General features: G+C 43.5%; 3 protein-coding genes across 10 annotated transcripts; 2 read left to right on the top strand and 1 right to left on the bottom strand.

The window, feature by feature from the left end:
• Nucleotides 1-789: 789 nt before the first annotated feature.
• Nucleotides 790-6,648, bottom strand: Mon1a (MON1 vesicular trafficking associated A). The gene is given in 6 exon segments (XM_090323235.1): nucleotides 790-1,126; nucleotides 1,228-1,375; nucleotides 2,061-2,206; nucleotides 2,208-2,827; nucleotides 4,241-4,726; nucleotides 6,321-6,648. Coding segments are annotated over 6 exon segments (1,737 nt in total). The 5' UTR covers nucleotides 6,517-6,648; the 3' UTR covers nucleotides 790-985.
• Nucleotides 6,649-15,733: 9,085 nt separating this feature from the next.
• On the top strand, nucleotides 15,734-67,681 carry Rbm6 (RNA binding motif protein 6). 6 transcript variants are annotated; one of them, XM_090323423.1, is made up of 21 exons: nucleotides 15,734-15,857; nucleotides 20,553-20,660; nucleotides 25,877-27,155; nucleotides 28,050-28,139; nucleotides 30,098-30,167; nucleotides 38,392-38,465; nucleotides 51,830-51,904; nucleotides 53,706-53,766; nucleotides 54,308-54,568; nucleotides 54,926-55,086; nucleotides 55,655-55,752; nucleotides 56,364-56,406; nucleotides 57,168-57,249; nucleotides 57,501-57,586; nucleotides 58,437-58,583; nucleotides 59,399-59,494; nucleotides 61,694-61,954; nucleotides 62,878-62,952; nucleotides 64,636-64,733; nucleotides 66,022-66,151; nucleotides 67,442-67,681. In XM_090323423.1, exons 2-21 carry the CDS (start codon nucleotides 20,617-20,619, stop codon nucleotides 67,565-67,567), a joined length of 3,357 nt encoding a protein of 1,118 aa, XP_090179549.1. In that variant the 5' UTR covers nucleotides 15,734-15,857; nucleotides 20,553-20,616; the 3' UTR covers nucleotides 67,568-67,681. The 6 variants fall into 6 exon arrangements, with proteins under 6 accessions (XP_090179549.1, XP_090179548.1, XP_090179552.1 ...); XM_090323422.1 differs by having other exon boundaries at nucleotides 15,734-15,893; XM_090323424.1 differs by lacking the exons at nucleotides 15,734-15,857; nucleotides 20,553-20,660 and having other exon boundaries at nucleotides 25,859-27,155.
• A 3,110-nt stretch (nucleotides 67,682-70,791) lies between these two features.
• Rbm5 (RNA binding motif protein 5) lies at nucleotides 70,792-98,477 on the top strand. Of its 3 annotated transcripts, none has more exons than XM_090323307.1 (25): nucleotides 70,792-71,386; nucleotides 72,286-72,357; nucleotides 73,884-74,049; nucleotides 75,667-75,822; nucleotides 82,068-82,137; nucleotides 82,609-82,682; nucleotides 85,017-85,100; nucleotides 86,098-86,158; nucleotides 86,620-86,685; nucleotides 87,493-87,653; nucleotides 88,763-88,860; nucleotides 89,448-89,535; nucleotides 89,724-89,801; nucleotides 89,889-89,961; nucleotides 90,319-90,404; nucleotides 90,793-90,877; nucleotides 91,093-91,184; nucleotides 93,377-93,538; nucleotides 94,116-94,265; nucleotides 94,347-94,418; nucleotides 95,378-95,557; nucleotides 95,798-95,872; nucleotides 96,861-96,958; nucleotides 97,038-97,167; nucleotides 97,792-98,477. In XM_090323307.1, exons 2-25 carry the CDS (start codon nucleotides 72,341-72,343, stop codon nucleotides 97,915-97,917), a joined length of 2,448 nt encoding a protein of 815 aa, XP_090179433.1. In that variant the 5' UTR covers nucleotides 70,792-71,386; nucleotides 72,286-72,340; the 3' UTR covers nucleotides 97,918-98,477. The 3 variants fall into 3 exon arrangements, with proteins under 3 accessions (XP_090179433.1, XP_090179432.1, XP_090179434.1); XM_090323306.1 differs by having other exon boundaries at nucleotides 70,792-70,912; nucleotides 97,792-98,476; XM_090323308.1 differs by lacking the exon at nucleotides 70,792-71,386 and adding an exon at nucleotides 71,718-71,823.
• Nucleotides 98,478-121,896: the final 23,419 nt, after the last annotated feature.

Here is a 121,896-nt window from a genome sequence, read left to right as displayed (position 1 = left end):
GATTGTGGTTTGAAGCCAGCCTGGGGCAGGAAAAGTCCCCAACACCTTTATCTCCAATAAACTATCACACGCTGGGAGTTAGGACTCAAGTGGTAGAGTTCCAGCCTTGAGAAAAAAAAATCTGAGGGACGGTGCTCAGGCCCTGAGTTCCTGAGTTCAAGTCCTAGGACCAGCACAAACCAAAACAAATGGCAAATGGTCATGCAAGACAAAACAACCTCCACCTGGAGTTCACACCGGGGTTTTCATGAACATGTTACTGTCCCCAAAGGTTTGGAGGTTTCTGGAGATTTGGAAAAGACTTTACACATCCTTCTGGATCCTCCAGTCCAGTCCATTTAGCCTGGAAGGGGGTGGGGAAGACAGTAACCATCAAGTGGGTCTCTGCTACCACCGTGTGGCTATGATGGTCACTGCCCCACTCCAGTTGCTGGCTTTACAAAATCCGTCAAGGTGTGTGTAGAGGAGGTCAGCCTGGGGTTGGAAGTGTGTCTCTGTTGGTAGAGTGCTAGCCAATGAGCAAAAGTGTCAGGTAGCAAATTCCAGACCTAGTCTCAGACAAAAGAGAGAGAGAGAGAGAGAGAGAGAGAGGGAGAGAGGGAGAGAGGGAGAGCGTCAGCCACTATGGTCTCCTGCAGTGTACAAGACTTCCCCCCAAGTCTGGATGTGTGTAGCCTGATGCTAGTAAACATATGAGCACATTCCTATGTGTGAGAAAACATGTTCAGGACAAAGGAGAAGAATCTGGCGATAGATACATGAGAGCGATAGAAAGAACCAGTGACAGAGTGTCTTTCCCAAAGCCTTTTAATGAATACACCAACCCACAGTCCCTGCCTGCTGGCTGGGTAGGAGAAGCCAGCCCCACCTGGAGGCTTGCATGGCTTCCCGTGCGGAGTGGCCTGGGAGGGCTGAGTCTGCACACACACACACACACACACACACACACACACACACACACACACACACCACACACTCTCTCTCATCAATAGGTGAGGGGTGTGAGGATGAAGAGACGGTCTTCCTCTTTACGGATCCAGCGCATCAGTTTATGGATGGCATTGACGGCTGATGCCTTGGTCCCCAGGGGGCTGAAGCAGATGTAGAGCTCAAAGGCACCTGTCACCTGAAGGAGGGGGCAAAGGGTGGTCACCTAGGATAGATGCCCCTGGTGGCTCCTAACCCATGACCTCTTTAAGAAGCCTGGTTCTTTCCAGGCCACCTTACCCAGGCTAGGAGGTTCTCGTTGGGGCCTGTGTAGTAGATGGTCTTCAGTGGGTGGGAGGCATTATGGGCCCGGCTGTGCAAGTACTGGTAGAGGCCCAGCAACCGTTCCTGCTCCTCTTCGCTGGTATAAGGTGCCTCAATCTCCGGACTGCAGATATGGAAGTGGATTTGCAAAGGAATGATTTCCATTGCCTTCTCAGGAGATCTAGAAACACCTGCTCCCAGCCAGGGAGATTCCAACCACAAGTCTCATTCTCCAGATTCTCCCCTAGGACGGGGTTATTGTCTTCTCACCACAGAAGACTCCCCAGAACAGACCGAAGCCCTGCCTCCCCTACCCCCCCCCCAACACCTTAATTTCATGGCCCTCCGTGACACTTCTTTGGAGAGGCCACTTTGGATTTAGGTGTCCAAAACACAAAGTGATAGATTTTGAGGAAAGGTGAGATAGGAAAAACCCCTGGGCCAAAAAATGATCCAGGGAGGATAGAGGTGTCCCTCTCTGTCCAGCTCCTTCATTGAGGAAGTGGTAGGGAGAGGGCTATGCCTTGTGGAATGGACCAAAATGACCTTGAAGTCAACAGCTGCTCCAAGGTGAGGGACCTAACAGATCTCAGCTCCAGATTTCTTCCCTAGGGAGGATTTCTTCCCAGCGAAGTCTGGGTCCCTGGGGCCACAGTAAATAAGCCCCAGAAGGTTGGTGCACTCTTGGGGGCTTTTTTGGGAGATCAGCTTCAGGGCCTTCTCCCAGGGTTCAGGATCCATGAGCCAACCTCCCACCCCCACCCCGACCTTCCCACATCCTCACTCCTTGAAGCCAATGCCTCCCTCACCTGGTGAAGAGTCCTGAGCTCTTTGATTTATAGAGGAAGTGGCGTAGTTCAGGGATGCCCACTTGGGCAACGCTGTAGTAGGGCGTGCGTAGCGCGTCCCGCAGGGCCTGAAGGGCTCCTCGCTTCCGAAGGCGCTCCAGGAAGCGGCCGGCGACAGTCCGAGACAGCAAAGAAGTCCTCGCGGTCCGTGGAGACAAGCAGCAGGCAGAGGTCAGTATCAGGCTCCAGGTAGGAGATGTGTGCGTGGAAGAAGCCGGCCGAATTGAATTTGGGTAGGCACACTGGCGTCCAGGCTTCGCCCTCTCGGAAAGACGAGGAGGAGCTAATGAGGTTGAAGAGCAGGTGCAGGTCGATGGGATGGAGGAATTGGTCCTTGCGGCGCACGAGCGCCACCAGCTGGTTGCGGGCCAGCAGGATGGAGAAGACCAGGCTGCGCGCCCGCGCCTGCTGCAGGCTGGCACTCACCGCGTCGCGCACGGCCGCCGCTAGGGGGAGACAGCGCGCAGCCCCCATCAGGAAACTGGGGTCCCGAGCCATAAGCTGCAACAGGTTATCGGTGATGCGCTCCGAGCCGGAGAGCAGGCGCCGCAGATCGTAGTTCTGCTTCTGCTGGAAAATGTGGCTCAGCTGCGCCCCAGTGAGGAGGCTCAGGATCTGGTAGTAGATGTAGAGCAGCTCCTGCGCCAGCTCCTGGGCAGACTGCCGCGTGCGTGCCACTGTCACCAGCACCAATGGGCTCCGGCGCACAAATACTACCTTGTAGCCATCTGAGGGTAGCGGGAGGGTGTCAGCCTCGGTCCCTCTCCCAGGAGCCCCCCCACTGCCGCCTTTCCCAGCCTGGCACACCACAGCCTTTCCTCGCTCAGAGCTCTGCTCTCAGTAGTAAGGGGATAGAAGGGCAGCGTGCCGGGCGCCGGAGGTTCACGCCTGCCATCCTACCTACTCAGGAGGCTGAGATCGGAGACCGCCCGGGTATGAAAGTCCGTGAGACTCTTATCTCCAATGAACCACCAGAAAACTGGAAGTGGTGGTGCTGGGGCTCGATGTGGCAGCGCGCTAAGCTTGAGCTGAAGAGCTCAGGGACAGCGCGCGGGCCCAGAGTTCAAACCCCACCACCGACAACAACAACAAAAAACCAGTAACGCAGAGCCTCCCGTTGCACTGACTCTAGAGACAGACTCCTCCAGAAATACAAGAAATCCTCAGAAAAATATGTGTTTTCCCCTTTGGTAGTGCTGAGGTACAGAACATTCAAGGCCTCATACTTGTAGGCAGGCACTTTACCGCTTAAGCCACATTCCCAGTCCTTTTTGTTTTGATTTCTCAAACAGAATGTTGCTTTTTACTGGGGCAGCATGAAGGGTGTTCTACTGCACACAGCTTTTTGCTTTTTTTTTTTTTTTTTAAATCCATCCTGCCAATACTGTGACTTGAACTCAGGCCCTTGAGCTTTCACTTGGCCTTTTCCCTCAAAACTGGCATTCTACTACTTGAGTCATACCTTCATTTTGGGATTTTTTCCTAGTTAATTGGACATAAGAAAGGGTTGCTCAGATTTGTCTGCCTGGGCTGGCTTTGAACCTCAGTCCTCTTGAGTAGCTAGGATTACAGGTATGAACCACTGGTTCCCAGCTGCACCCAGTTTTTTACTGGTTGAGATGGGAGGGGGTCTCAAACTTTTTGTCAGGGCTAGCCTAGAACTGTGATCTTCCAAATCTTAACCCTCCTGAGTAATAGCTGGGATTACATGCATAAGCCACTGCATCCGGCTTGAAAAACACATTAAAAAAAAAAGTTTTAGCACAGGTTTATTTTAGTATAACAGGGTTAAAATAAGGAGAAAAAGAGAAGCATTTCCTGCTGCCCACACAGGAAATAGTAGAAAAACACACATTCTTGTGGTAAGTGCTAACTTACCTAGTGAGAGGCAGTAGAAGCTAACGGTTTGTTTGTTGTCACTTCCCCAATTTTCACCTTTTCCAATAGCAAAACTCACATTTGAGCTATCTTTATTCCTCACCACTGCCCCACAAGGCCAGCAGTGTTAGCCTATGTCCAGGTGAAGACCCTGAGGCTCAGAGAGGTGGAGGGACTTACCCTGAGCGACACAGCATACCTAGTCTGTGGGGATCCAAAAGCCATTATAAATGAACCCCCACCAACCTCTTCAGGTGGCTCACCTGCATGGATGGAGCGGATAGCGTTCTTGTCTGCCTCCAGGAAGGACACCAGGGCCACCATGACACCCATAGTGCTGGAAAGTGCTTCCTCAGACCCATAGCGGGAGTAGACAGGCTTCCCTGCCTCACTCAGCACGAAGACATGCTTCTGGTGCAGGCGCCAGGCCTCTGTGGCATCCTCCTCATCTCCCTCGGGGGGACCCTCCTTTGAGGGTTCTGTGGCTTGTCGCCCAGCTGCCCCTGGGGGTTCCAGCCAGTCCTCAGAACTTCCAGGCAGCATCTCCTCCTGCAGGTCGCGAGCTACACCAGTCAGCTGGGTGCTGAGTTCACTAAAGTCCTGGCTGATTTGGCGCATGTCTGCAGGCAGTGGGGGCGGACCTGCACTACCTTCCTTGGGGCTGTCTCCAGAAACTGCCCCATCCTCTGCCTCAGTCAGGTCTTCATAAGAACGGGCATGGACGAACATGGCACCCTCCTGCCCAGCACCTGCAGGCCAAAAGCACTGGTACTTAGAGGGATAGCTGCTGGCAGACACTCTCACCAATGAGGGCACTCTAGCATGGCTGCCTGGTCTTTGCCCCCCCCCACCATATCCTCCCATCATATTGGGAGTAAGAACTAGCCCCTGTGGCAACAGTGGTGGTGGGATCTGACTATCTCTCCTGCCCCCATCATACAGCCCATCCCAGTTACTCTGTCCTTTATCCATCACAATATGTACTCACCTGTGCAGGAGATCTGTACCTGGCATCTGCCTGGAAGGCCCTCCCTCCTCCTTGGTCTCTCTCTCTCTCTCTCTCTCTCCCTCTCTCTCTTTTTCTCTCTGTCATGGAGCTTGAACTCTGGGCCTGGGCACTATCCCCGAGCTCTTCAGCTCAAGGCTAGTGCTCTACCACTTTGGGACACAGTAGCACTTCTGGTTTTCTGGTGGTTAACTGGAGATGACTTTCATGCTCTGGCTGACTTTGAACTGTGATCCTCAGATCTCAGCCTCCTGGGTAGCCACAAGCACCCAGCTACCTTGGTTACTCTTGAGCCACTATTCAATAATTTTCCTCTCCAACCACAGAGATGTGTCCCAGAGACAAGAGATTAGCATCACTGAGGATATAACTTTCTTGTGCTTAAAGATCTCACAATCTTTGGACAATTCAAACACAAAGAAAAAGAAAATGGAAAAAGCTACGCACTGGTGGCTTATCTCTAATTAAGCACCCAAAACAGCTTAGAGTAGAGCTGTGGCTCAAGTAATAAAGCCATAGCTTTGAGTAGAAAAGCTAACCCAGACCCTGAGTTCAAGAAACAAGACTAGGGAGGGAAAGAGAGAGAGAGAGAGAGAGAGAGAGAGAGAGAGAGAGAGAGAGAGAGAGAGAGAGAGGAAGAAAAAAGAGAGGAAGGAAGGAGAGAGAAAAGAAATATAAAGTAGGTGGGGAGCTGGTGGCTTACCCTTGTCATCCTAGCTACCCATGTGACTGAGATCTGAGGACTGCAGTTCAAAGCCAGCCCAGGTATGAAAGTCTGTGAGACTCTTATCTCTAATTAACCAGCAGAAAACTGCGAAGTGGTGCTGTGGCTGAAAATGGTAGAACATGAGCCTTGAGCTGAAGAACTCAGGGACAGCGCCCAGCCCCTGAGTTCAAACCCCACAACTGAAAAAAGAAAGAAAAAAAGAAAGAAAGCAAGGAAGGAAAAGTAGAGGGCCAGAAGCATGGCCTAGTGGTAGAGGGCTTGTCCAGCATGCACAACGCCCTGGGTTCAATTCCTTGGTACCACATACACAGAAAAAGCCAGAAGTGGTGCTATGGCTCAAGTGGCAGAGAGCTAACCTTGACCAAAAGTGTTCAAGGACAGCATTCAGGCTTGAGTTCAAGCCAGGACTGGCAAAAAAAAAAGGAAAAGAAAAGAAAAAAGAAATATAAAGTAGGCCAGGCACATTGACCCTGGCTCCCTGAAGTATTCCCAACATCTGACAAATACACAACGAATGACTGAACGAATACATGAAGGAACATGAGTACTCATCGCTCTGGAGGCTCCTATTCCAGCTGAGAGTGGTTAGAGCTATACACTCTGCTCATACCTGGCTCCATCCCCTGGGCCAGTCCTGGTGTGGGGCTCTCAGCTCTCTCCACACTCTGTCCATCAGAAGGAGCCAATGTGCCCTCAGGGCATTCACTGCTTCTCTTCCTTGGCAAGTCGCTTGACATCCTCGTGGTTCTCCCTGGAGTAAAAATGGCATCAAAGAAGATGATACAATTTGGCAACATCACTGGCATAATTAACAATGCTTAGTGTTAACTAAGTGTGGTGAGGCATACTTATACCAGCAGTTAGGAGACTGAGGTAGGACAATCACAAGTTCTAGGGAAGAATGGACTACATGGGGCCGGGAGTTTGGCCTAGTGGTAGAGTACTTGCCTAGCATGCATGAAGACCCAGGTTCAATTCTTTGGTACTACATCCATTAAAAAAAAAAAAGCCAGAAATGGTTCTATGGCTTAAGTGGTAGAGCTCTAGCATTGAGAAAGTCCAAGGACAGTGCTTAGACCCTAAGTTGAGGCCCCAGGACTGGCAAAAATAAAAAGAAAGAAAGAAAAATAATGGGCTACATAATGAGACCCTGACTAAAAATAAATAAATAAAACCCAAGCTGGAAGCCATGCCTATGATCCTAGCTACTCAGGAGGTTGAGATCTGAGAAGTGCGATTCAAAGCCAGCTCAGGCAGGAAAGTCCATGAGACTTTTTCTGATTCTCTCTCTTTCTCTCTTTCTCTCTTTCTCTCTCTCTCTCTCTCTCTCTCTCTCTCTCTCTCTCTCTCTCTCTCTCTCTGTCTCTCTCTTGAACTAGAGCCTGGGAACTATAGCTCAAGTTGTAGAGTGCTATCCTTGAGCTGAAGAGATCAGGGACAGTGCCCAGGCCCTGAGTTCAAGCCCCCATACTTGTACAAAAAGTAAGTAAATAAATAAACACTTAAAAGTCAATTTTGTTGGATATGTGTGGCAGTAGTAGAATGTTTCCTTAAGCAAGGATCGGAATTCACATCCTAGCATCATTTAAAAATAAGAAAACAAAAAACCTCAATTCTCAATTCTTCCTGGGTACACGGGGGCTTCACTTAGTATACTGTCTATCCTTTATTGCATGTATGTGTGTATGTGTATATATATGTTGATATATGTATATATATATACATATTTATTTTTGTCCAGAGCTTGAGCTTGGCCTGGGCACTGTCCCCGAGTTCTTTTGTTCAAGGCTAATAACACTACACTCTACTACTTTGAGCCACAGTGCTACTTCCCATTTTCGGGGGTTCATTAGAGATAAGAGTCTTACAAACTTTCCTGCCTGGGCTGGCTTTGAAGTGCAATCTTCAGATCTACAGAGTAGATCTACAGGTGTGAGCTACCAAAGCCCGGCTTATTTCTCATATCTCCCACCCTTTCTCAAATGATACTGGCTTTTCTAAGCATCAGGAATGGTCCTTCACTGCAAACTTTTCTCTTGCTGAGCTTCCTGCCTCTGGCCACTTCACTTGTTTCTCTGTCTAGGTTAGTAGATGACTTTCTCACTTCTTTCAGGTTGCTGCGCAAATGTTATCTTATCAGACAGGCGTTCCTCTAATATCCCTACTTACCTGGCTTTATTTCTTTTGACTAAAGGTTGCCTGTGGCCTGCTACAAATTTCAGACCATATGTAGGAGTTTAGTCAACATTTTCCAGATAGCCAAAGAAGCATCTTAGAAGAGAAAGTGAAAGATCTGTACTAGATGGTCTAGTTCCTGCAGGCCTATCTTCAATGAAGCAAGAAAGCCCTGCGTGTGGAAAAGATTTGTCCTTCCTGGGAATCAGGAACAATAATTGCAATTAGAGGGACCTAGTTTTATTGAGCTCAGTTTTCTCACTTGCAAAATGGTAAGGAACCAATACCCTGAAAATAGCCATTTTGGTTAATTTGGTTACGGCATCTTTTTTCCTTTCTCTCTCTCTCTCTCTCTCTCTCTCTCTCTCTCTCTCTCTCTCTCTCTCTCTCTCTTTCTTTCTTTCTTACTTTCTTTCTTTCTGTGGGTTATGGGGCTTGAACTGGGCCTGGGCACTGTCCTGAGCTTTTTAGCTCAAGGCTACCACCCTACCCCTGGGCCTGAGTATTCTCCCTGAGCTCTTCAGCTCAACACTACCACCCTACCCTTGAGCCAAGCCACACTTCCCATTTTCTAGAAGTTAATTGAAGAGTCTCAGGTCCTTTTGTTTGCCAGGGCTCTGAACCTTGATCCTCAGATCTCACCTCCTGAGTAGCTAAGATTACAGGCATGAGCCACTGAGACCAGCTGTCTTTTTTCTTTTTGTGGGTCATGGAACTTGAACTCTGGGCCTGGGCACTATCCCTGAGCATTTCAGCTCAAGGCCACCACCTACCCCTTGAACCACAGTCCCACTCCCCCTTTTCTAGAGATTAATTGGAGATAAGAATCTCATGGTCTTTAGTGCCTAGGCTGGCTTTGAATCGTGATCCTCAGATCTTGGCCTCCTGAGTAGCTAGGATTACAGGCGTGAGCCACTACACCTGGCTCTTTTGATTATTTTTGAGACTGCTATATAGCCTAGATAGATCTCTAAGTTGTAATCCTCCTGCCTTAACCTCCTAAGTGCCAGGTCACCGGGCCTACTATTCTTACTTAGCATATAACTGCACTAACATATAAACCCTTTGGTCTTTGTCTTGAAAATCACTCCTTAGAGAATTTGCTTAGTTTGGGCCAAGCCCTATGTGAATAGCCTGGGGCAAACATACTTCTAGCTCAGTGAGACCCAGTAGGGTCTAACCAGCTGCCATCCATAGGAGGCAGAAGACCCACCCATGGGCTTCAGGCTCATAGACCAGGCAAACTGGCTCTTTACTATCCCTGCAGTTGTAGCAACAAATCAACAGCTCTCTGCTGCTCTTGGAGGTCTCTCTCAGGTTTAACTCTTTGATCTACAACATACCGCTGGTTCTGCACCTTACACTCTGGCTCAATCCTTGGTTTGCTATAGAAGCTTTACCCTATCTTGACCCACTTACTCCCTTAGGATCACTTGTGGGATTCAGCTACGTGAGCCCAGTGTGTCTGTGTGTACCCAGCATGATACTCGCTCGCAAGAGGGAAAAAGCAGCAGATGTACAGGGCTAACAGATACTTCTTTCAAAACAGTTTCCCTGACATCCAACACCCCAGCCTCTCCAAGGTCAGTCTAAGGTTCCAGCCAGAAAGTATGATGCAGTGAACAGCTTTCTGGATACTTACCCTGAAAATTCAGGCAGAAGACTGAGTGAATGACAGCAAAACTCAGCCCAGCCTAAAAACACTGGAGACCTGACCTGTACAAGCAGAAGCTCCTGAAAAGCTGGTCCTGAAAGAATCCAGGAGAGGTCTCTGAAAACTAGCTCATAAACCTCAGAGGGGACTCTTTTCAGGCAAGCCCCTCTAGGTGCCTCCAGGGCTTGCTATTTTTCATAGAAGTGCTCTGCAAGACCTGCCACCAATGTTACCAAACAAGTTAGTACAATCAAACCTTCAAGTGTGCCTCCCTTCCTAAGAAAGCCTTGGAGAGCGGAAGAGTTTGCAAGAGCTCCACCTTACTGGCTCTTCACTACCTCGAGCTCTCTTCCTGCTTGGATGGTAATTTACACTGCCTTGACCATTTGGGGACCTGAAAAGGTGGAACCAGGACGTGTGATCCATGACAGACAGTGTCTAGATGAGGCTTCCTTGTGGCAGTTTCGGCCAGATGGCTACATTACCGCGGAAAGCTCAGCCTGATCCTTGTCCACTCCCCTTCTGACAAAGGCTGGGCGTCTTTACTGGAGTCCAAGAAGAGGCTCATCGAATATAAAGAACCGTCCGGTTATCTGAGTCAGGGCGCCCTTTAGAACAAAGTCCTAAGCTCATTCCAGGAGCTTGCCTGGCTTCACTCCACGCCTGCGGGGGGGATTCAGAGGGACCGATGTTTGTCTGCGTTGCAGGGAGGGAAGGTCTTATCCGACCTCACCCTCTTAGCTGAAGCAGCCGGTTCTAGGTGTCATCTTTGGTAGTGACCAGCTTGGGGGCCGGTGGGCTGAGCGACGTCCACGGAGATCCAAGTCCTTCGATCGCAAACGGTACTGCAGGTGACAGGGGACCCCCTCCCCCCGCAGTCTACAAGCCCCTCCCTCTAAGGATGACAGCTCTCCGGCTTCTTGCCCCCCCCTCCGCCGGCCTGGCCACGTGGGTTGGCAGTCGGACTCACCTGTTTCTTGGGTGGGGGGGTCCAGGGCGTACCGAGGGCGCCGGTCACTGTCCTCTGCCGCACCCGCGAGGGGGAATGGGTTTCCGGCAGGGCCTGGCTTGAGGGCGAGGGTTGGCGGGGCCACGACCTCGGGAGGACACAGACATGGCCACGGCGAAGCACGAATCCCCTGTGCCACCCCTCGCACGGTCGCCGGCGCAGGAAGACAGGCTTCGCCAAGTCTCTCTCGCCGCCGAGGCCCGGCTCCAGCCGCTCCTCGCCCAGACCCAGCCCGCCCCCGGAGTGCATTGTGGGAAATGTAGTCCGTGTGGCTCGGTGGCCCGAGGCACCGCGGGAACCGGTTCAGAGCCGGGGAGGACAAGGGTCCAGCGGGTCACCTGGAACCCTAAGCCACAGCTCCACCTCTGGCTTTTTTTTTAAAGTGGAGACAAGAGTCTCACCGACTTTGCTGCCTGGGCTGGCTTGGAAGCTTGATCCTCAAACCGCTCCCTCCCCGGTAGCTAGGATGACAGCTGGGAGCCACTGGATCAATGTCATGGGTGAGCTCAGCCACACCAGCTGTGGAAGGTGTGGACGTGCACAGAAGCGGCACTCGTTGTTACTTAAAAAGAAAGAAAACCGAAACGAAACTAAAACTAAAAACCTCTTTTTCTTAACCAAGTTTTAATGTATCAGAATAAGGCTCTAAGATGTGTAGCTGGCCAAAAATGCACATAAGAAAGACTTGAAAAGTTAAAAAAAAAACACACACACACACAAAAAACACTACACTGCCTGCACACTATCCCTAGAGATTGTTATTGAATTGGATGGCTGTGGGGAAGCAGGCATAGGTAACAGTAGTATTATTTTTTAAAGCTCCCCCTCCTGACTTGCCAGGCAAGGAAATACTGTTTGTAATTTGCCAGATGCAAAGCAAGAAAAACATAAGGGTCTTCCTATAGTCCTTACTTTAGGAGAACAGCTCGAAGAAGAAAAATTAGGGTTTGAGTATTCTATTTACGTTTTCTCGAAAGCAATAAATTGCTTTATATACTCGTGGTTAATTCTCCCATCGATTCTGAAATCAGCAAAGTCTGGAACTACTCCTTTGACTCTCTGCTGTTCCAACACCACCCCTAAAACCTACTTTGCACTTCTCAACCTTACCCTGGAGGTGATGTAGAGCTCTGCCGCTGGGTTTTTTGTCCAAGTCTTTGATGGCTGTCCCTTGGAGCCTACTTTCCACAACACTGACATATGACTGGTATTCTGACAAATATGTGGCCTTTTTTTTTTAAAACTGGAGATAGCTTTTCATGAGACTATCAATCCTTTGCATATGATTTAAGGGAAATTTCTCATGTGAGTAAGTGCTCTAATCTTTAATTGTTCTTTCTCTTGGAATGGAAAGAAAAGGGAAGAGACCTTAGGTCTCCTGAGTAGCTAGGATTACAGCTGTGACCCACCCCCACTGGCTCCTATCCAGGCCTAGTGATATGTCTCCAAGAGTTGCATATCTGTCCCCCATCTTTTTATTCCAACTGCCAACTATACATCTCACTTATTTCTTTGATGTAAGAAACTCAAACTAGCCAGACATATAGCCAGGCATAGTAGTTCATAGAATTTGGAAGCATAGAGCAAGAAAACTGAGAGTTTGAGACCTGAGGTTGAAGGCATAGCTGAGATGCTAAATAGAGTGCTTGCTTTGCAAACATGAAGTCCTGAATTGAAGCCCTAGTGCTGCAAAAAAAAAAAAGCAAATAAATCTTAAGAGTATGAGGGCTATGAGTTTGGCTTAGTGGTAAGAGTGCTTGTGCTTGCATAGCATGCATGAAGACCCAGGTTCAATTCCTCAGTACCACACACATAGAAAAATCCAGAAGCGGTGCTGTGGCTCCAAGTGGTAGAGTGAAAGCCTTGAGCAAAATAGCTCAGGGGAATTGCCCAGAGTTCAAGCACTTATTCTTATTTCTTAGTCTTTATACAGAAACTGTTCCTCCTCAACTCTTCCTTCATCCCAGTCTGACATGCTCCTGATTCTACTATTGCCATACTAGCAGGAATGCCATCCTCTATGGCTGAACTATTCCAATAACATCTTATCAGACTGTCCTGTTTCTGCCTTTTCTCATCTTCAATGTATTTTACACACAGCAGCCAGACAGATTCTGTTAACATGAAAGTCATGTTACAATATTTCTCTATTTAGAGCCCTCAAATAACTGTTATTCCTTACAGAAATAACACTTTTCTCCAGAGTCTATTAAATATAGGGGGAGATACTGTTCCTCTTACCTCTCTGGCTGCATCTCCTGACTTTTTACAATAGGCTTGTTTTGTTTTTTGTTTGTTTTTGTTTTTGAAGCTTGGTATTGAAAATTCCTATCATGTACACTCACCAGGGCCTTTTCCTGTGCTATTATTTCTACCCAGAACACCTTTTCCCTAGAAATCCCAATAGCTTTGTTCCTAGTTTTCTTTGGATCTATATTTCCAGATCTCAAAAAGGCTACCCTGACAGCTCTATTTAAAGTTACAAACTTTTGGGGCCGGGAGTTTGGCCTAGTGGTAGAGTGCTTGCCTAGCATGCATGAAGACCCGGGTTCTATTCCTTGGTACCCCACATACATAGCAAAAAGCTGGAAGTGGTGCTGAGGCTCAAGTGGTAGAGTGCTAGCCTTGAGAAAGTCCAAGGACAGTGCTCAAGCCCTGAGCCCAAGCCCAGGGCTGGCAAAAAAAAAAAAAGTTACAAACTTTTCCAGAATTCCCTACTTCACTTACCGCATCTATAACTACCACAGATGCTGTAGACTGTACCTTAAATACTGTATCAAGGCTCCACTCTATCTCTACTAGGGCATAAATTTATTAATTTGTTCATTCCTGTACTCTCAGCACCTGATATAGTATAGTTGATATAGCAACCATCACACAGAAAAATACGTCATGAAGACTTTTTCTTTTCTATTATATACAGTTTGAAAATGCAACTCAGGCTGACCTTGAATTAGGCATCATCATCTTTCTACCTCCCCAGTGCTTAGATTACAAGTGTTAGCCACAGTACCCAAACTTCATGCCACTTTTTTTTTGTGCCCATAGGAGGGATTTTGTGGTTTTGAGCTTTCAGTCCACTTTTCCATTCATGCCTGTTTGCTTTACCTCCAATCTGACATTGTGAAAGCTTGTTTAAAGGTTCTAACAGGGGACCATAACTACTCATATATCCTTGACCAAAGAATGATCCTTTGCCAGGTGTCAGTGGCTCACTCCTGTAATCCTAGCTACTCAGGAGATTGAGATCTGAGAATCATAGTTTCAAGGCATCCTGGGCAGGAAAGTCAGTGAGAACCACCAAAAAACCAGAAGTGGTGCTGTGGCTCAAAGTGGTAGAGCTCTAGCCTTGAGCAAGAAGAGTTCAGGCCCAGGCTTTGAGTTCAAGTCTTAAGACTGACCAAAAAAAAAAGACAAAAGAGTGATTCTTTGCTATGAGGATGGTTACCCTCTTTGACCAGCAGTAGAGGAGGAAGGGGACACCTGCCTAGCCAGTCAGGTCTGAGTCAACCCTGGTGATCAATGGGGTAACTGATACCATACCCAGACAGATCACCTTCACACCCTAGTCCATCATTTTTCTTGTTAGCTGGAGAAAGAGTCTTAAGGACTTGTGTACCTGGGCTGGATTCCAGTCATAATACTTTGCTCTCAGTCTCCTGAGTATCTAGGATTATAGGCTTGAACCACTGTCACCAGGCTTTTACATAGGTCTGGAATAAAGGAATGACTTTATTGCTGACAAGTTATCTAAAAAGTGGAAAGGTCTCGCCAGGCATGGTGGCTCACACCTGTAATCCTAGCTACTGAGGAGGCTGAGAGCTGAGGATCCTGGCTCAAAAGTCAGCCTGGGCACTAAAGACTGTGAAACTCTTATCTCCAATTAACCATTAGAAAACCGGAGGTGGTGCTGTGGCTTAAAGGGTAGGGTGGTAGCCTGGAGCTAAAGAGCTTAGCAATAGCACCCATACCCAGAGTTCAAGCCCAGTGACTGACAAAAGAAATGGAAATGTCTCTTTAAAGACTATTTGGTTCCACAACAAAGCCTGCTTTGTTTTAGAACCATTTATGAGTGTTTCTTGAAGCTGACTGACATTTTTTTTTTGTCATCCTGGGGCTTGAATGCTCAAAGTGGTAGAACACTAGCTTTGAGCCATCGCTCCAGCTCCACTTCCAGTTTTCTGGTGGTTAATTGGAAATAAATTTCACAGATTTTTCTGCCCAGGCTGGCTTTCGACTGTAATCTTCAGATCTCAGCTTCCTAAGTAGCTACAGATGTGATCCAGCAGCACTGGTTTGAGTTTTTTTTTTCCCCTGTATCCCTATAATGCTAAATTTAGGCTACAAAATCAGTTTGCCTTCCCTGAGGGCCTACTGACTTATACACCAGACAGCTGAGACCAATAAACTTTTCAGCAGTTGGAGCTGGTTGTTGGAAGAACATTATCTGGGATATTCTGATGGGAGCTGTAAACTGAAGGGTATTTTGCTTTGTTTTCCAATTTTACCAATTTGCAATTTCAGTGATGGTGAAAACATCAATCTCCATTTGATTCATTGCTGGGCGCTAGGAGGGCTCTGTGGAAGCTGGGTGGATTTTTCTTTATGGTTTGACTACTGAATCTTTTAACCTGGACAATGTATTTCTGGATTTGAGTTGGCATGCCTAAAATCCAGAAGAGAAGGGAGAAGAATCTGTTTAGTGTTTCTTTTATACTGGTCTCAGGTAGAAAGGCTGTGCTAAGCTGGGGATGTAGCTGTATATTATATCCCTAGGAAGCAAAAAAAAAAAAAAAAAAAAAAAAGGTATATTCTGTGGACACAGCTAACAACCTTAAAGGGCTTAGTCTGAAAAGGCTCTTTCTGTTTTCTTCCTACGAACTGATATTAGGCGGCCTCAGCTAGGTAGGTCAAGGCCATACACGAGCTCCTGGTAGAAAGTAAACGCAGAAAAGATAAAGTTATCCATAAAACTGAGCACCTTGCTCAATACCTTGAATAACACAAGTTGACGTAGGGAAAGAAGCTAAACTACAACTCCCAACAGGCCCCACGAACAGCGCGCCTTCCCATTGGGCAGCAATGAGTAGCGAGCTCTAATGCCCCGCCCAGAAGGCAAGTCCTCACCCTTTCCCTCCCCCCGCCCCCCGCGCGGGGCACGGCGGGAGTGGAGTAGGTGAGACCGGCTGCTGCACTTCATCTCCCGGCGGGCCCAGCGCGGCAGGCGGCGGCGCGGCGCCTTTGTGGAAGCGGCAGCCCGCGGGGAGGAAGTTCCGGTGTCCGCGGCCGGGTCGGTGGTGGTAGCTGAGGTAGGAGGAGCAGGCCGCGGACGCTTCGCGGCTTCGGTAAGGCCCCAAGGCAAGAGAAGAGGGCGTGCCTGAACCTATGGGGAAAGTGTCTGCGGACTGGGCCGCTTTGGACTTCGTGGGCCCGCGAGGCCTACAAGCCGCGACCTCGAAGTCGCGGGCCGGCCGCGGCCTCACTTCGGGGCGGCGGAGGGGTTAGGGAACGCCCGAGAACGGTCGTGGGCCTGAGGCGGGGCCCCGCGCTGTGGTAGAATTACCGGTCCCACGGCGCCAGCGGCCCTCAGTGAGGCCGGGTACCGGTGTGTAGTGTCGGCTTGGTGTTCCTAGTCTGCGGAGCTGCAGGCGGGCTCGGTCCTCCTCTTCTATACATTACACATATATATGTATATATATGTACTCGTCCCCCCCTCCCCCCGCTTCTTATCCAGTTCTGAGGTATCAGTAAGGGAGTCCTTCACCTGCAGCCCGGGATATCCGGCTTGGAGGAACGGAATGGCGCGAGAGCGCCGAACCTGGGCGGAGAGGCAGTGGAACCGAGAGAGAGGGGGAGTGGCCTGGGAGGGGGTGTGTGAGCTGTCGGCGCCCGTTGGGGGCAAATGTGGGGTGTGCGAGAGAGATGTTTTCCTCATCCCTTCCTGTGTTGTAAACTCCTATTTTTCTTACATTGTGCTGCTGGGATGGATTTCTGGGATTGTTGTTTTTCTAATAAAAAGACACATCCGTGAGGGTCATTGTATTATTATGTTATCGTTGTTATTCTTTGCAGGTTCTAGGTGTGCATGTGATGTTCAGAGTAGTTGACTAGTTCCCGGTGCGGCTGTCACCCAGTTGGCTTTTTTTTTGAACTCTGGATTGTGCTCCAAGTTTTGTTAGCTTCCAACTTCCTGTTGAATAATAACGGAATAACTGATTTAAGTATGTCAGAATTAGCACATTTGTGTTCAGGACTTTAGGGAAGAACCGATAAGCTTGGCAGTGCAGATTGAATAAATGTTACTATTTTGGTGAAGCACAAAGCGAACCTTAACTATCATCTATTTAGATACCTCGTGTATAGGATTGGTAACAAGTGTGTTTGTGGACATCCTTGTGAGAATTTGAACCCAGAGCCTTGCATGTACTCCCAGTGGACTACAACTCCAGACTTTTTTTTTTTTTTTTTGTCAGTCATGGGCTTGAACTCAGGGTCTGGGTGCTGTCTCTGAGCTTTTGTACTCAAAGCTAGTGCTCTGCCACTTCTGGCTTTCTGGTGGTTAATTGGAGAGAAGAGTCTCGCGGATTTTCCTGTCCCAGGTTGGCTTCAAAACACTTTTCCTGAGGCTCAACCTCCTGAGTAGCTAGGATTATAGGCATGAGCCATTAATGCCTGGCTTCTTCCTTCTTCCTTCTTTTTTTTTTTGTTAATGGGCCAGGAAATGTGCCCTATTGGTAGAGTGCTTGCCTAACATGCATGAAGCCCTGGGTTCAATTCCTCAGTACCACATACACAGAAAAAGCTGGAAGTGGTGTTTAGGCTCATGTGGTAGAGCGCTAGCTTTGAGAAAGCTCAAGGGCAGTGCTTAGGACTTGAGTTCAAGACCCAGGACTGGCAAAAAAAAAAAAAGATTTAACAGATTTGGCTTTATTTTATTTACCTTTAGGCTCTTGTAGCCTTTTACTAAGGGTTGAAGAATTGTGAGATGAAGTTACCCAATGGGCTCTTCTGACAGAATTTGTTCTGTGGACATGTTTAGATATGTAAATTAATATTAATATTTTTTTTGTTTTTTTGTTGAACTCAAGACCATAAGTTGTTCCCTTTTCTTTTTCTTTTCTTTTTTTCTTTTTTTTTTTTTTTTTTTTGCTAGTCCTGGGGCTGGAACTCAGGGCTTGAGTGCTGTCCTTGGGCTTTCTCAAGGCTACTGCTCTACCACTTGAGCCACAGCACCATTTCCGGCTTTTTCTATGTATGTGGTACCAAGGAATCGAATCTGGGTCTTTGAGCATGCTAGGCAAGCACTCTACCACTAGGCCAAACTCCCACCCCCTAATTGTTGTTTCCTTTTCTAGTCATTGTTGGTACTCTACCAGTTCTGGCTTCTTGCTAATTAAAGAATCTCCTGGATTTGTCCTCCCTAGCTGGCTCCATCTGTGGGCCTCCTTACTGTAGGCTTATAGGCATTGGTACCTGTCTTAATGTTAATGATTTATTTAGAGTTTTATAGATATAAATACTATTGGAAAGTTACGAATTTTAAAAGTTATAAGCTATTCTTTGAAGGATTCTCTCACCTATGTACTGTGTATATAGAATTTTTTTTTAGGCTGTCACATTTATCTTGCTCACCTTGTTCATTTGGGTAACTGGCAGTCTTATTCTGTCATATGGCAGTGCTCTGTATAGCAGAATAGGTAACCATACAGTCACAGATCCATCCCATCGGGATGGAACTTAAGCTCCCCTCAGTAACTCATTGACATTGGGCAAATTGCCTAGCTTCTTTGAGCCTTGATTTCCTCATCTGGAATAAAGTTAAGGAAATAAAGCCATCTCAGAGCTTTTGGTTTTGTTATGAGATTTATTTATTTATTTATTGTGGGTCTGGTCTTGGGGCTTGAACTCTGGGTCTGAGTACTGTCTCTGAGCTCTTCAGCTCAAGGCTACTGCCCTACCCCATAAAGCCACAGCCCCACTTCCCATTTTCTAGTGATTAATTGGAGATAAGAGTCTCACTTGGCATCCCCATGGAAGTTCCTGCCTGTAATCTAGCTACTCAGAAGGCTGAGATCTGAGGATCAAGGTTCAAAGCCAGCAAGGGGGGACACAAAAGGACCTGGGACAAGAAGTTGGGCTTGGCTCTAGGGTAGGGTGGTAGCCTTGGGCTGAAGAGCTCAGGGACATGGCCCAGGCCAAGTTCAATCCCCAAGACCAAAAAAAAAGAAGTCTCACGTTCTTTAGTGTCTGGGCTGGCTTTGAATCTCGATCCTCAGATCACAGCCTCCTAAGTACCTAGAATTATAGGCAGGAGCTACTGTGCTTGGCTGTTAGGAGATTTATTATGCAACACAAAGTCCACAGAACAGTGCATGGTGTGCAGAAAATAATTATTACTATTATTACTTAAGTAGAGTCTCGTGTAACCCAGGCTGGCCTGTGTAGGCCAGGTTGGCCTCAAACTCAATATGTGATTACAGAACTATGCCACCAACTCTCATGTAAATCATTTTATTTATTTTAATATTTTATTTAACAGTATAGGAGCTTGAAGTGCTATATTATTTAAGCCATGCTCCATCCCTTTTTGCTTTAATATTTTTTCCCTGGTCCTGGGGCTTTTTAACTCAGGGTCCTGAGCGTCGTTCTTTCAAGACTAGCATTCTACCACTTGAGCCATAGCACCATTTCCGACTTTTCTATATACATGTTACTGAGGAATTGAACTCTGTTCTTCATGCATGCTAGGCAAGCACTCTATCACTAGGCCAAACTCCCAGTCCCTGCTTTAGTATTTTTTGAGGAGGAACTTAAGTTTATATCCTGCTGACCTGAACTTCTACCCTCTTATCACTTCAAAAGCCAGGATGATAAAAATGACAAGTATGCTAACATGCCTATCTTATTGGTTAAGATGAGGTGGGTCTCACATTTTGCCTGTGCTGTCCTCTAAAAGCTCAATCCTGCTAATATCTGCCACCCAAGCAGCTAGATTTACAAGTATGTACCAGGCCTGAACCATTTCAGAGTATACAGTTCAATGGTATTAGTTTTAGTAACAGTGTAGTGAAACTGACAAGTTTATCTGTTGGAAAACTTTTCAAGATCCCCAGCAGAAACTGTAACCATTAAGTAACTAGCCTTTGGTAACTTCTAGTCTGTTTTCCTCTGGTAAACTAGTTTACTTTGTCTCTCCTCTCATCCCCTCTATTCCCACTTCCCTTCTCTTTATTTTTTTGTGGGAATTAACAGTGTTGGCTCAGGTTGGTAGAGCACTAGCTTTGAGTTGCAGAAGCTCTGGGACAGTACTCAGGCACTGAGTTCAAGCCCCAGAACCAGCACAAATTGGATAGATAGATAAATTGATTGATTGATAGATAGGCACAGAGGAAATATAGCTACAGCAATGTAATATCTAAGTAGAATAATTTCAGTTTTCTTGAATTTGCTAACACTTGTGATATGTTTTGTATAACATTGCAGGGGGATGGTGAGAAGGTTTATTGTGCATTTGATGAGTGAAATACTCTGGGTGTCTATTAGGTTCATTTTGTCTGGTGTCATTTAGTTCTGAGGTTTCTTTGTGGATTTTTGTGTGTGTTGGTTTTGGGGCTTGAACTCAGGCCTCATACTCCTGTCTTTCAAAACAGTTGCTATGGTAAGAAAAATAAACTATTATGATCAGTCAGATTAGCTATATGGACTGAAAATTATGCAAATATTAGACACTGTTTCCAAAAATGGACAAGTTTTATGCTGAAAAAAATAATTATTTAATTAAAAAGTGTATGCTATTCGTAGTAAACATAACAGTTTATGATACTCCAAAATATACATTTTTAATTAAAGTTAAATTTTTGTTATTAATTAATATGTAATGGTCTAAAAGTGACCTCCAAATACATTCTTGCTAATGTAGTCCCTGATACCAAGCAATAGGTCACTAGTTTAACTTTTACTTCATATTCTAAAGTACTTTTTTGTATGTGGTTTATTTTATACAGGTACTGCTCTAAGTAGATTTGGATCAAAAAAGAATCTACTTATTGAAGCCCTCTTAACAAAGAGATGTGGGGGGATTCTCGATCTGCTAACAGAACAGGACCTTTTCGGTAAGTCCTAAAATTTAAATATTGAAATTGCCAGTATTATAATGATAAGTGTTTAGCATAACAGTTTAGTCTACTGTAAGGACAGATATTTTGTGGAGAAATAGCTGATTCTTAAGAAATAGAAATTATTATAAAAGTATAGTCTGAATGTGCTAGCATATGATATATATAGAAGATCTCAAATTTAAGGTTGGCTATATAGCAAAACCTTTTGTCTCAAAAAAACAACAAAAAAAAATTTCCAATAATTTCTAAAGTGATTGTGAGACTGAATGGCCAGCATGCCACATGGAATGGTTTTATTTTGTGTTGTCGTACTAGGGATTTTACTCTGGGCTCTGAGCTTGTTAGGCAAAGCTCTCTAATACTTGTGCTAAATCTTCAACCTTTTGATTATACTTTTTTTTGGCAGGTGCAGAAAATAAGGAGCCTCATGCTTGCTAGGCTTCTAGGCAACTTCTCTACTACTTGAACTAAATTTAAACCCTCCACTAATCCTCTTATACCTGAGTCATGCCTCCAGTTTTGTTGTTGTTTTCTGTTTTTGCACTGGTCTTAGGGTTTGAACTCAGGGCCTATCCACTGTACATGATTTTTTTTTTTTTTAAACTCTAGGATAGCCCTACTAGCCCCAGCTCCACTTCAAACTTTTTTGGAGATAAGCATTTCATTAACTTTTCTCCCAGACTGTCTTCAAACTGTGATCCTCAAATCTCAGCCTCCTAAGTTGCTAGGCTTATAGGCGTGGCACTAGTTCCAGTTCTTTTTTTGTGCTAGTTATTTTTTTTTAGATACGGGTTTTGATTCCTATCCAAGCAGGAAGTATCTACCTGCTTTAGTCTTCTTGCTGTGAATGGTTTAATAGGGTGTACCATTGTGCCCTACGATCAAGTAAGAAGGGGTCTTGGAAACATTTTACTTTTTACATTGTATGTATTAGTTGTATGGACGGGTTTCACTGTGATAGGTCCATATGTGCATATGAAGTCGCCTTTCTTCCCTCTTTCCCCTTATAACAACTTTAATTGGTTTCATTGTTTTCTTTTCATACATGTATATAAATAAAGTACTTTAACCACAATCACAACTTATGCCCTCTCCTTTAGTCTTGTCCTTTCACACTGGTATCCAGTCTCAAACAAAACCTGTTTTACATTTCTGTCATCCTTGTTTTGTTTTTTGGTGGTACTGATGTTTGAATTCTGGGCCTTGAGATTGTTCTGATTGCTTGCTGTTGGCTAGTATTCTACCACTTGAACTGCAGATCCACTTTAAATTTTTTGCTGGTTAATTAGAGATGAGAATTTCAGTGACTTTTCTACTCAGGCTGGCTTCAAACTGTGATCCTCAGGTCTCGGCCTCCTGAGTAGCTAGGACTATAGTCATAAGCCACTAGTCCTGCAGAACATTTTTCTTTGACCCATTTAAACTTATATTCACTCAATGCTGGTGATCTACCACTTGAGCCACACCTTCCACTTCTGGATTTTTTTGTTGGCTACAGACTTCTATTTGGCAATAGAAGTCAAATTTGTCTGCCTAGGTTTGCTTCAAATCTTTTTTTTTTTTTTTTTTTTTTTTTTTTTTTTTTTTTTTGCCAGTCCTGGGCTTGAGCTCAGGGCCTGAGCACTGTCCTTGGACTTTCTCAAGGCTAGAGCTCTACCGCTTGAGCCTCAGCACCACTTCCGGCTTTTTTCTACATGTGGTACCGAGGAATTGAACCTGGGTCTTCATGCATGCTAGGCAAGCACTTTAACCACTAGGCCAAACTACCGGCCCTTGCTTCAAATCCTGATCCTCAGATCTGAGATTTCTGAGTATCTGACTAGGTAGGATAACAGGCATGAGCTACTAGTGCCTTCCCTTTCCTCTTCCTTCCTCCCTCCCTCCCCCCATTCTTTCTCCCCTCCCTCCTTCCCTCCTTCCCTCTTCCCCCCTTCCCCCTTCTCCCCTTCCTTCCTTCCTTGTTTCCTTCCTTCCTTTCTTCCTTCCCTCCCTTCCCTCTCTTCCCTCCCTCCCCTCCCTCCCCTCCCTCCCCTCCCTCCCTCCCCTCCCTCCCCTACTTCCCTCTTTCTTTCTTTGTTTCTTTCTTTCTTTCTTTCTTCCTGGGTCAGAGGTCAAACATAGGACTTAGTCCATATAGGTAAACAAATCTACATTTAAGCTATACACCTAGCTCCTAATTTTTTTTTTTTTTAACCAGTCCCAGAACTTGAACTAAAGGCCTGAGCACTGTCCTTGGGCTTTCTCCAGGCTAGAGCCCTACCATTTGATCCACAGCACCAATTTCGGTTTTTTTCTATATATATGGTACCAAGGAATTGAACCCTGGTTTTCATGCATGCTAGACATGCACTTTTACCACTAAACCAAACTCCTGGCTCCCTAGCTCCTAATTTTTAAGATCTTTGACTATAAGGACACATAATTTATCTAAAGTTCTGTTTAAGGGGAACTTAATGTAGACCAAAAATGGTGTCTTTCAAGAAAATGACTCTTTCTTTGAAAAACTTTTCTACTTGAATTTTGATTTATTTGGTTCAAAATAATTTTTTTTTTCTTTTTTTGCCAGTCCTGGGCTTAAGCTCAGGGGCTGAGCACTGTCCTTGGATTTTTCTCAAGGCTAGAGCTCTACCACTTGAGCCTCAGCACCATGTCCGGCTTTTTCTAAGTATGTGGTACCAAGGAATCGAACCCGGGTCTTCGTGCATGCTAGGCAAGCACTCTACCACTAGGCCAAACTCCCGGCCCCTCTAAATAATTTCTATAGCCAATGTTATTTTATACTAGTAAGACTGTTTTTTGATTAATTTCTATAAAATACAGATGTAAAAATTATAGTACAATATGACATTCTAAATCTATTTGATATTAACTTAGAAGGGTAAGATAATCTAGAAGGTAGTATTCAAAGGCTGTGTTGGATGTATTCTGATCAGAAAATATATAGATTAATATACCTCAGCTGTCACCCCATGAATACCTGAGGAGGCTTACGTCTTCTAGCAAATGAATGAATAGAATTATTTGTAAATATTAGAGATGCTGTGGTTAATGGTAACATCCTAGTTTTAGTATTAAATTGTATACCTATGAAGAATATTTAAATTTGTTCCTTTTATGAAGAACCATATAAACTAGTATTAATGAGACTTAGTAGAAGTCATCATGTTCTGAAAATCTGTTAAATGCACATCGCTCATTCTAGTGTTTTGGTTAATGTTATTAAGTTGTTATAGCTTTAAGAAAGAGTTTAGAGCTGGGCTCAGTGGCTCACACCTGTAGTCCTAGTTACTCTGGAGGCTGGGATCTGAGGATCGAGGTTCAAAGCCAGCCCAGGCACAAAAAGACCTGAGACTCTTATCTCCGGTTAACTTCTAGAAAATGGGAAGTGGGGCTTGGCTCAAGAGTAGGGTGATAGCCTTGACCTGAGGAGCTCAGGGACAGTGCCCAGGCTGAGTTCAAGCCTCATGACCCACCAAAAAAAAAAAAAGAAAGAAAAAAGAGTTTAGTACTAGAACTTCTCCTGAATTGAGTGACCCAGAATTAGTGGCCCTATGAGTTTTATTATTGTGTTATAGTTTGAATTAAGAAGGGTCTTATAATGGAATCTCTGTTTTGGGAGGAGAAAATTAAGGTGGTCTTAATCTCAGTGCTCAGCTAAGTAGCAGATAAACTTTCAGATAATTTTGTTTTTTTTATTCACATAGCCTCACCAAGGAAACCAACTGCCCAGTTGCTTAAAGTCCTTAGTCTTTGATCAAAGCCAAAACTTACTTACTTACTTACTTTTTTTAATTTATTTATTTTGTGTGTGTGTGTGTGTGTGTGTGTGTGTGTGTGTGTGTGTGTGTGTTTGTGTGTATCAGTCAAGGGGCTTGAACTGGCTGGCCTGGGCACTATCCCTGAGCTCTTCAGCTCAAAGCTACCACCCTACCCTTGAGCCAAGCCCCACTTCCGTTTTCTAAAGGTTAATTGGAGATAAGAGTCTGGGCTGGCTTTGAACCTTGATCCCCAGATCTCAGCCTCCTGAGTAGCTAGGATTACACTGCACCTGGCCCAAAACATTTTTTTAAGTGTAAATTCTGATGGATAGGTAATGGGAAGATGTTGGTAGTTTTAAAAACTAGGTAAACTCTTGTTTAATCCTTTGAGTTATATAAATAGAGTGTGAGTTAATATACCTCCCCCCCCCCCCCACACACACATACACACACAGTCCTGGGCTTGATTTCAGGTTCTGAGCATTGTCCTTGGACTTTCCTCAAGGCTAGCGCTCTACCACTTGAGCCACAGCACCACTTCAGGCTTTTCTATGTATGTGGTACCAAGGAATTGAATCTGGTCTTCGTGCATGCTAGGCAAGCACACTACCAACAGGCCAAATTCCCAGAAATACATTTTGTTAGTATAAAAATTCGTATGAGCTGTTGCAATATGGTCTTTGGGATATAGAATAATGCTTAAAGACCTAATGCTGTCTCTAGGTCCCTTCAAGCTTCTCAGTGCTGTTGCTTGGCTTAGATGATCTATAACACATGCCTTGTAGCATGATTCATCCTGCCTTCCTGTGATAACTCTAGGTAGTGCATTTCTAGGTGAAGCTGCTGAAGAGCTGGGATTTAGATGCAACTAGAGTGATGCTCAGCTGGTAAACACTGGTATACAACTAGTTTCCTTTCTTTGGAGAGTACATCCATTTTGATTGGGTGGTAAACGTGCTACAGATACAATAAAATAATTTGGTATATTCCCTTGGAGCAAGACATTCCCTGAAACTTACGGTAAAAACTTTATGGTGCATTGATTTACTTTTTTTCTCCCTGATATATAGGAATCATATTATTGACTTTGGAATTCTAAGTTCCCTGGCTATAGAAATTGGGAGTTTTTGTAGTATATTGCCATTGTTAGCTTATCTGGTATTGCGGATTTTCCCTGTTGCAGGACTGGGTGAAAGCTTTTTCTGCAGCAGTCATGTTGAAAACCTTGTATTGACTTTCCTCGTGTTCTGAAATGGGAGCATAAAAGTTTACTCCGCCACTTCATCTTAAAATAGCAAAACTATGCTGTTTTCTGCAGATCTAGGACCTTGTTACAGAACTCTGCCAAAAAAAAAATTACAGAAGAATTTGCTGTGATTAGAGAAGAATATGCTGGTGTATAGTTTTCAAACTCTCTGGACAATATAAGTAACACTGTCTTTGTTTCTACAGTGGGAGCCAAGAAGAAAGGTTTGCTCCCGGGTGGAACAGGGATTATCCTCCTCCTCCCCTTAAGAGTCATGCTCAAGAAAGACACTCTGGCAACTTTCCTGGCAGAGATTCACTTCCCTTTGATTTCCAGGGGCATTCGGGGCCTCCCTTTGCAAATGTAGAGGAACATTCATTCAGCTATGGAGCTAGAGATGGACTTCATGGTGACTATCGAGGAGGGGAGGGACCTGGACATGACTTCAGGGGAGGAGATTTTTCATCTTCTGATTTCCAGAGCAGAGATTCATCACAGTTGGACTTCAGGGGTAGGGGCATACACTCTGGGGATTTTCGGGATAGAGAAGGACCACCTATGGACTATAGGGGTGGCGATGGTACTCCTATAGACTATAGAAGTAGAGAGACCCCTCATATGAACTACAGAGACAGAGATGCACACACGATTGATTTTCGAGGTAGGGATGCACCTCCACCTGATTTTAGGGGCCGGGGCACTTATGATTTAGATTTCAGAGGTCGAGATGGATCCCATGCAGATTTTAGGGGAAGAGATTTATCAGATTTAGATTTCAGGACTAGAGATCAATCCCGTTCTGATTTTAGGAACAGAGATGTATCTGATTTGGACTTCAGGGATAAAGATGGAACACAGGTGGACTTTAGAGGCCGAGGGTCAGGTACTACTGATCTAGACTTTAGGGACAGGGATACACCACATTCAGATTTCAGAGGTAGACATCGGTCCAGGACTGATCAGGACTTTAGGGGTAGAGAAATGGGACCTTGTATGGAATTTAAAGAGAGGGAAATGCCTCCTGTGGATCCAAAAATCTTGGATTACATTCAGCCCTCTACACAAGATAGAGAGCGTTCTGGTATGAATGTGAACAAAAGAGAGGAATCCGCACATGACCATACAGTAGAAAGGCCTGCTTTTGGCAACGTAAAGGGAGAATTTGAGCATTCAGAAACAGGAGAAGGAGAAACCCAAAGTGTAGCCTTTGAACATGAATCTCCAACAGACTTTCAGGACAACCAAAATCCAATTCAAGACCAAGACAAGTCACAACTCCCTGGAGGTGAACAACAGAGTTCAGATGCTGGTTTGTTTAAAGAAGGTGGTAATCTGGACTTTCTTGGCCGACAAGACACTGATTATAGAAGCATGGAGTACCGGGATATGGATCACAGATTGCCAGGAAACCAGATGTTTAGCTATGGCCAGAGCAAGTCATTTCCAGAGGGCAAGACTGCCCGAGATAACCAACAAGACCTTCAGGTATGTTGAGATTGCCTTTGTTTCTTCCATCCATGTTTTCTTTCTCCCTCTTTCCCTTCCCTTCCCCTGTTTCCATTCTTTTCTCTCTTATTCTCCTCTGTTCTTTTCCCCTTTTTTTTTTTTTTTTTTTTTTTAACCAGTCCTGGGCTTGAGTTCAGGGCCTGAGCACTGTCCTTGGACTTTCTCAAGGCTAGAGCTCTACCACTTGAGCCTCAGCACCATTTCTGCCCTCTTTTCTCTTTCTTTTCTTTCACAGAGTCTCACTGTTTAGTGAAGTCTGGCCTTTAACTTATGCTTCACCAAGCCTGTTTTCATAAGGTTTTTCTAAAGAATGACCTATTAGGCATCAAAAAAATGCCGAGGGGCTGGGAGTTTGGCCTAGTGGTAGAATGCTTGCCTAGCATGCATGAAGACCTGGGTTTGATTCCTCAGTAGCACATAGATAGAAAAAGCTGAAAGTGGTGCTGAGGTTCAAGCAGCCGAGTGCTAGCTTTGAGGAAGAAGCCCAAGGACAGTGCTCAGGCCCTGAGTTCAAGCCCCAGGACTGGCAAAAAAAAAAAAAAAAAAGAATGACCTATAGAATGTAGGACCTCAGTCCTCGGTCTTTCCTGACACAGCCATTCAAAAGCAAAATTGAGCTAGATGCTGGTGGATTGAGATTCAAAGCTAGCTTGGATAGACAAATCTAGAAACTCTATGTCCAATTAACCAGCAAAAAAGCCAGAAGTAGAGCTGTGGTTCAAGTAGTAGAGCACCAGGTGGCTTTGAGGAGAAAAAGCTAAACAAGACCATGAGGCCTGAGTTCAAGGCCAACTGCCTATATTTGATATTGGTTTTCATTTTACATGCAGAAGTATATGTGCTCATGAAATAATTTTATATTCTGAATTTAAGGATCAAGATTATAGAACTGGCCCAAGTGATGAGAAACCTAGCAAGCTTATTCGATTAAGTGGGGTACCTGAAAATGCTACAAAAGAAGAGGTATGATTTTTTGGTTTTTGTTGTTTTGTTTCTGTCAATTAAATATTTATAAGCCAGGCGTAGTGATACACATCTGTAAAGCTACCACTCAGGAGAGTGAGGCAGGAGAATCCTGAATTCCAGGCTAGCCTGGGCTATATTAAATAGTGAGACCTTACCCCCCAACATTTTTTAAAAATTACTTGGTTGATTGGTTGTTGTTGTTTTTTTGTTTGCCAGTCCTGGGGCTTGAACTCAGGGCCTAGGCACCATCCTTGGACTTTATTTTGCTCAATGCTAACACTCTGCCATTTGAGCCACAGCGCCACTTTTGGCTTTTTCTGTGTATGTGGTACTGGTAATCAAACCCAGGGCTTCATTCATTTTAGGCTCTCTGCGTGCGCGTGCGCGTGCGCGCGCTCGCGATGGGGCTTCAACTCTGGGCCTGGGCATTGTTCCTGAGCTCTTGAGCTCAAGGCTGCTGCCCTACCCCTGGATCCACAGCCCCAGTTTCCCTTTTCTAGTGATTAATTGAAGATAAGAGTCTCCTGTCCTTTAGTGCCTAGGCTTTGAACCATGATCCTTAGATCTCAGTCTCCTGAGTAATTAGGATTACAGGCATGAGCCACTGCGTCCCAGCTGTTTTCTTTTTGTGTGTGTGTGGGAGGGGGGCTTGAACTTTGGGCCTGAGTTCTGTGCCTGAGTTCTTCAGCTCAAGGCCAGCTTTCTACAATTTCTACAACTTGAGCTACAGTGCCACTTCGGGTTTTCTGGTGGTTAATTGGAGATAAGAGTCTCACAGACTTTCTGCCCAGGCTAGCTTTGAACCATGATCCTCAGATCTCAGTCTCTTGGGTAGCTAGGATTACAGGCATGAGCCACTAGTACCTGTGGGAGGTTTTGAGATAGGAGGGTTGAGAGTTTGAGGATAGTATGGTGATATAACAAATTTTAGGGTAGACTAGGCTGCTTAGGAAGTTCCTGTCTCCAAATAAAAATGATTTTGAACTTAGGTGCCCTGTGGCTCACGCCTATAATCTTAGCTATTCATGAAATCTGAGGATCAGGGTTCAAAGCCAGCCCAGGCACGATGAGACTCTTGACCACCAGAAATTAACCACCAGAAAACTGGAAGTGGCTCTGTAGCACTCTGTGGTAGAGTGCTAGCCTTGAGCTGAAGAGCTCAGGGACAGGGCCCAGGCCAGAGTTCAAGCCCCACGACTGACCCCAGTGTATAATTATATGTTTAACAGATGAGAAGTTTGACATTAAAATGTTAATATAGCAAATGAGTAAAGACTAAGAATGCAGCTAATTTAATTTTAGTTTGATCTCTTTTGCTTGTATATTTGGAAATTCAGAATCTTTTTTTTTTTTTTTTATAATAAAGTTTCATTCTGTAACCCAGACTGGTTTAGAACTCTTCAGCCTTCTAAGTAGCCACAGCTACTTGGAATCTATGAATATACCACTGCTCTCAGTGTTGTTCAGCATTTTTTTGGTCAGTTCTGGGCCTTGAACTCAGGGCCTGAGTACTGTTCTTGGGCTTTCTCAAGGCTAGAGCTCTACCCCTTGAGCCACACACCACTTCCAGCTTTTTTCTGTGTATGTGGTACCAGGTCTTTGTGCATGTTAGGCAAGTACTCTACCACTAGGCCAAACTCCCGACCCCCTGTTCACCATTTTTTTTTAATACCTATTGGGTATATAGCTTAATTTTGCCTTAATGAAAGAATTATAGCTTGGGGGAAGGGAAGGTGGAAGAAAAACATGGGAAGGGGTATCAGTGTTCAAGAAGTAATGTATCCACTACCTGAAAAACCTAACCCCAACCCCTCTACACATCACCCCGACAATAAAAAATAAAAGGAAAAAAGCATTTTAGCTTTAAGTTACATAGAAGCAAAACCAGTAGGGAAATAATAAATGTTCACTGTTGACTAGGACATATCATTAGTGTAACTATAATATTCTTGCAGATACTTAATGCATTTCGGAATCCCGATGGCATACCTGTAAAGGAGTTGCAGTTGAAGGAGTTCAATACAGGTGAGTTTCTTTACATGTATGTCATTGAGCTAGCAAAAGACTTTGTCAGACTTCTACATCATGTGCTACTCAAAATTTTCCTTTTTAAGAAAACACAGTTGAGGTTTCTAGAAGCTTTCTGTTGCTGCTTTCAAATAACAAACCAACTTTAGTCTTAGCTCTGGTTCTTTTGTGGATGCTTATCCACAGATAGGTGTTAAGGAAGCATGTTCGTTCCTCTTCTTCTGAGTGCTTATGAGTTATAAAATGAGTGTTGTCCTTGAATATGTTAAGTAATTATTAAGTTTATCATCTTTATTTTTTCATAGTGTGATGCTTACATTTGAGCTTAGGAGGATTTAATAAGCTTGCTGTATGTAAAATTCTACCTTTCATTGCTTCAAAATGAAATTTATAATTTTCTAGACAAATCATACAGATTATTGTTTTTTTAGTTTTTAATATTGTTCCAAGAACAGAATCCTGTGACAGTTATTTTGTAGAAATTCATAAGTGGATCCAAAAGTGTTTTCATTTTTGACTCTATTCTATGGTCTGCTCTGCAGATTAAATTGTAGGATATCCTCATTTATCAGTTCCTTCAAAGCCTACTGTAGAAAAAGTCCAAAGTGAAGTGTTAAGCATTCCTTATTTTTAGGACTATATAATATGAAATGAATTAAAAGTAAAGGTAATCTTCACATGATTTCTTTTTGTTGAATTTTAAATTGACAAAAACTAAATCTTAATCTTTTCAGAGAAGATAGAACTGTAGTAACCCAATTAAAGAAATCTTCGGGGCCAGGAGTTTGGCCTAGTGGTAGAGTGCTTGCCTAGCATGCACGAAGACCCGGATTTGATTCCTTGGTACCACATATATAGAAAAAACTGGAAATGGTACTGTGGCTCAAGTGATAGAACTCTAGCCTTGAGAAAAGCCCAAGGACAGTGCTCAGGCCAAGTTCAAGCCCCGTGACTGACGAAAGAAAGAAAGGAAAAAAAGAAAGAAATCTTCAAATAAAAGTATGCTGCTTTTTAAAAATACATATAATACATAAATCACTTATTTTTATTATTTTATTTTTTTACAGTGCTGAGGAGTCAGCCCAGAGTCTTGGGTTGGCTAGGCAAATGATGTACTTCTGAGTTATATCCTGGTTCCTATTGTTTATTTTTTTGTTCGCTTGTTTTTGAGATAAAGCCTTGCTGTGTAGGCAAGGCTGACTGTAAACTCATTATCTGCCTAAGCCTCCTGAGTATTGGGATTACAGGTGTACACCACTACATTAACTGGATAGTACTCAGTTCATGTGAATTTTTCTTTTTTTTGGGTTGGTTGTGGGGCTTGAACTTGGGGGCTGGGCGCTATATTGAACTCTTTAGCTCAAGACTAGTGTTCTACCACCTTGAGCCATAGCTTTATTTCTGGTTTTTCTCGTGGTTATTTGGAGGTAATCTCATGGACTTTCCTGCTTGGGTGGGCTTTGAACCATGATCCTCAGATCTCAGCCTTCTTTTTTTCGGGGGGGGGGGGGGGGAGGGGTTGTCAGTCGTGAGACTTGAACTATGGGCCTGGGCATAGTCCCTGAGCTCTTCAACTCAAGGCTGTTGTGTGCTACCCCTTGAGCCACAGAGCTACTTCCAGTTTTCTGGTGGTTAATTGGAGATAAGAGTCTCACAGACTTCAGTGCCCAGTCTGGCTTTGAACTGGGATCCTCAGACCACTACACCCTGCCAGATCTCTGCCTTCTGAGTAGACATGAGCCACTCCTACTACTGCCTGGCTCATATGTTTTTTGTTTTGTTTTTATGGGCTCTGGGGTTTGAACTCTGGGTCAGGGTGTTGTCCCTGAGCATTTGCTCAAGGCTAGCACTCTACCACTTGAGCCACAGAAAAAGGCTTTTTCTGAGTAGTTTATTGGAGGTAAGAGTCTTAGGACTTTTCTGCTTGGGCTGCCTTCAAACTGGGATCCTCAGATCTCAGCCTTGTCAGTAGCTAGGATTACAGGCATGAGCCCCTTGCACCTGGCTTTCATACAAATAGTTGAGTAGAAAATTCTCCACAAAATTTTTTTTGTGCTTAAAAAAATATGGTATTTGTGTTAAGTGCAGAAACACTTTAAGAACTAACTCCCAAGTATTATCTCTCAGAAAGCCTGGTACTGGTGGCTCACACCTATAATCCTAGCTATTCAATAGACTGAGATCTTAGGATCATGGTTTGAAGCTAGCCAAGGCAGGAGAGTGTGTGAGACTTTTTGTCAATCATGGGGCTTGAACTCTGGGTTTGGGCACTGTCCTTAAGTCTTCAGCTCAAAGCTAGCACTCTGCTACTTTCAGCCACAGCGCCACTGCCACTTCCAGGTTTCTTGTGGTTAATGGGAAATAAGAAGTCTCAGGGACTTTTGTGCCTGAGCTGACTTGGAACCATGATCCTCAGATCTCAGCCTCCTGAGTGGCTAGGATTACAGGCATGAGCTGCTGGCTGTGAGACTCTTATCTTCAATTATCTACCAAAAAAAACTGGAAGAGGGGGAGTGGTTCAAGAGGTGGAGCATTAACCTTGAGTAAAAAGTGTTCAGGGACAGTGCTCTGGCTCTGAGTTGAAGCCCCAAGATGCATAGTTTGAAAAAAATAAAATAAGATAAACCATGAGTTTGTGGAAACATGACAAAAAGCAGTTAATACTGTTCTTGAATACTTGAATACCTTACTTTGGGGGGGGGTACTATTTTTATGTTTTTTTCATGCATCCTTTTTTTGAGGAACTAAAAATAGAATCAACAGGCTAGATCAGACTAGATATGTTTTTTTTTTGGGGGGGGGGTGGGTGAGTTGTGGGGCTTGAACTCTGGGCTTGGTTACTGTCCTTGAGCTTTTCAGCCTCTACCACCCTACCCCTTGAACCACAGTGCCACTTCCGGTTTTCTAGTGTTAATTGGAGATAAGAGTCTCACAGTCTTCAGTGCCCAGGCTGGCTTTGAACTGAGATCCTCAGATCTTAGCCTCCTGAGTAGCTAGCATTATAGGCATGAGCCCCCACACTCGGCTTAGATACACTTTTAACTTTCTGAGCAAAAAGCTTCAATATTATCTCATGAACTATGCTTTTACTAAATATTAATATATTTACGAATGGATGTTTTAATGCTTAAATGGTAATAGTTTATACTTTTCAGTTTCTTTTTTTAATTTTTTATTGTAATTAATAAAAGGGTTACGTGATATTTGCCAGATAGAAGGTGCATTAATTCACATACATTGATACCCTTTCACATGTCTTGGTACCCATTACCCTCCCTCCCCCCCCCCCCACTTTTCAGTTTCTTTAGTAGTCATTGATACTCTCCTTGAATTGTTACATTTTCCAGCAGAGTAAAAATGACACTAAAGGGGCCGGGAGTTTTGCCTAGTGGTTAAGAGTGCTTGTCTAGCAGGCCCGAAGACCCAGGTTCGATTCCTCCATACCACATACATAGAAAAAAACACGGAAGTGGTGCTATGGCTCAAGTTGTAGCCTTGAGAAAGCCCAAGGACAATGCTCAGGCCCTGAGTTCAAGGCCCAGGACTGGCAAAAAAAAAATGACACTAAAGTGTATAGTATCCAAAGAGGAAGTGGGATTTTTCTGTTTCGTTTTTGTTTTTGCTTTTGTTTTTGCAGGGGAAAAAGGATCAATACTGGAGCTTGAACTGGAGGCTTCTCACTCTTCCTTAGCTTTTTTGCTCTGGCTGGTTTTTTGTTCTTAGTCCTAGGGCTTGACCTTAGGGTCTGGGAGTTGTCCTTGAGCTAGTCCTCTACCACTTGAACCAAATCTTTAGCATTTTTTGCTGGTTATTTGGAGTAAGAATTTCATGGACTCTCCTGTCCAGCTGGCTTTGAACCACAATCCTTAGATCTTTTCCTGAGTAACAAGGATTACAAGAGTGAGCCCATCAGGGCCTGGCTTGCTAATGGCATTGCTGACTGATTGGAAACAAAAGAACAAAAGTATCAGATTTATCTGTCAGGGCTTTTATTTTTCCTTTACATAGTTCAGAGTGACCTTTTAAAATTCTATTCATTTTCATATGAATGAACTGCTTTGTGGATTTTCAGTAGACTAACAATGTATATATTAAGATGAAAACTTGACACTCCATTTGAGTTGTTCAGGTAGCAGCAAAATTTTCTTATAATTAGTGTAATGCAGCTCACAATCCTCAGAGTCTGTTTCTGAGTTCAATCATGAAGGTCACCCAAACACTACTATTGACCTGAAAATGAGCAGTCAAGCAGCAAAAGGTCATCATGGAACAAAAATATACTGCCAAGTTATGAAACATAATGGAGTCTGTTTTAGAGAATGTCTAAGCTCCTCCAGGTTTGGAAAGATATTTCTAGGGCATCTCCACAGTGGAAGGCCATGGTGAGGCTGCCTCTTAATGCTGGACAAAAAGTACAGACAAGGGCCTGGAGTTTGGCCTAGTGGTAAGAGTGCTTGCCTGGCATGCGCGAAGATCTGGGTTCGAGTCCTCAGTACCACATATATAGAAAAAGGCTAGAAATGGTGCTGCAACTCAAGTGGTAGAGCTCTAGCCTTGAGAAAGCCCAAGGACAATGGGCCCAGGACTGGCAAAAAAAAAAAAAAAAGTACAGATGACATCTGGTGGTGAGCCTCTTGGATTTTGTGGGTGGGTCTGGTCCTAACAGGCTTGTATGTACACTTACTCTTCCCCAGATTTTAAATTTCAAGTTTTAGGCAGCATAATTTAACCTTAAATTTCTGGGCTTTTTGTTGTTGTTGTTGTTATTGTTGGTCATAGGGCTTGAGCTCTTCAGCTTAAGGCTAGCTAGCATTCTACCACTTTGAGCCACAGTGCCACTTCCTGTTTTCTGGTGTTAATTGGAGATTTCAGTCTCATAGACTTTTGTGCCTGAGCTGGCTTTGAACTGTGATCCTCAGATCTCAGCCTCCTGAGTAGCTAGGATTATGGGCATGAACCGCTGGCATCCAGCTTTTTTTTTTTTCTTTCTTTTTTTAAAAAATAAGATTTCATGCATAAAAAACTGGGATTTGGACTTGTGATCTCTCCTTTCCTCCCTCCTTTTTCCTCCTTTTCCCTCCCTTTCCCTCCCTTTCCCTCCCTTCCCCTCCCTTCTCCCTTTTTCTTCCTTCCTCTTCCTTCTTCCTTCCTCCTCTCTCTTTTTCTTTCAGTCATGAGGCTTGAATTCAGGGCCTTGGTGCTGTCATAGGGCTCTTTTGCTTAAGGCTAGTACTCTGCCACTTTGAGCCACAGTGTCACTTCTGGTTTTTGAGTGGTTAATTGGAATGTTCTCACAGAGACTTTTCTGCCCCTGCAGGCTTTGAACAGTGATCCTCAGATCTCAGTCTCCTAAGTAGTTAGGATTATAGGTGGGAGCCACTACTGCCCAACAAACTTAGTAGTACTACAGGGTTGATATATACAAATGCCCTTTTTTCTCACAATGGCTTCTGTATACTGTTTATTTTTTTCTTGTGACTTTAGTATCATAGTTTGTTTTTAGTAAAGTATGAGCATTAAATACAAATATTTTCTCTTTCTAAAAGTGTCTGTGTTCTCTTCCTGGCCACAATGATTACTTATATATGTATTGAAGGGAAACTTGGAGTTTTGCAGTTTAGTGTTACATGTTTTTGTTTTTATATTTTGGTACGACCACTGAGGACCTTATTTTCTCTCTGCTTGTTTACTCAAAGCTAGTACTCTACTGCTTGAGCTAACCCTCTATTTCCAGCTGCTAATTGGAGGAGATAAGGATTTCTTGGATTTCTATCTCACTGGCTAGAGTCCAACTAAAATTTATTTATTTATTTTTGCCAGCCCGGTTGCCTGAACTCAGGGCCTGAGTACTGTCCTTTGGTATTCCTCAAGGCTAGTACACTATCACATGAGCCACAGCACCACTTCCAGCTTTTTTCTATGTATGTGGTACTGAGGAATCAAACCTGGGTCTTTGTGCATGCTAGCCAAGCACTCTACCCCTAGGCCAAACTCCTGGCTCCCCAACTATAATTTTTAAGTCTCAGCTTTCCAAGTAGCTGGGCTTATGGATTACTTGACTCAATTAGGCCCATTTCTATACATCTGGGCATTCCCTTGATAATATTCTGCAGTGGTTATCAAAGCATTCAAGAAAATATTTGCTTGTTTTTGTGGCTAGACTTTTTGATTTGTGAACATGCTTTTGAATGTTTACAGTAGAAATTTGGTAATAAGAATTACCTTTCCTTATGTTATTCTATAGAACTTCCAAAAAATATTCCAAGTCCTTTACACAATGCAGAATGTTTTGTATGTCAGGGATTCACCGGGTTAGGTTAGGAGAATTCACTTGAAAAGAAGTAACGACAACTTGCATTGTTAGTAGGATGTATATAATAAGTATATTTTATAATGAAGTATTCTTATTTCTTCAAAGAATTACTTATGAGAAGAAAGTGATTTTTGTGGTAAGTTTAAATAGAGATTGGTTTTAATCTGTTGCCCAAGTGGTGAACAAAAGAAGCACTGAGGGTTCCTAGCAGTTTTGTTGCTTCTTCCTGATAATTTCTTAAAGCTCAAAGCAAGATTCATCCTATATGATTGTAACACTTCATAGTGAACTTGGGATATTTAACAAGTCTAAAATCAAAGATTATTATTGTCAGAATCCTCATTTTAAGCCATTTATTCCATGTCACAAGGAATCTTAACTCATGTAACCAAATATGGCATGTATTTTAGGTTTTACTTTTCTGTTTATGGTACTGAGTTTTGAAATCAGACTTTGTGCTTGCTAGGCAGGTGCTCTACTCTTTGGGTTGTGCCTCCCTCAATTTTTACTTATTTATTTTAATCAGGATCTCACAGTATAGTCCTCGCTGGCCTTGAATTTACTTTGTAAGCCACAGCTGGCCAGAATCTTGTGATCCTCCTGCCTCAACTGAGTCTTGGGATTACAAACATGTACTACTAGGCGAGGTCACTTCTTTCTTTTACTTGCATCTGGCCCTCCCCTTTTCCTTCTGAAAATGGAACTCAAAATACCATTTGGTACCGAGTACATGTCTATACAAGTTAAGGCTTTTTACTGCCTTAGTTTTTTTTTTTTTTTTTTTTTAAATATTTTAACCTTTATTGCCTTGACTTGATGCTATTTTGATAATACCTTATGGTATACATACTTTGTTCTTTAAACTTTGACAGGATTGTGTTTTTCAAGTCTGAACAAATTACATCTTTTTTTCCTGCTATTTGTATGATATGATTCCTAGACATGAGTTTCTTTATTCTGTAGAGTAGAGGAAGTATGGAAACCATTGTATAATAAATACCCTTGTAGTAATAAGTATGTTTTTGAGGTGGTGGCAGATAAGGGATTATAGGATGGCATGAGAGTTCAGCAGCTTGTAAATCCCATGACTTCCAGCCTCATGGGTCATCATTAGAGCCTCAGTAGTAAGGTAAAAGGGTATTTTATAACTCTTTATAGTACATACAATGCTTGCACATATGTTCACTGCTAATACTGCTGTCTTTCCCTCAGCCTGCCTGCCAGCAGTTTTAGTAGAAAAAAAGTCATTTTGACAATTTTGGACCCAGGCATTCATAGTTATACTTTTTTTCTTTATGCCTTCTTCCTTTCATAAATATTTAGCTTGTTTATGACTTGTTGAAACAAGGGAAAAAAAGAGGAGATCTGAAAAGGTCTTTCCCCTGCCAACCAGAAGCCTCCTGTGGTATCCAAACAGAATAGTTGCTTCAGTCTGTCGGCACTTGTCCTTGAAGGTTGTTTCTGCTTGAGAATTGGTGACTATTAGCATAGCATTGGCATAATTACTGCTTTTTCTTTCTGGATCCATCCCTCTACCACCCCAGACATTTTCCTATTCTTGTTGACTTTGTTTTTCTAGAAGGTTTAGCCCATGGCTAAAATGTTTTAGGACCCCACATGAACTTTCTGTGGGATTACTTAATTCTGGGGTATCCTCACCAAACCAACAGTGCAAAGAGTGCAAAGAATCTTAGGCCATTTTGGAATGAATCTCAAAGTTCAGAAACATCTAGACTTACTCTTTCCGTAGTTTTTCTGTTTGAGGTAGCATCTTTGCTTAGTGTAGGGGAGGGTGGGGCTAGTTGGGAGGGCTTGTGTTTAAGGGTCTCAGAAACGGGTTTTAAATGTGTCTTTTGTGTTTGCAAGGCACTAACACCAATCCCGTCTGTATTTAAATGCTGTCCCCAGGTTACGACTATGGCTATGTCTGCGTGGAGTTTTCACTCTTGGAAGATGCCATCGGATGCATGGAGGCCAACCAGGTTGCTTTATACTTCGGTCAAATGATGCTGAAAGGATATATTTTTTTATGTATGGGGAGGGAGGGCTTCAAATTATTTCACTTTTGAAAGGTACAAGAAATCTTTCTTCAGAGCATACCACATTCCTATCAAAAAGTGGTTATGAGGACAAACTTAAGACGGAAGATTTCTCAAGAGTTAAAGGACACAGTACATTTTTAAAATGTACAGTTGCAGTTGAACTAGATGGAAAAAAATGACAGATTTGAAATATAACTGAGATGGGCATGTTCCTTGATTGTCTGGGACCTCAAGAATCTGCCTGGCACAGAAATTCAAATCAGTGGTCACACTAGATCTAGGGTGAAAACCATTGATGGCTGCTTCTTTTGGCACTAAGGTCCTACCTGCATGTGTTACTTGCCAAAGAGGACCAAGGGGAAGGAGAGAAGAATGGCTTACGTTTGTTGCGTTCATCATTGTTCTTTGCTAGTTTGGAATTGTGAGTTGTGTGCTCAAGTCCTTGACTGCATATAGTCAGAGCTGGTGAATGTAAGTCTGTGCTGACCTTGAACTATTTGGAGGTATTCTGCTTGCTACCTTTTATTATCATTTGTGTCTTTAACTGAACCCTTCCTGGTAATTTTGAGAGGAATTCTTTTCTAGTATTTCCTTGGGAGACAGCAGTTTGCTTTGTGATGTTGCAGACCTTCTATCTATAAAGTGAAAAACAGAAGCTTAGGAAATACAGTTCATTTTTTTATGTACCCACTGCCTATATATTAAAAGAAGACTTTTATAAGATCTCTTCTTCTTCAACATGGCTCATTATACTTAACTGTTCTTCCCTTTCCCTTAAGGATATAGAGATAGCATGCTCTAAATGCTTGGAAAGCAAGCATTAATTATAGAAAACTTTCAGTGTGTTCTTACCTCTTGTTACTAGTAGAAGCACTATCAGTTCATTAGAGAATGACTGGATTAGGACAGTATTCCCTTAACAGTTCTTTTTATCTTTTTGTTGTTGTTACCAGTCCTGGGCCACTAGGCCAAACTTCCAGCCCTCTTTTTTTTTTAAGCCAGTCATGGGGTTTGAACTCAGGACTTAGGCATTGTTTCTGAGCTTCTTATGCTCAAGGCTCGTACCACTTGAGCCACAGAGCCACTTTGCCTTTTCTGAGTCATTTGTTGGTGATAAGAGTCTCATGGACCTTTCTTCCTGCCTGGACAAAGCTGTCTCTTGAGTAGCCAGGATTATAGGTATGAGCCACTGACACCTAGCTAACAGAGTTCTTTTTCTTTTTTCTTTTTCTTTGAGTGATTGAACAGGGAGTCTATTAGAAAGCTTGTGACTGTAGGTGGACTCATGTCCCAAAGAACCTGCAGCTTGGCCCGGGAGTTTGGCCTAGTGGTTAAAGTGCTTGCCTAGCATGCATGAAGACCCAGGTTCGATTCCTCAGTACCACATACATAGAAAAAAAAAGCCGGAAGTGGTGCTGAGGCTCAAGTGGTAGAGCTCTAGCCTTGAGAAAGTCCAAGGACAGTGCTCAGGCCCTGAGCTCAAGCCCAGGACTGGCAAAAAAAAAAAAAAAAAAAAGAACCTGCAGCTTACAGAATTCTTAATGATAAATCATATTTGACTTATCACTGAATCATTTAACAAATACTATGTATCAGAAATCATGCTACTGCCAATTTTGGAGAGAATAAAGCTTCCAATCTGTTCTGAGTTGACAATCACCAACCACCACACCAGCTATTTATTAGATACGATGAGGTCTTCAGATAGTTTTGCCCAAGTGTGCCTTAAATTCAAGCCTTCCATCAGCCTCCTAGTAACTACTGCCATAAACCATCATTAGCGATTAAATATTGTCTCTTCCTCTTCAGCCCAACAAAAAAATTCTGTCTGGGGGGCCGGGAGTTTAGCCTAGTGGTAGAGTGCATGAAGACCTAGGTTCAATTCCTCACTATCACATACATAGAAAAAAGCTGGAAATGGTGCTGTGGCTCAAGTGGTAGAGCTCTAGCCTTGATAAAACCCCAGAGCAGTGTTCAGGCCCTGAGTTCAAGCCCCAGGACGGGCAAAAAAAAAAATCTGTCTGAGGTATCTGGCCCCCTGAAGAGTACCAAATAGAGTTCTTTAAAAACAAGGCTTATAGAGGATTAGAAATATGTCTGAAGTGGTAGAGAATCAGGTCAAGAATTCAAACCCTAGTCTCAGTCAAACACAAACAGGTAACAGGTAAGCTTTTTTATATCTGGAAAAAAAATGTTGATTTATACTAGTAACATTGAAAGGAAGTGGCTTATAGGCCTCTCTTTCGAGCCCCCTCAGCTATACAGTGAAACTCTTAGACTCCCAGATTGGGACATAAGAACAAAGTAAAAGCAGAGCCAGTATTCTTCTTAATTTAAAATTCAGTGTTTTGATAGGTACAGTCCTTATGCTTTAGGTTTCTGGACTATATGCTACTGTTCTCTGGACTATACCCAAGAGCTATTTCTCTAGTCTAAACTTTCATCCTCTAGCATTCAGGAGGCAGAAGCAGGAGGATCTCTGACTAGGTGAAAGAGGCAGACAGTCAATACTATGAGACAGAGCCCCTTATTCAGTCCCTACTAGGAAATGTATTTCGAGCAGAGCCATATGCTCTGGGCTTTCTTTGTTGTCTTAGCCCATGGGGATTGAGAGGAGCATCATGCCCTTTCCTGTGAGTGCCATTATACTGGGATTTGGAGAGAAGAGTAAAGAAGCATTGTGTTAAGAGTTGTCTACCTGTACTGACTCTCTGTAACTGTTGATATTTAGTCTTTAGAAATATAGCATCTCTATATTTCAGTATCCTAGCATCCTTAAATTCTAGAGATTAAATGTAAGGTAATCAGAACTAAGCATTGATTTGCAGTGAATATTGAGTGTGGTTTTTGTTTAATTTTGGTTTATTGTTATTGTTGATAATGGGGCTTGAATTCAGGGCTCTTGCTTAGCTTCTTTTGCATATGGCTGGCTCTATCATTTGTGCCACATCTCCATTTTTGGCTTTTTGCTGTTTATCTGGAGATAAATCTTTGGATTTATTCTGGTCTGACTCTGAACCATGATTCTCAGATCTGTACCTTCTGCTTATCTGGGATTATAGGCTTTTAGGTGTGATCCTTTCCAGAAAGAGGTTTTTGGTTGTCTTTTTTTGCATTAATCATACTTCTCAGAGGCCAGGAGTGTAGCATAGTGTCACCTAGCATGCATGAAGCTCTGGGTTTGATTCCTTGGTGCCACATAGACAAAAAACGCTGGAAGTGGTGCTATGACTCAAGTGGCAGGGCTCTAGCCTTGAGCAAAGAGCAAAAAGTGTCCAGGGACAGTGCCCACCCAGGTCATGAGTTCAAGCCCCGGGACTGGGGAAAATAAAAGAATAATACCTCTCAGTGAAACTGTCCATTATCTGAGGACTTCTTCCCTAAAAGCTTCTAGTGCTTTGGCCTTCAAAACTTTCTTCCTTTTTTTTTTTTTTTTTTTTTTTGTTGTTGTTGTTGTTGTTGGTCCTGGGACTTGAATTCTGGGCCTGGGTGTTGTCCCTGAGCTCTTCAGCTCAATGCTATACCACCCTACCCCTTGAACCACAGTGCCACTTCCGCTTTTCTGGTTATTAATTGTAAATAAGAGTCTCATGAACTTTAAAGCCCCGGCTGCCTTTGAACTTTGAACTCAGATCTCAGCCTCCTGAGTAGCTAGGATTATAGGCGTGAGCTACCATGTCTGGCTTTTTTTTTTTTTTTAAGTTGTATTGGAGTTTGAACTTAGGACCTTGCAGGCAATTTGAACTGTGCCCTTAAACCCCTTTTACTTTAGTTATTTTCAAATAGGGTCTCACATGTATGCCTGGAGAGGCCTGGGAGATGGACATGGAACATAAAGTTAGACCATGCTGGAATTCTAATATGTGACTTTAAAACTAAGCTCTGACATTTTCACCCTGAATTTGCTATATCCCAGGATTTAATTGTAATAGGTAATACTGCTAAATTGGAAAAAGAAACATTGATTATTTGGCAGTTTTGAGACCTATATAGCTGTCTGTCCTTTCTGGAACAAAATAGGGCCACTTGCTGTAGACATATCCCTGCCATGATGAGATGCCATCACTGTTCTCACCAGAAAGTAACCAAATGAAAACTCCTGATCTTGAATTTTTGAACCTCCCAAACTGTGAACTCAATAAATCGCTTACTTTATGTCAGCCTATCTTAGATATTTTATGATAACTAAAAACTTTAACATAGAAAATTAAAAATCTGAAAAATTATGGTTGGCAACCAGCCCATTTAACTGACCATGTGGCTTATACCTAGTAAGATTGATCGAGCTACTTTTAGCAGTTCACACTAGGCACTAGTGGCTCATGCCTATGATCCAAGCTCCTCAGGAGGCTACAATCTGAGATTGAAGCCAGACCATGAGACTTTTACCTCCAATTAACCCACCTAAAAAATGAAAGTGGAGCTATGGCTCAAATGGTAGAATGCTAGCCTTGAGCAAAAAAATCTCAAAGACAGCATCCAGACCCTGAGTTCAAGCTCCATGACATAAATAAATAAAAATTGTTTTGATCACTATTGAAAGAGAACAGGCCTCTGCCCATAGCTATCACCAACCAGTATGACATGGCTACTGTTGGTCAGCACTATTGAGGGAGGGAATTTTTCTTGTCAGGCCTGTTCTTGTAAAGACCCCTTAACCAGCTGGAGGTTTGGCCTAGTGATAGCGTGTTTGCCTAACATGCACGAAGACCTGGAGGCCCTAAGAGAGGGAAGCATACAGTTAGGAAGGCACCCCATCTTCCAGAGTGGTCTTCCTTTCTCCTCAGGCTGGTCAAGAGAGAGGCCATGAAGATCCTCTTACAAGGGCTCCTGGGATACTACAGCGGTGATGGCAGGATTGGCAACATGCAGCTTGGGGGTAGAGGATGGATGAATGCTGGGAAATGTGACATATACATGCTATAAGCACGATTCACATTATGCAGCCACAGGGGTTCCTCAGCATTAGCTGCCTATATTGTCTTTGAGGCCAGGACCTGTGAACTAACAGCATGGTGGTGACTGATATGGAGCTCACATCCTCTTGGTTGCATCTTGGCAGGCCTCAGAGCTTTAGCTTATGGACAGTTCAGCAGGGGGAGACTCTAGAAACTTTGTGGATACTTATCATCCCATCTCCCAGTTCTGGCCAGCCACATAGAATGGGCAGAACAATCCCTCTGGACTATAGGAAGCTCACAGCAGGCATAGACCAGTGGTGCTGAACCATAGCTTAACTTCCTGCATCAGCTGGGTTCAAACTTCAGTCCTCAGTGGTGCTGAGTCTCTAATGCTAAGCTTTCTCAAGTTCTTATCTCAGGAATTGAATAATGTTCATGACATGGAGGATGAATGTGAAGAACTCATTCTAGATACTTGAGAAGATTAAGTATTTAGCTTAAAAGTCATGGCTGCCACTACTCTGTTCGTCCTGTGTTCTCTCCATCAATCATCCATCCTCTTTTCACCTGGCTCTGTTTTTTTTTTTTTTTTTTTTTTTTTTTTGCCAGTCCTGGGCTTGAGCTCAGGGCCTGAGCACTGTCCTTGGACTTTCTCAAGGCTAGAGCTCTACCACTTGAGCCTCAGCACCACTCCCAGCTTTTTCTATGTATGTGGTACCAAGGAATCGAACCCGGGTCTTCGTGCATGCTAGGCAAGCACTTTAACCACTAGGCCAAGTTCCTGGCCCCTGGCTCTGTTTTTATCTCCTTCTCTATCTCTGTGTTCTGGTGACTCTGAAACTAGGCATTCTGGTTGGTTGCTCCTATTTGGTGTTTTGGAAGGTAATGCTTTACTGGTCAGATCCTACAATGTTTTGATTGGTTGTTAATTCCTAATATGATATCCCTTCTGGGTTAGGCTCTGTAACAGTTGTTTCTTGTATCTGGTTTCAGCCTGCTAGGCAAGATGCTACCCTTACATACTCTTTCAATAGTTGGCCTCAGAGCTCAGCTTTCTGAGATAAGATAACTAGCTGGGATAACAAGCATGAGCCATTGGTTCCTGGCTCCATCCAGGATTGCTTATGGTGGTTCTCTGATCATCTAGTACCCAGTCTCTTTCAGTTTGATAGTCCTGTTTTATTGTCCAAGATAACCAGTTTACTATCACTCATTTTTTTCTTGCTGCTAGAAAATCTGTGGGAGCCGGGCGCAATGGCTCATACCTGTAATCCTAGCTACTCAGGAAGCTGAGACCTGAGGATCAGGGTTCAAAGCCAGCCCAAGCACTAAAGTCCTGAGACTCTTATCTACAATTAACCTCTAGAAAACCAGAAGTGGCTCTTTGGCTCCAGGGGGTAGGGTGGTAGCCTTGAGCTGAAGAGTTCAGGGATAATAGCCAGGCTCAGTGGTAGGGCGGTAGCCTTGAGCTGAAGAGCTCAGGGACAGTGCCCAGGCCCAGAGTTGTCTCACAACCAACAAAACAACAACAAATCAGTGCGATGAAAACAAGCCCCTTTTAAGGTTACTTTCTCATATATCTAGTTCATTAGATTTTAGTCATGTCAGCTGCTCATTGGTAGCTCATGCCTATAATCCTAGCTACTCAGGAAATTAAGATATGAGATTGAGCTTAGACAACAAACTAGGTAGAAAAGTCCATGTGACTCTTACCAACGAACCATGTGTATGGGGAGAAAAAGGCCTACTGGAAGTATGGCTTAAGTGGTAGAATGCCAACTGAGAGGGAAAAGACCCTGTTACTTGGTACCCTCTCCCCCCACTCCCCCCAAAAAACCTTGTCTGTCTATACTAAACTACAAGAAAGGAAAACAGCTTCTTTATTTTATTCTCTGTTTATAGGTAGCAATTAAGAGCTATATAGCTCAACAAATACTGCTTTCTAAATATAGAATATTTAGCTGTAGCATATCTTAATGACCTAATTTTTATCAGGCCAAATATGATAATTCTCTGTTACTTGCTTGTAAAAATGAGCTGCCCAAAAAGGTTTAGTAACCTAACATCCTTTTTAAGTAGTCCTCTTATGACTTGAACATTCTGTTCTTAGCCTCAAAGCTTCTGACTGATGCTGTATCTATAGCTTGTTGTTTAGGAGAAAAGAATGATGGGTACCAACCTCACTAAAATGTTGATTGAATGATTTGTTTTACAAGTCTGATAGCTCTACATGTTACTCCTCTTTTCAGAATATTGTTTCTTTAGAGGATATGTCAGCAGAGCTTCCTAAATGTCTAGGCAAGAATATTGAAGCAGGGGCCGGGAGTTTGGCCTAGTGGTTCAAGTGCTTGTCTAACATGCATGAAGACCCGGGTTCGATTCCTCGGTACCACATACATAGAAAAAAAAGCCAGAAGTGGTGCTGAGGCACAAGTGGTAGAGCTCTAACCTTGAGAAAGTCCAAGGACAGTGCTCAGGCCCTGAGCTCAAGCTCAGGACTGGCAAAAAAAAAAAAAAAAAAAGAATATTGAGCAAGAAGAGCTAAATAGAGGCATCTTTCATGATAGCCAAGGTTCTTGAGTGAGAGGTAGTAAAGAACCAACATTTCAGTTGCAACTTAGTGATGGAGTGCTTGCCTAATGTACATGAGGCCCTGGGTTCCATTCCCAGAACAGCAGAAAAAGAAAGGAAAACATGTTAATCTTCAGCTGTGAAATCTAAACAATAGCTAAGAATAGCTGCTGGTTTTTTTTTAGAGATTCCTAAAGAATACTATGTAGCTTTTGTGGTAGATTCAGCAAGACAGCCTAGCCTGTTTAGTGTTATAGACTATGTTACATTGGCTCTTCCTTTGGTTTTACAAGTATAATGAGTTGGCTGAGTGGCTAATATCTAGAAGTTTAAAAAAAAGGCAGTATGATGAAAATAAATCTGACTTTTATTTTTTATTTATTTACTTATTTTTGTGAGTCTTGGGGCTTGAACTCAGGGCCTGGACACTGTCCTTGGATACTTTCTCTTTTCTTGAACACTTTTTTTTTTTTTTGCTTAAAGCTAGTGCTCTACCACTTGAGCCACAGTGCCACTTCTGGCTTTTTCTGTGTATGTCATTCCCGGTAAATTGAACCCAGGGCTTTGTGAATTCTAGACAAGCACACTACCACTAGACTACTCTCCTGGCCCCGAAATCTGACTTTTATACTGTATATATTGCTAGCCTTGTAATCTTGGGCCAACCATTCCATTTATTCAGACATACTTTTCTGTTGTAAATAAGTTTTATATGTGCCCTACTTGTGATGTGAGAATCAATACTAGTTTTCTGCCACCAATAACCTGATTTTCTCATCCTGTTTGGAAGAACATATCAACAAAGAGGGATTGATGATTTTTCAGTATGTTCTATTTGCAAAGCTTGCATACTGCTTTGTTCTTTGAGCTTGTCTTTTGTGTTTTAAATGAGAAAATCAGTTGTGTCACATAGCACTCATATTCTTAGTACATAGTATATAACTCACTGAATATGTGTTGGCAGTCCTCAGCAAAAAAATGCAAAGCAGCAGGCCAGAAGAGTTCTTTCCTTTCCATTGCTCTTGAACCTCCTGGTATATTAAGAATCCTGAGGTTGGGCTGGGAGTTTGGCCTAGTGGTAGAGTACTTGTCTAGCATTCACAGAGACCTGGGTTCGATTCCTCAGTACCACATACATAGAAAAAAGCTGGACGTGGTGCTGAAGCTCAAATGGTAGAGCTCTACCCTTAAGAAAGTCCAAGGACAGTACTCAGGCCCTGAGCTCAAGCCTAGGAATAGCAAAAAAAAAAAAAAAAAAGAATCCTGAGGTTGTCAAGTGAAACATATGGTATAGTCTTAACTCTGTCACAAGGCTTCAAAGGCCAACAGTCACAGAATGGAGTTGTGAAGTATCTAAAGGCAACTGATGAAAAAGGAAACGGAAGGATACACTTTCAGACTCAAAGTTTGCTACTCTATACTCTCCCTCGGTCAGAAAATAAAGACTTGCTTTGCTATTGTGAAATATATATTACAGCCTTTTGCAGCTTTACCTTGAGATGTATGTAGGAACATCTTATATGACTTTGCCAGGCAAGGGGTTTGGGCTTCAGAGTTTAGCTTGCTTTAGTCCAATTTAAACTCATTATGACTGTGCTACAAAGGGTTTTTGCTTTCTAATGTATGATACCTCTTTTAGGAACCAAATCTGATTAGTCAGACTAATAGCCTTCATGGTACCTTTGCTTTAGTAGCTTAATAATCTTATATTTCAAGTGATGATAGATTTTTTTTCTTTTTTTCCTTTTTGTACTGAGGTTTGAACTTAGAGCCTGTATTTGTGCTTTATTTATTAAGCCATACCTCCAGTTCTGATGAATAAACACTTAGTGGTTGAAGATGGTTGAATAATAGACAATTAACACAGGCTGCCACTCACAATAATTGCATGATTCTATCTGTTTGTTAATTCTTTTTCCCACAGGTTACTACCCTAGGAGACACTGGCAGGTCTCTGCTGAGTGAAATCTGGAGAAAAGACATGGCAGGGATGGGGAGGAATTCAGTATGTGTACATCTCGCCTAGGCTTGGTATATTTTGGCTGAGCTGGGTGCCAGTGACTTGAGCCTGTAATCCTGCTACTTAGGAGGCTGAGATCTGAGGATTGAAGTTTGAACCCAGCTCACACAGGAAGTGGAGCTGTGGCTCAAGTGGTAGAGTGCCAGCCTTGAGTGAAAAACTCAGCACACAGGCCCTGAGTTCAAGCCCTAGTACCTGCCAGTCTAGGCTACCTGTGTTTGATGACAGCTGGGAATCAAATCATAGATAAACCTGATTTTCAGATTTTTTCCTAAGACTGTTTGTTTTTACTAGGGCAGTTAACTATTCTCACCAATGATATTAAAACCATTTCATATTCTTTAACTGTACTAACTAGCTGCCTAATGTGTTGCCTTGTATAGATTAAAAAGAAAAACTACTTCTGTTGTAGGAGACTGTAAGAATAAGAAATCATGGCCTTTTTCTTTTTTCTTTTTTTTTTGCTGGTCTTGGGGCTTGAACTCAGGGCCTGGGCACACATTTTACATTTTGCTCAAGACTAGTGCTCTACCACTTGAGTCACAGCACCACTTCCACTTTTTCTATGTAAGTGGTACTGAAAAAATTGAATCCAGGGCTTCGTGCATGCTAGTCAAGCACTCTACCACTAGGCAACACTCCTGGCCCCAGTCATTGCCTAAATTTTGTAAAACATGAGGTGGAAGTAATCTCAAAGTTGGCATACTTATGGAGACTCCTGGCAGGAAGAGTTCCCTACACTTGACAAAGGATCATCAACAGCTACTAGAACTTTGTTTTCTGAGAACATAAAGTGTCCCTTACCATACAAATTTCTGAATCTACTGATGCCTCCAAGTGATGAAACTGAAATTCATGGAAGTGCCTTTTCCTGGTAGTTACTGTTCAAATGATGACCCACATATTTTTTGCATTGAGTATGCAGATAAATGCTATGAAAGCAGTAGCTCCCTCCAAAGCTACTGTGTGCTAAGCATTCTGGTCCTCTGGGGTAAGTTAGTTTTATTTAGTTTTTTTTGTTCATGCAGCAAGAGTATATTAAGCTTCTTTTTTGTAACAGATATTGATAATAAAAGTCCAGTAGAACATAACCTGGATTTTTTAATATCTGGACCAGCAGTTTGATAAAGTACTGTCATTAAGATAAAATGTCTGTCCAGGTCATGTCTATAATCCTGGTTACTCTAAAGGCTGAGATCTGAGGATTGTGTTCAAAGCCTGGGCATGAAAGTCTGTGAGACTCTTGTCTCTGATTAACCACCAGGAAACTGGAAGTGGCACTGTGGCTCAAAGTGGTAGAGCTCTATCATGAGCAAAAGAGCTTAGGGACAGCACGCAGGCCCTGAAAGCTTAGATTAAAGTAGGCTGTGAAACGTTCCAATTTGGCCAGCAAGGTAGTGATCCCATAGTCTCACCTGCTGATACTAGTTCTTTTAGTACTTAGGACTTGAAGTAATCAACATATATTATTAAGCTCTCATATTTCCATGTTCAACATAATAATATAAGATTTTTTAGGATTTTTTTTTCATTTTTGACAATACCTAAGTTTTAACTCAGGACCTCATACTGAGGCAACTTGAATAGATCCCCAGTCCTTTGTTTTGCTTTTTTGTTATTTTTGCCCAGGAACAGATATGTGTCACCATGATAAACTTTTTACATGGTTTATGTAATCTTTATAATTTCCTTAAGAGGTAGATGCTTTTAATTCTGTTTTATAAGTGAGAATAATGTATGGCAAAGAGATTAAAAACTTCAGCTAAACGTGGAGGCAAGATTTAAATTTAGGAAACCTAGCACAGAGTCCATGTTCTGGTTTTTCAGCCACAGTCTTACAGTGTAGCCTAAGCTTCCCTCAAACTTTATGATCCCCCTGCCTCTGCCTCCAGAGAACTGAGAGAGTCACTATTCTTTTTTTTTTTTTTTTTTGGTTGGTTGTGGGGCTTGAACTCTGGGCCTGGGCACTGTCCCTGAGCTCTTCAGCTCAAGGCTACTGCCCTATCCCTTGAGCCATAGCACCATTTCCAGTTTTCTGGTGGTTAATTGGAGATGAGTCTCATGAACTTTATTTAGTGCCCAGGCTGGTTTGGAACCACGATCCTCAGATCTCAGCCTCCTGAGGTAGCAAGGATTACAGATGTGAACCACTGCACCTGGCTGAGAGTCCCTACACTTTTAAATGTTGTGATGTACTATGTCTGGATTTAGAAGAGGGCAGACCATCTTGACTAACTTCCTGAATGAGTAGAGCTTAACAGCAATGCTCCCTTGATCCTCCCTGCTTGTAACACTTCTCTCATTCCTGAGGCTAGCATTGCCTATCCTTAATACCAAGAGGAGTTGATGAGATAGGTCCTTCTCTCTAGTCCCAGATGAATCTAACTCTGACCTTCACCAGCTGGGTGATCTAGCCTGTCAGAACATGATTGATCATCTGTACATTGGAAATGTTGTTTCATGAATTTAATTAGAGGGATTAACTATGATAATGTACTTAGCAGTTCTGGCTCTGAGTAAGTGCTTAGTAAATGTTAGCAATTTTATTGTTACTGTCCTATAGCCTTGAGAGCAAGCTAGGAAATAATTTCTCAGAGACCAGATTTTAACCTAGGTAGGTGGGCAGTTTTTCTTTGGTTTTAACAAGACAATAATCTTATTCTATGTATTTTTCTTGACTCTTTTGGTGTTAAAAGCAGAGAGGTAAAGCATTATTTGACAGATGTATGGATTCAAGCAAGAAACTGAGGTCCAGTTGCAAGGAAATGGCTTGTATAACTCAGAGCCCTGTCTGAGGAGACACAGAGGACCCTAGAGGGCGGAGAATGAACACAGCGCAGGGGCTAGTTCCAGAGTCGCATCTCGGTTAGTTCACTTACAAGTGTGGGTGAGGGTCCCTTGTCAGTAGGCAGATTTCCCCCCCTTTACTCCAATACATACCTGCTGGCTCATATTCACTAAAACAACTTCTTTTTTTTTTTTTTTCTTGATGTGGAAATAGAATCTGTGACTTAACTAAGATAGAGAAGCAAAGAGCTCTGTAACTGCAAACTTATTGGGCCCTCTTCCCCACCTATTCCTATGTCACACTTTCCTAAAGGTTTATTTGCCAATGGTTTGCTCCTTAGATTTCAGGAATGCTTAGAGCCAGATGCTCATTGACTTCTGGGATGCTTAGAGCCAGAGTGGTGATGTTGCTGCTACCACCAGTGATGCCACCAGCCATTCACAGTTTTCTGCCATATGGAAAAAAAAAAAATCTGTGAAGCTTTCACCTTCCTTTCTTCCTGTCTTAAGTGTTATACCTGCTTTTGCCATGCAGCCAATGTTCGAAAGAAAATTTTTAGGCACTAAGGTTATTATAGACCTTTCTACTTTTCCAAGGAGACGTGAGTTAGCAATGGAAAAGAAGATAATGGAGAGGGCTTCTGTACCTCTGTGCTGCAGAAGGAAGAATTTGCTTCTTCATAGTGTTGGGGAGTCAATTGGGGGACTTGCCAGGACTTAGGAGAGTATACTACACAACCTCTGGAAGAGTAACTGGGCTTAGCCTGCCCAAGGACAACTCTAGCCTGCTGGAACCAAGGCTGAAGACTGATTTCACCTTCTCCAACTTCCCTGCCCTAAACTTAAGCTTAATTTTCCACACTGCCCCAAGTCTGCGGCATACAACAGCCATTTCCTTTTATTGGTGAATAAGCTCACTCTATAAAATGTTTCATCTTGGGGACTGGAAAGGCTCTCTATGCCTTCCTGTCTCTCCTTATTTCTCTGAGGACTGAGGTTGATGGCTTCTGTCTTCTTCTTTACAGGGGATTCTAATGATCCATGACAAAGAGGTCACCCTTGAGTATGTACCAAGCCCAGATTTTTGGTACTGCAAACGAGTAAGTACCAATTCTTTAAACATCTGAAAAAGAAAAATAAGTAAGTAAACTCATTCATTCATTTAAAAAAGTGATTGAGTGGGAGGAATAAACATGACATATTTTCCTTATCTCCATGAATGATCCTCATTAAAATACACTGGCAAGGCTGGGAGTTTGGCCTAGTGGTTAAAATGCTTGCCTAGCATACATGAAGACCCAGGTTCAATTCCTTGGTACCACATACATAGAAAAAAAGCTGGAAGTGGTGCTGAGGCTCAAGTGGTAGAGCTCTAGCCTTGAGAAAGTCCAAGGACAGTGCTCAGGCCCTGAGCTCAAGCCCAGGGACTGGCAAAAAAATAAATAAATAAATAAAAATAAAATACACTGGCAAAAAGCCAGGTGTGGTGACTCATGGCTGTAATTCTAGCTACTCAGTGGGCTGAGATATGAGGATCAAGGTTCAATGGCTTTGAACCAGCCTGGTCACTAAAGTCCATGAGACTCTTTTTCTCCAATTAACTGCTAGGGAAAAAAAATCAGAAGTGCCGCTGTGGCTCGGGGGTATGGCAGTAGCCTTGAGTTGAAGAGCTCAGGGACAACGCCCAGGCCCAGAGTTCAAGTCCCACAACCACCAACAACAACATCAGCAACAAAAAGAATACACTGCCAGGGGCCTAACTTCTCCCTGGTTTAAGTTGAAATAGAGTTTAGGACAAGATCATCTTGCTTTTTAGGAGCTGACAGTGGGGTTCTGGTGACTCATGCCTATAATCTTAGCTACTCAGGAAACAGATGTGAGGATTACTGTTCAAAGCCAACCTGGGCAGGGAAGTTCATAAGACTCTTATTCTCCAGTTAACTACCAGAAAATCGGAAGTAGTGCTGTGGCTCAAAGTGATAGAGCAATAACCTTGAGTGAAAGAGCTCAGGGACAGTACCCAGGGCCTGAGTTTAAGCCCTATGAACCTCCCAAAAAGTGGACTGAGACCTCTTGGCCTCAGGAAGAAATCAAGAAGCTCTTTCACACAGGCATTTATCTTAAAGCTTCTGATAAAACTAGTGTTAGGTATTACTCACTCTCTATTAACCTTACAGTGGTACCCTCACCTATAGAGAGGCCCACTGTCACTTGACAATGACAAGAAGTATGTGTATTATCCATTTACAGTGTATTATCCATTTATAGGGAAGGTAACAGTGAAATAACTGACTATAGTGATCATATTCAAATTGCATATCCTCTTTAGGCCTCAGTTTCCTCATCTACAAAATGGAAAGATAATAGTGCTTATTTCACAGGGTTGCTCAAATCAACAGGTAATAACATATACAGTAGCAAAGAGCTATGTAAGTATTATGTAGTACATGTTATATCCAGTTTAAGTATTAGCCACTGAGTTAAAACATACCTGTTCAGGACAAAGGCATGGCGCATGGTGTTCATTGAATCCTGTCTGGCATTATTGTTTAAAAAAGGGGTGGGGGGGAATCATAGTCTTTACATTTTTAAGGGAATCCTATGCTATAGCTTGTTTCTTTCCATTTTTGGCAAGTGTTACTGTTATATATTCATAAAGTTTTTTAAATGTTTATGGTAAGGGTGGGGAGTGTGGCCTAGTGGTAGAGTGCTTTCCTACCATACCCTGGATTTGATTCCATGGTCTCACATATACAAAAAAGGCCGGAAGTGGTACTGTGGCTCAAGTGGTAGAGCACTACCCTTGAGAAAGCTGACGGACAATGCCCAGCCCCAGGACTGGCAAAAAAAAAAAAAAAAAAAGTTTATGATCAAATTGAACTTTTTCCTTTTTTCTTTCAGTGTAAGGCCAGTACTGGTGGACATCACTCTTCATGTTCATTCTGCAAGGGCCCAAAAGAAGGTAAGCAGTAGAAGTCATGGGATTTATCTTACTCACTGAACAAATTATTTCCTAATTAGCTGGGATTATAGGCATGAGCCTTCCATGCTCAGCTTCTTCATTTTTTTGACACAGGGTCTTACTATATACCCTAATCAGTGTGGTACTCACTAGATAGCGCAGACTAGCTTCAAATTTGGTATTGCTCTGCTTCCGTCTCCTGAGGGCTGGGACCTACATTTTGTCTTATAGTTAGGTCTAGTAGTGTATTCGCATGGATTTGTTGCATCTGGGTATTTTATACATGATAGGAAGTTTGTAAGATTTTCTTAACTGCTTGGATAGTTAATTTTTGTGAACTGTTCGGTTATTAACTTCTGTGAGCTGCCCCATTAGCTTAGTAAAATAAGTCTTTTCTCAACAACTGCCAGGCTTTTTGTAGATATTTCTGAAATACGATTAAAAATATTCCAGTATAAATATCAGGTAAGGAAGATTGAAGTAGTAGTGTTTCTTAATAAAACCTTATGTGGGTTCTCTTTCTATTTGTATTCTATGACAGATGTCAAACAAGAATTAGTAACCTATCCTCAACCTCAGAAAACATCCATACCAGTTCCATCAGAAAAACAGCCCCCACGGCCTGCTGATAGGGAGTTTGAATCTAGGAAGCGGGAAGATAGTCAAGACCCACGCTTGGGCTATCAAAAGAGAGAAGCAGAAAGATACTTGACTCATTCTCGAAGGGAAGGGCTTACTTTCCGAAGAGACAGAGACAAAGAGCAGTGGTCTGGAGACTCACGCCAGGATGGAGAGAGCAAAAGTAAGTGGTTTATCTGTTCTTGTTACCATACTGAGAACATAGATAACATATTGTGGCTTGTAGCCAACTGCTGTCCAAACCCTAATGAAATTGTATGTAGTCTGGTTATAGAGGTAATTACTTTTTGTCAGTCTTACTCATTAAGCCTAACTTAGTAGCCTAACTTACTAATTGAAAGAATCTACATCCTCTAGAGACAAATTACTATACAAATTCAATGTGGCATTACCTTACTTTTGGCAAAGGAAATTAGGAAATACTTATCTAGAGTAAAAAGTGATTATTGGGCTCTTGAAACTTCAAATATTTCTTTTTCTCTTTCTTTTCTCCTTTCCTATTTGTTCATGGTTCATACAGCCATCATGCTAAAGCGCATCTATCGTTCCACTCCACCTGAGGTGATAGTGGAAGTGTTGGAGCCCTATGTCCACCTTACTACTGCCAACGTCCGTATCATCAAGAACAGAACTGGCCCCATGGGCCACACTTACGGCTTTATAGACCTCGACTCCCATGCAGTGAGTTCTCCCCCATTTTGAAATGGTCTAGAGACAGCTGGCTAAAGACCCCTCAGAAGCTGGAAGTGGTGGTACACACTTGTAATCCCAGCATCCAGGAGGATGAGGCAGGTGGATGGTGAGTTTGAGACCAGCCTGGACTATATAGAAAAGTTGCAGACCAGGCTGGCATATATAACAAGACCCTGTTCCAAAAAATTGAAGTATAAAAATACCTTCCTTTGGGTCTAATGTTTATTCAGATGAGAAATAATTATTCTCAAAAGTTAGAGCTGAGCTGCTCAGAAGGCTAAAATCTCAGGATTGAGATTTGGAGGCAACCCAGGCAAATTTGAGACTGTCTCCAAATAGCCAACAAAAAGCTGGAAATGGAGTTATGGCTCAGATCATAGAGTACCAGCGAAGGATAAAAAGGCTTGAGGCCCTGAGGTCAAGCTTCCAGTACCAGCACAAAAAAGATAACAAAAGAAAGAAAAAGAATAAAAGATTATGCTTATTGAATTTCTCTTCCAAGAAGGCAAATTCATGTTCAGTTATCTTTCTTAAGGGTGTGACTTTGGTTCTCTAGGAAGCTCTTCGGGTAGTGAAGATCTTGCAGAACCTTGATCCACCATTTAGCATTGATGGGAAGATGGTAGCTGTTAACCTGGCCACTGGCAAACGAAGGTAAGGCAGAGGGATGAAGATCCTTTTATAGTACCCTTACTCACTTTAGTCTTTGAGGAGAAATTCTTTCCGGCTGGACAGAAAATAGGGTATAAAGTCTTGTCAGCTGATACATTTTTATTTTTTGTAGTCTACCTTGAGCTGACTCTAGAATTGTTTTCTTTCTTAAGTAACATTATTAGGTACTTTAGGCTTTTTGTGATATCTTATGTCTCAAATAATAAGTCTTGAATGTATGCACAGAAAAAATTGATGCATCTTTGCCCTGTGGAATCCAAAGTTAATGCTGTCTTGACTTTCCCCACAGTGCTAAGAAATCTTAATTCCCCATTAGTCTTTTACTTGTATTCACCAAGGAACGGAGAGACAAGTTTACAGAGATGAGACAACTTTTGCTTTAGCACTCTTCATTCAATTGCTTTTTTGCTCTAACAGATAGCTTTCAAGAGTCCAACTGTTGTCCCCCTCATGAGTGTCTAGATCACTGCTATCTGGTTGATTTATTTCCCTGAAAAATGGAGAAGACAATTTCTCAGTGAATCTATAGGATTAGGCATTTCTCAAGTTCTTTTGGGTAGCAAGCTCTTGATATATTGTGTTATTTGTTGCAGAAATGATTCTGGGGACCATTCTGACCACATGCATTACTATCAGGTAGGCTTTTAACAAGTGGGGGAGTCTTTTGTTAAAAATGATCAGGTGAAAATAAATCAGGAGGCTGAAAGGTGATTTTGAGTTTTCTGCAGTGAGTGATAAAAAGTTAGTGACTAGCAGGCTGGAAGTTTGGCCTAGTGGTTGAGTACTTGCCTAGCATGCACAAAGACCCAGGTGTGATTCCTTGGTACCACACACATAGAAAAGCTGGAAGTGGTGCTGTGGCTCACGTGATAGAGCACTATCCCAAAGACAGTGCTTAGGCCCTGAGTTCAAACCCCAGGACCGGCAAAAAAAAAAAAAAAAAGTTAATAGCTATTGCTGGGAGTTTGAGAGTTTGGCCTAGTGGTAAAGTGCTTGTCTGGTATGTATTCCTTGGTACCACATACAAAGAAAAAACCTGGAAGTGGTGCTGTGGCTCAAAGGGTATTGCTCTAGTCTTGAGAAAACCAAAGGACAATGCTCAGGCCCTGAGTTCAAACCCCAGGACCGGCAAAAAAAAAAAAAAAAGTTAATAGCTATTGCTGGGAGTTTGAGAGTTTGGCCTAGTGGTAAAGTGCTTGTCTGGTATGTATTCCTTGGTACCACATACAAAGAAAAAACCTGGAAGTGGTGCTGTGGCTCAAAGGGTATTGCCCTAGTCTTGAGAAAACCAAAGGACAATGCTCAGGCCCTGAGTTCAAGCCCCAGGACTGCCCCCCCCCCCCAAAAAAAAAAAGTTAGTGCCTATTGGATAATTTTAACTTGCCTTTCTCTAATAGGGTAAAAAATATTTTCGAGATAGGAGAGGAGGTGGCAGAAATTCAGATTGGTCCTCAGATGCAAATCGACAAGGACAACAGTGTAAGTAACTTTTGTTTTATTTTTCTACTTCTTGTTTGTCTTACTATTCATTATTTGAAATCTGTGTGTCACAAGGTTAGTAAAGAGAAGTTGTTAACTGGGAATACTCATTCAAAGAGAGCAATGTTGTATAGACTCTTCTTCTGTTTGGTTTGGCTGCCTCAGTTATAAGAAGGCAGTCCTTGATGAGATCCCAGTAAGAGCTTCATTGGACAATGACTAATGCCCGCTCTGATTTTTATTCTGTATAGCATCATCTGACTGCTACATATATGATTCTGTTACTGGCTACTATTACGACCCCTTGGCAGGAACTTATTATGACCCCAACACCCAGGTGAGTTTTGACTTCGTTTACTCTCCATAATCCTTTTGAAAAAAATACCCGTAATTTCTCACTTGAAAATATTATTCCCTGACCAGGTGCCAGTGGCTCATGCCTATAATCATAGTTACTCAGCAGGCGAAATCTAAGGATTGCAATTTAAAGCCAGCCTGAGCAGAAAAGTTCATGAAACTCTGGTCTCTCAATCAGCCACCGAAAAGCCAGAAGTGGAGCTGTGGGCTTAAGTGGTAGAGCACTAGCTCTGAACCAAATAAAAGCTAAGAGCAGCACCCAGGCCCAGAGTTTAAGACCCAGGAATGGCACCAAATAATAATAATTATTATTGTTCTCACAATGTTCATTGCATGAACAGTGGAAAAGTTTAAATTTATGGAATTTGAGTGATGCCTATATGGAAAATTAATGCCTTATAGCATTACAAGTAAGAACAATGCTACTTTTGGAACAATGTATATTGGATGATCTAGATATGCCCTGATCCTTGGAATAAGTTTTTAGATTGATAGGGATTCTTGGACTTGTGAGTAAGAGAATTACTCTTTTCCTTAAAAGGCTACTACTATTGGGGCCGGGAGTTTGGCCTAGTGGTTAAAGTGCTTGCCTAGCATGCATGAAGACCCGGGTTTGATTCCTTGGTACAACATATAGAAAAAAGCCAGAAGTGGTGCTGAGGCTCAAGCGGTAGAGCTCTAGCCTTGAGAAAGTCCAAGGACAGTGCTCAGGCCCTGAGCTCAAGCCCAGGACTGGCAAAAAAAAAAAGGCTACTACTATGCTCCTTAGACCTGGCATTGTGGAAAAGTGAAACATTTCATTGACTTACCTCTTTCCAACTGTATCACAGCAAGAAGTCTATGTGCCTCAGGACCCTGGCTCACCTGAGGAAGAAGAGATCAAGGAAAAGAAGCCTACTAATCAAGGAAAGTCAAATAGTAAGAAGGAAGTATCTAAAAGAGATAGCAAAGAGAAAAAAGACAGAGGAATGACAAGGGTAAGACAACTTGTGAGTCTGCTGTCTTATACCACACAATTACAGATTACAATATATGCATTGTGGACAGATGAGATCTAGATTTGAGATGTAAAGTTAATTTAAAAATACTCTAGTGGCTTATACCCATAATCCTTGGTACTCTGGAGGCAGAGATCTGAGAATCAGTGTTCAAAGACAATCCAGTCAGAAAAGTTAGACTTGTATCTGCAACTAACCTAGCAAAAAGCTGAAAGTGGACCTTTGGCTCAAGTGGTAGAGCAATCTCCTTGAGTGAAAAAAAACAAGCAAGGGCACAAGGTCCTGAGTTCAAGCCCCATTTCTGGCTTGGGCTTGAACCCAGGGACTTTCACAGATTAGGCAAATGGTCTACTACTGAGCTATATCCCAAGCTCTGAAATAATTTAAGTTATTAAAGGTTCTATTAAAGATTCTGTATTTCAAAATTACTATAGCAACATTATAGTTATTTGAAGGTTCAGAAAACCAGACAATAAATGGGGTTAGCTTTATTTATTTGGGGGGGTGGCGTGGGGGTCAGTAGTAGGGCTTGAGCTCAGCCTGGGCACTGTCCTTGAACTTTTGTGGTCAAGGCTAGTGATCTATTGCTTTGAGCCATAGCACCACTTAATTGGAGATAAAAGAATGTCATGTACTTTTTTCTGCTGGGGCTGGCTTTGAGTGATGATCCTCAGATTTTGGCCTCCTGAATAACTAGGACTATTCGTGTAAATTACCAGCACCCAGCTAGGGTCAACTCTTAACATAGTTGTTATGAATGAATATCTTGTAAGATTACCTCCAGTTTTGATCAGTTTCAGGAAAATGTTAATGAAGGGAAGTCCCCCCCAGAAGATGTCTTTAAGAAGCCTTTGCCTCCCACTGTGAAGAAAGAAGAGAGTCCCCCTCCAGTAAGTTCCCCTTAAAGGTTTTTTGAGGTTCTTTTAAAGGTTGGTCCTTTCAATCTCGTGTCTCACAAATAAGGACTCTTTATATATGTGTGTCTGTATCTATAAGGTACCTGTACCTAAAACAATAAGCTACTCTTTGCTAGTTCCACTTTACTATTAGTACTATTACCAGTTCATTGTAGCATCTACCCATACTATTTATCTACATCTTTTCTCAGGAGCCCATTCTTTCTGAATGCTTATTGGGTGGCGTTTAGTATACCTCGGAAGTCAGTTAGTTATAGCTTTAATAAAATTTCTGTTTTCTTTTTTTTGTGGGTCATGGGGCTTGAACTCTGCTTGGGCACAGTCCCTGAGCTCTTCGGCTCAAGGTTACCACCCTACCCCTGGGCCTGGGTGTTGTCCCTGAGCTCTGCAGCTTCTACCCTACCCTTGAGCCAAGCCCCACTTCTATTTTCTAGAGGTTTCCTTACAGGAATGGGGAACCCCTTTTTCTGCCAGGTGCCATTTGGATTATTTTTTGGGGGTTGGGGGTTGTGGGGCTTGAACTCTGGGCCTGGGCACTATCCCTGAGCTCTTCAGCTCAAGGCTATCCCCTTACCCCTTGAACCTCAGTCCCACTTCCCATTTTCTAGAGGTTAATTAGAGATAAGAGTTGCATGTTCTTTAGTGCCCGGTCTGGCTTTGAACAGTGATCTTCAGATCTCAGCCTCTTAAATAGCTAGGATTACAGGCTCTGTGAGCCATCGCACCTGTCTATTTGGATTTTTTTTTTCTTGTTTTTTTTTTTTGCCAGTCCTGGGCTTGATCTCAGGGCCTGAGCACTGTCCTTGGACTTTCTCAAGGCTAGAGCTCTACCACTTGAGCCTCAGCACCACTTCCGGCTGTTTTGTATATATGTGGTACCAAGGAATCGAACCCAGGTCTTTGTGCATGCTAGGCAAGCACTTAAACCACTAGGCCAAACTCCCGGCCCTTCTTGTTTGTTTTATTGTTATAGATTTACAGTGGGGTTACAATTACATAAGTCAGGTAAAGAGTGCATTTCTTTTTGAACAGTATCACCTTTTCCCTCCCTCCCAGTTCATTTGAATACTTACAATATATCATTTATGAACAACAACAAAAAATGTAGGTAGGCAGCCACAGGTAGCTGATGGGAAGCATTTGGGAAGCATGTGTGTCTCTTCCATGATGAACCAAATGATTTTGCCAGTTTTTTTATGGCCCTCAGGTCAGATTCCCCACCCCTAGACAGTGATTTAGAGCTGTTGCTCACTTCTTTGTAAAAATTTTTAATTCTTTTGCTATTTTCTATGCATATTCTGTTTTCTCTTACTCTCTCTCATTTACATGGGAACTTCTTTTTTTTTTTTTTTTTGCCAGTCCTGGGCTTCAGCTCAGGGCCTGAGCATTGTCCTTGGACTTTCTCAAGGCTTGAGCTCTACTACTTGAGCCTCAGCACCACTTCCGGCTTTTTTCTATGTATGTGGTACCGAGGAATTGAACCCGGGTCTTCATGCATGCTAGGCAAGCACTCAACCTCTAGGCCAAACTCCCGGCCCTCTTTTTTTTTTGCCAGTCCTGGGCTTGAGCTCAGGGCCTGAGCACTATCCTTGGACTTTCTCAAGGCTAGAGCTCTGCCACTTGAACCTCAGCACCACTTCCGGCTTTTTTCTATGTATGTGGTACTGAGGAATTGAACCTGGGTCTTCGTGCATGCTAGGCAAGCACTCTACCACTAGGCCAAACTCCCAGCCTTACATGGGAACTTCTATAAGCAAGGGACATGATCTAATTCAAGTCATGATGCTTCTACCTTGGAAATGGGCAACAAGGTTATTGGTCCTGTTTTGAACCCAGGTTGTTATTGTAACTGAAGGAGAGTAAAGGAGGTATATCAGAATATCTTTTAAAAAGGGGGGCGGGGGGCTCCAAGGCCAAGGCATGGCCTAGTGATAAAGTGCTCACCTGACATGCATGAAGTCTGGTACCACATACCACATTCCTCCGTACCACATACACAGAAAAAGCTAAACGTGTTACTGTGGCTCAAGTGGTAGAGCATTAGTCTTGAGAAAGCCCAAGGACAGTACCCAGGCCCTGAGTTCAAGCCTCAGGACTGGCAAAAAAAAAAAAAAAAAGGTGGGGGGGCAAAGTGTATGCAGAGTTTGATATTGATCCCTGGTCTTCTTCCAGCCTAAGGTAGTAAACCCACTGATTGGCCTCCTGGGTGAATATGGAGGAGACAGTGACTATGAGGAAGAAGAGGAAGAAGAACAGACCCCTCCCCTGCAACCCCGCACAGCACCGACCCAGCAGCGGGAGGAGCTGACCAAGAAGGAGAATGAAGAAGACAAACTTACTGACTGGAATAAACTGGCTTGTCTGCTCTGTAGAAGGCAGTTTCCCAATAAAGAAGTTCTAATCAAACACCAGCAGCTGTCAGATCTGCACAAGGTATTATTTACACTGAATTAATCTTAGCCAAAAGACTGAAAAGTGATGTGAGGCCATGATTTTTTAGATTTTGGCTTTTAGCATTGATGAGCATTATGAGGATAAAGAAGCTTAGGCTGTTCTTTGATCTATATCGTCCCTAGTTCCTATCAGCTGAACTTGAATAAAATTCAGGAATGAATTTGGTTCCATTTTTTTTTGCCAGTCCTGGTCTTGAGCTCAGGGCCTGAGCACTGTCCTTGGACTTTCTCAAGGATGGAGCTCTACCACTTGAGCCTCAGCACCATTCCCGGCTTTCTTTTCTATGTATGTGGTACTGAGGAATCGAACCTGGGTCTTTGTGCATGCTAGGCAAGCCACTCTACCACTAGGCCAAACTCAGCCTTGTTTCCATTTTTTTATTCATGAAGTGCTTTGAATTAAGACTAACCCCTGCTTTAAAGAAGTTCAGATTATAGACCTAAGACAAGCAATATAGCTATGACACTAGATATAAAAGATTAGTAGAAAGAAAAAGGGTTGTTGTGTAGAAAGTCGACTTCACTGAGTTTAGTGATCATTTTAGTTCTGCCATTAACTTAATTATACCTCAAATACATCTCTTTTCTTCTTTGGTACTTGGCAACTTCACCTCGTTTTTCTCCAGCTGTCACAGTATGTAATTCTCCCCATAAGTGATTCAGATACTGCTGTCTCTTCATGTAGTGATTATTATTATAAACTGCAAATTAGTTCTCCCCTGCAGTCTTCCTATTTATGATCAAGGAACCAAATTATAAACAAAGCTTCTAGTTGGACTCATGTTCTTTCATTACTCCTAGAAGATGTTGCAAGATAAAGGTGTAAGAGAACTGTATTTAAATTTTTTCCCAGCACAGAAACCACTTTTACTAGACTTACAGAATTCCTTCTTCTTTTCTCAGCAAAACCTGGAAATCCACCGGAAGATAAAACAGTCAGAGCAGGAACTAGCTTATCTAGAGAGGAGAGAACGGGAGGTAAATTTTTATTGTTACTCTTTGACCTCCAATTGCTTGGTTCTATGATGTATGTTTTATAGGCTATACTGATCACTCTTCACAAGAAGACAGAGGTCCCAAAACACTGTATATATACATTTGTCAAAACTTACTTTTCTACATTGAGACTTTTTTTTTTTTTTTGCCAGTCCTAAAACTGGAATTCAGGGCCTGTCCTTGGGCTTTCTCAAGGACACTTGAGCCACAGCACTACTTCCAGCTTTTTTTTTTTTTTTTGCCAGTCCTGGGCTTGAGCTCAGGGCCTGAGCACTGTCCTTGGACTTTCTCAAGGCTAGAGCTCTACCACCTGAGCCTCAGCACCACTTCTGGATTTTTTTTTCTATGTATGTGGTACTGAGGAATTGAACCCAGGTCTTCGTGCATGCTAGGCAAGCTCCCTTATCACCAGGCCAAACTCCTGGAACTTTTTCTACATTGAAATGGATGCATTTTATTGTTTATATCTTAATGTAATTGATACTTTCCTAAATGGTGGTATTAGGTTCTCCAGATAGATAAAGAGTTCTTTCTTTTTTTTTTTTTTTTTTGCCAGTCCTGGGCTTGAGCTCAGGGCCTGAGCACTGTTCTTGGACTTTCTCAAGGCTAGAGCTCTACCACTTGAGCCTCTCAGCACCACTTCTGGCTTTTTTTCTATGTATGTGGTACCGAGGAATCGAACCTGGGTCTTCATGCATGCTAGGCAAGCACTTTGACCACTAGGCCAAACTCCCGGCCAAAGAGTTCTTTCTTATTGAGCTTTTAAATCAATTGAAAAAAAATGAAGTAGTTAAGCAGAACAGCTGAATACCATCTTTTGCTATAACTTTTAGGCTAAGTTGGAGAAGGCTTAGTGTGAAAGCTAAATGGACTTATTAGATTGCATGAGTACGCAGACTCAGCAGAGCCCAATTATGAGATCCAGATCCATTTGGCTTTTTTTTTTTTTTTTTTTTTTTTAGTCTTGGGGCTTGAATTCAGGGTCTGGGCACTGCCCCTAAGCTTCTTTTGCTCAAGGCTAGTACCACTTGTGGCTTTTTCTGTTTATGTGGTACTAAGGAATCAAACCCAGGGCTTCATGTGTGCTAGGCAAGCACTTTGCCACTAAGCCACATTCCTAGCCCCTTAGATAGGTCTTATATGTTTTAGTTAAGAATCTATGATTAGAAAAAAAAATTTTTTTGATTGGCCATAGTGGTTCACATTTGTAATCCCAGCAACTCAGAAGAAGGTTAATAGCAAGAAGGATCACAAGTTTGAGGCCAGACTGAACTACATACCAAGATTATGTCTAAGAAGAAAAAAAGAAATAAAATGACATTAGAGGCATGGGTTAAGTGATAGCAATGTAGTGTAGTGCTTGTAGTAAGTGCAAATCCCTGAGTTCAAGTCCCAGCATTATAACTAATTAAATCCACTTATAGAGACCTATGGAGAAATCATTTGCTTTTGCTTTACATAAAGGGAAAAGGTGGATGAGCCAAGTATACCACCTTTATTCTTTCCAAATTTGCCAGTTAAAAAAGTATGGAGCAATGAAAGTTACGGCTGGATACATAGTAAAACCCTATATCTCCACCTCAAAATTAGGAGTTGAATAGAGCTTCCCCACTCTTCAATCCCTAAGGTGAAAAATCTCAGGTCTGTTCTTCTGTTCACCTACAGGGGAGATTTAAAGAAAAAGGAAGTGATCGCAGGGAAAAGCTTCAATCTTTTGACTCTCCAGAAAGGAAACGGATCAAATACTCCAGAGAAACTGACAGGTATGAAGTAAACTCTTTATTCACCTTTAGCTTTCAAGACCTAGAATTAAAGCCATTATCTCTCTAAGTATTATTCTTGACCATTTGTACAGTGAATAGAAGAAGTTTAGGTAATAATGTGTCTTGTAAAATAAACATTAAAATCCAGTGAGGGGCCGGGAGTTTGGCCTAGTGGTTAAAGTGCTTGCCTACCATGCATGAAGACCCAGGTTTGATTCCTTGGTACCACATACATAGAAAAAAGCTGGAAGTGGTAGAGTGCTAAGCCTTGAGAAAGTCCAAGGACAGTGCTAAAGCCCTGAGCCCAAGCCCAGGACTGGCAAAAAAGAAAAGAAAAAAAGAAATTGTGGAATGACTTTAAAGCAGTGTATTGATCTAGCTTTGTATTTTTGAGAGCAGCTTGTGTTGTGATTCAAGTGAGAGATCATGATATTCTGAGAACAGGCTGTGAATATGGAAAGAGGACTATATTAGGTGTCAGATTTGCCAGATTTATTGAGAAGAGTGGCTCAAGCCTATAATCATAGCTACTTGGGAAGCAAAGATTTGGAAGATCGCAGTGAGAGGCTAACCTAGGGGTAAAAAGTTTTGCAAAGTCAGGCACCATTGGCTTCTATAATGAAGCTGAGGCCTGAAAGATCAAAGCCAACCTGAGCAGAAAAATCCATGAGATTCCATCTCCAGATATCCAACAAAATGTAGAGCTAGACCTCATGCCAGTAGCTTACACCTGTAATCATAGCTACTCAGATCTGAAGACTATGGTTCGAAGCCAACCATGCAGGAAACCCTATAAGACAGTTATCTCCAGTTAACCACCAAAAGAAGCAGGAAATGGAGCTGTGGCTCAAGTGCTAGAGCACTAGCCATGAGCACAAAACTTGAAGGACAGTGCCCAGGCCCTAAGTTCAAGCCAGTCTAGCCTCATGTAACCTTATGTTTCTGAATCCCTACCAATCTTCTGAACAAATGGTTTGTCTTTCTTTCTTCTTATACTTCTAGGTCATAAACTCTTCGTTATAACCCAGCTTAGACATTCCTGTTGAAATTCATTTTGGATGATGACCCCCCCCATCTCAGAGTTTGTTTTCCCTACATTGTTCTAGTAGATATCCAGTGTACCTAATCCCATAAACAGGAGCAAATCTTGCTCATCATTGTATTCCCAGAACAAGCCTACCATATAGGTATACTTTATAGGAAGCAGATCTGAATCAAAAAGGACAGAGGTTTTTGTTAGGTTCACAGCAGGTCTCTTTGGAAGTAATGTTATATCTGCTTCTTATAGTGATCATAACCCTGTTGATAAAGAAGACTTAGACACTAGCAGCAAAGGAGGCTGTGCCCAGCAGACCAGTGGCTGGAGGAAAGGAGCTGGCCTGGGATATAGCCATCCTGGATTGGGTTCGTCAGAAGAGGTAAAATGATTTCTGTTTTATTTGGGGCTATGTGATCCTGGAATATACTTCACTTTCGCTTTCTGGCCTGGAGTGTTATCCTTGCCTTTCAGCTTTTTTTTTTTTTTTCCCCCACTATAGGTGTAGGATATGAGATATGAGAGTCAAGGAACCCTCTTCTCTTCTCTCCCCTACCCCACCCCCCCAATCGTACTAAAGATTGAACTCTTATGCCTTGTACTTTCTGGGTAAGCACTCAACCATTTGAGCCAGGAACCTCTCAATCTTTATCTTTATGGTATAGCATGGTTGTGCTGGGTCCTTGGATGTTTGATTGATGATGGGAAGAAGGAGAAATTGAAATGGGGTTTATCATATTTTTACATAAAGGGTGAGCATTGAGGTTGTATGAGATTCCCATCAATTTGAGAATAAAGTCTCATTTAGTAAAAAAGAACCAATGAGCTGGGTGCCTGTGGCTCCTCACTACTCAGAAGGCTGAAATCTGAGGATCATGGTCCATTCCGGGCAGGGAAGTCCATGAGACTCTTATCTCTAATAAAATATTGAAAAAACCAGACGTGGAGCTATAATTCAAATGGTAAAGCACCAGCCTTTTGTAAAAAAAACATCTCAGGGCCCTCAAGAAAAACTGATCAAGCTTGGCACTACAGTCATGCTTTGATTCTAGCTACTAAAAAAGACAGCTGAGGATTGAGGTTCTATTCTAAGTCATCCCATACCTTCAGGTAACCAGTAAAAACCTGAAAGTGGCTCAAGTGGTACAGTGACAGCCTTGAGTAAAAAAGCTAAACAAAAACATGAGGCTTTAAGTTCAAACCCCTTTTTCTAGAAAGAAAAAGGTGAGGGCTGGGAGTTTGGCCTAGTGGTTAAAGTGCTTGCCTAGCATGAGCGAAGACCCGGGTTTGATTCCTTGGTACCACATACATAGAAAAAAGCCGGAAGTGGTGCTGAGGCTCAAGCGGTAGAGCTCTAGCCTTGAGAAAGTCCAAGGACAGTGCTCAGGCCCTGAGCTCAAGCCCAGGACTGGCAAAAAAAAAAAGAAAAAGGTGATCAGAGGAAAATTTGCCCCTTTGGGGAAAATGCCTATCACAGGAGATTAGCTTCTGTGTTACAGAGCTTCTGTTACCTCCTGTGTGATAAATGTCATGGTGGTCCATCGCTCTTCATTCATCTTGGATATTTAATGTAAACATCTTAAAATTATCCTGTATCTTGCCCTTTATTGCCCTAGAAATGCTTGTGATCAAAGATGAATTAACTCTGAAGCTAATTGTCTTTGTTTTGCAGACTGAAGGCCAAATGAGGGGACCTGGTGTTGGGACACCAGGAAGAATCAGCAAGAGACAGTCTAATGAGACTTACCGAGATGCTGTTCGAAGAGTCATGTTTGCTCGGTATAAAGAACTAGATTAAGAACGGAGACAAGTCCTACAGGACAAAACCTCCTTGTTTTGTTTGTCTGTCTCTTTTGTTTTGTTACTGTTCTTGCTGCTAGAACTTTTTTAAATAAACTTTTTTTCAATGTGATTGTATTTTGTTAACACTTCCCTCAAAGAGGTTAGAGTTAGTGGTAGGAGATAGAGAATGCCTAAGTGTGGGCTCATCTGAAATGGTAGCTACTTCCATAGTGAGCCTAGGAATATTACCTACTGGCCACATGAGAGAGTGGAGGAACACAGTGATGTCAATGAAAATAGCATCTCCTTACGTCTATTTTTTTAGTAACTGCTAAAGTAGATTACATTTTCATATGCTGTTTTCCTATTCATTGTAGCTTTGAAAGCTGTCGTGTGATCTTCCTATGGAGCGGGGACAATGCAATGGCTCCTTCTCCAAGCACCTGCTAGAAGCTTAATGCTTCATACTTATAATCACTAAACACTGCTCTAGAATTATCACTCTTTTCCAGCCACCACTCTAGAGCTAAAACTACTCAGAGATCGGCCCTCTTTTAAATCTTTCTCAGACTACTAATCGTAACACATACCACTTCCCAAAGATTGTGGTTTTTTTTGTTTTTTTTTTTTTGGCCAGTCTTGGGCTTGAGCTCAGGGCCTGAGCATTGTCCTTGGACTTTCTCAAGGTTAGAGCTCTACCACTTGAGCCTCAGCACCATTTCTGGCTTTTTTCTATGTATGTGGTACGGAGGAATAGAACCTGGGTCTTCGTGCATGCTAGGCAAGCACTCTACCACTAGGCCAAACTCCCGGCCCCCAAAGATTGTTTTAAAAGACAGCTTTTGTGGGGTGGGGGGTGGAGAAGTTTGAAGGGATAACAACTTTTTTTTTTTCTTTAATGGTACTAGGATTTGAAAATATATGGCCAGAGGCTAAAAGTGGAAAAAGAGTTCTAAGATCAACCTAGGTTACAGGATACAACCCTTTCTCAGGAAAGAAATGGAGTTGGGTGCCGTTAGCACATGTATAATCCTGCTACCCAGGAGGCAGAGATCTGAGAATCTTTGGTTTATAGTTAATACAGACATATAAATCTATAGAGTCTTGAGAGAGAGGGAGAGGGGAAGAGGGAGAGGGAGGGAGGGAGCGAGGTGTAGCTCACATCTCACACAAAAAAGCACCAGGATCTTGAGTTCCATCCCAGCACTGGCAAAAGAACAAGAGAGCGAGAAAGAAATACATGTTTGGCATGTGTGCATAAAGAGGGACATGAGAGAAGACGAAAGTTAACTATAATTCCCAAATCCAAAGATTTCTCTTCCATTTATTGTCATGTTTCTAATTATCTGGACTTTCCAGGGCCAAACACCTAATAGTGAGCAAATGAAAATTAAAACAAAGTTACTTTTCCAGAAAATATTCCAAGGCATTTTAATTTCCTGATTTGGAAACTCATTCTTCCATTTACTCTTTTTGTTGTTTTGTGGTACCAGGGATGAAATCTAAGGCCTCCCACATGCTAGCGTAAGTGGTCCACCACTGAGTGGCACCCATATTCTTAACTATTCATCCACATATTATTAACTATTTCTTCTTACTCAGGGAGAGAAAGGAGTAGTATAGTAGCGCTTTTCTATAACTGGTATCTTCCCCTACCTTGCCTTGCTCTAGTTTTTCAATGTGTATGTATGACCTGAAAAATAAATTCCCTAAAATTATACCTAAAAATGCCAGAAGGTACCATCATCTTACTAACCAGAGCCCAGAATATATCCTAACTTTCTGAAGGAGCGTGCTTCTTTCTGCCATATATTTTACACTGAGCTTTGGTAGTGATTGATTTGTCCTAAGTATGAACTGTGTGCTAAGTGCCAGTAGTAACTAGACAATGAATGAGAATAAGGAATGAACTAAAGTTGCTACCTTTCTGGAGTTTTCATTGTATCAATTAAGGAGATGGACTGTGAAACAAAAGTAGTTCAATTTCTCATTCCATCACTTAATATGATCTTCTACATCTGTAAAACAGTGACAGTGATTTCTTTTGCTAGGACTGCAGACATTAAGAAGCAGCCAGGTTAGTGGTAGAGTGCTTTCCTAGCATGCACGAAGACCCGGGTTCAATTCCTTGGTATCACATACATAAAAAAAGCTGGAAATGGTGCTGTGGCTCAAGTGGTAGAGCACTAGCCTTGAGAAAAGGCCAAGAACAGTGCTCAGGCTCTTGAGTTCAAGTCCTGGGACAGGCAAAAAACAAAAACCTTTAAGCTTGGCGTGGTGTCTCCCACCTGCAATCCTACCTACTCTGGAGGCTGAGATCTGAGGATCAAGGTTTAAAGCTAGCAGGGCACAAAAGGACCTGAGACTCATCTCCAATTAACTTCTAAAAAATGGGAAGTGGGGCTTGGCTCAAGGGTAGGGTGGTAACCTTGAGTTGAAGAGCTCAGGCATAATACCCAGGCCTAGGGGTAGGATGGTAGCCTTGAGCTGAAGAGCTCAGGGACAGTGTCCAGGCTGAGCTCAAGAGCCCCCCCCCCAAAAAAGCAGCCAGAATATAGATAGAAACTTAGAAGGCAGAATGGATTTGTTGATAGATTAAATATGAAAAAAAAAGATAACTACTTCCACAAAGCAGAGAATAGCCAAATGGGTTTTATTAATGAGTCTCACAGACTATTCTGGGGGCTGGCTTTTCAAGTATTAACTGTTAAACTGCGTGCGCACGTGTGTGTGTGTGTGTGTGTGTGTGTGTGTGTGTGTGTGTGTCGAGAGAAAGAATGTGTAGTACCCCACTGGCTTAATGACTTCTAAGACTAAAGAATATATAAATGGCATGGTATTCTAAAAACCTACCTACAGAAGTCTCAATTTACATAAACATTTCCTCATCAGAAAAAGATTTAGTACCATTTCAAATTGTGAGGATTAGAGCATCATAACCAAAAACTAAACTCGGTGAGTGATTAAGAACGCTCTTTACAAACTAGGCATATTTTACATGGTGTCAGGCTCTTTACAGCAACTGCAACCAATTTCTATACCTAATAGAAACCCTAAAAGCTCCTAGGCGGACCCAGCAACTCTGTTGAGGGTTAGAAGGCGAAAAACGAAAAGAAGCACGGTGTAGTGACAGGCTGCCCCGGTGACTACATTTCCCGGCAGTCCTTGCGCAGGGAGCCGACTCCGCTGATTGGACGCCTCGGCAGAACGGGTGGCTGGGCCGAGGGCGGGGATAGGCGCGAGGCAGTGTGGGTAGGAGAAGGCGGTCGGCGGAGTCGCCATTTTGTGGAGCGGCCGAACCCTTGAAGGAGGTTCTGGGACGCAGAACCGCTACGGCTGCTTCTTCTGTTTCTCTTAGGGGGTGAGTGTGAGTCTGTCGGTAACCACCACGGGTATTTGCCGTTGGTAGCGTTCCCTGAGGTCTCCCGACACTTTGACAGGACCTAACCGGATCTCTAGGGACTGAACTCCAAACGTTGAAAGGCCGCGCCCCTCCCGCCAGTTCTGTCAGCTCCCAGAGGTCGCCCCCAGCGGAGCCCAGCGCCGACTCCACTTCTTTCGGGCTGTGACTTTGCCCCTGACTGGAACAAAACGATAAAAAAAAAAACCTGTCTTGGATCCCTCGGGCCCCACTCGGCAGTGCCCGGGCGGACTGTTTTTTAAGCCTCCATCGCCCCACAGCTTCAACGGAATCGCGCTCCGCCGGAGGCCGTTGGGTGCTGGTGGTGGGCGAGCTAGGAGGGGGGGGGCGTCTGCCGGGCGGGTGGGGAGCCAGACGTCAGACTCGTGCCCACGGGCTGTGGGGTCGCTGTCTCCGCCGCGACCGTCCGCCGAGGTGAGTGCGGGCATCCCGAGCGGCGAGCCGAGCGAGGGGCGGCCCCGGGGCTCGCCTCCCCGGCGGCGCTCCTCCCCGGCGGGGCCCTTCTCCCCGGCGGCGCTCTCCCCGTTCATTCAACCACTGTTCATGGGGCCCGGTTTTCAGATGAGGCCCCGGGGACGGCAGTAACTTGGCTTCCCGGACCCTGGCAGCGTCGAACGCGGTCCGGCTTTATGATGTTTCATTACAACCTGGGGTTGAGGGCGGTTTGTTACTCTGTGATTGATGGTAATCGGGGTCGCGGGCCCCGTGCTCCGAGACGTGGTGGTTATTATTACAGAAGAATTGAATCAAGTCTAGGTTTGCCCCTTATCTTGGCTGAAATAAAGATTTGGATCCGGCATGGCATTTATAATTGTAGATTTCAATCCGATCTTCCTTCCAACTTTTAAAGGGTGATTGATTTGTTTTGATTTGTTTTTTTTTTTCATTTTTCATCGGGAAATTTTGACTTTAATGTTTCATTGTTTCTTAGATGAATTTATGAAAAAGAATACACTTGGGTTTAACGGTCAACTACTGGCATTGTGATTGATTGGATCCAGAATGCAATGAGCTGCTTACAGCTCTGCCCTTTTTGCTTTGTAATCCTAAATTTGGAGAAAGGAGTCTTACGCTTGCTTCCTTTCTGGTGTCTTTAATACATTAAGCTTTATTTTACTGCTGTGCCCATTCCTAACAAAGTGTTAGCATAATTTTAACTTTGACAGATTGTTACCTTCTTCTCCCCCCCACCTTAGATAATCTCTTAAAAATTTGATAGTTTGATGAAATTCTAACCTCAATAGGATCTCAGCTTATAGAACAATTGACTCAACTTATATCCAAAATTTGTAACAATCTCTTTTGTCTCCTAGAAAAAAATTAAAAATTAAGCCTTTTGGATCCTCCTGTTAGATCTTCAGTAGGACAATGGGTTCAGACAAACGGTAAGTTACTACTACTTTACAAGCCATTGATCTCAACATTTCAGTAGGAACTATCTGTACAAAATTTATCACAGAAATATTTGAACATCTGTTTTGATTCAGACATTGTTAATGAGCACCTCATAATCCCTCTCTCACAAACTAGTGAGGCATTTAAAGTGCTGTGTGAACCATGCTATGATAAAAGATGTTTCAAGTGCTGTTAGGACATAGAGGAGTCATGTTTTTTCTTGCACACAGCGAAGAAAACTTCCTGGTGAAAATACTCTTTAAGGTGAATCCTGAAGGCTAAGTAGGAATTAGGCAAAGGAGAGCAGGGTGGGGTAGGTCACTGAAGGTTCCAAGTATGGACAACAGCCTATTCAGAAGCCAAAGATCATACAGTCTTGGCATTTAGCACTGTCTGGCTGCAACAAGCAGCCTGTAAATGTTAGTTCTTATTGTCCCCTAAGTAGTAAGATGATCCCGGTTTGTAGAGCTCAGAGGTTTAAAACTGCATTGTTACATGAAGTAAAAAAGCCAAAGAATTAGTAAAAAATTAAATTGAGGGAATATCGCTTTGTATCACCTACAGTTAGTCTCTCTCAAAACCATTTGATTTAAAAATACATTCCTTGCTTACTCAGCTATCAGTCTTCTTAATATTGTAGCCAGTCCCTATAACAGATTGAATTGACAGCCCAGAGAAACTTGTTTATTTCATATAGTGCATCATTTCAATGCTGTGGCAGCAGTCTGTGTTTCCATGCAACTTATTAACATCTACTTTTTAGACTTTCGGTCTCATACTTCGTCATGAAGTAGTCTGTTTCTATGAATTCTTTTTATTAAATTTGTATGTTTATTTTAAATAGTCTCTTCCAAGCCTTTCCTTTGTCTTTATAGTTATAAGACCCTGGTATTCATGAGAGAGAGAGAGAGAAAAAAAAAAGCTGTTTTATCTGTGATCAAGATGGTTATATTGTTGCTAATAGATTTTCCTACCAAGCCAGAGTTGCAAGTAACCAGAAGTAAACTAGATATTATAGGTGAGGGTAAGGTTGCTACTTTTGAGTAACTGTCCAGTTAATGTCTGAAAAGCAACTTTTGAATTAACAGCCTGATGAGAAAAAAGACTTAATTTAGGTCATCTATGTTGTTCCTCCATATCCTAGTACATGTGGCACCCTTGTGAATTATGAACTATGATGTACTTTTTTAAACTGGGTGAATGTCAAGCAGTTGCCTTCTTCCTACCTTTGGTCACTGAGATCTTCACTGTTAATGTGTATATCATAGGCTTGAGAAAACAGAAGAATAAACTTTGAGAATATAACCCTTTCTCAAAAAAATTTAACTGTTAGTCTGTTTTCTGACTTAGTGTATGTCTTAAACAGTATCTTTTCACTTAAAAATATAGATATTTTCTCAGTGGTCATCTTTGTTAACTGTGGTCTTAAGAAATATACTAAACTAGTCTGGGGGGAAGGTTCTGAAGGTACAGAAAGATATACTTAATATTAAATGAAACATTTTTCCCCTGGCAGAGTGAGTAGAACAGAACGTAGTGGAAGATATGGTTCCATCATAGACAGGGATGACCGTGATGAACGTGAATCCAGAAGCAGGCGGAGGGACTCAGATTACAAAAGATCAAGTGATGATCGGAGGGGTGATAGATATGATGACTACCGAGACTATGACAGTCCAGAGGTGAGTGACAAGCAACTGTCTATGAAGTGCTTATAAATTGTATATACGAGATTCCTTTTTAAAAAAATACACAGGGGCTGGGAGTTTGGCCTAGTGGTAGAGTGCTTGCTTAGCATGCACAAAGACCCAGGGTTCCATTCCTTGGTACCACATACATAGCTCTGTGGCTCGCTCAAGTGGTAGAGCTCTAGCCTTGAGAAATTCCAAGGACAGTGCTCAGAATTTCTATTACCCTGATTGCAATTATTATGGTATATATTTGAATTAACTATAACACACAGAGATGTGTGTTACAACCTGTGCCTATAATCACAGGAGGCTGAAATCTGAGAATTGAGCTTCAAAGCCAGTCCAAGTAGAAAAATCTTAAGAACACTTTTTCTTCAATTAATCAGCAAAAGAAGATAATCAAAGCCTAGCAGGTTTATACCTATAATTAATTCTGTTTACTCAGGAGGTTGAGATCTGAGGATCTCAGTTCAAACCAGCCCATGTAGACAAATTTGAGAGTTATCACCAATTAACCAGCAAAAAGCCAAGAACTTATCACCTGAGTAGGAGCACAGGCCCTGAGTTCAGTCCCTAGTACTGGCACAAATAATAGTAATATTCTATGCCTTTCAGTAATAGAAATAATACATCATGTATTCTTTTGAGCAGTAGACTTTATGAACTTAATTAGGTCTCACTACCAATACAGTAAGGTAGATGTTATTTACCTTTGCACCATATTATAGTATATTACACTTTTGTACACTTTAAGGTAGATGTTGTTTTAAAGATGAGACAGTAAAAGTTGAGTGTAGTTCAGTGGTAGAATATTTGCACAGCATACATTAAGAACCCAAGTTCAATGACTAGCACCACAAAAATGGGGAGTAGAGATATGATTAGAAATTATAACAATATACAGGCCCCACAGACCCTGTGATTTAGACTGGTAAACTGGGGGTTTGATTTGTATGTGTAGTACTAGGACTTGAACTAGGTGCTGTCCCTTCACTTTTATGCTCAAGGCTAGTGCTCTACCACTTGAACCACACCCAGGGTTTTTTTTTACTTTTTGGCCAGTCCTGGGGTTTGAACTCAGGGCCTGAGCACTGTCCTTGCTCTTTCTCCAGGCTACTACTTGCCACAGCACCACTTCTGGCTTTTTTTTTTTTTTTTCTGTGTATATGGTACCAAGGAATCAAACCCAGGTCTTCATGGTAGGCAAACAGTCTACCACTAGTCCAAACTCCTGGCCCCTGCACCCAGCTTTTTACTGGTTAATTGGGAATAAGAGTCTCAGGCTCTTTCCATATGTATATGTTCCATCATTTCCATAAGTGTATATAGCTTTGTTTAGAGGTAATTAGCTACCTCTATAACTTTATCCCTTTTTTTCCCTTTCCCACTTGTTCTGTGCGCATAACTTCATATTATAACAAATAGTTTCATTGTTTTATTGTGGGTTTGTCAACTGTATAGTGGGTTATTGAATCATTCTTCCTGAAATAAATGATTGTCACTGTTATTAGCACTGCAGTGAACATCAATTTGGAGTAATGATCTCTTGACCTTTTTTAAAAAAAAAACCGTAAGAGTATATTAATTATTTTGTTTGCGTTAAATCAGAGAGAACGTGAAAGAAGGAACAGTGATCGATCTGAAGATGGCTACCATTCAGATGGTGACTATGGAGAGCACGACTATAGACATGACATCAGTGATGAAAGAGAGAGCAAGACCATTATGCTTCGAGGCCTTCCCATCACCATCACAGAGAGCGATGTAAGAGGAAACTGATTCTAACAAGCAGTCCAGTAAATACAACCAGCTGTGCTTTTCTCATTATTAGGTTGTGTGTTAAGCTGAGAGCTCACCTACTGATATAGTCCTATCTTTAAAATGCAGATTTAGAGATGTAAATCCATATATATATGTATATATGTTGATTTACTTGTGTGTATATATGTCTTTGAAGCTCAAAGTTGAGTTTTCAGAAGTTTCTGGGGGTTTTTATTTGTTCATTTGAAGATAATTAGTGTTTTTTATTGATTACTTATTGGATTAAGATGTATCAGTAAAAATATAACTTTTTTTTTTTTTGCTTTTTTTGTTTGTTTGTTTGCCAGTCCTGGGGCTTGAACTCAGGGCCTGAGTGCTGTCCTTGAGCTTTCTCAAGGCTAGAGTCCTACCACTTAAGCCACAGCACCACTTTCAGCTTTTTCTTTGTATGTGATTCCAAGGAATCAAACCCGGGACTTTATGCATGCTAGCTAGGCAAGCACTCTATCACTAGGCCAAATTCCCGGCCCTAGAAACATAACTTTATTTATAATCTGGTTGCCATTTGATTTGAGAAAGTTGTATTATCTATCTGAAACCTGAGAGAAGCCTGTTGAAAAGAAAAGGATATTTCCTGACTCATTTCTCAGGCCACTGAAGGAGGGCATTGATTTACTTGGAACTGCTTATTTCCAGCAAGTAGAAGGCCTCACCTCTTCTAACTCATCTGCTAACACCTCTTCTAACACCTGCTTCATCAATGGACCACTTTAGATGTTTATATCATTTTGTTGGTATGCTTTTTTTTCCTTAGAAATTTCTTTACATTAAGCTTTCTTGATCTTTAGGCAGAATTTTTTTCTCTTCCCAAGGCACTATAATAGATTTCTAAAAATAAGCCTCTGTCTAAACCAATTATCTCTATTTCTAACTTTTTTATTTTTTTGGTCAGTTGTGGTGCTTGAATCTCAGAGCCTGGGTGCTGAGCTTTTGCACTCAAGGGTGGCACTCTACACTTGAGCCACAGCTCCACTTTTTTTTTTTTTTTTTTTTTTAAGTGGTTAATTGGGGATAAGAGTCTCATGGACTTTCCTGCTCAGGCTGGCTTTGAACTACAATCCTTAGCTCTCAGCCTCCTGAGTAGCTAGAATTACAGATAGGAGATACCGGTGTGCAGCTTCTGTTTATAATCTTTAAATGAAGTATGCTATTCAGCCAGTATTGCTGGTGAAATTAATTAAAGGTTTTAAACATGTTTTGTTTTGTTTTTGCCAATCCTGGGGCTTGAACTAAGGGCCTGGGCACTGTCCCTGAGCTTTGTTTTTTTTTTTTTGCTCAAAGCTAGCACTCTACCACGTGAGCCACAGCACTACTTCCAGCTTTTTTTGTTTATGTGGTACTAAGGAATCCAACCCAGGGTTTATGTATGCTAGGCAAGCACTCTACAGCTGAGCCACATTCCCAGCCTTAAACGTTTTTAAAAAGCTTTTTGCCAGTACCTACTCTGCTAGTGTAGTATGCTGACTTACGTGTGGTTAAATTTTAGCTAAATATAAAAATTAGGTTCCTACAATTTGGTTTCTAAACACTGAAACTAATGGTATTTGGTATGTATAAAATAGGTTGATATCTATAACATGATATCCGGGTAGTTCCATTTTTTTGTAGTCATTGCACACTAATTACACTGTATACTATATGACAGTGATACAGCCATGACTCCTGCCTGGAAAAAGAACGTATGTGTGAGCAGTTAAGGTCAGCAGTATCAATAAAAAGTTAAGGTTTCCAGGTGTGATAACAAGTCTATTGAAGTCTATTGTCCTTGCTACTCAAGAAGCTGAGGCAAAAGGGTCCCTTGGACACATATCCAAGGCTAGCCTGGACAGTATAACAAGACTGTCTTTTTTCTTGTTCTTTTTTTTTTTTTTTAAGTCTGGAGGTTAATGTTGGAAGAGTTAATGTAGTTAATGTAGTCCTGCTGAATAACTGAAAGCTTTTTTTTTTGCCAATCCTGGACCTTGAGCTCAGTTTGATATTTTTTGTTGTTGAGGTTTTGTTAGTTTGGTTTGGTTGCAGTCTTGGACATTGAATTCACACCCTCCGTGTGCTGGCAGGGCATTAGACTACTTGAATTATACCTCTAGTCGTGTGTGTGTGTGGGGGGGGGGGTGTGGATTGAATTCACACCCTCCGTGTGCTGGCAGGGCATTAGACTACTTGAACTATACCTCTAAACGTGGGCGTGCGCGCACGCGTGTGTGTGTGTGTGCGCGTGCATACATACATGTGTATGTGCATACATGTGTGTGTTTGCATACATGTGTATGCCAAAGCAGTGTTCTGCCACCTGAGCCAGAGCTCCCCACTGTGTTTAATTAGAGATAAGAGTCCCACAGCTCTACCACTTGAGCCACAACATCACTTCTGGCTTTTTCTATGTATTTGGTACCGAAGAATTGAACCTGGGTCTTCATGCATGCTAGGAAAACACTCTACCACTAGGCCAAACTCCCAGCCTGGCTGCTTCTTACTGTCTGCAGTCCTAGCAAAAGAAATCATCGTCATTGTTTTACAGATGTAGGAGATCGTACAGAACACAGTGGGAGTACATAGTGGGAGTGTTAGATTATAATGTTCCGACTTTAATTTGGATTTAGGAGTGTTGTGTTTGCTTTTGTCTATGTTAGGAATAGAATTTAAGGTCTTATACATGCTAGATAGCAGGTACTACTGAGAAAACATTTTTCCATTTCATTTTTTTATATTTTTTATTGTCTTCATGATTACTTAAACAGTTTTATGATTTAGTCAGGGTTAGGAAACACCTGGCCATCGACCATATAAAGCCTTTGAAGTCATTTAATAAATGACAGGACAGCCTTGTGGGCTTCTAGTAGTCTGGTTGTAGTTATTTGCCTGTATTTTTTTTTTCATGCCAGTCCTGGGGCATGAACTTAGGGCCTGGGCATTGTCCTTGGATAATTTTTTTTTTTTTTTTTTGCCAGTCCTGGGCTGGAGCTCAGGGTCTGAGCACTGTCCTTAGACTTTCTCAAGGTTAGAGCTCTACCACTTGAGCCTCAGCACTATTTCTAGCTTTTTTCTATGTATGTGATACCGAGGAATCGAACCCGGGTCTTCGTGCATGCTAGGCAAGCACTCTACCACTAGGCCAAACTCCCGGCCCGCTTGGACAATTTTTGCTCAAGGCTAGCACTTTGCTGCTTGAGCTACAGCACCGTTCCACTTCTGGCTTTTTCTGTGTATGTGGTCTCGAGGAATCCAACTCAGGGCTTTGTGCATGTGTAGGCAAGCACTAGGCCACGCTCCCGGCCCCTTATTTTGTGTGGTCCATCAGTTCTGCTTTTCTTTTGTTTTTTTGTGGGTCATGGGGCTTGAGCTTGGCCTGGGTGCAGTCCCTGAACTCTTCAGCTCAAGACCCTACCCTTGAGCCAAGCCCAACTTATCATTTTCTAGAAGTTAGAGATAAGAATCTCATGTCCTTTTGTGCCTGGGCTGGCTTTGAACCTTTATCCTCAGATCTCAGCCTCCTGAGTAGCTAGGATTACAATCATGAGCCACCATGCCTGGCTCCAACAATTCTGTTTTAAATATCCAAATGTCCCTTGTCAGAAAACATGTTCCCACTCCTGATTGAAATGGAAATTCTTGCCAATATTTGTTCTTCAGACTGCTTTGTAACACTAATTCTACAAGTACTTCAGAATAAAAGTAGGGTGTAATGACACATTTAGTTAGATCCTCAAAATAAAATATTAATGAAAAATAAACATTCCTTTTCCTAAAAAAAATTACTAATAGTGAATAGATTATTTTAAATGTTATACTAGGAAGTGGCACTGTGGCTCAAGCGGTAGAGCGCTAGCTTTGAGTTAATCAGAGCTCAGGGACAGCGCCTAGGCTCAGAGTTCAAGCCCCGCCACTCACCCCCCCAAAAAAAGAGAGGAGGAAAAGTTATATTAAAACTCTAAACTTTAGTAGCCAACTATGTTATTCTGTGTCTCTTTTAGTTTAGCACCCTTTCCTTTTGCAACATGCAGACTCTTTAGAGAAACTATCTCTAGTTACTATGTTCATCCTTTACTTTGCAACATGCAAGCTCTTTAGGAAACTATCTTTAGTTACTGTGTTGCTATGTTACTTTTATGATTACTATTACAGTAACCATATTTACTCCAATGATTAACTATACTACTATATTACTAAGTATATATATATATATATATATATATATATACACAGTTCATTTTCCTTATGGATGATCTTTCACAGTTAACCATAAGTGCTGAACCATTACTTATAAGGAAAATACAGCTTACAGCTTTCTGGATTTAAAATTTTTTATTAACTAATCAGTTTAAAAAAAACAACAAGGGCTGGGAGTTTGGCCTAGTGCTTGCCTAGCATGCACGAAGACCCAGGTTCGATTCCTCAGTACCACATACATAGAAAAAAGCCGGAAGTGGTGCTGAGGCTCAAGTGGTAGAGCTCTAGCCTTAGAAAGTCCAAGGACAGTGCTCAGACCCTGAGCTCAAGCCCAGTACTGGCAAAAAAACAAACAAACCTTATTTTAGGGTTGCTGCTTAAAATTATATTATTTGGGGACTGGGAATATGGGGACTGATAGAGTGCTTGCCTAGCATATGTAAAGTACTCACTTCCTGAGTGCTATGTAAACAGAAAAATCCATAGGTGGTGCTGTGGCTCAAGTGGCACATGAATTCATGCCCCAGGACTGGCCAAAAAAAAAAAAAAAAGCATTATTTGAAGCCAGCACCAGTAATCCTAGCTTTTTATCTGAGGGTCATGATTTGATGTCAGCCTGGGTAGGAAAGTGAGATATTTTTCTCCAGTAAACCACCAAAAAGCTCAAAGTGGCTCAAGTGGTAGAGCACTACTAGCCTTGAACAAGATAAAGCTCAAAGATAGTGTCCAGCCCCTGTGTTCAAGCTCTAGGAACATACACAACCAGTATTAACTGATAATACTGTTGGTTAATTAACAATGAACTCACAGTCAACAGAACTGTAACTCATGCTTGAATGAAGCCCAATGTGACATGTATTTTCTCCATGAGATCTACAACAGCCTGATGTGCCTGGAACACTAGCTTTAGCATTGTACTTGAAGAGACTTTAAATAAGTGAAATAGCCCACAAAAAAAAAAAAAGAGAGGGGGTGAGGAACATGACAGTATACATTCATTTACAATAAGAAAATTGAAAAGGCAAACATGGCCTTGTTAGAAAGATCTCAGGTTTGGCCGGGAGTTTGTCCTAGTGGTAGAGTGGTTGCCTAGCATGCATGATGACCGGGGTTCAATTCCTTGGTACCACATACATAGAAAAAAGCCAGAAGTGGTGCTGTGGCTCAAGTGGTAGAGCTCTAGCCTTGAGAAAACCCAAGGACAGTGCTCAGGCCCTGAGCCCAAGACAGGACTGGCCAAAAAAAAAAAGGAGAGAGAGAGAGAGAAAGATCTCAGGTTCGTGTTCACTAATAATCATGAAAGAACTGTAAATATTGATTTGGCCATTACCAATTTTAGTGAGTAGGAAAATTTGCAAACAGATCTGTGAATAGTGAGGAATGATTGTGTAATTCTGTAGTCTATACTTACTTATGAAAAGTAGGTTCCATATTTGTTTTTTATTCCTTGACTTACTGTATGCTTGATGAATATACATGTATATCTGGTTTTTTCCCATTTTTCTTTACCTAAGGTCTTAATATATTGCTCAGATGGCTGTCTAATTTGAATTTCTGTGTTCTCGCTCTCTAGTTTACAGGTGTATGTTCCCATACATTTCCCCCCTTTTTTTGGTGGGGGAGGTTTCTGATTTGGAGGTCTCTCAGCTTTTTTGCTCATGGTTGGATTTCTACCATTTGAGCCATGTCTGTAGTCTGCATTTTGCTAGTTAATTGAAGATAAAAGTCTCACTGAAGATAGACTTAAATCGTGTGTCTGCCTGGGCTAGTTTTGAATCTCAACCCTCCGATCTCAGATTCCTGAATAGCTAGTATTGCAAGTGTGAACCATCAGTACCTGGCCTTTTTTTTTTTTTAATATATAATACATTAATTTCTGTGGGAAAAATGTTTCTTCTTTATGCCTCTTAGAGTAAATGCATTTTGATGATATAAGTTAAAAAGGTAGAGATTACTCCCTAATCCTTGAACTTTGTAAAATAGTATGGCTTTAACTGTAAATGTGTAAAAACCTTATGCAGATTCGAGAAATGATGGAGTCCTTTGAAGGCCCTCAGCCTGCAGATGTGAGGCTGATGAAGAGAAAAACAGGTGAGAACTTGCTTAGTTCCTGTTGTTCTGGTTCTCTTCCCCATTCCCACTTCAGTCCCTAAAGAACATCTTGATTACCCCCAGTCTTCAAGCACATGAATTCAGAATGAAAGGTTTGCCATGGCTAAGGAATGTGACTTTGAAAACGATGTTAGCATCTGAGGAACTATTTAAAACTTTGTTTTAGGGGCTTTCTTTTCCTTGGGTAAGTATGAACTCCTTGTTTGACTGTTCATAGTCGGTTGCATGGTTACTTTAAGCGTGGAATCAAAAATCAAGTGGCATTTAGTTCAGGCGGCTTGTTCCTTGCCATGGCAAAGTATCAAGAAGATCCCCAACTCAAGTCACATTTGTAAAGCTGCTTCCCAATTGGCTTTGTCACGAAGTGTTGAAGCAGTGGGAGAGAGATTCACCTGTTTAAAGGAACTGACTAACACGAGTATCCCGTCTATATCTGAATGCTGTCTCTAGGTGTAAGCCGTGGTTTCGCCTTCGTGGAGTTTTATCACTTGCAAGATGCTACCAGCTGGATGGAAGCCAATCAGGTTGCTTCACTCACCAAGTCTAGATATTCATGAAAATGGAACAAGTCTGTACAATTTAAAAAAAAAAAAACAGGTTAAAGGAGTGGTTTGTTCCAAAGGAGTGATTTTTTAAAAAGAAAAAGAAAAAAAGAATGCTTTGTATATATTAAAATTGACTAAACACAGTACCACAGACTTCCTTGCAGAATTTATTCTGCTTTTTAACATGGCTACCTTGCAGATCTTTAACTGCTAAATACCTGTCTGGTAGTTAGCAAAATACCTTAATGTTCCTTTTCCTTACCTGATTATACTCATTGATGGTAAGCTTAGCATATCAGACTCTTCTATTTGACAAGTGAAGGAACATAGTGCAAGTCTGTGGCAGTAATTTTTTTAATTATTTCTGCCTGGAGACCTCAAGCAAGCCTCTTGGAGATACAATGCTTAGATGGACCTTCTGGGATCATTTACAGAATATATGAAAAATAAGTCTGATGAGATTAGTCTAGAACAGATTGATGCCTTGCCACTATCTAATCTAGTTAAAATAACATTATTCCAGTCTCCTCAGAATGCCTTTTATAGTCTGTTCAAAGCAAATTGGTGATTCTTTGCTGTGGCTTTCAAGAATTCCTCAGTTTGGCGAGCTAATGTTCAATGCTTAGAACTTGAAAGTTTTTGCAAGAACTCCAAAGCATAATGTTGAATGTCTTTAAGCAATCTGCTCATTGTGTTGCTTTTCTACAGTGTTTTATGACTTGAGTCACCCATAAGTGGCATTTCTTTGATAACATGACTATATAACAAGACATGCCAATAAGGCTATTGCTTTGGTTGACTGACTTAGGGTATTTTATGCCTCTCAGTTTCTTTCTGGGAATGTTGGCACATGCCTTTATTCTCAGCAGTCTGGAGGATGATGAGTTTGAGGCCAGCCTGGGCAGCATATAAGACCTTGCATCCGTAATAAATAAATGAATGACTTTTCCTAGCCCAGAGGTCACAACCAGATCTTCATTTATATCATGGCTGCCATCCTAGTAAATCCAAAGCAAACACAATAAAAGTCTCCACAATTTTAATGTATACAAAGCTATATTAATGTATAATATTTATTTACAGTTCATATTCACTCCAGAAATTAAAGGCCAAGTAGGATTAGGGATTCAGTGGTAGTTTGGAGTCTTCTCCCAGCACATATCCCTCCTAGTGGGATGATCTCTTGATATATCTCCCAGCTTATATTTGCTTTAGCACATCACAATGAGTGAATGGCCCTTCAGCAGCTTCCCTATTGGCCAGACATAACTTGTAGTCTTGTCTTTAGATACAACAGAAACAATTTATAGCATGTCTTACATCCTTAAGGATTTGTAAGAATCAAATTTACTCAACACTATATTTAAAAGGGTTAGATTTAACAATCTAGGTATCTAGCCTGATTAAATCTGTTCTGCTAATGTCAGAACACCATCCCCTCTAAAAAGAAAAGATACTTATGAAGGATCTTTGGGGGCAGGTGTTAAGTATACTTTTGGCTAGATAACTTCAGCTTAGAGTTTTAAAGTTAAACCCCTTTTAGTCACAGGTTGACTTGAAGGATAGATGATGTATACTTTTATGAACTTCCCTACCCCCTGAAGAAACTTCATTGGCCTCCTGATTACTTATTCTGAAGAGAGTACCATCCATTTCAATGAAAAACACATCCATCACCTAAGACATGACATAATCACATTTGGCAGAAAGAAATCTCATTTAGCTGTTTTAGAGTTGGTGGCATTCAAAATAATTCCTGAGAAAGAATTGTAATAAACTTCCCTTTAAAATGTGTTCCCCTGCTTTTGTCCCTCACAGAGGACACATCCTGAAGCAAGAGTTTGGGGAAAGGGGGAAATACAAGGTCTTGTACTTTTCACAAGGATGGGGGACTGGGAAAAAGTGAATCAAAGCTCAAGGATATTTTGTTAAGGACTAATGTAGGAGACTGTCTCAGAACTGGGAGAGGTCTGTCTTCTGCTTTTGAAATAGACTGTTACTCTCAGCAGCCTGTCAATGCTGAATGTAGGACTTCTGTCTCTGCTGGAGACACAGCCTGGTGCATGTCAGCGTTTAGTGTTTGGCAGCTTTTTCAACACTCCCTGACTCCGTTTACCTTTACTCCATATCCCATTCTCTTACTGCCTATCTGAAGGATTGGATGGGCAGAGTATAGGTGGCGGTGGTTGGTCCTCCCCGTATGTTGTCCATTTAATTCCAGAGCACTGATTTTTCCGAAGTGTGCTCTGCCCTGGGAAAATGGACACATGTTCCTCACAATGGAAATAACTAATTACTCTTTTTTTCTTGCAGAAAAAGTTGGTGATTCAAGGAAAGCACATTGCAATGCATTATAGCAATCCCAGACCTAAGTTTGAAGATTGGCTGTGTAACAAGGTAAGTATGTGTTTTTCCCAGATAAAACTAATTTAATATTTTATTGTTTTTCTGTTTATCTGTTGATATCCAAACAAGGAAAATAAATGCTCAATTACCAGCTCTTATGATAAGACAATTTTTGTCCTTTTGTGCTTTTCCTGTGCTGATATTGAGGACAGAATCCTTACAACTGCACAGATTCTGTCGTATAGAGATTCAGATTTCCAAGCTGTTTCAATTAAGGTTTTTAAGTGCTTTTCACTTTATTGTTTATTAAAATTTTTTTTCCTTCTCTTCCTCCTCCTCCTCCTCTTCTGCTTCCTGCTTCTCCTTCTGCTTCTTCTTCTGCCAGTCCTGGGGCTTGACTCAGGGCCTGAGCACTGTCCTTGGGCTTTCTCAAAACAAGAGCTCTACCACTTGAGCCACAACATCACTTCTGGCTTTTTTCTACATATGTGGTACCAAGGAATCAAACCCAGGGCTTTGTAGATGTTAAGCAAGCCCTAACACTAGGCCAAAGTCCCGGCCCTTATTGAATTTTTGAGATCTCAACTTTGGCATAGTCTCTTAACTACATTGACAGAAATCCTTAAGAAACTTGATACAAAATTGTGGTCCTGTCATTGGTGTATCATTTTGAACTTTAATGTCAATATTACTATTTTGAGAGTGCTCAAAAGATGTGTATACGACTAGTAAGGGGCAAGATACTATTCAGGTTACATCTTGCCTGCGTGTAATAGAATGATCCTTATTATACTCTTAATATTTGCTCTAAGAGTTTTGGGTGAACTGAAACCTTTCCTTAACAAAATTTGTTTTTAGAAGAGTTGGTGTGATCTAACATTTAAAATGTTTATGTTATGCCCTTTTATCTGGGATTTATATCATTTCCTGCTTTTTTTATATTAGTTGTCGGACTTACCTTGTAGCCTCACTACTCTAACCTACATTGTTACTAGAAAGCCTGGCCTAATGTAAGAAATAATCACAGATAAAACTTTTTTTTTTCCAGTGCTGCCTTAACAATTTCAGGAAAAGACTAAAATGCTTCCGATGTGGAGCAGACAAGTTTGGTAAGCGTCGATTCAGCTATTTTGGAAAATGCAATGAAACCTGACGAGTTAAGTTACTGTCTGTGAACCTGAGGAAAAGTGTAGATTTTAAGAAATTTAACAAACAACTTGTATATTTTCCTTAGGCCTTTTTTTTTTTTTTTTTTTACCTTAGGTTATATAGATGCTGCTGCTTATTATGAGAGCACAGAAAATTTGGTTTTCCCAAATGAAGTCTACTCACACCTGATTTGCTTTCCACATCTGCTTTTCTTTAGTGCAGCCTGCCCTGGCCCAATATTTGTTTACACATTAGCCAAGTCAAAAGAAAGATGTTTCACTATAGCTACAAATCTTTTCAAAAGGAAAAGGGGGGGGAAGATTGCGAGACATACTTAAAATAGAAGCATTGGGGACATTAATATACTTCCCTACCAAAAATATTTTGTCTTCAATTGAGTCTTCTTTTCTCCTACTTGTAGACTCTGAACAGGAAGTGCCTCCTGGAACCACAGAGTCAGTTCAATCTGTGGATTACTACTGTGATAGTAAGTTCAAACTTCATCTTTTGGCTTTTGTGTTACAAGTTCACATCAGTTGGAAATTTCAGTTCTCTTACTCTTTCTAATTTTTCTATTTTTGATTTTTGCGTGGGTGTGCTGGTGGCAGTGGTAGTACTTGAACTCAGAGTATCGCACTGTTACTAGATTTTTATCATTCAAGACTGGTGCTCTACCACTAAGCCATACTTCCACTTCCCATGTTTTAGTAGTTAGTTGGAAATAAGCATCTCAAGATTTGTCTGCTCAGGCTGACTTTTAAATTAGGATACTCAGATCTCAGCTTCCTGAGTACCTAGTGTTACAGATATTTTATGGTCTTTCCTGCCTAGGTTAGCTTTGAATGCTGATCCTCAGATCTCAGCCTGCTGAATACTTAAGATTACTGGTGTGGCCTCCTTCTTAATCCTTTTTAGATGAGCATAAGAGTAGCTTCATTTTGGGCCGGGAGTTTGGCCTAGTGGTTAAAGTGCTTGCCTAGCATGTGCAAAGACCCGGGTTCGATTCCTTGGTACCACATACATACAAAAAAGCTGGAAGTGGTGCTGAGACTCGAGTGGTAGAGCTCTAGCCTTGAGAAAGTCCAAGGATAGTGCTCAGGCCCTGAGCTCAAGCCCAGGACTGGCAAAAAAAAAAAGAGTAGCTTCATTTTTTCCAATAAAAGATTTTAGTTTATTAAAGTGAAAAATATATTAGGAACATACCAAAATAGATTAATTTGTATTTTAAACCTGCCTTGAAAAGCATTGGTGATGGGAAAGTATGGCTGAATCATTTGTCTCATTTACCCTCTAGCGATCATTCTCCGGAACATAGCTCCACACACTGTGGTGGATTCCATTATGACAGCACTATCTCCCTATGCATCTTTAGCTGTCAATAACATTCGTCTCATCAAAGACAAACAGACCCAGCAGAACAGAGGCTTTGCATTTGTACAGCTGTCTTCTGCAATGGTGAGGTTCTAAACTAATCTTTCCTTTGGGGAAAAAAAAAAACAACTTTGGATTTGGGAGATGAGGCCCAGTGGCAGTGCATATATATAGCTTGCTCCAAGACTCTGGGTTTAATTTCCAGCCCTCAAGTCAGGTGTGGAGCTTCCCCCCCCCAACCCCCCCAGTCAGGCTTGACAGGCTTGAGCTCAGGGACTGAGCACTGTCCTTGAGTTTTTTTTTTTTCCTCAAGGCTAGAGCCCTACACTTGAGCCATAGCACCACTTCTGGCTTTTTCTATGTATGTGATACTAAGGAATTGAATCTGGGTCTTTGTGCATGGTAGGCAAGCACTCGACCACTAGACCAAAACTCCCAAGCCAAAAAACAAAAAAAAAAAACATAAAGGCTGTATAGTAAGTAACAGTTTAACAGTGCAGCGCTGAATTATGGGACTTTTTTTTTGGCTTTTTTAGGACCTGGGTGCTGTCCCCAAGTTTATTTGCTCAAGTCTAATGCTCTACCACTTAAGCTACTGCTCCACTTCTTGTTTTTTTGGTAGTTATTGGAGCTAAAAATCTCACAGACTTTCTTGCCCCAGATTAGCTTTGAACTGTGATCCTAAGCACACAGCTAGGATTGATTTCTTTGACATACAATAAAAATAATGGGCCGGAGTTTGGCCTAGTGGTAGAGTGCTTGCCTAGCATGCACGAAGAGCCGGGTTCAATTCCTCCGTATCACATATGTAGCAAAAAGCCAGAAGTGGTGCTGTGGCTCAAGTGGTAGAGCCCTAGCCTTGAGAAAAAAATCCAGGGACAGTGCTCAAGCGCTGAGCCCAAGCCCAGGACTGGCAAAAAAAAAAAATAATAATGTCTATGCCTGTAAAGAACTGATAACTAAAGTTTGAGTTACAGTTTAGTGCTTTGCTCCTTTAATAATACTGAATACCTTCATATCCTGGAGGTATTTCTTTTTTCAGTTTCATATCTCTAAACAGAGAGAAAGATTATTTCTTGAGTAGAATAGATGGTAGAGAAAGATTTCTTTGGAGTGGCACATTTTTAGTTCTTTATCATGAGAGATTTTTACTTCTTAATGATAAAATTTTTTTTCTTCACATTGTCCTTTAGGATGCTTCTCAGCTGCTTCAGATATTACAGAGTCTCCATCCTCCTTTGAAAATTGATGGGAAAACTATTGGGGTTGATTTTGCAAAAAGTGCTAGAAAGTGAGTAGCTTTGTCTTTATTTCAAATTATTGCATATGTACACTTTTTCAAAGCTGCTTTTCCAACTGTACTCTGATCCTATGTTCTCAACACTGAGACAATCGCTGATTGTATACCAGGAGAGAGATGATTGTAGTTCCTTAATAGCCTGTTCTCTCCTATCCTGTGTAGTCAGTTAATGGTTGCCAGAAATTCTTTCAGAGCAAGACAAAGACAAGAAGACAGATGGGCTAAGAATATGTTTTAGAACAAGCTAGCTGCAGTGGTCTAGTGTAACAATCCAGCAATATTCCTAGCTTCCCAAAGAGCGTGCTAATAGCTTCATGTATTTAGTACTTTGGTCTTGCACTATAAATTTTCCTTTTGTTAGTGCCATTGTTCTTTCAGCAGATGCCTTTTTAAATGGCAATTATGAACTATAGCAGCAGTAATACAGGGACACTTGCCCACTGAGGAGCTTGCATGGAAAGATTTTTCTCCCTGTGAAATGTGGCCATTTAAGACCTGACTGCTCCCGTAGCACTACAAAGGCACTAATTGAGGGCATGCAGAGACAGAATCACATGATTGGATTTTTGTGGTTTCAGAGACTTGGTCCTTCCAGATGGCAACCGTGTCAGCGCCTTTTCTGTAGCTAGTACAGCCATAGCTGCTGCTCAGTGGTCATCTACCCAGGTAAGAAGATACTTTTGAAATTTATAGATGTAACGTCTCCTAAGACTTGCAGATGAAGCTTTTAAGGGAGTTGTTTGAAGTTTTTGTTTGTTGGTTTGTTTGGGAGAATACTTCCTACCTTCCTTGTTTGAAGTTCACTAAGTTCATCTTTTTTTTTTTTTTTTTTTTTTTTTTTTGCCATTTTGTAGTCTCAAAGCGGCGAAGGAGGCAATGTTGACTATAGTTACCTGCAGCCAGGCCAGGATGGTTATGCCCAGTATGCTCAGGTAGGTTCAATTGGCTAGCTTTCAGTTTCTAGTCTTTATCATCTTCTGTTCTCCAAGAAGCAGCTCTAATGGTAAACTTTCCCTTAGTATTCACAGGATTACCAGCAATTTTATCAGCAACAAACTGGAGGATTAGAATCTGATTCATCATCTACATCAGGTAGTAAAGTTCAGTCTCCTTTGTACCTTTTGCTTAAATGTTCTTGAGGAAATATGTCAAGGTATCTTAACTAGACCCAAAGCTGCAAGTCCATATCTCTGCAAGAATGTGAGGAGCATAGTCAGAACTGTCACCATGTGTTTACGGTGAGAAAGAGTGTTGGGAGGTAGATCACATTTGTAATACCAGAACTTGAAGGAGAAGGACTTTTGAGTTCCAAGGTAGCCTGAACTATGTAGGGAGACAAGAAAAGAAAAACTGACATACTAAGAAGATAGGTAGATAAGGCATTACAGGTAGGTAGTTGGCCTGCAGTTCAGTGATTGGATTCTCTCTGACCTCTTTATTCATCATCAGGCACAGCAGTGACCACCACTTCAGCAGCTGTAGTGTCCCAGAGTCCCCAGCTGTATAATCAGACTTCCAATCCACCTGGCTCTCCGGTAATCCTATCCTCTTACATATAGAATTTACAACTCTTGGGGAAACGTTGTGTTGATGTACAAATACTATCACTTCCTGCTGCACAATTCAGAATTGAATAATACATATTCCATTTTAGTTCCGTCTTACAGTATTAAGTAATAAGATAATTATATGTATGTGCGTATATTTTAAGTATAAAATACCAAATATGGGTATATTTATACTTTATGAATGCATCAGTTTGACCTTTAGAAAGTTGTCAGCATGTGTTTTGCTGAAGGATTTCATTAGGTCCTTGGCTGCAGTGTATTTCAGGGGAGCCCTTCTTCCGGGATGATTGCAGTATTTTAGTTCTTTTAAAAGACTTTACAGTTGTAATTATATTGAAGCTGCTGTTCTTTCCAGACTGAGGAAGCGCAGCCTAGCACTAGCACAAGTACACAGGCCCCAGCCGCTTCCCCTACTGGTGTAGTTCCTGGTACCAAATATGGTAAGCCAAACCTCATGGGGCTGTTGACAGTTGGAAGGTCCTAGTTGTCTTTGTATAATAAAAGTTTCTTTCCCTTTGAAATGGGTGTCAGAGGGACACTTGGGAATGTGAGGAAAAGAAGAACATTAAGGCCTGCTGCATCCCACTGCCTTAGAATTGAAATAAAGCCAGTTTTTTTACCTGGGATAATTGTGTGCTGGATTTTGTCTTTGTAGCTGTACCTGACACATCTACATACCAGTATGATGAATCTTCAGGCTATTATTATGATCCTACAACAGGACTCTACTATGACCCCAACTCACAAGTAAGTATGCTGTCTTCCTCTTCACTCTTGCTGGAAGAATCTTAGTAGTTTCCCTTAGAACACTTATTAGGCACAAGAGGAAATAATCTTAGTGACCATTCAGTGCAAAAGGAGTAAGCATTACCTTGTTTATTTTTGGTGGTACTAGGGGGTTGAACCTAAAGATTTATGCATGCAAGGCAAGTGCTGTATCATTATCCCTGGCTCTTAAGGAAGTTTCAGCTTCTTGTCACGAAGATGTAATTTTTAATTCTTTCTTTACTTATCTGTTTATTTGGTATTCATACTAGGCTTGAACTCAGGGCCTGGTGCTGCTATCCCTTGATTGAGAAATCTCTCATTCAAGGTTGGTGCCCTGCCACTTCAAGCATAGATCCACTTCCAATTAATCACTCAGACATTCCTGCCCAGACTGGCTTCAAACTGTGATCCTTAGATCTCAGCCTCCTAACTAACTAGGAGAATGGGCATGAGCCACCAGTGCTGTTTTGAAACTGTAAGTCAGTAGCACATACCTATAATCCTGAGATCTGAAATCTAAAGTTTGAAGACTTAATACTCACACACACACACACACACACACACACACACACAAATATTTTGAGACATAACATTACATACACAATACAAAAGTGCATAAGACTAAAGTATGCAGTTCTTTAAATATTTACATGGATACATTCCAGGCACATCTGCAAGATCCCTTGTGCCTGTATTTTTAATTTTGTCAAGATTTTGTAAAGACATAGCTATACGTTTTAAATTGTGGTTTTGCTCATTATGTGCTGTTTTTTTTTTCCAGTTAAGATGAAATTCACATAGCAGTATTCATTTTAAATGTTTAGAGTATGCAGATTCATTACTTTTCCCTATGTTTACATGTTGTATAACTCATTGCTGTCTAATCTTAGAACATTTTCATCATCTCAAAAAGCCCTGTAACTACTAAACAGTCAATTTCCATTCTATTCCCATTCCTTAATAACCACTAATCTACTTTTTGTCTCTGGATTTGCAGATAGACATATATAGATGAATTCTAGACACATATAAATGGATTCAGACAATATATGACCAATATGTGATTGAACTTGAGGCCTTGCTTTTTCCCTTGTGTTTTCCCTCATTACTGAAGTTCTACCACTTGAGCTGTGCCTCCAGTTCCAGCTTTTTGCTAGAATTCTGATTTGCCTGGGCAGACAAATAAGATCTTCAGACTTCTGAGTCACAAAGGCATGATTATAGGCGTGAACAACTGGTACTTGGCAACCTAATATATTCTGGGTAGAACTTAGCAGATCTGTGGGTAGAATTTAGCAGATATTTAATTTTGGTGCTGTACGTAAGTTTTAAGGAGGAAAAGCAACTTTAACACTATAAAGAACTATTTATGACCAGGAACTGTATTTATAGAATAGTAAAATAAATATATTTAACAGGAAGTTGACATTGAAAACTTGTGGTTTCTGGAGGCTTGGGGGGGTGTGAAGGACAATGTGCCAACTTCCTGAGTAGGTCTAACCTCTGTACAATTTTCTTATTTCTCTCATTTGTATAGTTTTTATCCCTGGCAGTTCCTTTCAGTTCAGCTACAGAAGGTTAACTTCTGCATTGATTCCCCCCCACACCCCCCAAGACACATCACAGGCACTTTCCTGGGTATCTTTTGATCAAGAAGAGTGAGTAGCAGGAATAAAGAAGGAAAGAGAATTGTTAACTATCTTGTTTTTTTAAAAAACTATTGTTAGTTGTGAGACTTGAATACTGTCCCTGAGCTTTTTTACTCAAGGTTAATGCTCTACCATTTTGAACTACAGTGCCACTTTTGGTTTTCTAGTAGTTAATTGGAAATGAGTACTTCACAGTCTTTGCTGCGTGTGCTGGCTTCAAACTGCAATCCTCAGATCTCAACCCCTTGAGTAGCTAGGATTACAGCATGAACTACTGGCATCCAACTTGTTTTTGTCTTTGGCAAATACATAATAACTTTTTTACCTTTTGACAAAATATTGCTTTAGTTTTGACACAGAGAACTTGGGGTATATCGCAGGATAGAGCGAGAACTTGGGGTATATCGCAGGATAGAGCACTTCCCTAGCGTGTGTAAGGTCCTGGATTCCATCCCCAGTTCCACCAAAAAAAAAAAAAATGCTTAAGATGTATTAATTACATGTTTTTTTTTTTTCTTCTAGTACTACTATAATTCCTTAACACAGCAGTACCTTTACTGGGATGGAGAAAAAGAGACCTATGTGCCAGCTCCAGAGTCCAGCTCCCACCAGCAGACAGGCCTGCCTCCCACAAAAGAGGGAAAAGAGAAGAAAGAAAAACCCAAAAGCAAAACAGCCCAACAGGTAATGAGTATGACCTATCCATAACAACCATAAATGTTTTATTGAAATATTGAATGTCTTTATTCTTCATTTTGGGGTTGTAGCACTTATATTAGCTTTTTTTGGATTCTTAAAAACTCGGCTGGGCTAGGGATGTAGTGCAGTGGTAGGGTGCTTACCTGGGTTTGATCCCATGGAGGGAAAAAATTCCTGGAAGTCTTTATAGTCTTTCAAGAAATACTTATTAAAAACTAGTAGTATAGGGGCCGGGAGTTTGGCCTAATGGTAGAGTGCTTGCCTAGCATGCACGAAGACCCGGGTTCCATTCCTCGGTACCACATACATAGAAAAAGCTGAACATGGTGCTATGGCTCAAGTGGTAGAGCTCTAGCCTTGAGAAAGCCCAAGGACAATGCTCAGACCCTGGCAAAAAAACAAAACTAGTAGTATATGATAGCATCTATAAAAATATTTGTAGATAGATATAAGAATAAGGGAAATTGTTATAGGTTGTTTGAGATAAAGTCCTTAATGGCTTATTGTAACAGTATTTGGATTAAATGGGGGTTTTTTTTGGTGTTTTTTTGTTTGATATTAGATCGCCAAAGACATGGAGCGCTGGGCCAAGAGTTTAAACAAACAAAAAGAAAATTTTAAGAACAGCTTTCAACCTGTTAATTCCTTGAGAGAAGAAGAAAGGAGAGAATCTGCTGCAGCAGATGCTGGTTTTGCTCTTTTTGAGAAGAAGGTATTAGCAGAAATGGCCACACTTCATAATGAGAGCCTCCATAGAACTTGAGGCTTATCATTTGTTTGTTCTCCTTTGCAGGGAGCCTTAGCTGAAAGGCAGCAGCTTATTCCAGAATTGGTGCGAAACGGAGATGAGGAAAATCCCCTGAAAGTAAGGAAATATCTGTGTTTTTAAGACCAGGTCTACAGTTTGAATCCCAACTACATCTTGGCTAATGTGATTTCTACTTAAAATGGGGTATAGTCTCTGCCAGTGGGTATTTGGAGCAGGTTCGGCACATAGAAGCCATATTCAGGGCTTTATTTTCTGTGCCTGAGAGTAAGTGTGATGGAGCAATGAATGAGGCCTGACTTCCTAAGCTCACTAAATTGAATTTACATTGCATCTGTAAATAGAAGTTTTAATGATCTGGAAAGAGAAAATTAGTCTACTTGATAGATAATAATGCAGCCATTACTCGGATCTCTGTTGTATTTGGGGTTTTTGTACGGAGTCAGTGGTTTGAAAACCACTTGGAGCCCATATCTTGCGCTCCAAGACAACTGATGCTATGAGTGTGATACCTAAGTGCTCCGTATAATTAATGAAATATGACTCACTAGTCCTAAAGGATGTCACAGAGTAATTGAGTGGTTGGTAGCATGGCCTAGTGGTAGAGTGCCTGACTAGCTTTTGAAGCCCTGGGTTCGATTCCTTGCTACCACAGACATAGAAAAAGCCAGAAGTGGTGCTGTGGCTCAAGTGGTAGAATGCTAACCTAGCATGAGTTAAGACCCAGGTTCCATTCCTCCATACCACAAATATAGAACAAGTCGGAAGTGGTGCTGTGGCTCAAGGGGTAGAGCCCTAACCTTGAGAAAACCCAGTGACAGTCCTCAGGCCCTGAGTTCAAGCCCCGGGACTGGCCAGAAAAAGAAAAAAGAGTCTCACGGGGACTTTCATATCCAAGCTGGTTTCAAAATGTGATCCTCAGATGGCAACCTACTGTCAGTAGCTGGGATTACAGATGTGGGCCACCAGTGCCGGGCAAGGCTATCACTTTATATTACAATTTGATTATCTACGTCTCCCTATTGTACATTTCCAGTGACTCATCCTTTTGTCTCTAGAGGGGTCTCGTTGCTGCTTACAGTGGAGACAGTGACAATGAGGAGGAACTGGTGGAAAGACTTGAGAGTGAGGAAGAGAAGCTGGCTGACTGGAAGAAGATGGCCTGCCTACTTTGTCGTCGTCAGTTTCCAAACAAAGATGCTCTTGTCAGGCATCAACAGCTCTCAGACTTACACAAGGTGAGCTAGCTTCTCTGAGCTGATGGAAGATGAGGAGGGGAGAGAATGAGATAGCGGAAGTGCCCTGACCATGCTGAACATTCAGTGCCTTCTGCTGGGGGATGATTGCCTTTTAGGAAGTTGTTCCATTGTGTGTTAAATTGGGCTTTGGCTCTTAGAAAACAAAAGATAGTACTAGTGTTGTGATGATTCATATTGGCATGGCCTGAATTCTAAGTCTGTCTGTAAACTCTTTTATAGCAAAACATGGACATTTATCGAAGATCCAGGCTGAGTGAACAGGAGCTGGAAGCCTTGGAGCTGAGGGAAAGAGAGGTGAATGGGAAACTAGGGAGCGTTGTCTTTGACCATCTGTCTTTAGTTGTTTTGGCTTTATTTTTCAATGTTGGTCCTGGGGCTTGAACTCAGAGACTCAGGGCCTGAGCACTGTCCCTGAGCTTGTCTGCTCAAAGCTAACTGTCTACTACTTGGGCCACAACACTTGGAGCTTTTTTTGGTAATTAGAGATAAGATTCTTATGGACTTTACTGCCCAAGCTGGCCTTGAACCATGATCCTCAGATCTCAACCCCTTGAGTAGCTAGGATTATAGGCTTGAGCCACCAGAGCCTGGTTTGTTTTAGTTTTTGAAGCATTTATTTCCACATTCTTGGGGTAGGAGGATCTGTCACATATTTATCACCCAATCATTATAGCTCATGTAGATTACACCAGACTCTGTATACTTTGTGAATGCTTCATGAGGGTCATAAAATAGGAAGACACCCTCAAAACTAAGTTGCTCACAGGTCCTAAATGTGTACTAGTGATACACACTGGGTTCTATTCAGGAGAGAATGTTCCATTTTTCCTGGTTAGAGAAGTCTCCTTAGGCAATGAAAGAAGCTACAAATTAGATCCAAGAGACAAAGGACATGAAGTGATTGCAGGTGATGTAGAAGGAAGGAGCAGCAGAGCTGAGAACAAAAGTAAAGGCTGTCATACCACCAGTTCACGAGCATTTGATGCTGGCAGCTGAAAAGGCTAGTAGGAGTAATGAAGACCTACAATCTATTACTAATCTATAGAGACCTATATTAGAAATAAACAGTGGGTTAGGAACTCCCCACAATGAGAATTCTGAAGTGTTTGTACTTTGGCACATCCATGAATGAGTATCTGGAAACAAGACATTGGATATTTTAAAGCCACACTAAATGCCAAGTTCCAGATTAAAAGATAATTAGAGTAAAAGTCTTGCAGTCTGGGTGCATTAATTCGACTGTTACAGATTGAAGTCTAACAGTGTTCTTTCTCCCACATAGATGAAATACCGAGATCGAGCTGCAGAAAGACGAGAGAAGTATGGCATTCCAGAACCTCCAGAACCTAAACGCAAGAAGCAGTTTGATGCTGGCACTGTGTATGTGATGTGCACCATTTTCCAGTTCATTAGCTGGGGCCCTAGCTGTTTTAAGTAACTGTGTGTTTGCCACTGGCAGGAATTACGAACAACCCACCAAAGATGGCATTGACCACAGTAACATTGGCAACAAGATGCTGCAGGCCATGGGCTGGCGGGAAGGCTCAGGCTTGGGAAGAAAGTGTCAAGGAATCACAGCTCCCATTGAGGTAAGCATAGGGTCAAAGACCGTGGGTGCTGAGTGTTGAAGAGATAAGCCAAGATGAACGTATCCAGAAGGTCTAAGACCCAGTAGCAACCTAGCTTAGCAGAGTTGCCTATCATCATTACTGACAGTAGGATTCTGTCTCCAGTCACTCTCGAAATAAATCTGTCTGGGCGCGGTAGCTCACACCTATAATCCTAGCTACTCAGGAGGCTGAGATCTGAGGATCCCAGTTCAAAGCCAGCCCGGGCAATAATGTTCGTGAGATTCTTAGCTCCAATTAACCACTAGAAAACTGGAAGTGGCGCTGTGGCTCCAGGGGTAGGGCAATAGTCCTGAGCTGAAGAGCTCAGGGACAATTCCCAGGCCCAAAGTCTCACAGACTTTGCAGCCCAGGCTGATGTTGAACCGTGATCCATAGATCTCAGCTTCCTGAGTAGCTAGTATTACAGGCATGAGCCACTGGTGCCCAGCCCTTAGCCCATTTTATTGTTCTAGTTCTTAACTCTCTGCAATGTAGAAATATTAGTGGTGGGTAGCTCTGGATGGTAAAAGGGGACTAGATGAGATGTGGGATCAAGTCACACCCTGCCTTGCCAGCTGCTAACCATCTTTTGTGTTTCCCCAGGCTCAAGTCCGGCTAAAAGGAGCTGGCCTCGGAGCCAAAGGCAGTGCATATGGGTTATCGGGTGCTGATTCCTACAAAGATGCTGTCCGGAAAGCCATGTTTGCCCGGTTCACTGAGATGGAGTGAGACTGAGAGGAAGATGACAAGGAGCTACAAGGAATGAGCCATCTTCTGAATTTATTCTTACCACCTGTCTTTCTAAGGGCATGCCTTGTGCTGTTAATAGTTTCAGGGTGAACCTCTTCATTCTGCAGGTTTCTCCCTTTCACCTTAAAGGAGCCTCCCTTATATGGGTTATCTGGTGAATGACCTTCCTTTCCCACCTGAGGGCCTTTGAACAGACCAGAGGGGACAACGGGCTTTTTATACTTCTGTGTACATAGTGTAATGTAGTGTGTTTTACATGTGTAGCCTATGTGTGGTCCCTCCTCCCTGGGGGTTTGAGATGCCCTAGGTGGTAAGTTGACACCAAAGCCACCTCTGTCATTTGTTGTCGTGATGTCTTTTCTTGGCAAAAGCCTTGTGTATATTTGTATATTATACATTTGTACAGAATTTTGGAAAATTTTCAGTCTAGTTGCCAAATCTGGCTACTTTACAAAAGAAATACCTTAAAAAATGACTGTCTTATATCTCTTTATTCTTGGATGGGCAAAACCTATCTGAGCCAGTCAGGCCTGGGGGGCAGGGTTTGAGGGTTTTTTGGTTTTTGTGGGTCATGAACTCTGGGCCTGGGCCCTGTCCTTGATCTTCAGCTCAAGGCTACCATGCTACCCCTTGAATCGCAGCCCTTCTTTTCGATTTCTAGTGGCTAATTGGAGATGAGTCTCATGTTCTTTAGTGCCCAGGCTGGCTTTGAACCATGATCCTCAGATCTCAGCCTTCTGAGTAGCTAGGATTACAGGCGTGAGCCAACACGCCCGGCTACTTATTTTTAACTAAAAAAAAAAAGAAAAGAAAAAAAACTTACAATGTTTATTACAAAGGTGATCTCTGATTTCTTTTTCCTCATAAAAAACCAAGTTCATTGAAAGTGAAAATAGAGTACAGACTTTATGCAGTGAGGAACCCCAGATCCAGGAGTCCCTCGTGGTAGAGGAAGGATCTTATGATTCTAGTAATAGACCACCAAGGCTTTGGGGGTGATTGACAAGATAGTGTAATTCTAGGCCACACAACCACTACCCTTCCACATGAATCCAGGTGTCTGCACAAAAGCAGAACAGGCTGAGTGCTAGTATGAGCCGTGTGATCCTATATGATCCTTATGTAGCTGTATAATCCTGGCTACTAAGAAGGCTGAGATCTGACAATTGCAGTTTGAAGAGAGGCTGGGCGGGAAAGTCTATGAGATTTATCTCCAATGAGCCACCAAAGTGCTAGAACCTCAAGAAGTTCACAGACAATACCCAGTCAGTGATTTCAAGCACCAGGGCTGGCACAAGAATGAGCTTCTGTAACTGGTATTAACATTGTGTGCTACTTGATCATCTCTAGCCAATGCCTGTTCACCTTAAAGAGGCTGTCCAGAGATGGTTTCTGTGTTTTCAGTGTGTGTGTCTGTCTTGCAATCAAAGACTTGCACAGACTGCATCTGGCCTTTTAAGCAGCATGGCTGTGAACACAGGAGCTCCAGCACCACTTCAGCTGGAAAAAATTTTTTTTATTTTTAATCATGGTTTTGGGGTTTTTTTTGTGCCAGTACTGTGGCTTGAAATCAACCCTGGTACTTTTGCTTAGCTTATTCTTAAGACTGGTGTTACATTGTTTAAGCCACACTTGTATTTTCTAGTTTGGGATTTTTGAAATGGTCTCGTTTTTATGTCTACCTGGATTGATATTGTGAGAACCTATCAAAAATGGGAAATAACAGGCCAGGGTATAGCTTAGTGGCAAAGTACCTAGCAGGTTCAATACCCAGTACCACAAAAAAAAAAAAAAAAAATCACCAGGTGCTAGCAGAGCCTAATATGAGATTCTGCATTCAAACCCTAGTGCTCTCCTCCCTATCCACCTCCCCCAAAGTAATGAATTCATGGAAACTCAACCATAATGGGGTGAGCCTATCCATGTTCACTTTGTGAAGACAAAGTGTGTGTGTGAGCACTTCTCCAGTTTTCACAGATTACACATAACCAGAAGACATCCCTTTGTAGGAACTGTTCAAGAGGCTGAAATTGGAGAATCATATAGTTGGAAGCCAACTCAGGCTGGAAAGTCTCTGAGCCTATTTCCAACTAGCCAGCAAAAAAAAAAGCCAGAAATGGAGGTGTGGCTCAAGTGATACAGTACCATCCTTAAAGGAAAAAGCTAGAAGATAGTGTCTAGACCATGAGTTCAAGCCCCAATACTGGCACAATGAAAAATAACCTCCAAGCTTTTGACTGTAATTCAAATGTTACCTGGCCCACCAACAATGGGATGAAGAAGCCTAGATTGAATTTTCTTCCTGTTTCTCAGTTGCTAAGGAGATGCTTAGAAACATTTTCTTCTGGATGTTGGCATCCCACTCTGTCTACAGCACGAGGGCAGAGAAGTCATTTTGGCTACATGCTTAGCTAGAAATAGGACATGTGCCTGGGGCTCAGAGATTTCTGGAGGTCCGATCACATGAAGGCTGCTCTCACTAGCCATGTGAACAAACTGATGGAACTCCACAGATCGGCATATGGTCAAGGAAGGTCATCTTAAAACTTGCTCTGTGGCTTTCGTAAATGGCCGAATTTTATGTATTATAAAGCAGACCTGGCCCTTATACCATTGGAATAGAAAATAGGAACTTCTGACAGGACAGATCAGTCATTAAGAGAAGTTGAAAACAATGATAGTTTTGCTAGGCAAATGATGGATTTGTCTCAAAGTAAATACAGCTTCAAAAACCTCCAGTTTCTGAAGCTCAAGCAGGAAATGGACCTTCTGGGCAAGTACCTTACCAGGATTAGTGTCCCTGGAGACAGATGGGCCTCACCTCCAGATACCTCAGGGGAGATGCTTGTGTTTCTAGCACCTAAGCAGCAGTCTTAAGCAGTCTAATTAGTTGCTTCTGAGAGGCTGCATGGATGGTTCCTTAGGTGAGTTCAACCACCATGGGCTCTGGGAAACTTAATTACCAGTACACTGTGCATCAAAGGCTTTCAGCCGTCTTGTATTAACTTCTCCACACCAGGAAGAGTACTTGAATGACTCCTGTGCTCCTTCATGCCTTTCTCCAAAGTTGTTCAAGGTTACTTCCATGCAGACTGCCTGGAATCACAGCATCTGCTGTCAGTGCGGATATAACCTTAGAAAGTTGAGGGCGCCCAGGAACATGATTCCTTCTCCACCTTTCAGCTTGTTCTTCCCGCCACATCTGTCTTCAACCTACTTAGCCAGGTGTCTGCAGCCCTCAACTCTGCATCTGAATTGATGGCTCCGGTTCCTGAGTTACAGGCTGTATCCCAAGAGACCTGAGGCTTGGGTCTCATGTAGAACCACGTGGCGGGAGGAGGGGGAGTTTCTGCTGATGCTAACTAGACCTACACCTGAAGCTCAAAGGCACAGGGGTCTTCCCACTGACCTGTCAGGTTTAGCTTCAATCCCAGCCAAGGGATGAGTGTGCTTTTCTACCCTTGCCCCTAGGGCTGCTTTTCCTAATCATACCTGAGGCGGGGGTGCTGAGAGCAGTTCAAACTTCCCAATGGGGGGAAAACCTAAATACCACATTTGGAAGGGGCTTTTGCTGACCCAGAGGGAGTCTCCAGGGTTCTGAAGTCCAGACTGCCCTTGGCTGGGACAGCTGCTGCAATATGAAGGGCTTTGAGGGCCATCCAGGAGCAGCTGTCATGGCCATGCATCAAACAAGTTTCAAAGCCCAGATGAGTAGCCAGGCCTGAGCTAAGCTTCCCAGGCATGCACTGTCTGGCTGGGGGGTCTCAAGGGCGCCCCAGAGTCCAGCCACCCTGATTCCGGTGTGACAAATGCCCTCAAGGACAGATGAGATGTGGTGGTGGGGTGGAGTGGGAGGCTGTTTGCCCAGGAGACAGAACCCTTAGAGATTATTGTGCTACTAGTGACCACCAGGTGGCGCCACTCCACCATCTATCTGGCCAGGCAATTCCTTGGCAGTCGCCCTCCCCACCACCCATCTCCTCCCACCAAAGATCCCAACTAGCTAGAAGTTGTTGTGCCTATTGTATCCAGCTGTGAGGCAAGGACCACACTGGTCCAGTGCATATTAACTATTCCTGTCTGTCTCTTAGCCATCCTTTCTAACCCAGGTAAACAATTACTGCAGTCGATAAAATGCATTTCTGCCTCTCATACTCCCTTATCCATCTGCGTAATTATTGACTCTTGGAGAAATACTTCTGACAGATCCCATATCTGAAACACACAGCTGAGGCTCCATTGTCCATGGAGAATCAGAAGCAGGCTTGCTCAGGGATCCCCCATGAAAGCAGGGGATACCCACCGATCCACTTTGATCCACTTTAAAGGGGAACCTGAGGCACAAAGGCAGTTGCTGGAGGTGACTGTATTGAGCTACTGACTAATGCTGAGTCTAGACTCCAATGTGAGTGCTTCCTGAGGTTTCAAGGTTCAGTGGAGACGAGTCCTTCCTGTAGGAATGATCCCTCCACAGCTCAGGTTCCTACACTTACACATGCAAAACAACCTTGGGATATTACCTCCCACCCCCTGCCACACACACATACACACCAATGCCCAGGGGAAACAGAACACAGACTAGGAAAGACAGATTTAAAAAAAAAAAAAAAAAAAGACAAAGAGAAAAGCCTAGAGGATGCTGGGAAGAGAAGCCAGAGAGGTCTGCAGAAGCTGCTCTGGCGGGGGGGGGGGGGGGGGTGCGGGGAGGCTGAGAAAGAAAGATAAGGAGGGGGGAAGGCTGGCAGTCAGTTCCTCTCTACCCCCAAGGCTGCTGTGATAAAAATGTCTGAGCTATGAGTTAAAAAAAATAATCTGACTGCTTCTGGGAAGGAGGCTATTGGCAGCAAGTAGGGGTTCGTGGGGGGAGAAGACTAGAAGCGGGTAGATAGTGGTGGTCCATGCCTGTAATCATAGCTACTTAGGAGTCTGAGATCTGAGGATCAGGGTTCAAAGCTAGCTCAGACAGGAAAACCTGTGAGACTTCCATAGCCAATCACAACAATCTATCCACCCAGCCCACAGGCCCTGGAACAAGACATTGCTGAACTCAAACACTGAGGAGTATCTTGTTCCTTTTCCGCTTCCTTGGCTAGATTGAGGGGCCATTCTTTTGCGCTCACAAGCAGGCAGTGTATACATATGCATGTACTGGCCCAGATAGGCATCCAGCTACAGCACGCAGCAGGCCTGTTTCTCCAGCATCCTTGAAGTGTGCAAGGCCCCTACATGCAAGTGTCTGCAGGCCCTAACACAAGCCCCTCCAAGGCATGTTTGCTCACATATACCTCTGCCCTGGCCACTGCACATAGGCAGGTAATACATGGCAGGAATAGTCATCAAAAAGAAAAATCCCTGACCTGGGGCCAGGAGTGTGGCCTAGTGGTAGAGTGCTTTCCTAGCATGCATGATGTGCTGGATTTGATTCCTCAGCACCACATACACAGAAAAAGCTGGAAGTGGTGCTGTGGCTCAAGTGGTAAAATGCTAGCCTTGAGAAAGCTCAAGGACAGTGCCCAGGCCCTCAATTCAAGACCCTGGACTGGAAAACAACAACCAAAACAACCCTGGGAGCTAAGGGAATAGCAACAAATTGGTAAACTGAGGCTCAAGTTGGGCCTCAATGCATCAAGTTCAATGAGCTCCTCAACAAGAGGGGGCAAACTCTCAACCCTAGTGGTATGGATGGGTCTGTGCCCCATTGAGCTCACAGCTGGGCTCTGCCATCCCCTTCTCACACTTGGAATTTTTAGGGGGGTCTCTGCCACTCCCTCACAGAATCTTCAGATTAGTTTTTTTGGATGGGGGGGTCTCTCTCCTCCTCCCTCCAATCGGAATTTCCTGGGAATACATGGACTCTTCTCTCTCCCCTAGCACCTCAGCACTGTTGTGACTTCTCTAAAACGAAAAACCCCTTCTGAAGCCTCCTTCTATGCCTCTTGCTGCAGCTTTCTACTAGACTCAAATGCAAAACTGTAAGCAGTAACCACACACCCGAGCCGCCGAGCCACTACCACACACCCCCCTGCAGATTTTTCTGGTTCTTATTAATGTAAATGAAATCTGCTCCAAGCGTCCTTAATGGAAAACGTTCCTGGAATTTGACTGCACGTGTGTGTGTGTGTGTGTGTGTGTGTGTGTGTGTGTGTGTTGGGGGTGTGTGAGACAGGAATTAACCCTTGTGTAGCCAGATCCAGACTAGTCAAGACTTAAGGACTAAATCTGAGGTGGACCTTAGGACAATTACTCCACCATACCCAGAATTATATCCTACTACCATCCTTGGTTTACTCTGTCCTGGGGCCATCTGGGCAGGTGTAGAGGTTTCTTGGAGCCTGAGACGGTATCCTGGACAGAAGAGGGGAACATAGCAAGTCTTTGATCAAAGAAGAATCTAGCCCCAAACTGGGCAGGGAACTGGGAGAAAGGGAGAGAGGTAGCTGGTTGTCTTGTCCACCCACCTCTAGCTTGGCTCTATCTTCATCTGGGAGAAGACATAGCCTCTGAAATTGATCTGCCAAGCCCATCATTGGGTGTGACTCTGAAAAGAGGGAGTTTGGGCCCCAGCCTGGATACCCTGGGCCAGTTGGCTTCAGGAATAAGTGGGTAGAAAAGCCCTGGCCTGGAGCCTACATGTGCCCTTCTTGGCTCTCTCCCCAAATCTGGATGCTTATTCTGGCACAGCCCTCAGCCTGGCCCCAGAGGAGCTGAGTTTTACTGCCTATGGTGGCTGGGATAGGGATGTCTGCTTCATTGGCCAGGGTAGGGGAAGGAGTCTAAGATTTCAATTTCTCCCAGGTGTGGCTCAGTCTAGAGGATGCCTTGGGGAGGCTGGCTGACAGAGGTGGGGGAGGGGGCGCACCTGGGGGTGGGGGAATGCCGAGAGAGGGAGGAGCTAGGAGAGGGGAGGGATGCAGGAAAGGGAGGGGTCCACAAAAGGGGTATCCCCAAGAGCAGGCCCCAATTCTGTGAGGCTCAGGGAGGGGAGGGAGGCTAGGGGTTAGAGGACAGCTGGGGGGTTGGGGGCAGAGAGTTTGGGCATTGGAGATGGGCTGGGGGAGAGGCTTGGGGGGGAGACAGAGGCTCTGGGAAAGGAGGCGGAGGCACTGGGGCTCAAGGGGACTGATTTTCCTGGGGGACAATAGGTTGCACATATTCCATCCCACCCACACCTGTCAAGCGGCTGGGGGGGAGGGGAGTGACCCACTTTGCCGCCTGTCCCCTCAGGCTTCCACTAATGAGGACTCTGGGCTTCGGAAGGCAACCCTCCCCCCTAGGCTGAGCCTGAGGCCATCCCCCCCCCACGGCTGGCTCCCTCATTATCTACTTGGGGGTGTTCATTAGCTCAGGCTGTCCCCTTTATCCACAGCTGTGCTTGCCTGTGGATAAGGATGTAGCTTTCCTGCCTGCCCCCCCCCCAAAAAAAATGCCATCTCTGCCCCTTCTAGCTCCTTCTCCTGACAGGAGACAAAGGATCCCCTGCCGTGCATATGTGCTCGGTGTGAAGAGCTTTGATTCCACCTGTGGGTCCCACCAGCATGCCAATGAGGAGGCAGCAGCGAGGTGCAGAGTGGCACAAGGGAGAATTGGGTGGAAGTGGGGGGGGCCTCCCCACGGCCCTGCAAGATGGCCATTCTGCATAGCTCTCCCAGGGGTTTACAACGCCCCTGCGGGTGAAAGGGGGCTTTTATTGGGAAGTGGGGGCATAGGTTAGAGGGCTGGAGGATAGGAAAGGGGGCAGGGAGAGAAAGTAGCCTGTGGGGGGGGTGAATATACTTGTGGGAAATGGGGAGCCAGGCTCAAGGAGAATGGAAGCTGGGCATAAAGCAGTTGTTGGGGTGGGGTATGGGTAGGAGACATGGTGAGAAAAGGGGAGGTTTTCAGGGACAGGGGGGTTTTCAGGGTACACAGCTCTTCAGGCACGCGTGTCCCCTTAGGGGGATAAGATGTGAAGCAGGAGAAGAACTTAAGCAGTGCAATTTGGGGACTGAGTGGAACGTATTAAGGAAAGGAGAGCTGGAGCTGGTGGCCCCCACCTGCAATCGTACCGACTCAGAAGGCTGAGGTCTGAGGATCATGGTTTGAAGCCAACGAGGGTGCAGCAAGAGGGGTGGGAGCAGTTAGACAACTGGGAGACTTTGTTTTGATAGTTGAGAAGCTTGAACTTGAGACCTGGGCACTGTCCTTGAGATCTTTTATTCAAGGCTAGCCCTCTACCAGTTTGAGATACAGTGCCACTTTCAGGGTTTTTTGTTTTTGTTTTTTTTTGCCAGTCCTGGACTTGGGCTCAGGGCCTGAGCACTGTCCTTGGACTTTCTCAAGGCTAGAGCTCTACCACTTGAGCCTCAGCAGCACTTCAGGCTTTTTTCTATGTATGTGATACCGAGGAATCGAACCTGGGTTTTCATGCATGCTAGGCAAGTGCTCTACCACTAGGCCAAACTCCCGGCCACTTTCAGGGTTTTTTTTGAGTGGTTAATTGGAGATAAGAGTCTCACTGGGGCTTTTCTGCCTGGGCTGGCTTAGAACTGGGATCCTCAGAGCTCAGCCTTCTGGGATAACAGACCTGAGCCACTGGCCACCTGGCTCAGAGACTCTTCTCTACAATTAACCAGCAAAACAAACAAATAAACAAACAGTAGTGGCTCAAGTGGTAGAAAGCTAGCCAAGAGTGGGAAAAGCTCAGGGACACACATTCAGACTCTGAGTTCAAGCCCTGGTACACACACACACACACACACACACACACACACACACACACACCACAATACTGGGGGATAAGAGTGGGAGCCATCTGTATATGGGGAACGCAGTTCTCAAGGGTGCCCCAGGGGAAAATAGTCACCCAGACCCTCCCTCCCCACATTCTTAGGGTACACGGAGGGGGTCTGATTACTGGATTATATCCAAGTCCCCCATGACTCCCTGACTGTCCCGCTATCCATCTGTCCTCTCTGTCCCCCAGGATCCCAAACCCAGGTGGCACTCTCCTCTCCCAGCACCCTCATTAAAGAAGGGCTTTGAGATCCTTCTGCAGCATCTGCCTCCCCTTGTGACACCCCCCCCCCGCCCCTCCTTCCAGCCAGCTGCAGGCTTCGGCCTCTGGAGCCTGATAAATATTTATGATGAGATAAGCAGGATCTGCCAGGTCCTAGCCCAAATCTTTGTCTTGAGTACAGGAGAGAAAGGTGGTCTCAAACCCCAAAGACCTGAACTTCCAGGGGCAGAGTCAAGTCTCAGGATGCTGGGTCCTGTGTCTAGCAGGCCTCTTGGGTTATCTCCTGGATACTATACTAGGAGAGAAGGTAGACTCGGAAACAGCCATTAGACATGGAGCAAAGCTCAAAAACACTACTCCTAGCCACTCAGGAGGCTGAGATCTGAGGATCATGGTTCGAACCCAGGTGGGAAAGTCCATAAGACTTGTTGTTGTGGGGCTTAAACTCAGGGCCTGGGCACTGTCCCTGAGCTTCTTTTGCTCAAGGCTAGCATTCTACCACTTAAGCCACAGAGCCCTTTCTGCCTTTTTCTGTGTATGTGGTACTGAGGAATCAAACCCAGGGCTTCATGCATGCTCGGCAGATACTCTAGGCCACATTCCCAGCCCCAGCTTTTCACCCTGATTTCAGCTTCCTACTAGTTTTATTTTATTTGTTTCAGTACTGGGGCTTAGTTTCAGGACCTGGACACTATCCCTGAGTTTTTGTTTGTTTGTTTGTTGTTGTTTTTGTTTTTGTTCTTTAACTCAAGGCTGTCACTCTACCACTTGAGCCACAGCTCTACTTCTAGATTTTTTTCTTTTTAGTGATTAATTGGATATAAGAGGCTCTTGGGGGTTCAGGAGTTTGGCCTAGTGGTAGAGTGCTTGCCTAGCATGCACTAAGACCTGGGTTCAATTCTTCTGTACCACATACATAGAAAAAAACGTCAGAAGTGGTACTGTGGCTCAAGTGGTAGAGTAACAGCCCTGGGAAAGCCCAAGGACAGTGCTCAGGCCCTGAGTTCAAGCCCCAGAACTGGAAAAAAAGAGGCTCCTGGACTTTCTGGCCTGGGATGGCCTCAAATGGTGCTGTGCTCCTCAGATCTCAGCCTCCTGAGGAGCTAGGATTACAAGCATAAGCCACCAGCACCCAGCTGCTCTAGGGTCAATGACTTCATTAACCCAGTAAACCAAGACAACGTTGGCTAGAAGGGGTTGTCAGTATCTTACATAAGAGAGGAAGTCCACTCTCCTATTCTCCTGTCCCATCCTCCCCATCTCTAGCCAGCCCAGGACACACCCCTCTGGGCTGGCCACACACTCCCTTCCCTACCTGTCTCCCCACATGCTTCTTTCTGGTCAAGTACCAGGACAAAGTAGCAGGAGAGGCGGAAGGTGTCCAGAGCAGGAGGAGGTACGCTGTATTAGGGAACCGGAAATACTGACAGCAGCACCCCTATGGGAATGAACACTACATCAGTGTGGGCTCAATACTGCACCAGACTGGAGCCACATACGAGGTCACTATGAGAATTAATAGTGTACCCCAAAGGCAGGCAGATACTTACTGCTTTCAGCATCTTGAGTGTCTTCCCTGCAGTCTGGCCACATGGGCCGTAGTACCGCATGGTTAAGTACAGCACAGACCCAAAGAATAACATGGGTATACAGCAGGGAAACAAAGCCATTAGCATGGCCTAAACATGGTTCCCGTGTTGCTAAGCAAATGCTCCATCTGAGGGGAAGAAGAACGCACTCCTTCGAGGCTCTGTGTGGGTGGAATGTGGGTAAATACTGGGGTTCTCCAGACATAAACATTGTCCTGTGCTCATGGGCGTATACATGACCCCTGGAAGGGGATGCTCAAGATAGGGTAAATATTGTGTAGGATATAGTAAACAAGACACCCAGGTGTAGTTAGGGCCTGTATATTTGAGTCATAGTTAACTTCTTCACGGACAGCTGGTCCTGAGGCTTGAACTCAAGACTTGCACACTTTGAGGCTTTTTTTTTTTTTTTTTTTTGGTGCCCATCCTAGGGCTTGAAATTGGGGCCTGGGTGTGCTGTTCCTGAGGTTTTTTTTTTTTTTCCACTTCTGGCTTTCTGGTGTTTAATTGGAGATCAGAGTCTCATGGAGCTAGCTTCTCAGGAGGTTGAGATCTGAGGATTGTGGTTCAAAGCCAGCCCAGCCCGAATGGTTTAAGAGATACTTAACTACAATTAACCACCAGAAAACCAGAAGGGGATCTGTGGCTCAAAGTGGCAAGAATGCTAACCAAATAAAATAAAGCCAAATCTGTTAACAACATTTTGTTTCACAACGACAACAGAAAAGAAGTGTGAGGCTGGTTGCCCGTGGCACATGCCTGTAATCCTAGCTCCTAACGAGAGTCTGAGATCTGAGGATTGTGGTTCGAAGTCAGCTCTGGCAGGAAACTCCATGAGAATTTGATTGAAATGAGGAGACTAAGTCTAAGTAACTTCTTTTTTTTTTTTTTTTTTGCCAGTCCTGGGCTTGAGCTCAGGGCCTGAGCACTGTCCTTGGACTTTCTCAAGGCTAGAGCTCTACCACTTGAGCCTCAGCACCACTTCCGGCTTTTTTCTATGTATGTGGTACTGAGGAATCGAACCCGGGTCTTCATGCATGCTAGGCAAACACTTTAACCACTAGGCCAAACTCCCGGCCCCTAAGTAACTTCTTATATGCATCCTGGTAACTCTTGTTGGGTGGAGGGAGCCTAGATACCTTACAACATTATCTCCAATAAACTACTCAAAAAAGTAGACATGGCGCTATGGCTCAAGTGGTAGAGCACTTACCTTGAGCAAAAGCTCAAACAGTACCCAGGCCCAGAGTTCAAGCCCCAGGACCGACAAAAGAGAAGAGTGTCATAGACTTTCCTGACCAGGCTGGCTTTAAACTTTGGTCCTCAGATCTCAACCTCCTGTAGCTAGGATTTACAGGTCTGGGCTACCAGTACCTACCTCCTATCAGACTCTTAATCAAAACAGTGACAGTGGAGGCCTGGGGTCCTTCTTCTTTTTTGCTTTGTTTTGTCCTTAGGCTTGATGAACCCAGGGCCTGGGCACTGTCCCTGAGCTTCTTTTGCTCAAGGCTAGCATTCTACCACTTAAGCCACAGCATCACTTCTGGATTTTTCTGTGTTTGTGGTACCAGGGCTTCATGCATGCTAGACGAGCACTCTACTCCTAAGCCACATTCTCAGCCCCCATCTTACTTCTTCGGAGTCAGGAAGCATCTCTGCTTCTTTTCCTGAAGGCTTCTTCAATACAATACCCCTAGGTCGCTGTGGAGTTTCACAGCCCATTTGAGCAGCCCAGATACAGCACCCTGCCTGGTATTCCTAGGTCTCCTCAGAATCCTTTGTGAGTAACGCCTTCCACAGAAAGAAACCCTGGGTTCAGATTTGCGAATCCAGATTGCAATGAACCCACTGAAAGCCAGCAGCCTAGCCATAGCGTTGACACCTTCACTCCTTCTGCTGACCATTCTGTAATGCTCTCCCCCACTTTATATCACACACACACACACACACACACACACACACACACACACACACACGCAGAACAAGGTCTCCAAGGCCACAGGCAGACTATATAATCTCTAAAGCCAGCTACACTAATGCATTAATGGAAAAGCCCAAGACTCCAGGAGCCATGGCATTCCCAGGTGTGTCTAATGAGCATTGTATGGCGTCACTGGGTCACCCCAGAGACCCATTTTAATGGCCATGGGGCCAGTGAGCCTGAATGTCCAGCCCTTAGCATGGCTGGATCCCCTAGCCACAGTGAGGGCCAAGCCACCTACGCTTCTGACGGCTGGGCTGTCCTGAGATCTCTGTGAGCATGCGCAGTGACAGGCTAGGCCTGGTGGCTCATGCCTGTAAACTGCCTGGAAGCTGAGATATGAGAATTGTGGTTCAAAGCCAGACTGGGCAGGAAACTCCATGAGACAGTTCCCCAAGTAATCACACACACACACGCACACACACGCACACACACGCACGCGCACACACACACACACTCATAGGAGCCTTTCTGCCTCTTCCTCGACCCTCATACTAATTCAGATTCTTGGTGATAGGTCTCTCTAGCCCTGGAGTTCAGGTCCTTAGAGGAGAAGGCTGCTATCTTTGGAACCATCTTCTTGATGTGTGTAGTCATAGGCCAGATGTGTGCAGCAACCTGCCAGGTGTGTGCTGCTGTCTTCAGGGTGTTACATAGTTGTCTTCTACGGATCCTGGAGGGTGTCAATGGCCCTGTGTTATTATTTTCTTCTTCTTCTTCTTCTTCTTCTTCTTCTTCTTCTTCTTCTTCTTCTTCTTCTTCCTCCTCCTCCTCCTCCTCCTCCTCGTCTTCCTCCTCCTCCTCCTCCTCCTCCTCCTCCTCCTCCTCCTCCTCCTCCTCCTTCTTCTTCTTCTTCTTCTTCTTCTTCTTCTTCCTCCTCCTCCTCTTCCTCCCCCTCCTCCTTCTCTTCCTCCTTTTCCTCCTCCTCTTCTTCCTCTTCCTCCTCCTCATCTTCTTCTTTCTCCTCCTTTTCTTCCTCTCCTCCTCCTTCTCTTTCCTCCTCCTCTTCTCTCCCTCCTCTCCACCCTCTTTTTTTTTCTACCAATCCTGGGGCTTGAATTTATGGTCTGGGTGCTGTCTTTGAGCTTTTTATTGTTCAAGACTAGTGCCCTACCACTTAAGCCACAGCTCCACTTCTGTTTTTCTTTTTTCTTTTCTTGATGGTTCATTAGAGATAAGAGTCTCCATAGACTTTTATTCTCAGGCTGGCTTTGAACTGCAATCCTCAGATCTCAACCTCCTAAGTAGCTAGGCTTACAGGTGTGAACCACAGCCATCTGGTTCTGCCTAGGTACTTCTTGCTTGGGTCCAGAGAGCAAGGATGAGTGTCAGACTGTAACTCACTGAGGTCAGGAACCAAACTGGATGGTCACTCTGCTCTGGGACACCCATCTAAGAAGCCAGGTAATCAGGCTCACTCACTTCCTAAAACTGGAGACAGTGTGAGATAGGGATAGGTAATGCAAACTAGGGCTTTACTCCCCATAATTCATCCTCCTGTGACCCCTCTTCCAAGGAATAGGGGTCCAGCCCAGTCATCTGGTCCCTGGAAAAGTGGGGGTAATCCCAGGCCTCTCACCCCCCCCACCCTCAACTACTCTAGGCTAGGCCCACCTCCTCTGCCCACCCCCTCCGGCCATATCCCAAATCCCCAATCCCAGCAGCAGACCTCGGTGTTTTCCTGTTGCCATGGTGATGGGATGCACCTTTCTGTTTCCATGGCAACCAGCCAGGGGTTTTTAAAATTCAGTTGAGGTAATTTCCACCCCTCAATCCTCATCTTCAGACACCTCATTTCTTGTCTTTTCTTCTGTGACTGTTAGAGTGCTGTTGGGGAGGGGAGCAGTGCCCACAGACATCAGCCAGGGATGTAGGGCCAGAGGGGCTGATGGGAAGACTTAGGCTAATTCCTCCCTGACTTGTCCATCCACAGTAGACCCTGGACAACAGGACAGCTTTCTCCTCCCCCTCTCCCCCAGGCCCAGGTCTAGAGTGAGAAAATGATGGCTTTACATAACTTGACAGGCAGAGGCCAGCACACTTGGGAGGGGAGGGGAGTGTGTGCCTGTACGAAGACCCTTTTCAGGCCTCCCTAACTAACTGTGTCCCCAGGCCTCATCTGAAGACCTCAAGACACTAGGGCTCAGACTCTGAAACAACAAGGGACAGATGTTGTTTATGCTGACTGCTGGTGCTAAGAAGCTTAGCGTAGCAGAACCAGGGCTGGTTGGATTTGGGCTGGTTGAGAAGGATAAAGGAAAGGGTTACAGACACTGTCTAGCAGCTTCCTTCTCCCCGTCCACTGGAATCCTTGATCCCTAGATATCTACTTCATTGGGTCTAATGATCGTAAATGCATGAGAGCCAGCATCCCTTCCCTGGCCCCTGCCTCCGGGCTGGAAGAAGGGAGGCTAACAGCCCAAGGCAGATAGGTAGATGATCTCACCTCTCTTCTTCTTCTTCTTTTTTTTTTTTTTTTTGGCCAGTCCTGGGGCTTGAACTTGGCCTGGGTACTGTTCCTAGGCTTCTCTTTGCTCAATGCTATACCACTTGAGCTGTAGCACCACTTCTGTCTTTTTTCTGTGTATGTGGTACTGAGGAATCAAACCCAGGGCTTCATGCATTTAAGGCAAGTACCCTACCACTAAGCCACATTGCCAGCCCCTCTTCCAAGCAGAAATGATTAGATCTAGATGCTAATGGAGTCACAGGCAATACATACTGGCCGAGCCTGCCAGGTCTGCACACCCGGAAAAACCTTAGATCTCAGCCTCCTGAGTAACCTGGGCACAAAAGACTGTGAGACTCTTATCTCCAATGAGATAAGAATTAGTGCTGTGGGGGCCAGGAGTTTGGCCTAGTGGTTAAAGTGCTTGCCTAGCATGCATGAAGACCCGGGTTCGATTCCTCGGCACCACATGCATAGAAAAAAGCCAGAAATAGTGCTGAGGCTCAAGTGGTAGAGCTCTAGCCTTGAGAAAGTCCAAGGACAGTGCTCAGGCCCTGAGCTCAAGCCCAGGACTGGAAAAAAAAAAAAAAAGAATTAGTGCTGTGGCTCAAAGTGGTAGAGCACTAGCCTTGAGTCAAAGAGTTCAGTAACAGTGCCCAGACCCAGAGTTCAAGCCCCATAACCACCACCAACAACAAAGAAAGAAAAAGAAAGACAGAGAAAGCCTCTGGCCCTGGCAAGCTTATACAGAGCTAAGCCCCCTCATTTGGTGTCAGATGAGGTATACAAGTAAGAGAAGGACCAGCAGAGCCCCTCTTGTTAGGCTGGTCCAGGGGCTTCTGCTGAGATGGACAAAGGTTAATAAAATGGAAACGTAGGAAACTTAGATTCTAGACAGCACCTAGAATCCTGGAACCTTCTCTCCAGTCAGGTCAGAGCTGGCACCTTGTATTATGTATCCTGAAGGAATGATTTTCAAACTCCACCAGTGATTTCCCTAGAACAGCTTGATTCACAGGAACTAAGAAATCCTGAAGCAGGGTGCGGGTGGCTCAAGTCTGAGATCGCAGGCATGAGCCGCGAGTATCCTGGCAACCTAAGGCTGTTTATATGGGAGGCAGTGGATAAATTTACCTCAAGGTCTTGGACAGGTGTTTGTATCTTGCAATCTATCCATTGTGGGCCTGAGAACAGGTAAAGGATGACTGAGTCCGAGAAGGTCTCCATCTTGTCAGAGCTCACGAACTCTAGGAAAGGACAAAAGATAGAGTAAGTCTTGATTTGTTATGGGGGCCAAAGAAGAGGGAAGCCACTCAGATAAGTTAGCTCAGAGAGAAGGCTGATCAGGATTTAGAAAGAAACATAGGGCTGGGGCAACTGGAGCTGTCTTGGGGGGGGTTCTTTAAGGGTAAGATGGGGGTGGGGGGTAGAAGAAAGAGAGGTCAGAGGTGCTAGAAGGCTAGAAGGCACCCCATGTGTCCACAATGGATAGTCTGGGAATGTGGAGGCAGGACAAGCCAGAGGCAAGGCTTTGGGTCACTGCTCCTCAGTGACCTGAACGACAAGGCAGCTCAGATCTCTCTGGCAGCTGACTCCGCTGATCTCACTGGAGATTGAGAAGTCAACCAGGAAGAGATCAGAGAATGTGCAAACCAGAAACTTTGGTTCCTCCAGTCACTTTATCTGTATCTTTCCTCCCCCCCACTCCTTTCTTTCTTTTTTTTTGGTTGGTTGCCGGTCTTGAACTCTGGGCCTGGGTGCTGTCCCTGAGCTCTTCAGCTCAAGGCTAGTGTTCTACCCCTTTGAGCCCTTGCCTCTTCCAGTTTCCTGGTGGTTCACTGGAGATAGCTGTCTCACAGACTTTTTATGCCTAGGCTGGCTTTGAACCACAATCCTTGGATTGTGTAACTAGGGTTACAGGTGTGAGCCACCAGCTCCTTGTCTTCCCCTTTTGTGTGTACCAGTCTTAGGGTGTGAACTCACAGCCAAGGCACTGTCCTTGAGCTTTTTTTGCTCAAAGTTAGTGCTCTACCATTTGAGCCACAGCTTTCCTTCTAACTTTTTTTTTTTTGATGGTTCATCAGATGTACAAGTTTCATGGACTCTTCTGTCCAGGCTGGCTTCAAACCACAAACAATCCTCAGATCTCAACCTCCAGAGTAGCTAGGATTATAGGCTCGAGCTATCAGCATCTGGGATATAGCCAGGATATAGCAGGCAGCATAGCTCTGCTTTTGCTGTGGCAGGAACTCAATTCTAAAAGTGGTTTTTCTTCTTGAGTTTGGAAAGGTGACCCCAGATGCACCGGCTAGGAATACACCTGCTCCATATCTTACCACCCACCACTCCCAGAACACAAAGGTCAATTCCCTCACATCTGGACAGGTGAAACCCATTTTTCACCAGCCGCCAGAATGGAGCCAGACTCTTTCCTGTCTGCCCAGCTCAGGTTGCCTGAAATGGGCACCAGCATGTGAACAAACAGAGCCTGGGAGATGGGTGGGGCTTGGGGCCCTGGGTGGGGTGTGTCCCAGTGCTGGAGAATCTGCCTTTCAGGTCTGTTCTGGAACTTTCACAAGTTCCCACAGCTCTGCCTATGACCCTGGTCTTGCCCAATGACCGACTATAGACCTCTAACCTGCTCATTGTTCACCCAAGGTCAGCAAGGCTGAAGTTCTCAGGTGAGGGAGGCAGGGAGCTCTTCCAAACAGCCTAGTTCCTCTTCCTGTTACATAAACAGTACCTGGCCTTTCTCTGGGAACACTCTTCGAAAGCTTTCTATTCCCTGATACTCTACTGATGTGTCTGTCCTTCCCAGCATCCCGATGTCCACCTCTGCACCAATCCCAAGGTCATGGTGGGTACTCAGTAAACACTGTTGTCCTAATGATGACTCCAGAATGGGTGCTCCCAGGGCAATGAACTAGTTCAGACCTGTCATAAATCCTTGCTCCTTCATGCTCATGGTTTTTACCTGTTCGGATGTCCTGCTCTAGCAGTAAAACTAGACACAGAGGCTCATAGAGGCCCTGCCTGGCCCCTGTGGAGAGCTAAGGGACTTGCACAACTCCTCCCATGACTGTCTCCTTGTCTTCTACAAGCTGCTGGGCCCCTGAGGGGAAGGAATGACCAACTTCTATGCTCAGAACTTGAGATGTGGTAAAAGTCAAGCAAGAAACTCAGTGAGGCGCTGGGTTCAAGCTTTAGCCAGGACACTGATGGCTTACGCCTGTGATCCTAGCTACTCAAGAGTCTGAGATCTGAGGATCACGGTTCAAAACCAGCCCAGGCAGAAAAGTCTATGAGACTTTTTGCGGGGGAAGGGGGGTCAGTCATGGGACTTGAACTCTGGGCCTGGGCACTGTTCCTAAGCTCTTCAGCACAAAGGCTAGTGCTCTGCCAATTTGAACCCCAGTGCCACTTCTAGTTTTCTGGTAGTTCACTGGAGATAAGACTCTCATAGACTTTCCTGCCCTAGCTGGCTTTGAAACTCCATCCTCAGATCTCAGCCTCCTGAGTAGCAGGGTCTATAGGTGTGAGCCACCGGTGCCAGACCTATGAGACTCTTATTTCTAATTAATCACCAAAAAAAAAAAAAGCCAAAAGTGGAACTATGGTTCAAATAGTGCAGTGCTAACCTTGCTGGGGGGGAGGGGGAGAAAAAGCTCAGGGACAGTGCTCCAGACCCTGAGTTCAAGCCCTAAGTCTGGCCTGGCACACACACACACACACACACACACACACACACACACACACACACACACACACACACACACATCTTCAATGCCTTCTGGGACACTTTCAGATAGGACAGTATCAGGAATCAGGATTGTGGGGTTGTGCAGGCACAGAGCTTTTGAGGTCCCAAGGTCGTCACACAGGATGTGCCCTTGCCCCTAAATCTTTGAGCCAATAAGAGTAAGGTTTCCCAGTACCCTTTTGGGCGCTCCAAAAATCAGTGAGTACATCTATCAAAGCTCATTTCCTATTTCCTGCTGGTTGGGTCTCCATCTGACAGACATCCTCTGTCACCTCCCAATCAACCATTTCCTCTGGAAATCAACCATTTTCCCTGCAACCCCCCACCTAATCAGAATGTGCCCCCACCCCCACAGAGTGGCTTCCTCACACTGCTTCTTGGTCTCAGGGTAGCAAAAAGGGGGCTACCCCCCTCCCCAACCCACTCGTTGCCTTGTCTTCTAACCTTCAGGAAGCCCCTATCTTTGAAACATCCCCCACACCCATCCTTCAGAATCCTCCTTCCCTAAGCTGGGTTTCAGGGTTCCTCAGCCCCCACCCCTAGCAAACTTGGCTCTTTTAGTTCCCCTCCCTTGTGGGGCAGAGGCAGGGCGTTCAAGTCCATTTAATCTTGGCAGAATGCAATTTCCTGCTTCAGGGAGCTGGCGGGGTTTAAGAGGCTTAATGAGGGGGGGAGGGAGGGGAGACAGGGAAGGAGAGAGGCTGAGACAGGGATGGGAGGAGACAGTGCCCTAGAGGGGTGGTTGAGGAAGCCTTGAGGATGTATCTGGGGGTTGCCTGGGTCGAGAGCCTTGGGGATCATATAAGGGTCGGCTTCAGGCTCCTATTGGTAGGTCAAGGGACCCCATCAGCAGAAATGTCCATCCATCCCACCCCCACCAAGAGTAGAGGGGGGCCCACTGTCAACAAAATAAGGTAATAAGACCATTAGTATTGTTTATGGGGTGGGGGGCATGCGCCTTTATGGCTGAAGGAGGGGGGAGCAGGGTCCAGATCTAAATATGGAGGTGGAGGAGGGGGGCTAGGAAAATATGCACACACACACACACACACACACACACACACACACACACACACATCCTAGAGAGGAGTTGGGGGAGAGATTGTAGGTGGAATGTACACTTTGGGCGGGTCTAGTGAAAAGCCTGCAGCTGGCAGGTCCCAGACCCCCCAAGGGGGTGGGGTGGCAGCCAGGCTGGAATTTCAGCCCAGAATAGGATGCTTATCTATAGGCTGCCACCAAGAAGGCAGAGAAGATAAGGGACAAAGGGGCCTCTGAGCTGCCGGAAGCCTCACACCTGGCAGGAGGGGTGAGGGTGGGAGAGGGGAGTGGGACAGGGTACCTTAGAGCCCTACCTGACACCTGGAATACAGACAGCCCTCAGGGGGGGCTGAGACTGGGTGACCTCCTGTGCTCCTAGTCCTGCTATCCTCCTTGGCCCTAATCCCCAGTTCCTACTCTCAAATAGTCTCCCTTCATCTTTCATAGAAGCCCCAGGAAGCCCTGGAGGCAGGGAGTCTTCAGAAACACCCCACTGGGGAGGGGCAGGTTAGAATAGTGGCCTGGAATGCTCCAAGAGCCTTGGCTTGCTGTCTGGTTTCCCTACGAGATGAGATCCAGCATGCACGGTTTGAGGGCAAGTTAGAGCCCAGCTGTCACCTGAGCCCCTTCTTTTCACTGGAAATGCTCCTGTTGAGGGTTCTGGGAGAAAGGAAGAGATTGATGGCTGAAATCCCTATGCACCTCGGGTCAGGCTCCACACACACACACACACACACACACACACACACACACACATGGAGGTCTCACAGACTTTCCTTCCTGGACTGACTTGGAAGTGGGATCCTCAGATCTCAGCCTCCTGAGTAGCTAGGATTATAGGCGTGAGCCACCGGCACCTGGCAGGGCAATGACATATGTCAGGTGGGAAGCAGGTGAGTCCCACAGACCCAGGAATGCCAAGCAGCCTGCTTTATGAACACTGTGTTCCCATGACAACCTGTGAGCAGGCTCTCCTAGCAGGACAGTGAGGTTGCCTTTGCCTGAAGAGATGCCAGTGGAGTACCCCATACATGCCATCATGGGGCCTGAATGTGGACAAGCAGAAGCAGCAGCGACAGGAAATAGGTTCACAGCTGGGCAGCTGGGGACCCTGCCAGCCTCTGTGTGATGAGAGGATAAACATCTAGCTGGGCTGCTAGGGCTCACGCCTGTAATCCTGGCTATTGGTGATCCGAGGATCAGGGTTTGAAGCCAGTCTAGGCAGAAAAGTCTCCAAGACTTCATCTCCCATCAACCAGCCAAAAGCCAAAATTGGAGGTGTGGCTCACATGGTGGAGAACCAACTGTGAATGGTAAAGGCGAGGTTCTGAGTTCAAGTCCCTGTATCAACACACACACACAGACACACACACACACACACACACACACACACACACACACACACACACGACAAACACCTACATGCTCTCACCCTCTCCTAGGATCTAAGCAGAGCCCTCCCAGCAGGCTCTTGTTCCCTGGTGATAGCATCTAGGTCAGCCTGTTATCTACTAGGGGAAGGTCAATGAGTTGTCACAAAGGTGACACCAGAAGCTGGATATGGTGATAAGCATGGGTGATTCCAACGCTTGGGATTACTGACTAACTACAGATCACGGAATGGCCTGAGCCCTGCGGGATCCATCCAGTCTAGAGCCAACCTGAGCTCTTAGGATCAGGGTTCCAAGCCAGCTTGGGCAGCAAAGTCTGTGAGACTCTAATCTTCAGATAAGCACCAAAACATCAGAAGTAGAGCTGTGGCTCAAATGGTAGAATGCTAGTCTTAAGCAAAAATAAGCTCAGAGGCAATGTGTAGACCCTGACTTCAAGCCCTAGGACTGTCATAATCAAGGCTTAATAGCCAGGTTGGCCAGAGTGAGCTTGGATTCCTGCCTACCTGGCCTGGTATAAGCCCTGATCTTCCTTCAACGCACTGAGGCCATAAGTTGTAAAGGAAAGTTTTTGTTTGTTTTGTCAGTTATGAGTCCTAAACTCTAGGCCTCCTTGCGTCTCTGAGCTCTTCAGCTCAAGACTAGTGCTGTACCACTTGTTTTCTGGTAGTTCAGTGGAGATAAGAGTCTCATGGACCTTTGTGCCCGGGTTGGCTTTGAATGGCGACCCTCAGATCTCGGCCTCCTGAGTAGCTAGGATTACAGGTATGTGTCACCAATGACCAGCTGCAAGTTTTCTGAAAGTTCCTTCTTAGCCCAATGCTGCTGTGCCACAAAAAGCCTTTCTGTGAGACCTTAATATCTGTGTGTGTGTGTGTGTGTGTGTGTGTGTGTGTGTGTGTGTGTGTATGTGTGTGTGCCAATCCCAGGACTTTGGTACTATCTCTGAGATTTTGTGTTCAACTCTAGTGCTCTGCCATGTGAGCCACAGCTTCACTTCTGGCTTTTGTGGTAGCTAATTGGAGATAAGAGACTCATGGACTTTCCTGATTAGCTTCCAACTTCAATCCTCTGATCTCAGCCTCTTGAGTAGCTGGGATGACAGGTGTGAGCCCCCAGCATGGGGGTGAGACCTTCTGGTTTTCTAGTTCAAGCAAGCTGGAGTCATAACTGGGGTGTTCCAGCCTCAGTCTCCAGTATGTGACCTCATACTTCAACTCTTCTTCAAAGACGACCTGTAGCTAAAGCCTAAGGGAGGAAAGCTAGGATGGCAGGGTGCCTGGTATTTCCACATCAGCACCTCCCCCATTTTGGGGGGAGACTGCCTGCATCTGGGCCCTACTCCCCTGCTGGGAATGGGGGACTACAGGAGGCCACCACGCTACCCGCCACCACTGTCACGGAAGGGACATTCCCCAGTCATTTGGAACTAAGTAATTCCAGATCCCAGCTTGCAGGCTTGACTGCAGAACCCTCCCTGGGCTCCCCTCCCCCAGGACTGGGGCCACACAGACACATGGAAGGAGTGTGCACAGCAGATGCAGGCCTGGGAGGCAGCCAGAAAATTCACAAGACCAAAGCTTGCTGTATGGAGTACGTCGTTGGCTTTGTCAATTGTTGTCTTGGGTCTCTCCTAAAGCCTAAAGGTCCACCTCACCCTGACAGTCTGGCCCTAGGCTGGGGATGTCCCCAGTCAGAGTAGAGCTTTGCTGTCTTTTAAGTTAAATCAGAGTCTACTTTTGAGTGCCTGCTACTGCTATTGCTGCTGCAGCTAGAGATAAAATACTCACTCTAGAGTCCAGCTTTGAAAGAGAAGACATGGATGGCATCCCTTTGTGTCCACACTGAGTCTGAGCAGAGGTCTCAAGGTTGAAGTGGTTTACACTTGGAATCCTAGCTATTCAAGAGGTTGAAATCTGAGGATCCAAGTTGGAAGCTAGCTTGGACAGCAAAATAGGTAAAGTTCTTCTTTCCAATCAATCAGACAATAAGAAAGAAACAAAGAAAGAAAAGAGCCAAGAAATGGAGCTATGGCTCAAGTGGTAGAATGCTGGCCCTGAGCAAAAAAGCTAAGGGACAGTGCTCAGGCCCTGAGTTCAAGTCCCAGTTACACACACACACAATTCATAGCTCATGGTCAGAGTACTGAGAGGCTTAGGGTCAATCAACCCCCCCCAACTCCACTTAGTTATTCATTCAATGCGTGAAAAGCAGCAGAAAGCAAAATAGACCACAATTCCTACCCTTCATTTTTTTTCCTGGTTGTAGTAGTGGGGGGCCCTAGTAGTTGCTAAACAGGCACTCTACCACTTGCGCCAGCCTTGAATCATGATCTTTTTGTACCTATGCCTCCTTAGTAGCTGGTATTATAGGTATATGCTACCATACTCATCTCTAGTTCTTGTTCGCTTGGAGATGACAGTTGAACATTAAAATAATTACACAGTGTGCTGGGAGGAGAAAAAGTGAGGAAGAAGCAAGCTGAAGGGAATGCTGGGGGCTCTGGTGGTTAGGATGAGGCTTGGTGAGATGGCAATATCAGATCAAAGCCTGAAGGCAGTAATGAAGCCGTGAAGATGGTTGTGAGAAGGAAGAACAGGCACAAGGCCCAGCCATCATAGGAGCCCTGGGGTGTGCCAGGTGTGGAGCTGAGAGCAGGAGGAAGCAAGTCAGAGAAGATGCTGAGGGAAGGATGGAGATGAAGATCTTGGCCTTCATGTGTGTATGATGTATTAAGCTTTGAACTCAGGGC

Source organism: Megascapheus bottae, chromosome 32 (genome assembly GCF_031878675.1).
Source record: "Megascapheus bottae isolate mThoBot1 chromosome 32, mThoBot2.hap1, whole genome shotgun sequence".
Taxonomy (NCBI): domain Eukaryota; kingdom Metazoa; phylum Chordata; class Mammalia; order Rodentia; family Geomyidae; genus Megascapheus; species Megascapheus bottae.
This window is presented reverse-complemented; position numbering and strand designations above follow the sequence as displayed.

Excerpts from the sequence above, each read along its gene's own strand:
- Rbm5 (XM_090323307.1), top strand. Across the intron at positions 93,539-94,115 it reads AAAGCAAAACAGCCCAACAG|ATCGCCAAAGACATGGAGCG; the intron begins GTAATGAGTATG and ends GTTTGATATTAG. Across the intron at positions 97,168-97,791 it reads GAATCACAGCTCCCATTGAG|GCTCAAGTCCGGCTAAAAGG; the intron begins GTAAGCATAGGG and ends GTGTTTCCCCAG.
- Rbm6 (XM_090323423.1), top strand. The coding sequence starts at position 20,617 with ATGTGGGGGGATTCTCGATCTGCTAACAGAACAGGACCTTTTCG. Across the intron at positions 30,168-38,391 it reads GTTGAAGGAGTTCAATACAG|GTTACGACTATGGCTATGTC; the intron begins GTGAGTTTCTTT and ends TGCTGTCCCCAG. Across the intron at positions 58,584-59,398 it reads AAGACAGAGGAATGACAAGG|TTTCAGGAAAATGTTAATGA; the intron begins GTAAGACAACTT and ends AGTTTTGATCAG.